General features: G+C 42.4%; 1 protein-coding gene across 2 annotated transcripts; it reads left to right on the forward strand.

The window, feature by feature from the left end:
• Positions 1 to 35,084: 35,084 nt before the first annotated feature.
• LOC142962895 (glutamate receptor 3) lies at positions 35,085 to 108,343 on the forward strand. 2 transcript variants are annotated; one of them, XM_076103578.1, is made up of 15 exons: positions 35,085 to 35,166; positions 35,630 to 35,788; positions 57,314 to 57,553; positions 73,597 to 73,784; positions 84,727 to 84,780; positions 85,752 to 85,913; positions 86,770 to 86,937; positions 87,351 to 87,455; positions 89,384 to 89,488; positions 91,336 to 91,542; positions 93,734 to 94,107; positions 94,402 to 94,600; positions 102,573 to 102,820; positions 103,589 to 103,703; positions 108,098 to 108,343. In XM_076103578.1, exons 1-15 carry the CDS (start codon positions 35,085 to 35,087, stop codon positions 108,341 to 108,343), a joined length of 2,652 nt encoding a protein of 883 aa, XP_075959693.1. The 2 variants fall into 2 exon arrangements, with proteins under 2 accessions (XP_075959693.1, XP_075959692.1); XM_076103577.1 differs by lacking the exon at positions 103,589 to 103,703 and adding an exon at positions 106,582 to 106,696.
• The last annotated feature ends 27,707 nt before the right edge of the window (positions 108,344 to 136,050 follow it).

The following is a 136,050-nucleotide window of genomic DNA, read 5'->3' on the forward strand; positions in this document are numbered from 1 at the left end:
TGCCATCAGCACCACAGGCTGCTCCATGTTGGTGTCTTCAATAATGGGCCAATCAATGGCGGCACAGGACTCAGGACTCGAGCACAAAAACAAGGAACTGTAAGCATTAATGATGTGTTGGGCTGTATGTTTTTTGCCATATGAATATCTCACGGACCCTTGAGTACACAGAATAGTGCACACAAGTGTAACGTTCTTGAAGACGCATATCTGCACCCCGCAAAAAGAACAGCTTCTTCTTGTGGTATTACTCTGAGAAATTCTGCATTGCAGCATTAATATCTTTGAACAACAGCACCGGCTTCTATTGAGAGTCCCAGACAGAAGCAGAAATCTGAAAAGATGTGTCCATGTGTGCTCTTTTCCCATTAGGAAGAGAAATTGTTTTTTTTGGAGGATAGGCGTTTAAAAACTCTCCACATCCAAGAACAGATTCCAATTATAGATCAGGGCTGTGCCCGTCTCAGTCTTCTTTCCTTCAGATCATACTCTGGAGTGCACGCATTTTCTCCCTCAGCAAAACAAACACAAAACACATTCACATTCTAAACTGCTCGCGGTGAGGACAGCAGCAGCCAGAGAGAGGGACTATTTGAAACCATGTCAGAATGTTCTAGTTGGAAGAGAGTTTTACCCAGAGCTCCCCTGCATCGGAGGGAGAGGCCCCACTGCAAAGATGCGGCTTCAAAGTGAATAACTGTGTGAAACTACCATCTGTTTGCTCCGACGAATGAGTTCGGCGCTTTAAAAAAAAAGAAGAAAAAAAGGCTTATTTTAAGAGCAGGAAGTTGTAGGCTTTGATGTCGATAACATGCTTATAATGCTTTAAACATCGGAGTTATATATAGATATGTTTGCCTGAATGATCTATTCTCGGACAGTGCTTCAATGCAAAATAACAGAAAATGCAGGGTAACACACTTTTTTATCATTATTGTTATTATCTGGCTTATTGCTGGACCTATATATTTCCAGTACAAAAATCCACAGGCCACCCTTGTTACACAGCATTGCTATTTCATTTGAAATATAGTGTATGCTGTCGAGATCTCTCTGGTGCAATGAACAAATTGGTTTCGTTCTCACTGGAACATCCCTGTCTTCTTCTTCTTTTTAATTGAACAATTAGTTTGTAAACATAGCAGAGCTGTGTCACCTCCCGCTGGTCGGACTGGACACCAAATATCACATCACAGGACTTTCACCCATAAGACAAGAGCACCGACTCTAAATTCATCCATGTGTGAAGTAGAGCTGCAACTAACGATTATGTCCGATATAGATTCATTTAATTAACTGATTAATGTAACAAAAGTGTGAGAGAATAGTTAAAGATAACCATCACAAGGTCCCAAATCTTGAGGGGACATGTTGATTTTACTTGATTTCTTTTTCTGAGAGAAGAACTACAAATTCGACAATGCACAAATCAGAGAAAGGCAGGAAATCCTCACATTTAATAGGCAGGAAAAACAAGGCAGCTTTGCTAATTAAATGACTGACAGAGTATCACATTTGTTGGAAATACATTTCCTGTCAATTGACTAATGGAACAGACTAATTGTTTCAGTGTCAATGGCAGAGTTTGTTGAACTGAAGGCAACAACCAAACCACGACTAGCCAATCAGAGGGAATTGACTAACTACTGAATACAATCACCACTCAAATCAAAGCTGGCTTGTTACTTTAGATCAACACCATGGACAGCGACATTGTACTGACGAGTCATACTAAGGGGGACAGAAAGCACGTGTGTGCACTTTACTACATGATTCACAGAACAACACATAGCCATTTGCAGCCTGTAAAGACGAACTCACCATTAAAATAAGAGGAGTGGTAGCGAGTGTCCATGTTGAACCGTTTCAGGATAGTCTCCATCTGCTTGTTTCTCTCAAAGGTCAGCTGCTCTTGCTGGGCCTTTTCCTTTGAGAGGTATGGCACCAGAATGTCCTGATGTCCATCCATTGATATGCAGCGTCGTCCTCGACGATATAAAGGTTATTCCAGCCAGTCTTAATCCCAATGTCATGCCCTCACAAACACGTGGCTTTTACCTTAAAGTAAACGGGACAGTTGTCAATAAGCCGGGTTCAGTGTCAGTCTCTCTGCGCTGAACCTCTTCACTTGTTGCACTCGCCTCGCCAACTGACACGTTTGCTCAGGAGCTGCAGCATATCAACTCTCCTCTTTTGTAGACTTACGGGCACGAGAACCAATATTTACTTTTTTTTTTACATTAGCTAGCGTAGTCATTATAGGCGTGTGGTGAATCCACTTCCGGGTATTAATTAACACCTGAGAGAACAAAACCCCACAAAAAAAGGTTCCACTTTAGCGCCCCCATTCACTTTAGCTTTTTTTAAATATTTTTTGTTTTATCTGTCTTGAGCACGACGCCCCCAAATTTGGGGGCTCTCGGGCTCAGAACCCCTCAAACTCACATGCAGCAAATAGCCTGATTATTAGCCAGTAGTGTGGACACGGCCACTTTTTATTTTCGATGAACCAGCAACGTGTGGACAACAACATCATATAAGTCACTTATTATAAACTCCAAAGACAACTATAGGCTACTCATATAAGCACAAAAATATCGTGGCATAAAAGCACCAAATCCTGGCCCGAAATCGGCGCTATGAGTACAGTAAATCAATGTTTGTACCCTCATGCTAACGGCTACCCAGTCATACAATGCATTTATTAGCATTAGCACACGTGGCGGAACACGTAACTAACTTCTGTTTTACGATCCGTAGAAGCACTAAACCGTTGGTGGATGATCAAACGTACCTTCATGCTGAACTTCGCCGACAAAAATCGTGGTTATGCGCCCAAGTTTTCTCAAAATATGGATAATAACGTCGCGGAATTTCCGTTCCAAAGCTGTAGTCATTGCTGCCAACTGCATACTGTTGACTTCCGACTTGTTTCCAGAATAAGAGCGGTCAAGGGGGCTTGGGCGAGTGGTCAGACTGCCTGCGACCGGAAATTTCCGCCGGGGTACACGCCTCACTTCTGGCAACTTTATTCTATGAAATCTGTTGACGATCACCACCAAATTTGGCATGAGTCTTCCTAAGACGATGACGCGTCTAAAGAGGGGTTGTTTTTGGAAATCGACCGAGGATAGGCTGAGATCCAGCCACACACACACACATGCAATGAGAAAATCCTACAGATGACAGCCAAAACTGGCTCTGATGATGTTATGAATATGAATATGATTCCTATTATCTGTATTTGGATGTATTGAATCATATGAGTGATAAAGAAAGTGAAATATATAGTTATATAGTGTATAAAAGTACAATGTAAGAGCTGCAACAGCTGGTTCGAAAATGATGCCTCGCCTGACTAAAACCTCTTATTCTTAACTTTATTCCACTTTATTCCACTTTAACCTTTTTTTAATAACTACTGATCAGTTATGCTATGACTTGGGAAAGAATCAGGGAGCTAGCTGCATTATTTCAATAACCTTTTATCACTGAAAGTGCATTTTTCCCAGGCGAGGCTGAATATTTTCACTTTCAGCTGTGTTATGTCTTATTCTCTATATTAACCAGCAACATATTCACAATATGACCAATGTAAACTATGTCACAGGTGTTGTGATCTGATTATATCAACAAAAATTATTAAAATCGACCTTGTAGTTACAGAGCTATGGTCAGTTTTGTAGGGCTATGCTTTTTCGCTCAGAGACCTCAAAAACGGCTCCGAGATTAAGAGGTTAATGTTTCTGAAATGTTCCTTTATTATATATTTTCCCTTTCTTTTGTAGGCTTTGAGTGCAGAAATGTTTTTCTAGCACACAAAGAAAAAAACATTGAATGGGTGCAACAAAATCCAGCGCTGTGCACTGTTAAACAGCTAAATATTTAGATGTTTGAGACTATAACTCTCACCTTTAAGCATATGATGGGAAACATCTTTCATTGGATTACAAATCAGTACATCAAACAATTCCTTTGAGGAAAAAGCAACAAGGATACCTGAGTAAAGCTGCATTCATTTAAGACTTGAGCTCTTTTTTTTTCAAGAAGTGTCAAGCAAACAATATTACTAAATACAGCACTTTATTTCATGTGGTAAGAGAAGCTCATGTGAAGTGCACAGCTTGTCTCTCTGAATAAATAGGCATTCAATTGTGGATCTCCCCAGTGATGCCAGCAGCTCATTGCCACTGCAACACCTTGGCTATGACTAATCAGTCTTTTCTAGTGGCAACAGCCTAAAGGCTTCAAGCATGCATTGGCAATTCATAATAATAATAATAAATAATAAGAAGAATAATACATTTTATTTGTATAGCACTTTAAAGGGTACTCAAAGGCACTTTACATGGTAACAACAGAAATGATAAAAGCAATAACAATATAAACAAGGAAGAGAGATGACATTAGAACAGTAAAAAAACAAAACAAAAAAACATGCATAACTAGCATTACAGGTTAAAAGCAGATTTAAATAGATGAGTTTTAAGTGCAGTTTTGAAAGTGGCGGAGAATGTCTGAGGTGCTGGGGGAGAGAGTTGCAGAGGGAGGGGGCGGCATAGAAGGCCCTGTCCACCCAGGTCCTGTGCTTGAACAGAGTAGCGGGGGGGGGAAGGAGGTTGGCGTCGGTGGATCTGAGGTGACGGGTGGGAGTGTGTCGGTGCAGGACGTCGGAAAGGTATGAAGGACCTTGGTTATGAAGGGCTTTGTGGAGGAGGAGCATGAGGAGAATCTTGAACTGGATACTGGGGTGATTTGATTTCTGGTGCCAGAGTAAGAGCAGACGGGCAGCTGAGTTTTGGATGTATTGTAGTTTGTTGAAGATTTAGCTGGATGTGCCGTACAGGATGCTGTTGCAGTAGTCCAGTAAAGAGGTGATGAAGGCGTGGATGAGTGTTTCAGCGGCGGAGAGGGAGGAGAGGGAGGGGCGGAGACGGGCGATGTTCATGGCAACAGTATGGACAATGGCAAGATAAGACCACATGGTAACAAATATGTTTGTCTGTATCCGGCAAAGCATAAACAAACCAAGCTTTCTGCAAAATCATACAAATAAAGTGTCTCACTTTACTTTTGTTCTTGAATTGCAGAGAGTGATTCAACCTCTTTACAATGTGAAGGGAAAACAATCACATCTTCATTATTTCACAGAGGCAGCACCAGGCTACAGTGTGGTGTACAAACAACCTCAAATGTGCTGTGAAGTGCTCATAACTGCTAAATTTATAAATAGTGCCGAAATAGGCCCCAGCAGGGGGTGACTTGCAATAACTGTGGCCACCTTGGAAACCTAAATAAGTGTCAGTCAGCCAGTAGAGGAGGAACGCTAAGAGGTTGAAGTTATTTGAAAGCCAATGTTTAATAAAGAAATAATAATACAGATAACAAAGCACATAGATGGTGTGTAAAAATATTTAGATTATACTATAGAGCCTATTTAATTAAGGGCTCTACATTGCATTAGTTTACTCTGGCGGCCACATGGAGGCGCTGTTGCACATTCACGTGCGGTAAGCAGAGTTCCTGATGGCGGGCTAATCAAAGTACATGAACTCTCACTGGTGGAAACAGGCCACGGAATCGTCATTTTGCCCAAAGAAGCAAACTAAGTACCAGGCAACTGAACTTTCAACGGTAATGATGAAGAGGAAGGTGAAAGGACACTCGGGCTAGCCTTGAAAACAGCTACTCTGCTACTGGCAGTAGCCCAACCTGGGATGTATCAAAAAGAGATGAGCCAAGTCTGAATGGCGCCATGTATGGTGTTGAATGCTTCTGCACAGGAAGGCAAAGAACAAACACCCAGTTTGAGGTAAGACATTCCACTCTGTTATCGTGTGCGCTAATGTTTACTGCTGGTTAAATGAGGAGTGCAACGGTGCCTGGCATTAATGCTTTGTAAGCAGTTGGCAGCAGTCTGTGTATTGGCCAAAGTGTGACTAGGTGTCAGTTATTAATCCAGCATTTCACTGATTAAATCCGTGTCCAATGCACACTGGTGCTTTTAAGAGATGAAGCTTTGCCGACAAACAATGCAGCCATTCTCTCTTATGTATAGCTGTGCGTGAAAGACGACATTTTTACTTCGCTGCAATATTGAATAATTCCTATTTGTTGCTATATTGCAGTTGGATGTAGTGTTTGAAGTGCATGCTAGATATCTTAGGTGTGTGGGCAGACATCACCACATACCTGCATTGATGAGCAGAGCCGTATATACAGTATTTATAGTATTTGACTGTGCTCAGTGCGGCCATGATCTTTTCAGATCTCACTAATTTGGCCTCGGGGCAAATTATGTGTAAGTCAGACCTTTTCCAGCTTTCTGTATTTCTGGCATAACAGTCTTTTCGGCGTCAATTATACCTTTATTAAAAGCACCTTAAAGGTCAAGGCTGACAACTATTGGAATAACACGGTGTTTAGAACTTGTCTGTCTGTGACTAAATGACTCACGCTGTATACAGATGGAGGAGCAGAGCCTATAGAAAGCCAACAAGACGTCATCAGTAGAGACATAGTGCGTCATTTAGTTAAGTCTCACGCACTGAAAGCAGTGAAATTGATCGTATAATAAAATGAACAATCGCGTGCTTTGGAGGAGTTGTGCTGTTATTGTTTGAGGCAGGCGTCTCATGCTACATCTCACTCCTGCTATTGTACTTACAGGAGAAGACATTGACGTGCGCCAGTTGAAATGCATTGTTTGCTGCTCCAGCCCCTCATCTCTAATTATAAAATGCCAAACTTCATTCTGTCTGGTTCTCTTTCTTGTAGGTTGACAGCTAGTCTGTTCATGCTTCATAGCGCTTCCCCCCCTCTCTCTCGAGCTATTTCCCCCCTTAGCCTAACCTAATATTGATTGGAATAGGAAATTCAAAGCTGCTGTAAACATTCAAATCTCTGGCAACAGGCCTGGGAGTTATTATGGGAAAAACAAACCGCAATCTTGCTGTGCATTAAAGAGAAAAAGACAATACCGTTTGGCTTTCTGTGCAAGGTCTTCCAATCTTGCACACCAAAGAGGTAATATTTTACGGGGCGAGATAAATCAAAAAAATCTCGTTGATTTGTGTTTTCCTCAAAAGCTCACCATTTTACGGGTTAATACACATGCCTCTGCAGGGAGTTTGTTGAAAATTATGGTAATAATTGGCATTTAGGCAGCCAATGTTTACCTCTCAGGCTTATCTCAGCTGGGGTCAACCCCTTGCCTCACTACAACTTGAGTGATTTTGTACTAGCAGGCCTTGGAAGGGTCAAAAAACCATGTCAACGTGTCTCTCAGTTTAATTCTATTAAGCAAAGGTGCAAGCGCCAAATTAAAATGCAAATTACCTCCGTAATAAAAAGCGAGCGAGAGCACAGGCAGAGATAAGGTACATCCTTTCCTTTTATTGCCTGCGCTTATGAAGTACAAACCTCTCTTTAATGTAAAACTTAATTTAATTCTGAAGAACAAAGTGTCTCGATTGTCTCACAACAGTTTCTGTCCAGCTTGTGTCATGTTTGAAACTAAAAAGGAGTGATGGCTTCAAAGCGTGTTTTGTGTCTTCTCTCATTTTTATTTTCCCCTGGAGATATAGTGTTTGAACTACTTGGACAGTTTCTATGCAATTGTTTTGTTAGAATTAGGTTCAACTGCATCTTTAATTCAGATGACTGTGTATTTTGTCATTTAGATTTATGTTAAAAATACAGAACTAAATCCATCTCATTCAAGGTTTTTGAACAGCACATGGTTGCGCAACGAAATGCAGTCTGTGGTCCCATTTTGTAACTTAAGAAAAGCACAAAAAAAGCAAAACTATATTATACGTGGAGGGTGGAGGATGAATTTAGGAGACTCTTGGCCTGAGGAAACATACTTCTCTGTTGGTATGGCAGCTGATACTTATGTATCACTTACCAGACGGCAGCAGGGTGAACAGGAAGTGACTTGGGTGGGTATCTAAATATGTAATGTGACCTTAAACAGCCCAGAGTGACCTGATGATCCTGAGTTCAGGCAACTCTCTTCTATAAATAACGACAATACAACTGCTTCCGTCACCGCGTTCTGCCTCCTCGGTTCCCCTGCAGCGCTCTCTCAGTGAGAGCTCTGCGCCTTCTGGACACATGTTACCAAGTATATGAGGTGAATGTCAGCATCAAGGAGATAACAGCTTGACGTCTCGCTGCTCTGTTATCGCCGCGTGGCGGTCCAGAGCAGCACAGCTGCAGGAGCAGAAGTCTTATCAGTCGCAGAGTTGAGGTGAGAGAGAGCGGCAGAAGGATGAGGCTTGAAAAACCTATGAGCCCTTCAAGGCCCCCTCCCCCCAGCGACGCCCTCTGACTCCCCCACGCGCAGATAGTATGACTAATATTCTGCAGGCGACACCTTTGCATTCCTATAAGGAAAAACCAGTGTCATAAACTGAGCTCTTTAGACAGCCAAGGACGATTGGCACGGTGCCCTACGACACAGAAGGTGACGCGGACTCTTTTGATGGCTCAGCGCATACAAATCAGGGCTTTTACTGTACTTAGGTAGACAAACTGTAAGCCGCAAATTATAGGTCACCTCAAATCTGTGAGCGGAAAATAATTAAAGTCAATTAAAACAGAAGAAAACATGCCGCGCATAAACAGAGAAGAGCCCTGTGTGAGATGCAGAGAAGAGATTGACGGACTGTGTCGGTGTCTTTGATAGCATCGCCCGGTTATCTTACACACACACAAGACAGCATTGCATATTATTCACAGTCGCAGTAAGTTGTTAAAGAAAACAATCCGGTATAGGTGCGCTGATACGAGCGGTGCATTTACAATGAATATATTTAGTTTTATGAATGAACATGTGGTAAATGCCCACCGGCTATTCTTCATCTTTCTGCTTTAGCTGAGCGCTAAACAATGCATAATACATGGGTAACTCTTGTACTTTGAAGTGTTTCGGCCTATATCGAGGCCACATGCACTTGCAGCTGTTGCACGTCATGAGCTATGTGAAATGACAGGGAATTATTTCTGCATTGCTTGGTGCTGCAATGCCTCGCTCCTTTTTCAGCTAATGCTGTGTGTACTCTGCACCAGTGTATCAGACAAAGGCGTTTTCTGGGAGGGAAAGATGCAAAGCGCACACTTTTAGTGTGATGAGAATTTGTCTTCCATCGGGTATTTGGGCTCAAGCTGAGATGAGTTGCGGGCGACAGACGTCTAGTGACCTCGCCTCTTTCTGAGTCCACAGCCCCAGGTTTTTGTCTTCATTTTCAAACTCGACGATGCCGACTCACGAGACATCACTTAATGCAATTTAGCAGATTTGACGCAGCTTCCTCTGTTGCTGCGAAAAGGCGTTGCGCAACTTTTTTCATATGCAGTTGTATTCTATCTGTAAGCTGGATATCTGTAAACATGCTTTGATGTGTAACATTGGTGCCTTTAGTGGCCTTACAATAATATTGACCAACTTAGCCGGATGCCACAAGTATACGTACTGCAATATATTCAAATATTTTGTCCATTTAGCTTCATTCAAATAAGTGACTTATTATCATAAACTTAGTTTTCTTCTCACATTAAAGAATAATAGAATTCTTTAAAATCTGGATTTGGGAGGGAAGTCATTTCTATTAAAGCATATTTTCTAATAAATTCTAAGTCATTCCATTCAGTTGATGTTATGAATTACGACGTATAAAACGATTAGATCGATCCAAATAACCTCAGGGTTTTTTTTCTGAATGAGATCAAGCTCTCTGCTGCGGCGCTAACTTCACCACCACACAACCCTCCTGTTCATTCTCCAGCATTCATTATGAAAGGCTCGGGGAAGTGCTCGCTCATGGGGTTTCTGGTGTTACATAAGTGACTGTGCAGACATTGAGGGCGAGCCAAAAATTAATCGGCACAATTAATTACAAGAGCCATATGGTCAGCAGTGTCTCAGTGCCATTTCCAGTTAGGCTGCTTGGGAGGTGCTAAAAGGCCTGCTGACATTTGCACAAAGTCCCTAAATCCAGCAGGATCTCTCTCTCACACACACACACACACACAAATAGTGTTGTACAGATCAGGATAGATCAGATACACTGTATCTTCCAACTGCAGTGTTACTATATTCCATTGTTTCTCATTTTCAGCAAATACGCTCCAACACTCATTCACCATTCAGACTTTAAAAGTCCATGATGTGGAATTCAGGATTTAAAACCGTGCCGAGCACCCAGAAAGAGACGAGTCATCAGGGACCAGACTTCAAAAGAGGTCACATGATTGTTCCTCTCCTCCATCTAGCCACAGCGTTTGAGTACGTATGGGGGGGAAAAAGGAAATTGAAGTCAATAACACCAGAGAAGATTCAAGAGCTTCCATGATTAAAAATGACAGGTTATAATGCCGTTATAAACGACAAAGCAGAGGATGGCACCAACACACTCCTCAGAAATGAGATGGATATTGTCCCACCTGCCAAGGGCTGTGTGAGTCACGGCAGACACTGGTTACATGGCCAGTGTACTTCAGGCACACACAGGCTGTATTAATCATGCATACATTGCCATGGGGGGAGATGGAGTTTTAAGCTGAACTCGGTATCTTCCCGCTGATAAACACTTTGCTTGGCCAGAGGTGCAACATGTAGGAAATTCAGAATAAACATAAGCTGCGGAGTTGTTCAAGTATCAAGCACGCATTTGCAAATGCTCACCGAATGTGCTGTAGTGTTGCATGATGGTTAATCAGTAAGGGTATTATGTCCGCAATGGTGCTTCTCCAGAATTACACACATTTTATGATTACCAACTATGGACTTTTTTTTTTTATTGATGTTGTAGATTTAAATTCTACGATCTAAGCCATTTTATGGCTGAAATCCACAATGCTAATTATAATAAACATAGGTGCTATCGTTGTTTTCATTGCCGCGGCTGGCATTTTCTTTTCTATTTAACTTCTCCGAGTCAATGAGTGATGAGATCCTCGTGTTCAGCGTTGACAGTGTTGGCTCTCATTTATCAGTTAGTCAGCGTGGAGCACTCAACGTTGAAATGAATCAGGCCTGTGGGGTCTGTTAACGTGAACTTTACATTCTCACTGCTCAAATAGTTTCAGTATTCATGCCCATACTCCGTTGACTGTCGTTACCTCAGGATGGATGTTTCCCATTGTTTACAGTGACAGAGGCAGAGAGAATGCGCCGAGGGAATTTGAATCACTGTGATATGAAATATGAAATGTAGCAACAAGTTCTGACACACTGTCTTTTCTGTGATTATGCATTGCCATTGTGTCTTTTGCGGTAAGCATGTTTTCATGAACTGTAACACTAGCTTTAAGTAAATTATTCATGCAGGTGCTTTGTTAAGGCACACAATACGTGTGTGTGTGTGTGTGTGTGTGTGTGTGTGTGTGTGTGTGTGTGCCCATGTGTGCAAAAGATGAGTGAACGCGAGGATCCTGTTTAATTAACCGATTGTAGAATTTAGACTGACATGTTAGACAGCATTCCCATAAACAATTGATAGAATAACTGTGAAGAAAACAGCGTTTAATTGCTCCAGTGGAGCTCCAGAAACCTGGAGAATCTATGACAAGGAGCGCTGAAGACACTTTATGTCCTTTGTATAAATGCTCGAGGGAAGTTTAGCTGTTTTTTACTGATGTTTTTTATACACCTAACCCCTTGGTAGACGATCGAGGGAGGTCATCACGCTGTGGTCGCACTGGGCGGCTTCCAGGTGTGAGTGCCGAGTAACTGCCGCTGAGTGCGCTGAAAAAAAAATAACGACCCCCCCCCCCCCCCCCCCCCCATCTCCGTCCAACATGTTTTACACGATGCCGCATTATGTTCAGTGAGCATCCGGTGCCAACATTTGCACTGATGGTTATAACATCAAGACAGCGTGTACAAACTCAGGTAGTGTGGGATGCCTCGTCTCTGATTTTCCGAAGCAAACAAGTATTTAGATAAGTTCAATGGGTTGACCATCTGCATCGTCTCTAGCCTGATGCCATTAGTAAAAAAGAGGTGTATGAGGTTAAGTCATAATCTGTGTTTTCATATTCAAAATCAATTCCTTGGAAATTCATTAGTATCTGTTTTATTCACACTAGGGAAGGCTTTTCTGAATAGTGTATTGCTTTTCTTCAGGATAATATTGCATACACCCACACATGCATGTTTATCTACAGTGCGGTTAAATAAACTTCCAGTGATGCTAAATGTACCTGTGATCATTTTCAGCAAACAGCAATGCAATCCTTGCACCACAGCTCACGAGGTAAATTAGAAACTGAACCCATGTTCTAACCAGATCACTTCTCACTTGAACTAGTGGCTTATTATCAAATCAATCAATTTCATTTTAATTCATCAAAAGAAGGAATGTGATCACTCTGATTGCAGCACTGGTGTGCTGATCTGTAGTAACTACCACATCTCGTGTCTTCTTCTAGCTTTCTGTGGAAATAGTCCAACCAGATGAGGACTTGTCAGACCAGCTCCAAATGTGCTTGATTTTCCGTGCAGTGATTGACAACAGCTCCTAATGCCCCGGGATAGTCTGTCTCCCCACCGTTCCAGAGAGATAGGATTGAATGACGGCTTTTCTCCCTCTTCAACAGCATTTTACTTATTAATCACATTGAGAGTATGAACCGTGAAATGAAAGCCATCCCGCTAAACTACTCCGGCCTTGACTAAATAAATGGTCCTCCAAGGGAAATAACTTTTCACGGGATTGGTTTGGTGGCAATATTCCGAGACTATGCAAAATACCCCAAATATGCTGTAAATCAAACGCTGACATAAACCTCGAAGAGAATTAAACAAGCGGCTTCTTTTGCACTGACAAACTTTAGATTACTGGAGATATTAATAAGTAACCAAAAATAATCAAAATAAGCTTCGACTATTAGTCATGCTGAGCACATTAAACTAACGCTTTTTTAAAAACTTGTTTTAAACATATATTAAATAAATACATTTACTGGTGGTAACCTAAATGTCATAGAAGGTTGCAGACTGTGGTTGTACTGGGCATCTTCTAGGTGTGAATGTGATCAGGGCGTTCCTGAAATAGAAAAGGCTACGTCTCAGTGAAACTTCACTGACGCACTAAACAAAGGTAACAGTGTATGGACAAAGTGGAATTTATATAATGTAGTGTGGGTTTCAAAGCAGCTCGCCCAACTCTCTCTGAAAACCACATTTACGACAACATAAATACAGTAAGGCCTAATACTGAGCAGTGTTTGGCATCAGCGTCGCCATACTGTGTGAAAATGAAGTCAGTTGCATCTTTTGATTCATTTAAATGAGCTCAATGAACTGTGAAAAAATGTTAATTCTCTTCACGGGCGCCTTTTGTGTTCCACATCCCTAAGGAGATGGCAGGAATACATTGCTAGAAGTTGGACCAACTCGAAACTCGGTTCAAATTCAAAAGTGATGTCACTCTCCGGGCACGGTGAAGCCTTCCCTTATTCTAGGTGAGCTTCACTGATCTGACATGGCTCCAACATAAAGGTAGACGCTGCCCGTTGAGCACTTTGTGAGTTTTGGACACTAACAACAACATAGAAATACATGCTCTATGCATTTAACAAAGACCGCACTTGTGTCAACTATTTACATTATGCATACTGCCTGATTGACCCTTCGTTAAGTCCCGCCCCTGGAACACGGGAAAGAGGTTGGAAGGAGATACACGTTTCTAGAACTATCTTTTTCTACCTAAAAAGCAAACATTAACAGAGTAACTTGGCACATCATTAACTAGCGTTAGCACTTCTATGCTACGCTATAGCTGCTGAAGGTATACACTGAATGTACACAGATGCTGCTTTTGCTTTTTAACGATTGTAACAGTGAATAAAGACCTACCCGGCTTTACAGGAACAGTGTTGCTCCTTCATTTATTTGTCGTCTGTCTCAATCTCCAGGTGATGTGCTGGTTCACGATTACACTGTGATCTGTAGGCTTTAGCTTCTATCTTTATCTTTTCAACCGGCTTTCTCTGCTGAATCAGTTTGACATCCTGAATATAATCTTCAAAGGCATATTATAGACCCTTCTGTCCGCTTCGCTCTGACATCACTTTTTTGTTTTGTATTAATGCATTTATTTATATGGATGCAGGGAGTGCAGTTAGTGACAGTGTGGGCTCCATGGTAGCTCTGACAGCTTGACGGAGTAGTGGGGGGGGGGGGGGGGGGGGGGGGGGGCTTTTAGCAAAGGATCAATTGGGGTGCTATTTCTGAAGCTAAGAAAAGCCTTGGCCATGAAGTACATCACAATATGTTGTGCATGCAAGTTTATCTCACTGTACGTTAAACTTCATAATCACTGCTAGTTTCATGTTATTCACATCTAACAAAATAATGTTATCAACCCATAGTATAGGGCTTTATTCACGCTGTCCTCCCACTCCATACTTGTATGCAACATGGCACATAGTTTTTAACAGAGGATCAAAGACTTATTCCCTAACACGAGATACAAAGTGCCATATCCGCCCCCTGGTATTCGTGGACATTGTTATGCGCAAATTGTTTAAGCTGTGATTATAAACTATGCAAGTTCATGATCAACTCTGACATCTATAATTATCATTATATAATCCATCAAAGAAAATGTGACTCTTCTAGGACCTTTCATCATTTAGTTCAAAGAAAGCATGTCAGCCATACTTGATATGTCTTCCACTTTATCTGATGGCTCCGTTTGTAAGAGGCTTTAAAGCTATGTAAAACTCACTTGAGTGATAATGACACTGCTTCTCACTCACGGGTCTTTTCTCATCACAGTCTTCCTATGAAACTGTTGTTTTAAAATAGATAAATCAAGAATATCAAGCTCTGTAACCTACAATGATTCTTTTTTTTACAAGGACAGTGAAGTCATTAAAGCTGCAAGGAGCAACATAAAAGCTTGAGGGTGAATCCAAGCATTTGTTTTACCGATAAATATGGGTAGAGCATCTTGTTAGTTACAGTGATTGATGATCATCATTTTCAGTTCATATAAAAGGCCACCATGAATATGAAAATGAGTTTGATTACAGTTACCAGGTACACCTGAGACAGTTATGCTGCTATGTGCTTTGGTCACTTGAAAAACACTTTAAGAGTCTCGCTAATTTAATTCATCAGACAAAAAGAAGGGATACTCAGAAAAAAAGGAGCTATTTGGTGTTATGAAGCATTTTTCTATTGTCCCACCATCAGGCTGGTGACTGGATTAATATGACCAGTGCTCTTCTCCTACTCGGCATTGCGCGTCACACTTGCACTTTCAGTACCCAAGCTGAAGCCCTGTGCAACAACATCTCCCACACCAGATCCCAAACCTGAGAGTGGGTCAGGATACGTTAGACTCGGGCTGGGAACCAAAACTCTCGTTGTGACAATCGAACAAAAGGTCAGGAAGTTTGGCAATTTATGTGAAAGGCCACAGACAGTTTTCAAGTATACGTAGTTATACGCTGTGCTCTCAAAGCGTACAAGAGTAGATCAACAGACGAAAGGATCACCATTGAGCCTCATTCAGTCTAAATTTGAATACGTTTTAGAGGCATGTTTGAAATGCTCTCACAGACTACTGTGGACTTTCAAATTCATAACTGAATACAATAAATGTACTTCGATTTGCATAAAACAATATATTTATGGCTATAAAATTCTGGACTGAGTATGGCAAAATATATACTTTTACATTCATAATGGTTTTAATTCTCTATGACTTACTGGCTATACCCTACAGGCTTAAAGTCTCCATGAGGTCAATATGATTATAACCCTGTTGTCTTACACTCTGAACTCTATACAGTGGCCAAAATCAATCTGCATTTTTCACCAAATATTCTGAAAACAAAGTGGCTCTGTGCATCAGCGCTTTCCTTGCACGAAAAACAGCTGGAAATAATTTGTAAGTCATTAATTTTTTTTTTTGGACAGTTTCCTTTAATTGAAAAAAAGACAAATGACCTTTGTCAGAATATTAATTGAGATTCATACCTTTAGGTAAGTTTAGACTGCAGCAGTCCTGATGAATGTACATCAGAAAGCCGTCGAGGAGGCCGTTAGAGGAGTCTCAGGTTTGTGCTCTTTCAGACTCCTGTCGCTGAGGATGAGGGGAGTCATGCGGCGGTCTTTGACGAGGCAGGGCATTGATGAAGGAAACAGCAGGGGCCACACACTCTGCGTCCCATCTCCATGGTGCAACATATTAAACTCTCATTTACTGACAAAAGACATTCAGTCATGCTGTTAGTCACACTCGTGTGTAGTGGCAGAATGAGAGATGGCCTCTCTCTGTCTTAATCACCGTTCAGCATATCGACTCTCTACTTTAAGCTTTTTAGACGGCTTGAAACCTCAAATATTAGACGCTTAAAGGACACAACATGTCACAAAATACTTAACGTTTACTACAATTTGAATTGTTCTGACACTGATACAAGTATTGGGAATGCCTCAGATATAGTCTAAAAGTCTGGATTGGGTATCTGAGAGTACTTGAGTCTATGCACCCATCCAATCAGCTCATTTACGCTACACGTGAACAACAACTGCACACGTCACTCACTACCCGATCTGTATGCTCGAACGGTACTGCACATGTGCAAACTAGTACTACACACATATATTGTATGTTGTATTGGGCGAAGGTAAGTTATAGCTATGGTGATGTGTGCAATGCTATATTGTAAAATGTAGGTTTTTTTCGCAAGAAACTTTTAAAAATATATATTGGAGAGGGAATTAAGACCTATTTAACTTCTTAACACTGTCTCTAAGCAGCTTATAAAACATAATTAATATTACTAATGCCAAGACTTTTTTTAATCAAAGTAAATATTTCGGTAAAAATACAATCATGTGTTTCCTAAACATTTTAATTGTGTGTTTTTATGCAAATAACCATTATAGAGGTCAATAGCAAAGTAAAAGGTTGAAACTACAATAACCAGCAGGAAGGTACAGTGTATGCTGCTGAGCTCTGCGATTTTTTTATTTATTCTTTTTGCACATTTCACATCCAGGAAATGTAAATGTGCTCCACACATTTTGGTCATGTTGATAGAGTTTCTATTTTCCATATAAAACAGGAATTAGAGAGAGAATCCTTTTAACAGAGCAGTCTGAATTCCTACAGTATACGGTAAGTGGTTTAAAAGCTGTGGACAGGGATAAAAAAAGTGAGTGACTGTTTAATGGCTGGATTTTGACACAGAAACACGCTAATCTGCTGTTACTTCTGCTGTAAACACAAGTGTTCAAGACAGCTTTGTCAAAGGAAGCACCATCATTTTTATAGTGCTGCTTCCATCACTGATAAAAAAATGCCGTCTGGTATTGTCCATTTTTTCTGTGTTTAAATATTTCAATGGCGAGAGGTTGTTTGCATATTCTAGCAGATTCAAAGCCCCATTTGGTTACTAACTCCGAAAGGGCCGTGCCTTATTGTCAAAAACACATATGCCACAAACCTTTTTACCAGATGCCAAACACGTACTGTGGATGGCGTGCCTGTCAAAAAGCTCTGCTTACAGAGGCGAGCTCCTGCTGTATTGTTCCATATTCAAACACAGAGTGAATGTGCAATGTAAGAACAAGAAGACAAAAAAACACTGGAACACAATGTAGGGGAGGTCTGATTCTTAAATCTTTAGAAATACATGCGGCCATTATCATACAATGAATAGATTTTTCACAAGATCATACGAATGCGGGTTTCTGGTTTGTGACATGTGTATAATTCTCTGTTTAATGATTTAGCCGTACGATTACTTAAGCATAGTGAATACTATAAATCATACTGTGTTTTTCCCAACTATTTTTCCAACCGGAGTTTCACTCGCTCGTGGGGACATCGTTTTTATATGCGTTCATGTGGTGGAGAAGGTCCTCATTATTTCAGCAGAGTGGACTCCGTGGATTATTATTACCCACGCATTAATGTGTGAGCAGCATTTACATCACACTGGGTTAAGGCACAGCTCCTTTTAATCACTTTATACACTGTGTGATAGTTTACTCAATCACAGTTAATCATACTTAATGAACTGAACACGTCGTTTTTTTTCATGTATAACCCTAAACTGCAAAGCAGACACATAAAGGTAAAGTTTTGTTTTGCGTCGCTGGAAGTTATTCAGTGCGTCAGCTGACACAAGAAGGGCTTTAGAAACATAATTCAACCCAGCTGTGGATGTCAAATTATGTTTAATAAAATGCTTCTAGAGTTTTATTGAGAAAAAAAGAGCTCATTGTCAATAAACAAGAAGACCTCGTGGCACATGTCACAACTACTACGTCTCCCAGGAAACGTCTTGTCAAGAGGAAATCGGTTTCATTATTAATTATCGATGTCCCTATTAGGTAATTGCTGAAGTAGCAACCACTAATAGCTGTCGCCACATTACAAACAGGTGTAGCTTAGCTAATCAAATCTTAACTGAAAACATAGTAAAAACCCATCACCATCTAGGCATATAGGCCCAACGTGACATCCGTTGATAGTTTGTGAATTTGAGCGGCACTGCAATGCTGTTGAATGCATATCGGGGAAAATACTAAAAATACCTCAAATAAAATGTTTAAGTATTACTTTATCACATGATGTTTCCACTGAAATCACAAGCAAGCTGTCGTAGCTTCTTTTTCCTTTAACCATGACACGTATAATCAAGCCCCATATATAAAAACATTGAATCAGCGAATATAATACAACATTCACAACACACCCATAAGCTCCCATATGTCCAGCTTGTAAGCAGCATATGCTGAGCTGTGGGAAGACAAACTGTCTCTCTGCTTTAATCAAGACTGCTGCTGCAGTGTTACTATTCTCCCGAGGTCCATAAACTCCCGGAAACTTTTTCGCTCCCCATCTTTAAGTCGACTATGTATATAAACGCTGAGGGGCGTTTTTAACACAGACGAGCAGCATGCAAATAGATTATAGAGAAATTGTTTGGTTATATGGACTCTGATATAACAATTGCAGCATAAATGTGCACATTTTAAAAAGAGAAAAACTAAATGAAACAAACAAAAAAAAAAGAAAATTGCCACAAACAACAAAATGCTGCTTCTTCTGTTGTTTGTTTGGCCCACTCATATACACCACAGAGGAGACTCTGATCGTTCAATCTTATCTCTCCACATGCAGGCTTTAGGCGGCAAGGTCTCTAATTCTGCAGAATAGCGCAACAGCGGTATTTTAAGACCGCCTTGATTCAACTGGGTGAAATGTTTTCTTTACGACAACACTAGAAACTTTGAAAGAAACCTTTGCTCGAAACATTTGTTTCAGCAAGATAAACAGACACAATAGTCAAGTTCAACAATAACCGGCACCGTTTCCTCCCTGTGCCAAATCACTACTGCTGCCTAATCAGGATGGAAGAAAAAAATATGTATAAATGAGAAAAAAAAAATCCAGACATAGAAGGACAAAGCTGCCAGAAAGCGAAGACAATTTTAACACACATTTCTCAGCTAATGATAATGTAAAAGTTAGCCCTTCAAACATCACAAATCATTGAAGAAGCAAAAGCTCTGCTGTTCACAAACTGCCCCGTTCCTCCCTAAGTCACATTATGTTCATGCAACATAGCATGTTACAATAGGAGAGTAATAGGAATAGCGATGAGGCTGTCTTTATTGCAAAAATGTTAAATGTTCTCTCTAAGAATGTTAAATCTTAGAGACACCGAGGCTCGACTGGACATAGTTTAAACGGTGTGAAACCTCAGGTGGGGGGGGGGGGGGAGTCAGGCCTGATGGTGAGTATGCTAACGCTGCCAATCGTCATTCAAAGGGTCATGTAAAATGCATAGACGTGGATCTTTTTCATGGAACGAGCCCAAACTTAGATTAGCTTGTTTATTACCTGAACATGCTTGTCATTATGTGACCAGACAATTCATTTTGACCTGTTTGCCAAATAAACGATGAAGCTCGGTGGGGTAACAACTTTTTTTGTTGTTGTTTTCTGGTCCATGAGAGTTGGAACATCAGCTTTGGGTAAACTGCTACCCTCGTCACCCAGCCGTCCAATCACAATGGAGGAGGGGCGGGGCAATTAGCACAAAGACCACCTGTCACACTCTACTATAAGTGCTGAACAACAGCAACAATGGAGGAGAAGTAAATGAATATAAACCGTCGGGTTTGTCCTTCCTCCCTATGTGCTTCAGCCTTCCATTCATCCAGAGGAAGTATTCTTCCTTGTGCCGACATCACAGCAACCAGACGCAACCGAAGAATCAACAACAACAACATAGCGTCTCATTGCCCTTCTGTGTTCAGCATTTAGCTACAGCCAAGTATTTAATTAGTTGTAAAACTGTCATCTTTGTCATTTGAAAAGCTACCCAATGACTACAAATTTGCTTATTTGTATTGCACTAAAATGAAGCTAAATGAACTAATTTGTAACAAAAACACAAATAAAAAGTGGCAATAATCCTGCATATTGCACAATGGAGCAAGTTATTATCACCGCAGGAGAGATTTCTTCACCACTACCACCACCAGTATTTATTTTAACCCAAACTATGATCAACGTTCCCTAAATCTAACAAGACCTTAACCATATGTTTATTTGTCATTGGCAAAATTACATCTTTTGTTATTTGACTTGGAGGAACTCCATTACCCAAGTTTTCACCATGTTGCATATTAATATTGTATTAATCAACACTTTTAGCCCTGCATGCGTCATACTTCTGTACTTCATTATCCTTGTTGTAATGACAGAAATTATATATATATATCATTTTTTGAGAAGTCATGCTTATAATGTGACACTTTTTTCCTGCCATTATGCAAAAACAATGTGTATTTTTAATTTTTGTGATCCAACTTTGTGCATATTATATAGTATTTAGATTGGATTCCATTTATTTCTTAGCTTTGGGCGACATTTGTCTCTTTTTAAATAAGCACAAAGCTCCATAGTGGTTATTAGTTATTTAAAACATGACTTAGGAATTCATTTTAAAAAGACTACAATTTGTCTTTTTCCTCTCTCAATCAGAAAAAAATAACTTTGCACCTCTAATGATCTAAAGGCCTTAAATTTGGTCATTTAGAATCACATACCATTTCAGTGCACAGCTTTGGGTGGCTTGTATCATGCAGTTTGTGTTCAGTTAATTCTTTGGAATAACAAAGGTGTTGCATTGGGGGCCCGTGTAGAAATAAATCATTTAATAGTACATCGGTGTTTTGACTCCACCTTGAGAGCTCAGTGAATATCCCATTACCAATTATTGTAGCTGCCTGACAGGTCACCACATGAGAGTAAAGCTTTTATTATAATGCAGGTTCATTTTTTGGACTAAACATTCTGCAGCAACAACTAGAGGCAGAGGCGACTATTTATACAAATTAGACTACGTATCATCTTTGTGGAAGCAGGAACCTCGTAAACGACAGCAACGTTTCAGCAACAAATAGAAAGGTATTTGTGAAACTGTGTTGGTTGGATTTGTTGCTGGAGAGCTGATGCAGCCTCTCAACCACTGACTGCAAAGGGGCAAATAAAACACACAGTATTGGCCACCAAGTACATGTTTGAGGTACTTCACTTGACTATTTCTACTTTCTGTACTTTAAACTTCTAATCTTCTACCTTTGAGAGGAAAAATACGTACTTTTTTACTTCTCTACATTTATAGCTTGGAACATACGATCAGTTTACAGATTGTTTAGTCTATAAAACATTAGAAAACAGTAAAAGATAATAACCATCACAATACCCTAGAGCTCAAGTTGACTTCATTAATGTCTTGTCTTGCAAAACTAAAAAACATTCAATTCAATATAGAGAAAATACCTACACATCAAATAAGGCAAAACGGTGACACAGTTTATTATGATTTGAATCATACAGTAATACAAAGGTCTCACTATGATGTCGGCCTTTATGCCTTTCAGACTTGTCTTTGCCAAGTTTCATATCGTTCCGTACTGTAAATACTGTTCACATGTTGTGGTTCATCTTTAGACAGTCTGTGACTGACAGGCTGTCACCTGTACAGCTATTCTGCTCCACCTGTTTCAGATTTAATCGAGGTAGACAGATGTTCCATAAAAAAACTGTATTTATAGCAAAGAGAAAAATAAAAAGCTTAGTCAGGACGACAAAAATATCCACATATGTACCAGTCCTTGCCCACAAAGGGAGATCACAGACTTTTTATATATTTGTATGGCCTTGATTGACAGTGACAGTGTTTCATTTCTGCCCAGACAGGTAGGACAACCCAGTGATTCAGAGATCCCCCAAATTACATCTGTGAGTCTGTGAAATAAATACATAACAAAATCTAAATTCTTCATGCATTTAAATTCGTCACATCCTCAATTTTCCATATTACTGCACACTTTTTCCATCAAGGAGTATTCCTTGTGTATGCAGTGAAATGAATCTGAACTTTGTTGAAGAAAATCATCATATAACCTGGGATTGAACCGAACACATTTGGTTTCATAAAAACATTCCTAGAAAGTGATAAAGGCGTGCCAGACAAGTTGTAATATATCACTCCAATTTGATTCCAAACATTTCCCGTACATGAATTGTGTGTTCTGCCAAAACGTTATCTTGACCCAGACGAAGACATGAGAGCAAGACATAATGAGGAGACTAGATGTGCTTTGTTTGTGGTCCAGCCGACTGGTTCGATTGGTGGAAAGTGACATAAGGGGGATGAAGTTAGACTATAAGAGGGAGAACGAAAGAACTAATACTTTGGATTTTGTTGAATGTTGCCTTGTGCTCATTAAAACACTTCCTGCTGGGTTGCAACTCCAATTCGACGTCTCTTCTCGTCATTTTGCCACAAGAGACTTCCTTTTTATTTAGAAAGTACTTTCAAAAATCTTCAACATTCTAATATAAAGCCTGCATCTCTTCAATACCAGTATCTGTGTGAGCCGCCTCAGTTCATAAACAGACAGGGCACTTCCTGAATGCCTATGTCATTGTACGCTGTATAAATTAACCTGGCGGCTAGTGGACGTTAGTTACTTAGTTACTTTTACGTACTTATAGCTCTTCTACTCTTACTTGGTTTAAGTCACTGAATGTCCCGACAGAACAACACCACAGCTGATATTCGGCCTGCATGCACATTTTTTGTTTCTGCCCAACATTGTTGAAACAGAGCTCCGCCCTCCGTGAATCACCGAGATCACAGCAGAGAAACAACCGCGACAGGAAATGACAGCAAAACGCAACAAAGACTCCCACAGAGCTGAAATAAACACTCCTGTGGATGATCGCGATACATCTTAGAAACTAAAGATCTTTTGGTTACTGGCTCATTTATGAATGAAAGACCTCACAGAACAATCAACATGAGTTATTGTAGAAGTGTGTGACCCAGTTATTACCTCAATAACCTTCATATGATATATTATTATTACATTATGACATTGCTGTCACCTGTGTTTTGCTGTGTCGTGATTTATCAAAGTGCATCGATGCAGATTTGACCCTTCTCACAGCAGACGTTTTGACTTGTCATAGAAGCATAATAACTTTAAGGATGGCTCTGTTCCATTCAAGTGTCCCAGTAAGCCGTGACAGTGAGACAGCATGCGCAACACACAACACACCCTGGAACGGAAGCAGCTGAAATGAATTCAGCCATTGTTCCTTTTATGATTTCCACTTCTCCTCCTGTGACATGCCAAATGTCTTCCATAAAAATGACCTATGTTAGGATGCAGGGCAGTCATTAGTGTTGTGTTTTGTTGCTTTTGTACCTTTAGAAATCTAGGTTAAAAAAAATGACAGATCAAGTGTAGATTTACTTTGAAATTTGCCATGCCATCATAATGCATATTACATCAAGTCTGTCTGAAAGGGACAATTTTAAAAAGAGAGGCGCTGTCACATCTCAGTAGAGTCCGTATTCCTTTATGACAGCAGTGATCTGCCGGAGTGCTTCACAGCAGGGTGGGAATACACAGAAAGCCCATCACCTGATGAGGTGGAAAACGTATTGTGTTCAGGAAGATAAATATTAAAACGCCGAGGAGGAAAAACTACACACTTGGAGAACAATCCTAGTTTATTTCTCCAGAAAAAGTCCCTGACACACGTAAACAGGAATGTCTTCACTGAGCCCGCAGGCTTCCTGCTGTCACTCGACGACATGGGAGGACTGAGCTGAGCGAGGATTGTCTGCTTTCAGTTCCAGGACATTTTCCACAGGCGGGTGCCTGTGGCTCTGAAGTGGCAACAGCAGCCTCGATGGTGTTCGGGGCCACTGGATGGGCCGATTATATAACATCTTAACACTGTACAGTGAGGCAGATGAAGTCTCTCAGCGACAGTGTCTGTTTACCCCTCGACACAGATGACTAAACAAGCCAGACAAACAAAAACAACAAAAAAAAGTTCAAAAGAAGGAGAACGCCTGCAGTACACACGGTAGCATTATGGTAAACACATGTGATTCTTGTCAGTTCGACAGACGACAGACAATCTCATATTTACTATAGATGGCTGCAGGTCTGGGCCACCGCTAAAAGCATCCGAGTCTTTATTTCCATTCCCTGAGTGCTCCGGCAGAATAGTGTTCTTTTGTTTCGTAGCATCGTGTCCAGCAGCACTTTCCCCTGGAAACACACACAAAACACACACAAGCACAGCCACACACAACCTCTACTCCTGTGCTCCGAAAAGTCAACCACCAGCAGTCTACAAGGTGACAAATGAACACTGTCACTCGGTTAAACACCAACTTGCACTTTTATTACAGTAATGTACCGTTGTCACTGTTTGGGGTTTGTGTGTGTGTGTGTGGTGTGTGGTGTGTGTGCGTGCGTGTGTGAAATGTTCAAAATATCACCCTGAGCTTTTTTATTTCCTAACCCTTCCTCCAAAGTCTCACGCACACCAAACAAGCGAGATAAAAATACAAACTTTGCCTCTAGCTACATGAGGAATGGGTATATTTTGAATGGCAGAAGGAACTTGTACCACTGGTATCTAAATGTGAACACCACAATAATAGAGCACATTTGACTAGATAGAGAAGTGGTTGAATAAACCTGTAACCCTGTGTGTCCTTCACACCACCCTGGTTTCGCCGGTCTATCTAAGGGCCATTAGGGGAGTCGCTGAGAGAGCGAGTGTCACTCTGCATTAGTCTCGTCCGTCTATTCCATTCCGTCCAATAGGACACAGTCTTATATCATACCCACGCTGTGTCAAATCGCACAGGCCGCGCCGAGCGTTACCACCGCCGCACTGATCCTAATCACGCTAATGCATTCCTTTATGCAAAGGCGAAGGACGTAACGTCTCGGTGAAAACATCAACATGTCTGTACGTGAGGATCCTGGTGAATCATTAAATCTGCAGCTGGTCAGTGTTGCTCGTGTCCAGACGGCAACATGAGCCCGAGCTGCGGAAATCATATCTTAAGTTGCACGGGCACAAGAGGTTATGGCTCTCCTCCTGATTGACCAAGAGAGAATACAACATGAGAATATTTGCTGTAATAATTCTGCATGCGTGTCAGTTAGAGCGGGGAATTCTGGTGTGGCCCGAGGCTCGCGGGTCACGAGCAGTAAGGGGTTGTTTGTGTCTGTGTAGAGGACACAAAGGGCACATTGTTACATTTTCGTTTTTGTCAAGAACCAATGTCTAATATGAGAGCAATCAGCTGAACACACCTCTTGTCACTTCACTGCATTGTGGGGGCGTTTTATCAGTGACGTAATTATTATGTAAGATCCTACCGCTGCGATTAGATCCTCTGGAGCTGTAGGAGTGATGTGCAGTATCTTGAAGCCGGGGACTTGGTGCTGCTGGTGTTTACGAAGACTATCCAGGTATCTGCTTTCGGAGTTGGAGAATCTTATCTTCCAGGATTCTGAATTGATTCACAACTCCCAAAAAAATATATATATGTTTGCAAAAGAACAGATGTTGCATTGGAATATGAAAATGAATATTCTGTTGTTAAAAAACAACGCAATAGTGTGGCTGTCTGCCTCGTGCGCATTGGATGCACCACAAGAGCGTGTTTAATGACAAGAGACAAAGAGGAGAAACCATCATCCAAACTTTTTACTTTTACTACCACATGTAAGCTGAACTGGCCTGCTTTGCCCACTTACGGTTACTAAGTTATAAATGCACAATTGGTTTTTCGGAGAGGGCTTCAGTACGTTTTAGAGTCTAAACTTAAGTCCTTGTCAATTCTTGAGTTATATAAAATCCAGTTTAATCGAATTGGATTTCATGTGGCTAATACAACGGTACAATACAATACTCCCTCTACTACTGTATCTCCAACGTGACGTGCTGCCTCTGATTCCTCTAAAGAGCTTCTAAACGATGAACTAATGTTTGTGTCTCCACAGTATTTAGGCTGAGATGTTTTGTTTTTTTCTTTGAGAAGAAATTATTTGATTAGCTTGACCTTTTCAGGGAGCTTAACCTTTTTAAAATGTCAGGTGAGAAGGTTTTAAAATAAGTGTGCCAAATTCCTGTTTTAGGGGGCTCACGATGACCTATAGAAAAGCGGCACAAAAAGAATGTCTGACAATGATGAATCTTACAGCTCAAAGCAATTTGTTATAGTTCAGATATGTTTCTGGGAAACTCCCTTACAAAGCAGAACTCCCACTGAGATGGACCGAGCTGTGTGTGGGCACCTGTGCAGACTTCTTAAGAACTTAGGGAATGTATCATATTAGGTTTGGGTGTTTTATTTCTACATAACATTAAACGACAATGTGGGTTTACTAGATGCAATAGAGGATGAAGTATAACTATTCCCCTGTGTGACAGGGCCATTTGTCGCCCGTGAGGCCGATCAATCCAACTCTATCTTTTCTGCGTTTCCTCTGCCTTTGTTGTCACAGCTCTAGCTGTCCTTAGGAATAATCAGCTTTCATGTCAGACAAATGAGCTGCTTTATTGCCGGCGTCCCCACAGCTCCACCGCTGGTCAAAATAAACGGAGAGGAATTAGGGTTATTTCGCAAGGACATACGCACATGCGGAATAAACGCGGATGAGCAATAAAGTCTTCTGTCAGAGTGGGTTGGATCTCACCGATGACACATTTGGTGCACTTTACCTCTGGAAGAAAAAGAGCAAATATGTAAAAAATGAATGATTCTAAGAGGAATGTGGTGTTCAGGAGTGACGTGAAAAATGTGATAAACTGCAGCATGTCAAAGAAATGTCCCACACACACAGGAGTTTAAAAATATAACTGAAATTGTGGCCCAAAAAAAGCTTGGCTTAGCACAAGCATCGTAGTAGACCATTACAGCTCTGTGGTGATCGGCTGAACTGCACGCAGCATCCTTAATCTTTATAATAAACACTAGAAGTGACAAAAGTGCTGATAGAATAACCCCCCCCCCCCCCCCCCCCCCCCCAGCTGTCAGGCGTACACTGTCTGTTGTAGACATATACAGTAGAGCATCTGCGTCTCCTCTGCTGGCATCAGTAAATAATGCACTCCTGTGCATCTGCAGCGCGGACTCAATATATAATTCACACAACGTAGGCAGTGAGGCAGCCCTCATGTCATTCACACTGCACTGCCTAAACCCACCGCAATATGTTGCCTCTGACTTTTATTTGCTCCTTAAAAACGCTTTGTGGCCAGATTGTTTTTTTTGTTTCGTCAATAGGACCGTTATCATCAGCTCTACCATGGCTGATCGATCGTGACATACAATCTTAATGCAAAGAATACTGTAAAATAGTTGGTATAGAGACGAATGCACAATGTGGATGTTTTATGGCTCTGTCTGCTGTTTTGATTGTCACTGTCTATTTTATTTTATATCTCCTACTCACCGCTGATGGGGCACCTTTGCTACAATATTTGTCTGCAGGTGTTTTTGTAGGCGGACGGGGGGGGGGGGGGGGGGGGGGGCCTTGCAGATGTCCTTATATAATTATAGCAATAGTTGTCTCCAACGCCACCCGCTGCTGCTGCCGCTGACAGCACGCTACATGAGAATATGCAAATGTAGGTGGAAAAGGGGAAGAACATTTCCATTAAGCTTCGTATTCCAAGGTGAGGTTTCCAGGGTGATTTGTATTTGAAAAATGCGTCATTCTCATTCACGCGCAGACAAGCCGCCTGGTCTTGACCTTGTCAAGCACTCGTCACTATCACACATGAGGAATATGCTGCAGTGGAGACTTGTTGGGTACTGCTCAGTGGCTTCATTTCAACTTCCCCTGCTAAACTGTTGTGGTGAGAGCATTGCATTAGCTAGATTACAGTTTTATCTGTCAAATGAATGCGCAGAAATAGCTGACATAACATTCTGTCGCAAATCCAATTTCGTATTGATTGACAGTGCGAGATTCACCAAAGCCCACGTTATGGCTTCCTGCACTATTAGAGCGCATTTGCTGTGTTATTTTGCATCGGAAAGAGGGGCCATTTGCTCGGAGTAATTAGTTAAGCTCTTCTGACTTTGGAAATTTAATTGCAGGTACGGTAGAAAACCGGCTAACAATGGGATAACTGAAGCATTACGGTCTGTGAGGGACTAACAAACAGCAGGAGCCTCCCTCCTGACAAACGGCACTGGAACACACATAAAGACAAACACACACAAAACGCACACACCAGCACTGGCACACATACCCTTAAAAAAAAAAAGAAGCATCGTCTCCTGACCTCTCGATTCTGCGATCCATTAATAAAATGCAATATTCATACTCCCAGCTGCTGAATGTTTCATTATAACTGCAGCGATGTGGAGTGCATTATTAAGAAGTACGGCACAGACTATCTACAGAATGTTTATCATTTATCATCTGCTGTTGGCTTAGTGTGTCGCTCCGCTGAAATGCTTGACCTTGAATGCTGCTTTCATGTATCCCTGTATGTTTGAAATCAAAGCATAAGGGACTATCATTAGGTTCATATCTGAATGCCTGAAACCTCTATGTCTGCTGTATAAAGATAAATATTTTCTTTGCCTTTTGCTAATATGCCTATGGTTATCCTAATTTGAGGATCTTTATGAACATGTCCATTTAGTGGTGCTCGTCATGTTTGCTGTTCGGCAGCCTACACAAAAACCTTATGTAAGAGTGTTGTTAAATCACCTTAAACTGCATTATTTACTCACAGAGAATATCTATCATTCATTATTTTATGTAAGATTGATTTATTAGCCGGTTTATCTTCACACCCATATTAGCTGGAACATCAATCACGGGACCAGTGCTGCTAACGTTGCACAGTGGACACTGTTAATTATTTAAAAGGATCACTGGCTGTTAATGGTATTTTTCCTCACCTTTCCCATTATCAGTAGCAACCAGTTTGTTTTCTTCTCAATTAGGCACGCTGGCAGTGAGCAACACCCATCTCCTATTACTGGGATATGGCAACAGGGGCCATGGGGGAAGGGAAAATAGCAGGCTGCTGTTGTTGTTATCACTGCTGCTGCTGCTGCTGCTGCTGAGGGATTGTTTTTAGCATTTTCTTGGCTGCGTTTCATTTCTTTCTTCTTGCCTCTCTAACTTGCCTCCGCTATTAAACCTCTGTCACTCCCTTTTGGAGGTTGAGCCAGTGGGCAGGTGGGATTTGACATAGCTATTCTTGGTAGCAATGTTTGTGCTCAGGAAAATGGGACCAGGTTCAGTTTCTATCCTGTTAGCTTTTAGCTATATATATATTTATAGAAGCTAAAACTAGCTTCTTAGAATCACTAGCATTTTAGAAGCCACCACAAGTTACGGTAGTTTTAGCATCAAAATGCTAGCTTTAGCTGAAACTAGCATTTTTTTAAAGCTGAAGCTAGCATTTTCTTCTTTTGCATTTTTACAACTGAAAATATTTTTACAACTAATTTTTCTTTTGCATTGTGCTTCTTACATGACTTCAGTGTCTAATCAATTATCCCATTTTGGTCTAAATTGTTCTCTAAACGACGGCAACTTTTTCAAAGTTTTCCATTGTCATTTTAAAACTTTCTTGTGAAAGGTGCTACATGCAAAACTGGGAGCATCTTTATTGTCTCCACACGGCTCTCAACATGGCGTCTAATCGTGTTTACCTGAGAGGGGAAACTGGAGGGTGGGCGCTATCAGCTGTAAGCGGCGTATGAGGCAGTGCGAGGCGGCCGTGAGCTAGCCAGTGGGGCACGCGAGGCCGGCCCGGCTACCTCAACAAAGAACAGAAAAGCTTGGATAACAGCTCACACAATTTGGCCTGCGGACGAGAGGGCACTTCAACAAAAAAACTCTCTTGCTAGGTTCTGGGTTATTGGTTAAGCCGCCGCTTGCCAATGGTTGCTAACCCCTGCACTGCCAAACTCAAAGTCACTGATGGCATGAATAACCTAACATGCCCCACGGTTTCCTTTTGTGCACATGTGCGTGAACATTTTACGTCCAGTGCATTGTGTGTTAACTGTGAGGTTCCCTTTCTTCGTGCAGATGGCCTGTTTCGTGTAGCTCGAACCTCATGCGGTGAAGATGTGCGCCTGCCACGCCGCGCTCACCACCGCATGGATCAGACTGTGCAATGCCAGAGGCGGAGAGTGAAATGTGTCAGCCTGTGCAGCTGATAACGCCGCCTCCGTCACACTCGGGCCGAAGAGTGTTTGCTGGGGAGCCAAAGCGCGTGATGGGTTTGTGACGCAGCACGCAACGGCATTCAAAAAGTGAAACTGGGGCTTCTTCCTCATCCCTTGAACTATGTCACGTCATTCATCGTGTGCCACATGAAGCGTTTTCATTCTCCTCACGGGGAGCTCACAGCGATTCCTCCCAGACGTCTTTCCCATCACAGTGCTCTGCCACTTGACATACTCAGAGTTGTATCCGTTTTACTCCGAGATTTTATTTTATTTTTTTTCACTATTGTATACCCAAAATGTGATTTCCACATTGTAGCCTACAATGTTTTATTCCGCTAGATTTGTTGTTTCTTTACATCTGTGTGACACTCTGTGCACCACAATGGCAAGTGCTTCATATCTCCTTAGGCCACTGCTTTGCCGGAGTCTCTTTCATGGGAAGAGGCACTGACAGAATAAAGAAGAGCTCCTTGAGAGCAGAGTCTCTTATCAGCCTCCAACATCTGGCCAAGACTGATAGGCTCTTGGAATAGCTCTCCAAATATCATTGAGTTTGAGCTGCATAATGCTTGTTTAACTGCATCCTTCCCACAATACTAATTCAGCCCCTCTCAATATGTGTCTTTCACCAGAGGAACCCATTTCTATGATGACTGAATTTATTTTCTCAGCGGGGTAGGAACAATGTGAGACGGTGCACTAAATGGTACGAAAAACAACATTCGAAAGTTGAGTCAAATCGTATGTGTGAAATGTAACGTCACGAGTCCTGATCATACAGAAAAATATTGAAATTTCCAAGGTGTTAATGGTTTAAATGTTTAACATGAAAAGCAATTTCCTTTGCCCACTTTTATTTGCAGAAAAATGAGCCTCGTTAAATCCAAGTCGTGACTCTAGATTTAAAACGTACGCTCGTTCTGTGCTGCAACACATTCGGTGAAAGCTCTGAGCTAATCTGCAGCTGATTTGAGAATTTATCCCGACACCTGGTTCTGTACCTGAGCCTCTGAGCAGATGTGTGATACTGAGACAGTTTGATTCTTGTCTCACAACATGGACCGATCAACTATGCTCATTTTTATTTCTCTTGGTCAAAGATGTTCTTATCTCTGCACAACACGTTATGTTTTCTTGTGATCATAAAATAATATTTTTTTGTATTTATAGGTTTTCTTTTTGGCATTTCCCCCCACTTGTAAAGGCCAAATCCCCACGCAGCGCAGAACCTGCTGTGGTGACGAGCACCCACTGCTCTCCTAGGGAGGGCGCAGACAGCCATGTGCTTCCTCCAATACGCGTTGGACCCACTAGGTGTTTCTTTTTCACCTTACAGCGCCGAGCTCCACCAGGAGGGCGCAGCACACGCAGAGGTTCAAAGAAGCTCCCGCCGATCTTAATCCAGCTGCACACAGCCGTCCCGACCAACCAGTAGGAGTCACCAACGGGGCTGCGAGGAACGCTGCCAGTTGGGTTTTATGGAGCTGGAAAGACTGGAGCCGCGGATTAAAGCTGAATGCAGTAGTGGTGGACGAGCTCCATGGTTGCCCACCAATGTTGCATTTAGGCAATAACACAGGCTTGTTGGTTCCCTTGGAGTCACAACACAGTATTGTTTAATTGATACTTGAGTACAGAAATGTACTCAAAATCTGGATACGTCCTTAGGCCACGAAGGATTCTTATTTTTCATTTATTTACCTTTATTTGACGGTCTCATAGACTGGAAACATGAGGACGTTGCAGTTATCTGCACCTGCATGCTCACAGTTGAACATACATTTATGTCAGCGACAATAATCTCTAATGTTAGGCAACAATTAAACATTGCTTCATTTGAAAGAGTCAACATGACACCATTATTGGATTTGTCCACCAGAAATGTCTGACCAGTTCAAACTGATAAAATGTCCCAACCAGTACAGACTGTGGTCTCAAATCTCAAAAATCAATTGCCTTAAATATCCAGTATCAGTTACAAGCCATAAAGTTGTGTCATTTTGCTGAGTATAGATGATGACGCATGTTTTTAATCACAAGAACACAAGAAAACTGTTTGTGTTCAATCATTATTCTGTGATCACGAGAAAAACGCGAGCTTGTTATGTCAAGATGACCGCATAATTATTCAGCAATCATGAGCAAATCAACCCTAAAAATAATCCCACCCGTGGCCCCTGGACTCCCGTTGAGACGAGAGTCAGATTCAACAAATGTCATAGTTTCTAACTTATTTGCTTGTGTTTCCTCAAAGAGGCGAAGATGAAGATTTTCACCCTGTTGTGTTTGGAAGAGAAGACATGGGAGCAAATGAATAATTATTGCTGGTGAGCCTTGCAGTGCTCAGAGCTATAGCCCGTGAATCATCCTCATCATCATCATCATCATCATCATGAGATAAAAGGCAACACCTTTTCATCTATTTTTCAGTCTTTCTCACTTTGCCCGTGAGAGTAACACTCCTGTGAGAGTTTTCAAATCCAGAAAGAGCGTATCATGAAATTATTTGTTTTCATATAGATCATAATATGATCTATGAAATTATTTGTTTTCATATAGATCATAATATGATCTATATGAAAACAAATAATTTCATGATTCCCAGATATTATCTGGGAATTTCTATACAAAATTGAATTCCTGCAGAGGTTGAGCTTCGAGGATAACGCAGCATGGCCCAAAATGTCCTAATTGCAAATACGGCAGCACTATCATCACCATTTAATTTCAATTATACCGGGGCCTTATCTCAAATGCTCGGGCTCCCCTTGTAGTGAATGTTTTTAGTCTTTACGGGTTTTGTTTGAAATGCTGTGTGATTAACTCGATTCACACTGAGCACCAGCATGCACTGTAAATGACCAATTAAATGGCTCCTTTGGTCTGCTGTAAATTAATTTTTCTAGACAACGTTTTAGCAAACCAACATCACAGGTGGCCTCTTATTATTCAACTGAAACAACCTGCAGCGTTGCAGACCCAGGTGGTATGTGGTGACAGTCACAGTTTGTTATTGGTCATTATGACTTCAGTCATTAAGGTCAGGCGGCCGGTGTCCGACCACTCTGACACGGAGGCTGTGGAGACCAGAGAACCCCCCCACCACCACCAAGATCATACCATTACTTGACTGCCATGAATGATTAACACCACATTCAAACACATGATGCCAGTTAAACTTGTGTTAATCATATAAACGGGAAAAAAAATGATCCAACTCATCATCTCTCAGATCTTAAACACCAAGGTGTTGTCTGTTCCATTAACCACAACACACGTGGATATTCCTCCCTGTGTCTGTCACTGACGCCTGATCAGCTGCATCGCTGTAGCAGAGCCCTCACCACCGGCTATCCCAGTGTTTCATTTCTCCTTGGGTCCAGCTCACTGTACACATATTTAGAAAAAGTTTTTGACACGGTCTGTCATATGTTAAAAGGCAACTCAGTGCACTGCAGTATCAATAGCTAAAGCCTGAGCCATTTTCCAATGCAATTAAAAACTCCATTTTCAAAGCGCTTTGCCGAGGGTGATAAATGGGCCGGTAATCCCTTAATTGTTCCCTCTTAGGCAGAATCGCGGGAATGATAGATGTTTCATTAGAGACGGGGTAAAACTAGAGGTAAATAAAATCAGACTGAGAGATATCGCTCTGTTTGTTATGGTCAAACCTCCACAGAAGGCTAAACGTGTTTCCGGTGAGGAAAAAGAGAAGAAGAAGCAGCTAAATACAGTGAGCCAGAATGTTTTCAGGACCACAGACAGTTCTGTTGGCTTCCGTGTCCTCCACATCCATTCCAGCCTCACGTGCTTGTCTGCGCGTGTTTGTGATGAACTTTTCCTCTTCTCGTCGCTTATTGCTTTGCCCCTTTCTGACGTTAAAATAGCATTTAAAGGGGAAAAGGCGCGACATGGACACAAGGTTTCTCTCTGTGGGGGAAATAACCGCGGCTCTCTCCCTCCTCGCGCCTCTGGAGATCCGCAGCAGCTGCACGCGCGGCTCATTCGGGATCACCGTCCACCTGAGATCGCAGCGTTGCCATTGATTCCACCAGCAGAAGGCTAATATTGACAAGTGCCGCGCTTATTCCAAAACCGTCGTAAACTGGCGGGCTGAAGCTTTTTTAAAATTTTTTATTTAACGTCAGATCAACTTTGACCAACATTGGCCCGCCGCGACGGGTCCAATCGGAGTTCAGATCAGCACCCCCCCCACCCCCCCCTACACCAGCACACCCCTCCCCTCTCTCTCGCCCCCTCTCTCTCTCTCTCTCTCTCTCTCTCTCTCTCTCTATCGTTCTCTCTCCCTCTCTTAGTTGCAAAAAAAAATGCTCTGCAGCTGGGCTGCACCTCAATGAACCTAATTGGTGCACTGTGAGCGACCATCATCTTTCCACTGGATTTCCATCGCGCCCGGCTCCCACCCAGAACATATGAATTTGCTCAGACAGACCCTTTTGAGGAGTTGAACAGATCGGTTCGGAGAAAAAAAAATGGCACAACGAGTGGTTTTGTTGTTGCTACTGTGGTTCTGTGACAGATCGTGTGCAGGATTTCCCAATCAGATAAATATCGGTAAGTGTCTTTTGTGTGTTTAAATGAAAAGGCTGCAGACTGTGGGGTTTTGTGTGGACAAAAGGTTGCAGTTTGATTCCGGAGAGACGTGCACGGAGCGCGGAGCTCTGCGCAATGATAGAGACTAACTTGATTGCACGTATGCTGCGATGTTAAAACCGCTGATTCTGTAAAACTACAGATGAAAGCCTCCCGTAGTGTTGTCTGTGTCATTGTAATCGTTGGGTGAAAGATATAATGATATTAAGGAGGAGGAAGACGGGATTTGAAGAGTTGCAGACAGGCGCACTGGTCAAAGAAAATAGAAAATGCACGATATAGTTATTCTTTCTAATACCAGTCAGCCTCCTTCTCCGTTGCAGTGGGACGGATGGAGTTATTCACTGAATGAAATGAGGTGTAACACTGACACGAGTCTTAAAAAGATGCCATTGTGTGATCTTGGTTTTCATCTCTCTTTAAGGGGGACTGTTCATGCGGTCCACGGTGCAGGAGCACAGCGCGTTCAGGTTCGCTGTCCAACTCTACAACACCAACCAAAACACCACGGAGAAGCCTTTCCACCTCAACTACAATGTGGACAACCTCGAGTCGTCCAACAGCTTTGCAGTCACCCATGCGTGTAAGTGTGTGCTTCTATTTCCGTCATGTCCAGCCCCCCCCCCCACACACACACACACACACTTATGTCCACAGCTGAGCGAGCAGAATCATTTATGTCGAACTCATCCATATGGAGCTTATAGAGGCATCTCAATCCAGGGGAGGCAGTCCAGTTCGCCTCACTTCACTCTCTCAAATAACGTCCCAGTGGGAATTTACAAATACAGATTTGTCTGATGTACACAGTGTTCTTCCCATAGTCATTTGTTATCATGGGGTTTATCACAAAATGCATACATCCTTTTTTCTTTCTAGAAATGTATATTTACTTTTACACAACATTTGACAGACAGAATGTGGTTGGGAACCACGTTGACAGCGTTTGTGGCTGTCTCGAGTTGTACAGAGCTGATATATTACAAATACATGAATTCCACATTGTAAAATAAATTCCTTCGGCATATAGACATACCGGCCTTGAGAATGCAGCCGATCACACAAACCCCGTGTCAAGGACTCAGCGCTGGAGGAGGTCTCATGTGTTATGGAGCAAAGTTGGATGTTTATTTTATAACTTGGCAAGTGTTTTATAAATATCCTTATTTTTCATCACATAAGTGATCCACTGTTCCAAAGGAAAGGATTTAAACTGGTAAAGTATCCATTACACATGATTTTTCCCCGCCCTCTCCATGCGTGCTATGTGCTTATGGTCCAGCCCATGATGCAACTGGTGCAGTGGCGGATTCCAACAAATCACCTCTTTTTTCCCCCCCCCAACACCCCCATTGGCTTTCAGTTTCTTGAAATCTGCGGTAACAAATTGGACATGAAGGGGAAGAGATAGAGCCGAGAATGCCATTTTGTGATGTCATTTCAAATGACGGGTTCGGTTTGGCCGAATGGCCGACTCTGAAGACACGCGGCTCTGTCTGACTGGTGCGGTTTGAGTCCCTCTAAACCCTGTGTGGCACGGTCATAATGGCCCCTCTGACTCCCCCTGTGTTACAGAGCATCTCCCCCAGCATTGCAGAGTCAGCTCATTAGCACCCAGCCCTCATAGCACCTCACCGTGCTGTCATTGGGTGAAAGGGGGGGTGGGGGTGGGGGGCGGTAAAAAAATCCATAGCTCCCCAACCAATGCCAGCAAATGAGTTGGGCTCAGACCTGCAGAGGAGGTGGGTCTGAGCAGCAAGGGAGATAAAGCAGAGCATCATATCACAGGCAGCAGAGCTGCAAGGGCCCTAACGAAGGCACCCATAAGAAACAATAAGCAAAGAGAGTGAATAAATAATAGATAGTGCTGTGCAATTTCACGCATGTTGAAGAGGAAGGGAAGCATAGTAGGAAAAGGGTTGATATCAGAATCTAATTAAAGTCCGGGGCAGACAGAGCTTTAGTGAGAGGAAGGGGCTCCTGTGGGAGCCGTGGCCCCGTTTCTTGTTTCTCGCTGCCACGTCTTAGCGTCTCCATCAAGAGCTCCGTCTCAGGACTGCCTTGAACTTCCGATGCGAGAGAACTGTGAGCTTTTAATAATGGCGCAAAGTAACCAATGCTGAAAGGACATTTAGCGCTTACTGTTGCAAAAATAGGAGAGCGATTGTCAAATGTCATCGTCATGTTTGGCGAGAGCATCGTCTTTGCTTTGATGTGCATATAAATAATCTGCGCTGCTTGAAATTTCTCAGTGTTGAATCTTCAGTCTGCTGCATTATACAAGAATTATTATTAACAAACGAAAAGCCCTCTACTTATTGTAATTGTAAAGTAATCAACAAACTCGAGCAAAGACAGCTCTTAAAACAGTCTGATGTACGGGTTTCTTTCACATCTGATTTGTGTAATGTTTGATCAGAGACTTTTTTTCCAGGTAGTGCCCTGAGACTCTTGTCAAGCTGAGCGCTCAAACCGCAGACAGCTCCCGCTGAGCTCACAACAGTCCATAAGCACCTCAGATTGTCTCCACCGATGTAGTGAACAAAATAGAGATGACGGTTATTAGATATCACTTATCTGCTGACTTCATGACTTCCAGGTCTTCGAGGCTCCGCCTCTGGTGAGTTCTGTATTTTATATTTGTCAGCGCTGTTGTTTCTTCTGCAAGCTGTCACAATTGTTTAGTGGACATGAAAATGTCCTTTGTCATCAATAGCCCCCTGTGGTTGACTCAGAACTTTGTCAGCAGTAGCACACGTCTATTTTATGATCGTGCAATCTGAACTAAGCTTTATTTTTTATTTTTTATTTTTTATTACAAAAATGGCATTTATGGAGGTTAGGGGAATAAATCTATTTCGAGGCAAGCTTCATCGCTTTGATCAATGTGAGTTGTGGCTGCCTCAGGCCTTGCAGAGTGGTTGAAATGACAGCTTTTGTTTGGTCTTGTCCGGACTCCCGTCCTCCTGAAGCTGACGTTCTGCTTTAGTGTGCATTCTCTCTTTACTCTGGGACAGATACCGCCATAGCCCTCTCCTCTGACTCGTCGTGTAGATCACTCCTCCCCATGTGCCGAACATCCTTTAAAAAAGTAATATCACAGAGGCAGAGGAACAAGAGGCCGTGCATACGGTGGTTCAAATTAAACGGGCTGGACTGTATTTTTCTTTTTAGAAACAAAACACGGAAAACCTTCAGGTGTGATGAAGGCACAGCCTCGCGTCAGAACCGCTTCTTTCAAGTCAGTTTTAAAACCTTGTGCCATTAATTGAATTAGTGGCCGGCAGCAAAACAATGTGTGGCTTCAGTAATCCTTAGGGCTGAGCTTTGTACTGCAGAGGCTTGGTGTGTGTGCTTTCGGTGGCAACGCTGTTGTTGCTTTGAAGTGACATCAGAAATTGTGAAATGTGTAATTACCAGCGCCGGGTCCATAATGGCTACGGAAACTAGGAGTCAGGTACGCTCACCGAGAAGACGGGAGCCAAAGAAAAGGCTACCGGTTTGAAGAAAGCAGAGTCGACAGCATTCATGTTCCTGATGGTCACGGCTAGCCAACTTAATGACACCGCCATCCTTTTCCCTCCTTCTTCTTCTTCTTCCCTTTACCTGAGGCGAATAAAACATCAAGGCCCCTCCCCCCCGCCCCTCCCCCCCGCCTCTCCTCTTATACGCTATTTGTTGGATTATTCGCCTTGATTCCTGTAAAAGGCAAATTTTGCAATGCTTGGCTTTTGAATCTCATCTCCCCATTCCTCATTCCTCATTCTGTCATTAAGCTAATGGTCTGTGTCCCTTCTGCCAGCCTTTTTACATGTGCCTACCCCTCTTCTATCCAATCCTCCAGGTCCTTAAGTCCTGGCAGTAGCAGATGCTTCTTTGGCAGCACAGTTCAGCCACCAGTCTTCCACTGCTGTTAGCTACTGTAGGCGAGACCGCTTTGCTCAGAGAGTGTGGAGGAAATAAGATGAAACAAGAATCACTGTGATTTGCGTTTCGTCATTTCTTAAGGCGAGAGAGAGGAGGGACAAGAGAGAGAGCAGAGTGACTGTGAGGTGCGATTCATCTTATTGTAATTAGAGACAAGGTGCAGTTAAAGGAATGGTATTACATTTTAGGAGATGGGCATATTCGCTTTCTTACCAAGAGGTAGACTTCGGAGATTGATACCACTCTCATGTCTGCATGGCAAATATGAAGCTGGAGCCAGCCTCCTGTTAGCCTAGCTTAGCACAAAGGCTGGGAACGGGGAGAAACAGCTAGCCTGGTAGCTAGAAAGGTGACAGAATCTGCCAGCACAGCTAAGTCTCACTTATTAACATGTTAGATCTCATTTCTTAAATCCATACAAAAGCCACAAGTGTTTTTAAAGACACCATTCTACAAGTGGTACAAATTATTTCTTAGCTGCCAGGCAACCAGTTGGGACACCAGGAAGTTACTGGTCCCAGTCAAGAAATAGTCCGGTGTATAACCCCAGTAAAGCAGCAAATTGTTGTTTTTACTCTTTGTTTTTTGGATTAAATGAACAAAGTATATCATGTTAATTCATGACCTTTAGAGGTGCTGGTAGGTGTATTAGAGCCAGGCCAGTGGTTTCCCCCTGTTTCCAGTCTTTATGCTAATCCAGGCTAACCTGCTGCTGGCTGTAGCTTCATATTTACCGTACAGTCAATAGAGAGAGATCTCAATCTTCTCTTCTGTCTCTTGGCAGGAACGCTGCGTGTTTCGCCCCAAAATGTCAAACTATTCCTTAAACACTGCTTCAAGTTAATAGCAGTGGACTTACGGACTTACGGACTTATCGTTGGGAGACGTTCATGCTGCCTTAAGCAGTGTGCAGAAAAAATGAATTATCGCACATAATGTGTGTGTCTCTCATCATTCTAAGCGGATGTTTAATTCCACGTGATGCAGGACGATCAATGGTGATAATCTGTGAGCAATATCAGGACAGTATCAGGATCAGAAAGTGTGTGGAGCCCGTTAGATTTCATTTAAATTGAATAGGGTTATCATCAACTCACAACAGTGCACAAGCCTATTTTAGTTTTTTTGTCTCGACACAACTCATTCTTAGAAGCATCTTTTCTCACTGACCTTTACGCCTACCCGGAGAGTGCTAGCTCCGCACATGTGGGCCAGAAACACCAACGGTCTCTTTACACCGGCGGCCCCGCACTACGACTGAGCACATGTGGCAAATGGCATATGTTGCGAAGCACAAACGAAAGGGCCCTTACCAAATCTTCGCGTGGATCGTTCTGTGTATAGCTTTTGGGTGCAGTTGTTGGTGTCGGTGGTGGTGTGTGCAAATGGATGGCAAACAAAGCGACAGGCAGGCATATTTTTGCAGCGCACGGCCGGACAGATACAGGCTATGGTCGACAGAAGCTCCTCAGGTGATTGTAGTAGCGCTACACTTCTTGTCCTTGCAGGCTGTAACTCAGCTTGAAAGGTGTGACCGGGGAAACATGGCAGGAGGAGCTGGGTAAGAGTTGGTGAAACGCAGTAGTGGGAGAGACGAAGACCGCAGTAAGAGAAAGCAAGAAGAATTTGAATAAAGGAGGTTTTAGATGTTGCTTTTATAGAGAGTATGTGTGTGCACAAGCGTATGATTGTGAGTGTGTGTGTGTGTGTCTGTGTGTGTGTGTGTGTGTGTGTGTGTGAGCGAGAGAGAGTTCTCCGGGCTATGGGGGTTGTGCCGGGACGCGCCATCACAGTCCAGCTGTGTTGGAGGCACAGATGGAGGTTTGTTTATGGACGCACAGGCGTGTGCATATGCATGTGTGTGTGTGTGTGTGTGTGTGTGTGTGTGTGCACGCACATATGCACAGAGCCACGCACACAAGACACTGTAGGCGGATGCAGTCGCACATGCGTGGACAGACACATAGCTGTCTCCCTCTTCACATTTCTTACTGAGTAAATTTCCCTGTTTTGTACTGAAGCTCCCTTGACACACTCCATCATTCATCCAAAGTAAAGGTCATGGTAAAAAATATTGCCGGCTCACCCCCCGCGTCTTTTTTTTTTCTTTCTTTTTTTTAGGAGATACCGTTTTTGAAAGGCTAGGATTTGTGTGAAATGCGAAGAGTAGACGAGCATATTTGATAAGCCTGTGCAAAAGCCTCTGAGAGAAAGACGTGGTGTAATGTAATGGTGCGATCCGGAGGCCAGCAGGCCAGGCGGTCTCCGAGGGAGCTGGATCCGGGGCCCTCGGTCAGATGAGTGGCACAGTAACGGCCCCGGATGAGGTTACGTGCTCTGGGAACAGCAATGCCTCTGAGAGGGGAGCGCGACGTCAGCGGAAGGGGGTGACGGACAGTGTGGCTGAGATTTTAAAAAAAAAGAAAAAAGGATGAGGCAGAGAGGGGGTGGAGTTTCTGTCAGATGCAGTCACGTTATCATCTGACTCAAGCTTAAAAATGTCTGGCAGAGTTATTATCACTTTTTTTTGGAACATTATGACCAAATATTTAAAATTGAATTTTTCTTGTTACTACAAGTGCTACAGTAATTGCTTCTGCATTTTGCAGTCTTGCTGGAATTTAGCACTGATGAAATACCAATAACTTAACCTACACATCTTGCCGACGTAACTACAAACACTGGTACTGTGTGTGGTGGTCATATGAGGTTAAAGCTTCTTTTCTTTTTTGTCATACAGCAAACGCATAAAAGGCTGGAAGAACTCAAAAGGCCAAACCTCCGAAAATGGAACATTATTTTGACCTAATTTTCTGGCCATGAGATGCCCTCCTCTGTATTTTTATTTAGTTATTTATTTATTCTAAAGCCAGGCACACAGCTGAAGCCGTAATGAGATTCAGACTAGAAAACGTAGAACACACTCCGAGGCAGATTCAACACAATGAATTTTTAATCAGAATATCAAAAGATCCTCTTAAACCCAACCTAAGGAGAAGTGTTGCTGTCGGAGTGCTATTTGTCTTGGAATCAATGACGCTGGCAGATGTTGTTTGATAAAACAACAGCTTTCCTCCCTCGCTGCTGTGGTGGCTTCAGATCTCCATATATCTTCAACAAACACTGGGCTACAGCAGCTGTGGAATGTAAAAAGGTATCTGGTGGAGGGACAGACTTTCTGATTTTGGAAGATGAGTAAATCACATCACAGATGTACATGACAGTTATCGGTCCTTTGTGTTCTGTGTGGATGTTGGGTTCTTTTGGATATCTTGTGGTTTTCTTTTATCTATCTGCTTAATTCCCCCAGGGCAAATGTGATATTGCGAGCGAGAAGAGGAATTAAGGTGAAATGATTATGAATGGACTGTCATGGCACCCTAAAAAACATCATAACCCTGCAGCATGCGATTATTTCAAACAAGCAGCCAACATCGAATTTCCGTTCATGCTGCTGTATTCACATGGCAACTGATGCGTTTGATATATAATACATGAATACTACAGTAATTCTGGGACCGCCAGAAATGCTGTACATGTTTCAGGGATGTTACGTGATTACTCATAAAGCTTTAACATTTCCAGAACTATAAAAACAATTGCCGCAGCGGAGCAATAACCACCTGGATGTTACCATTAACCAACCAAGAATGTATAAAAATAATAATTTGTGCACCGCTGACCCATGTGTGAGCTTTATGGCAGACCCACGAAGGCGTTGACTGCAGACACGATGCAACATGGCAGCCCATCTTTGCTCTGCACATCTGTTCACCACTGTTCAGATTGATAGGGTGGTTTTCTGAACTATAAGTCAACAATGACAGGCCAAGTCTGTGTTCCCTTATTGAAGATGCTATCAGCGCTGCGTTGTGAAGAACAGGAGGAGCTGGCTGACCGTACCAGAAGCAAGCGACAAACACACCACGAGGGACCGCAGACAGTCCTAGTGGTGCATTAGACACATTCGCTGCTCTGCTCCGTGTGAGGGGGAGGAAAAAAAACGGTTTACGATAAGAAAAATAAAAAACCCTGCACATGTGGTGCATATTAAGTCAAGTGAACAGGGGGGCGGGGGCAAGCTGCCATTGTGAACTATTCATCTCAGGTGCATCAGGGATATGTCTGGCAGCAGCTCAGTTCATGTCATGTGATGGCTGCTTTCCATTTTTGTTTTCTCAATGAGCAAAAACCTCTCAAGGAGAGTGGAGCGCGTCGTTTGTGGCAGAGATCATTTTTTTTATTTGGAAAATGTCATTTACCCTTATGGGCCAGTTGTGAAAAGGCAGGGATGGAGGAAAGAAGAAGAAAAGGAAGAGCATTTCAAAAAACTCCTGTAAAGATCTCTTACATTGCAGTCAGCATTTCTTTTACTTTTACACCTCCCCTCCCCCTCGCTCTGTCTTTCTCATCTCTATATACCTCCTTTTTATATGTATTTAATCTCTCCCACAAAGCCCATTACAGCTATGTTCCCGCAGCCATTGCAGTCACACTCAGCTAGCTATTGGCCATTCACTAGACTCCCCTACAATATCCGTAATCACTGAATCAGTAATCCCCTACTTGAGCCGGAATAGCGCATCCGCATCGCGCCTCATCGGAAGTTGCTGCATTGGCCTGGCTTCACTGGGTCCAAAAGAAACTCTGAAGTCGTGTTCAATAGGAGATGCTGACTGCATTGTCCTATCCAAGGTCAGACAGCTTATGAAGGAAAATACTTTTGAGCCTTTTTATTATTTCGGAGGAGCTCAGAGAAAAGCATTAATTGGCACCTATGTGCTGTCTAATCTTGTCGGCCCACTCAGACGGCGTTATCAACTGTTTATTGTTCGGTTCCCGTGTGTGTGTGTGTGTGTGTGTGTGTGTGTGTGTGTGTGTGTGTGGCGTAGGATGATTTTGCGCTAAAGACGGTCAAAAAAAAAAGTCAAGACATCGGGGTGGTGTTGTGATGAATACCAAACATCAACAGGGAGTGTCACGATGTACTCTCCCAACTAGTAAATATTGGATCACAGTGCGACGGGGCTTCCAGCTCCCAGCTCTCCGTCTGCCGACTGAGCAGACCGATCCGCACGTTTCTGGCCCGTTTCAAAAGAGGCAGTCGCTAGCAGAGCCCTGCCAGAGCTGCATGTCTGTGCAGAAACAAGGGCTTCCATCATAACTGATTGCTTGTGACAGTTCACAGTCGCCGGGCCACTGGAGCATCATAACCTTGTGAAACTAGTGTACGGGCACTCTAGCATACAAGCTGAAGGAGAGGAGGAAGAAAAAGGAAGATATTAGCATATTCCTCGCAGTGATACGGAGATGCAAATAAGGCGTGCCGTGCCATGGTTAGCCTCTGTGGTTAATATTAAACGCATCTTGTGCAGTGACATAATGCAGACCAACACATCTGGAAACAAGGGAAGGGGGGGGAGGTTGTAGTCAATTACTGCGACTGTGATTGCAGTCGCAGATTGAAGACCTCAGCAACGTCGGAGCAGGATCTGTTGATGTGTTGGAATGAACTGCGGATGACACCGAGGCAGAAATGTCTCCTGGCGGGCCCGAGGAGCGAACCCCAAGCCACTCAAATAATTTGATCTGTGTTGTCACCGTAACAAGCGCCAATGCATTCCTGATTGCTCACTGATTCACATCGAGCGCACAAGTTTAATCGAATCTGCATGAATGCCGTAAAGAGTAGAATGAGAGTCAAACTGGCCGCGAGTAACAGGCGTGGAATTATCCGGTTGTCGTCGGGTACGAAGCTCCGAGGTGCTTTGACTCATCCGCCTGCCCGGCCATCAAGGAGGTGAAAGCCGTTTGCTTTTTCCCCAACTTAGATCAAGAAGACTTTTTAGTAGGTGTGTGCGAGAAAACGGTTTGATTGCAGCCGGGTTGTCTTTACTTTACACGCGTCGTACCGCGGGTCCTTCTGTCTTTAGTGCTCACTATCCCCATGAGTGAGAATTAAGTGAACATGATGTGCTCGCTCGACCATGACCCTCCTCTGTTTCCCCCTCCAATGGTTAATTCGGAGAGTACTGTTGTGTGGCTCTTGCCATTTCACACATGGATACGTAAAACCCGTGGGCGATTGCTCCTAGGCCACTGTCCGTGTTTGCGTGTCCATGCATGACCGTGTGATGAAATATTGAAGTGTTCCATCATTGACCATTGGGTAGCCGTCGGCGTGATTCCTGTCCCTTACTTTTATTTTTCCTCCCATCTTTATCTCCGTGCCGTGGATTTATGTTCCCCCGGCGTGGCGTACTGATCAGGAAAGGCAAAAACCCCCATCTGGACCCATGACAGAGCTAATCCATCGCAGCTGCAGAATGAAAAGGCCGTTTGGAGTGAATCCATTCCAAAGGGCCTCAATGGAAAGCTTCTCTCAGATGCCGGTGCCCTTTGCAGCCCTGACAGTGCTAGAATATGATGAAAAGGGACTTGGGAGAGTTCACTGGCTTAGCTATGTTTACGAGAGGAGGGAATGGTGGAGGAGAGAGAGAGAGAGCCACAGTGCTGGAGATGGAGAGATGAAGTGACCAACCACTGTGTTTGTGTATGCCCGTGTGTGATGTAAACTGGATTGTAAGAAAAACACAGCACAGCACGTCTCTCCCTCCTCTCTCTGACTACCTGCCGTCTATAGTGAGAATATATGCTGTCTGGCATTTTAACTATACGCATCTGTAGATGAGCTGTACACATTCAACAGCAGACAGAAGTCTGTGAAGTGGACAGTGGCCGGAAGCAAGATGTCCACTTTAAAATGAACTTACTAGAAAGGAGCGTACAATATGTGTGAAATAGCACCTTGCTCTGTCTTGTGGAAATGGGCAGCTATATTGAATAACATACCTTTCTTAAGTATGCCAAGGGCACTGAGAAGGCTCGTCTATTTTATTTTTTTTACTTCTCAACACTTTGTGCAATGTTTTTTCCCCCTCGCACATTGTAGTGCTGCTGCTGCTGCTTTACCAAGTCCCATCCCTGAGCTGTAAGGGGATAGACTTTAGGTCTTTTATGCATAAAGAAGCTTAAGTTTGGAAATTGCTCTCAAGTGGCCAAAGTTTGTGAAACGTCAGTGAACATTTCACCCCCAATTTCAGGGGTTTGTCTCCGAGTTAAGCTTTTTAGCCCTAGGACTCCCTGTAACACAATGAAATATTTAGGTGTAATGAAGAGGAGTTTGCAGAAGTGTGTAGCAGCCATGTTATGGGAAACAATGGGATTGGCACAAGATGCAGGTTTAATTAAAAGAATAAAACGTGTATAACACCATCTTTAAGTGCCAGTGAACCCTCTCACTTTCCACCAGCGGTATCGAGCCTCCTCCTGCCGCCACCCAAATAAGATGGACATGAATAGGATAGTCTGAATAACCCAGACAACTTAATAATAAACAACGGTTTATTACAACTTTAGTTTTGGACTTCTCCCTTTTGTTTTTTTTCCTCCAAAAGAAGTTGTAGCTACTCCTGCAAAGCTATCGGCTTGTTTACAACTCTATGATCGTCTGACACAAAAGCAGCCATAACCCATTGAACCAAAGGCCCAGAGCTACGAAAAATAAAAGCTGAGTTGTGATAACCCATGGTTTCCTCTTAAATATTTTTATAGGGACTATTTCTTTGGCTGTTTCACTGAAGACAGTTTAACCTGTGGATTATCCTGTGTGATCAACACATTGTAAATATAATTTTAGTGCGACCGTTAAATGAAAAAAGAATGGTTTTTTTTCATTATTTTATGGCAACTTTATCGCTCTAGCTTAGAAGTTAATTTACTTTGAAGCATTTTGGTTTTGATCAGCCTGCCACGCAAGAACCCGTCCATTTCAGTGTGTCTTCATCATGCTGTCATTAGACTGACACCGTTAAACCTGAGACTTGTTCTAACTCGAACACATACGAGACATCACACAGGCACCGAGTTGGACTGTGTTTTTTCTTATTGGAGTTAGTGCCTAGCACATATCCAGACAATGAAAGGTGCACTGAGAATCCATCTTTTCATCTAATATGAGAAAACGTCTCGCGCTCCTCTCTCTCTCCAAGCGACTATATGAAATGGCTCTAAATCCCCTCGCTGAGAATCTTTATTGGTTTTTGTGGGAAAATTTGCTTTAGAAAAGTAAGGTGAGTGAGGCATATTCAATATCCTATATATGTCCTATATATGTGCCAGGGTCCGGGCACATATATAGGATTGCAGCTCACTCACTGTCATCCCTCCCTGTTTTTACATCTCTCGCTCTTTCTCCCCACCACCACCTCCAGCATTATCATTCAGGGACGAAGCATCATCACAGCAAGGGCACTAATAAGATGAAAAGTGGTGCTGGACTCTACGTACTTAACAAAGCCTGGATTGAGGCTGAGAAGGAGAGGGAAGTCTTTAAGGGACGTCTTCAAGGTTAAACAACTGGTCCCCATGTCCCGTCCTCGTTGACTTATTCCAATATTCTCCACAGAAAAAGGCAAAGAGCTGGGAGAGACTGATCCGGGAGAGGTAATAATCAAGCTTCACAATGCAAACGCCTCCGTGACTCGGCTCGGTTTGTTTCATCGACATCGGATATGAAATGTGACATGTAATTTGATTAGCGACAACCGGGGGGCAAAGGCTTAGTTTACATGCGCTGGAAGTGGAGCTCGTGAGAGTGGCAGATTGTCATCCTCTCTTGGTGGCCCTGTGCAGCACACACTTGGCCTTGCATGTGCACATAAGCTATACACGGGGAAACACGGATCAGAAGTCCCCCTAAAAGACTGAAACAACCAGTCAGGAAGCATTACGCTCACACAGTTCGCACCCTAACCGGAATATAGACATTTCAAGACTCCTCGTCTTGCAGATTAGGAAAAGAGAGAATGACAAACAGAAACTAGTTTAGCAAGCAAGACTGCAGAACCGATAGAATTGATGTAGGGCAGGAAAAACAATCCGGCGTTTTGACAGTGGCGGGAAAATATATGCGCCTGCCAGACATCCACGAAGTTTACTCTTGTTTTTTGTTTTGTTTTTCTTTCTCAATCATCCAAAATACGGAGCCAGAGAGAGTTTCAGCTGCCAGTTATTTCTCCTGATGTGTACAATTGGATTCTAAACAAGTCAGGCGGGTCTATACCTGACATATATCTCCACACATCTTCACCCAGGCGAGCCGAGCTCCGCCGTAGTCAAGTCCAAACAGTCAGGGGCGTCGTCGTAAACTATCCCTTTAATCTCTTTGATATGGCTGAGAGTGTCCTCCGTGTGTCCTCTTTTCTTGGAGGCATCTGTCACGGAGTCCTAAAAGTGAACTGTTTCCTGTGATTCAGCAGAGCTAATCTCCCCTTGTTTGTTGTGAAGACAGAGCCCCCGACCACTTCTGACGGCAACAGTTCGAATGTTTGCCGTGTCGGTTCCGACACGTTGAACCCTTCCTCTAACTAGACTCGCTCCTAGCACGGAGATGCTGATTAGACACGTCGGCACGCCTTCGGAGGTGCATTCCACACCCCTCTGCGTCCGCGGCCCCCGTGTTCTTCCTCGCTTTCATGCTCCATCCTCTTCCCTTCCTTGCCCTCCATATTCATCTGCGAAGAAGAGCGCGCTTTAGGCCCGCAGTGCTGATCGGGAGGATTAGTGATGTGTGAGGGACTTTGTCACCAGCTTTCTTGGAAATCCAATTACAGAATATCATAAGCCTTCCATGTTTCATACTCTGCTGAATCCTCCTTAAAAAAAAATGCACACAGGCACACTCAAAGGGTCAGTGTTCAGCAGCTGTGTGCTGCGGTGACAGCTTCCTGAAGGTGAGAGGAGTGATCATCTTTGAAAGGATAAGACAAGTCCTCTAGCGCTCCTCCCGCCTCTGCATTGCAGCAAATGGTGGACTGCAAGAGCCTGTCGGAGAAGGGCTTGTTATGTGTTCAACGAGATGGGCCGGGGAATGCCGGGGAATGCCGGGGAATGCTGGGGAATGCCGGAGAACGGCTCTCGAGGTGAAGCGAGGGCCGAGGGTTTAGGTCTGTTATCTGCTCTCATAGATGGTCCTTAATTGCATCCGTCGAGGAAATAAAATGCAGCGGACGAGGGCAAAGTGAGACTTCTGCATCATCCAACTGAGTTTGAACATATTGAACATTTGATATGCATTGAAGGGAGCTATACGGCGGCATGTGTGGTCTGTTTGACCCGCATAGTGCTCTCAGCCCCGCGTGTTGCTCTGTGATCAAACAAAAGCAGGAGGGTCAGACCTCGAAGGTGAAAATATCTGTCAGAACGAGTTGAGAGTCATCGACTCCCTTGAGGATTGCTCACCAGCCACTCTCAAAAGTACAGGACTACATCGTCAAGATGGCAGGTGGGGAGGAGAAGGGGCTGCTGGTCGTAGGGCTGCAGAGGAAAAACATGAGAGGGAAGAGAAAAAGCTGATGAACTCCAGTGATGGAGAAGTACATGCTTGTAGGCCACACCTGAGCTCAGCGACTCCGGATCAGTTTCTCTTCTTCAAGGCATTTTATTCATAGTAATTTGCAACAGTCGAACCTTCAATGTGTCGGGTATTATTTGTGGTAAAAACAAAGGTTTTGAACACAGACCGGCAATAATACTCTGAATTTTTACTATGTATACAGAATGTAATAAAAACACTTTCTATAAGGCTCATGTCTATGATGCACTCTAAACATATGTGAAATGTGTTATAATCTGCTCATAGTACTGTATAGTTATAGTTACATACGCTCATAAATAACCGTAATGCTTTATAACAAAAATCACAACACATGATGAAGCATTTTATAATGACTTATGAGGACAATACTTTGACAATACATTTTTTTGTTGTTGCAAGGATCATAGTGTATTACGATTCTCATACTTGTAATACATAATAATAATTTTACAACACATTACATTACTGTTATAATGGCTTACTTTGGAAAAGATTTGACGGACAGAATCATAACACATAATTCATATCTCAGTCTTTCTCGCTAACATCTCATCAGGACTGACTGGGGTTGTCGGTTGCATATGAGCCTTCCAGGTGCAGCATGGCATGGGATACTTTTGCCCCCCTATGGATGCCTTTTAGGCCCAATTCTTGAAGCTTCAAAGAGAATGTAAATCATGCTAACCAGAGTGAGAATTTTACGCTTTCACACAGATTTCCATAATGTCCTTCTCAGTTGGATTCACCACTCTGCAACGAGCTCAGAGAGGATTAAAAAAAAAAAAGAAATTTAAATTTTATACTTTCATACAATTTCCATTAATTCCTTCTCAAAGGATATTCGACTAGGTACCTAGAAACCATACAGCTCTGTGAACATTCTTTTCTTTTGGAAGATACTGTGATCAGTTTCACACAAACCAAAGTAAATATTCTAACTTGAGTTCAATTAAAATCAATCACCATGCTAATAAATGCTTAACTCATGCAGTTTTGCTTAGTGGAAATGACTCCTGTCATATTTTAAAGTTGCTCTGCTCTGCTCTTCATGTGTTATTCTAAAAATAAGAGCAGCAAAAAATGACTTCCACTTGTTTTGATATTAACACATTTCCATATATCTTTTTGAAAAATAAACTTGTTATTTCTCACGTTGCATGCGGATCAAAATCGCAACCGTGAGAAAGAAACTTGACAAAAATCTCTCACATACGATTGCCATGTTGGAATAAGATCATGTTTCTTCTAATAGTTGCCCTGCTCTCCAGTGGAGAAACACAACATTTATATGTTCCTCTTTGTGTCGAGTCTGCCAGCATTACAGGCAGCCCCCTCTTTCGTAGAGACACACTAATTCGAGCCATTAAAGTTACTGGCCAGTAACCCTTTTTTGTGACTTTTACTAATGTATCTAGCAGAGAAGGCAGCGTCACACTGCAGTTGTATACACCAGATAGATACAATAAAACGTACACATCCATTCTCTGTTGGTAAATCTATGCATGCTCTGTTCCAGCTTGACATGACCACAGCATAATATATTAATATATGAGTTTATTCAGTTACAAAATTTAAAGGTTAATATAATACAGCTAGAAAATATGAGAGGAGGAAAATGAACTGCAGGAGTAAAGGAAGCTAGAAAGCTGTCTTTTGTATGTGAAGATGCTTATCTCTTCGTGGGTGAGCGCCACGCTAACCAGCCCAAGTGACAGAGCTCCTTATCCCCTATCATCCATCATACACTCAGACAAACACACAAGCACCTGCATGGAGACACGCACACACACAGGTGCACGTCTCAACTCACCAGTGGATTGCTTGTACTTTGTGTTTTTCAAACCCAAGCAGCAGATGAGGTCGTTAGCACAGTGGCTTCTTAAACTGCCATGGACGAGCACAGGGCAGGAGAGTTCGTACATCCTTGTTTATCGTCTTCTTCACTGCATTTTGCTTGCGCCTCGCTGTGTTTCTCGGCCCACTACTGTCACCAGGAATCAGTGGGGAAACCATTGGCAAATGCGTCGACAGCAGAACTGCTCCGTAGCGCTACTAGCTGTCAGAAATGTGTATTTTGTGTCGTAGCCTACGACAGTTAGTGCTATGGCACAGCTGTTACAGGAATACAGGGCCCTCCGTGGCTTAGTCGAAGCTGAAGTTGAAGAAGAAGTTGACCCTGAACTGCAAAAAATCACCTACAAAATTGTCAAATGGGAGTATTACAATGAACTCTCTTCCACTGTTCTGCATCACATCTAAAAATCATGGTATACTGTACGTGCATTGTGTAAAGCGACGTATTTAGTTCAATTACAGTCTGAATGGAAACAGATTGTTTTTGTTTAACAATAACATGATTCCAACATCGATTAACGATAATATCTAAATAAACATTGGCCCTGCTCTAATGTCAGCCACTGGATACATTTACTGTTAGTAGTAAAAGCGCGCTTTTGTTCACTCTCTTTCCACAATGTCATTCAACCCAGTCGGTGATTTAAAGAGGATGTTGATGGAGCAGGACTAGTAATAGCTTCCTTTTAACGTCTCACGGCAACATTGCAGTTGAGTCGCTCTCGAATCTAGGTCTGCCATTTGAGTTAACAGTTTGAAGCACTTCACATCTCTATATGACAAGAGCTGATGCAATCCCCCAGGGCACTTATGAGCTATCTCCCAGTGACAGCATTCCTTCTTCAGAGCAAGACAGGCTGGTCCTGATGTAGGCTGGGGAAACTGGGAAAGGGGGGAGGGAGGGAGGAAGCGAGAGAAGTTACGAGGACCAGGAGGAGAAGGAGGCCGAGACTCGGGGAAAATGGAGGACATGTGGCTGAGAGGAGAAACAACGGAGCCAGAAAGAGAACGTGGGTTTTTGCGGAAAAGGACGTGGCAAACAGCTAAAGAGACACAATCATCGTTGACATTTACTGTTCCCAGCCCCCCCTTCCCAAGGCTGTGCAAAGCTCTGGCTCATGGGCTGCGAAAGAGCATTCCACATACTTTGAGTGAAAATGTTTTTTCTTCTTTTTAATATGAATTAGCTCAGCATGCCTGCAGGACACCACATATCCCTCTGAACTAGCATTCCAGGCCAGCCATCTCAAGCGATGCATCAGAAATGTAACATCCCCGTAGCACTGCCGAGTGTCCTGATTATAGAAGGGAATGAGGGCGGCACACTGTGTGTGTTTGACCAGTGAACTGGAGATGGGATGCATGGCCCCCTGCAGCAGGGAAGAGGAGGAGGAGGAGGAGGAGGCACGGTTAGCTGCAGAGGAAGAACAAAAAAAAAGAAGGGAAAATGAGTCGGAGAAGGAAAAGGAGAAGGAGCAGATGAGAGGGAATTTTCCTTGTGTTGTTTACCACTCAGTCCCCGAGCAAGCTCCTCTAATGGCTCAGTGTAGATGCACATGGTTGTCTGAGGACTTGTGAGCAAATTAGCATTATTGAAATTCAAGGTGACACTCGCAGAATCGTCGAATTATATTAACTGATCTGTTATTTTGTCTGAGTTGGAGACCGGTCCGGTCGTCTTATTTCCACCTACAGGACATTTATTTCACTTTAATTAAATTACTGACAGAGATGAGGATGATGCATCCACAGCAGCTCTCTCTCTCTCTCCTGGCTGCACTGTGCAATTTTATTTTTTTCAACCCAAGTCCATCACCAATCTCTGCTCCGCTGGTGGAGCGGGACGATATTATGTGGGAAACAATGTGAGAGGGGAAAGAGAGAGGCACTCAGGTGGAGAAAGATACTGCCACGCTTGAAGAGGATGTATGCTTTGGGGGATGACCAGATGGCTGAGGCAAAAGGAGAGGTCAAATAGAGTGGTGAGGAGAGTGGAGAGAGACAGTGAGGCGTTGAAGGAAGAGGGGGGATCAGTACTGCATGGAGACATCTCTGAGTGTAGGAATACATACATATACAGCTCTTTCCATACAGTCTGTGGAATCTTTCTAAAAACAAGTTTAAGTTCCGAGTTTGGCTCTTAAGAATTGCAAATAATAGGGAGCTCAATAAGGTTTAGAAAGATGCAACCAGTCCTTTGTGTTAAAACTATGTGCATTTTTGTTTTTGTTTTATCGAACTTATTCAGCTGGAATCTTGGTGCAATACACTCTCCCTTTGACTGCAAAGAAACATTAAATTCCTCTCGGTCAATATGTTCCTACCGATTGCTTTTTTCCCCCTTTCTATTTCCTATTAATAAACTTCCCAGTGTATGTAGTCTGCTCATTTGTTCTGCTCTCTCGTTATTCACCCTTGACTGAAAGAGTTTACTAAAATTTAAAAGAGTAAGAAATATACATGCGCCACAAATTAACGAGGTAGCAAATTGGACCAGCTTGTTACATAAAAGTAGACCAATTAGAAAGTTACAATGTGATGCAGAAGTATGTGATTTAAAAGACGGAGTCGCAAAACAAAATACCCGCTAGCTCATTCCTCACTAGGTGATCCCGGCTGTTGGTGATAAGAGCCAACACTCCTTTTGTTTTTCTCCACCAGCACTGAGTGAAACAGCAAATTGTTTTCCACTATTGTCCCTCAGCAGTTTGAGAAAGCGATGGTCGTAAAAAAAGTGATGGTCATTTCTACTGATGTGGGGAGGCATTTGCTTAATCAATCACGATGGACAGCGCTGCTTGTTCCACCTGAAGGTTTCTGGAGCTCAGATTTACTATCGCCTGCATGCTACAGTATATAAACGCCCTTATCAACCCACGCTGTCTCACCATGTGGCGTGGCTTGTTCGCCTCTGACCAAGGACATGTGCCGGTAGTGATTAACAGTGAGAACACAAGGTTTCTGCACAGCACAGCTTACATCCTGCAGAAGTTGGAGGTACCGGCGGTGTGCAGTTCTTGTGGCAGGATGCCTTGCAGAGCTGGTATAGGATGCTGGCAGATCTGGTGCAGGGAGACTGGCCAATGTGTGCCCCCAAAACAGAACAGGTCATTCTTAGTCTAGAACATCCTCGCAAAACCTCACCGCCATGGGAGACCATACCTGCTGGCTCGGATCACTCTAGATGGCACAGCTCATGGGATCCCTGCAACGCGCGAACCTTTCCGCGGCAACCCCGAAAAGGGTGCAGCATCGAGACACTTGACATCTAACGGGGGCAAGAGGGAAGTTACGGGGACGTATCTGTTACCGAAGCTCGGGCTTGCTCTCAGCTCAACCTAATAAGCAGAGGACAGCTGAGCAGAAAGAAAGAGGCTGCCAGATCTGGTCCCCGAGGATAGGTTCTGTGTCAGAACTGGCCCAAATTAAGAGGGAGTGCAGAGAAAACTGGGCCTCAACGAGGACTGCAGCTCCCACCGCCTCCCATTCAGTGCGGGAGATTGCACCACTCACCCTGCAGCACTTGCCCACAATACCGCTGTCCATCTGTTGATTCACTTATCAAGAAGCAGTGTTGTGTGTGTGTGTGTGTCTGCATCCTGGCCTGCTTGTGTGAGTGTGTATGTGTGTGTGTGTGTTGCTGAGAATGGCTGCTTATACCTTGGGAGAGGTGTCTGTACCAGGACAGATAGGGAGGGAATAGAATTAAAAAGGATGAGGCAAATCCCACCAGTGACTAGATGTCTCATTCTCACAGCAATTGTGCTTAAGAGCCGTATACATGAGCACCGCCATGTTGTCCTCTTGAGTGCCTGAAAGGTTCGCAGATACTGTCGCACTGTTTGACAAAAAAAAGAGAAGTTATTGTGTGCGTACATGTATGGTTTCAATCTCGCCCAACGTGTCCAGTTCAGCATCATGGATAACCTTGATGAGTGCTGAAACTCGTCATTTAGAGCCGTGTTTAAACAAGAGCCTGTAAGCTATGTCTGATGCATCGCATCCTGTAACAATTGAACGAATGCCCGTCAGCCAATCGGAAACAAATATTCAACACAGCAATTGAATAAGATAGGTAACGCCTGCCTTCCCTCCTGTCATCCAACCGTCGTGCTGGAATATTCAAAGTGTTTACGGATGTTAAGAATGCCTGATTAGCCAGTGGGAGCACTTGAGAGTCAATCAGAATAAGTGAGCAGCCATTCATGATAGGGTGGGAAAGCGGAACGCACCTGTAGCTCTGACTGTTAGTTTACACATTAATGGCTTCTGACTGACTGGAAGTCGTCCCACTAGAGCGCCTGATGAATACACAAACAAATGGAAACGTTTTTTTTTTGCCTCTCAAGAAATGTCATCAGACGCACACAATAAAAGAAAGATGGAGAAAAAAAACATTATTGTATTACTGAGATGTTCATTCCCTGAAGTGGTTGTTATAGATTTGTTCAAGTGAAAACATTCAAATGATGGTGCAACTGTTTATTTTCTTCTTCCTTTGGTCGCCTCAGAAACTCATTTTCACTGAACAGTCTGTAGCTTGTTGACAGGGTGTGTTTTTTTTTCTTTCTCTTCAAAAGGGGGGGGGGGGGGGGGTCAATCTTGTCTTAAAATGTGATCCCTATTTGTTTACCCTGTAACTATGCAAAGCTACCGCTCAGGTGTGTAGCTGTTAGTGACATCGTGGCACCGACAAACACAAACGCTGTGGCTTCAAGGTCGCGGCAAGTGAAGCTGCATTCACTTTGCACTCGAGGCAGAAAGAGCTGTCTTTTTCAGCTCCTTTCGTAGGAGGCAACCGAAGCGGTGACGGGCAGCTCACAGCTGCTGCTTAGAATGCTGCAGTGAGTCGTTCGGCGGGGAGCTTCTGGTGGGAGCTGGAGACCTTTCGGTGAATGGCGTGACTTTTTTCCTATCCATTGGCTGCCGCTTTGCCACCAAAACAAACACGCACACACTGTACCGCTTGCATTTTACAGCTGCGTGATGTTTGCTGACATCCTGTCACTATGCGGTCCTCTATTACCAGATCTGCTCACCTTCTGATGCCTTGTGCAATGTGTATAAACGTGCATTTCTCACATTCAGATAGGTTATCCGTATGCAGATAATGACCGTTAATACCAGGTGTAAATAGGATTTTATATTGTGATCACTGGGGTTGGGTTCCATTTAGAGCTGCAACGTCATTATTGATGACTCCAATGATTATTTTCTCAATTTAACGGGCACTCCAGTTATTTGGTAATAATACAAAGTCATACAAAGTATTGTGAAACGGTCAAAGCAGCAGAGGCAGAGATATCCTGACTAATTGACTCAAACTCTGGATCCTACGTTTCCCATAATTCAACTTCATAGTGTCTTTCATTAGACCCTTCCTACCTGGTAAATACCCACATCTTTCAAACTCCTCACCCCCAATTTGGGACACAGGATTCCTGTTATAGTTGTGTGGTGTGTCCATAGTCCATAGCCAAGCCCAGATAACCCTGATGTCATCATTCGGGTTATTTTACAGGCTGAGTAGTAGACCATTAATTTCAATCAGGAACTCTCTGATCAAAGAGTAATAGAAGATCAATTAGTGAGAAAATTAATTGGCAACTATTTATTTTTTATCACCTTGGGCTGTGTAATTAAAACGGCCATACTGTTGCTATAATAAAAATAATCTGTATTATTATTCATATTTTTACAGGACTTTGTCAAATGTCTTTGGGGGTCGTTTAGAGTGGCATATACCCTTAATTGGCTATTAGTGGTGGGTCAAACAACCCAATTGATCTGTTACTGCCTGAAGTGATGAGGCACACGTTTGTGAATGTGCATATTCTGCCGAATGACGTCCTAACGCTTGTGTCCTCTTGTCCTCCTCTGGCCCCGCAGTCTGCTCCCAGTTCTCCCGCGGAGTGTACGCCATCTTCGGATTCTACGACAAGAAGTCCATGAACACCTTGACGTCGTTCTGCGGCGCCCTGCACACCTCCTTTGTCACGCCCAGCTACCCCACCGACAACGAGGTGCAGTTTGTCATCCAGATGCGCCCCGCCCTCCGCGGTGCCGTCCTCAGCCTGCTCACTCACTACAAGTGGGAGAAGTTCGTCTACCTCTACGACACCGACCGGGGTAAGTGACAGCATGGGCCCTGAAGCCAGGACTTCCAGCTTGAATTACAGTTTGGAACCACAGGATATGTTGCAGGGGCTCAGAATAGCAGCTGCACTCTGGGGTTAGCGGAGGATAGATTTCCCCTGTAATAATTCATGAAAGCCCTGTAAATGCTTGAACTGTGAACACTGCACTATTTTATACAGTAGTTTGGTTTTATGCTAATGTTAAATATACTGTATCCGCTAGCAGCTCTTAACTCTTGTAATAACACATTCCACTTTAAGAAACGTCGCATTTTAAGAGCTATAACCTTTGGATTGGGATTTTTTGGGAGATTTTTTTTCAGCAGTTGGCTGGTTGGTGTCAATTAATCTCCTGTTTAATCATGTTGTTGGTATTGGCTTGTGTTTCATCTGAAATGAGGTATGTCACAGCTGCTGCTAAAGTGTTTTCTACAGAAATCAAAGTCGCTGGCTGCCTGTGGGTGCCGCTTATTGTGTCGCGTCAATGAGGTTTTTTTGTGCAGTTCCCAGATTGCATTGCCTAGTTGACAATAGACTGGTTTAATGCGGCGGCATGTCGCGTGTCTGACGACCTGTAAACATGAGTGTTCATTTCTGCGTGTTCTAATGTCGAACGAGAAAATGAGCTCATTATCTCTCAATAGAATAATGATCCCCTCCTCCGACAGAAACTTCAGTTTGCTCAAGCAGCACCTGGGCGGGAGGGATGGATATATATTCAGGATTTGACAGACGAAGCTAAAACATGTCTTCCTCTCTGCGAGGGTGCCAAAAAAGGGTGGCTGCGTATTCCTCCTGCAGTGCACCTAGCAGTTGGGATGCCCGTGTTTATTTGCTCATTACAGAAAGGTCCAGCTATGCTCCGAGCTATCTGCTCTCTCTGTGGTTCGCCTCACGCCCCCTCCTCTCTGTGTCTTTGCTTTGAGGCAGAATATGAAGTGTGCTTTAGCAGACACAGTCTTTGGGTCTCCGGGCCTGCAGGGTCCTGAGCTGAGGGCCTTAATCCTCCGCACAGCCTGCAGATAATATGTGGTTAATTAGGGTCACTCTGACTAGAACACTCATTGTATCTTTCCCTGCGGATGCTAGCAACCCACACGTCCTTCAGCGCAGCCAATGCTGCCCATCCCTCTGCTTCTCCACTTCTGTCTGGCAAGTGAGACCGTCTGGGGCAGAGTTGGATACATAGCGGAGGTGGGGAAAAGAGGCTGAAATACCAAAACAGAAGTGGTGTTAGACAGAGATGGAGCGATGACAAACAGCCGTGTACTTTGAAGAGAAAATAGAAGGACAGAGGGCAAAGGAGGCAGGGGAAGTGAGAAGGAAGAGGAAACAAAACACAGATACAATCCAGCAATTAAGCCAACAGCAGGCGCGTGTGATTTACAGGCTGTTACCTGTGTACAGACTATTCCCTGCGTACTGTACGTACCCGTGCTGAGGCCCGTGCCAAGCCACTTTTACCTCCCTCCTCGCTGCCAGTGGTGTAAGACGATCCCTTATTAGTAGGAGGACATTGGCCCCAGGAGGGGATTAAAGTCGTTTATTGATGCACTCCATCCAGCACTTTGGGGGGCTTTGACACTTGGCTCATCAAGCAGACAGATGTGTCAGGGAGCCTCTACCTTCGCTTATCAGGTAGTGCAGCTCCCCAGGCAATATGGACACTGACTGCTGGCTGAACCAGGAGGAGTGACAAGGGAAGACAGTCTTCAAGGGTGTATGTTTTTTGACCCCTCTGGCTCTGAGGCAAAAGTAAAATTGTCAGACAACTGCTTTCGTCTGTATCGTTTTCTGGATTATTTGAGTTGTTTATTTATTTTAATGGTTCCCAACTTTTTTTTTTTGTCTGACGTAGCCTGACAAGTACCCCTTCATTGACCACATCCGTCATGTTCCAATGTATTGTCTATTAAAGCGTATGTTAGGTAACACCACCAAATAGTTAATATGGTTTTAACCATTTATCCATCACCTTTAGCTAATTCTTTCAGCTATTTATCCATTACTTTTATTTACTTATTTCAGTTATTTATCAATTACTTTTAGGCTGACTGTTTCAAATAGTTATCCATTACTTTTAACAAAAATGTTCAACCTATTATTGATTACTTTTAACTAACAACATCAACTGCTTATAAGTTAAATGTATCAAGTAATTTCAACTGTTCATCAACAATGTTATTGTGACAAAAAGAATTGTTAAAAATCAGCATCAAAATAATTCATAATTCTTTTTGGATTTTTAATTTTCCTCCTTAAAACAATTACATGAATATGTATTTTTGATCAACTCGTAATTTCTTTTGTTTTTAAAATTAGATGAGCTACTCCACAATCGCTCCACGTACCCTCTTACAGCTACAGAAGTATACCCTGGGGTACAAGTACCTGGTTGGGTGTCACTGATTACGCTCTCGGTAATGCTGCTTTGGGTCACTAAATTGGGAGTTAATGAAAGGTCATTGTCTTGCTATCCATTGTGTTATTGCATTGTCTGAAAAAGAGGCCTGACATGTTGACAAACGCCACTAAGTGAACTCTGACCTTAAATGTGCCCTAAATAATCTTTACACAAGTACATAAAAAGCAAAGGCATGTCACAATACGACCTCATACGCTGCTGGTTCTGACAGATTTCTAATTTTGCTGTAAGTAAACTCTGCTCATGTTGTGCCACACAAAGTAACTGTTGCGACGTACTAAGTATTATTATGTTGAGTGCTTTTTTGCCTTTTTAATTTGTGTCTGATTAAAGCATTGATCATCCATAATAGTGGAAGCAACTTTTCAATTATTCTCCAAACTCTGCTATTCAGGAGACAAAGCGCAGCGCATTCACGAGCTGAGTTCCACCAAGAGATTTCAGTCAATAGAAAAGATTAATTACAGCCACACTATTCATTTGCCTCTTATATTGGGGCTGGCAAAAAATGCTTTTAGTCCTTAGTGTAGTGCTTTCAGTCAGAGAGGGGTGGTCCATATGCTTCAGGCTCAGATGTATTGGAGGAAAATGAAGGTAAATTTGTACCCTAAATGCTATTAGGAGACAGCTGCATGAAAGCAGATGTTATGATGAAGGAACTGCACTGGAAGCAAATGGAGCTTCCGCAGGCACTGATATTAATGATTGGCTCCTCTTCTTTTATAGGATGTCATCTATTGACAGGGAAGTGTGTGTGTGTGTGTGTGTGTGTGTGTGTGTGTGTGTGTGTGTGTGTGTGTGTGTGTGTGTGTGTGTGTGTGTGTGTGTGTGTGTGTGTGTGTGTGTGTGTGTTTTTTTTTAACACATGTATGGGTAGACAGAAATGAAAGGTCCAAACAGATATTACCGCTGGTTCTTCTGAATCACTCCCAAACGTCACATATGACTCACCGGGACAGAACTGACAGTCCCCGCAGCGCTCCTTCAACCGAATACTGTGTTTCCCCCCCAATTCTTCGTTCTCCAAGAGTGAATATTGCTTATTCTGTCCTTCCAGCTTGCATCAGCAGACAAATTTCCCCTTAAAAACCCCGAGCTGTATAGGGTGAAGGTAGATGGACCTTGCCCTTTCTGTTCTGCCGGTCAGGTATGGGCAGATAATTGCCAGGTCTGTGCAGCAGAGACAGATGATTACAGGCTTTATTGTCTCTCCCAGGCACAATCAACCCTGATTCAGCAATCTCACCTCTACTTGATTTATGAGTCACTCTCTCTCTCTCTCTTTGTCTCTCTACGCAGTGTCTTTATATGCTTTTAGCTTTCTCTTATTTCCCTTCTTCTTGGGATTATTGTGAGAGTCGCCTAGCTGTGACTGTGGAAGTACAAGAGTCAAAACCTGTCCTGTCTTAAGTGCTGCAAAGTGGTCACGAAAAGACGAATTGTGAAACAGAAAGTGCACAGTGTAAAGTCCAAAATGACAAAAGTGGAAGATTTAGCACCCGAAATTCATACTAATTTTTAAAAAACGGTTAAGCTTCTCAATTCTACCCGTCGTTCGTACAACTGTCTCTTAACATTCGCCTCACAAGTTGGTTGAAATGCTGTCTCCAGCTGACAGCCTTATTCTTCAAGCCGACTTGTTTTTGAATGAGAATCCTGTTGGCTACAAACATGATATTGGGCTTGAAGACTGAGACTATAGTTAAAATGTCCCAGTGTGAAGCTAGTTAGCAGCAAAAGTATAGGATAGGCTAAACCGGGGTAAGACATCCCTCAAGGTAAGAAGCCAAAGCGTGTCAATGGAAGCTGACTGCCGAGTCTAACTGTCGCTAGAGGGGTACCAAGAGCATCATAGTTTGAAGCATAGGACCACTGACCATCTCCCGTATTTGACGATATGGGAGCGAGAACGTGTTGTCCGTTACTTACTGGTTGGCTCTTTTGGTTTGGGAAAGGCTATCAAAGGACACCTCCATCTTAACACTTTACATGTGTATTAAATGAGTATTGTTCTAATTGTAAAGCTTGACAAGCCCGCTGTGCCTAGTCACAGTCGCTAAGCAATGATTGGACCATCGCTGCATGGGGGAGGGGTTAATAAGAAAAGGGTCAATTGTATACCTGTCCTTCCCTCATGGCTGCTGTTTCATTCTGCTTCATCAGTGTCCACGTCGCTCCCCGTCTGTGTTTTTTTTGTTTGTCAGTCTTGAGAAAATCCTGTTCACCTTGAACTGAGCAGCTAGACAAAGAAATAAAATAAAACAATGCGAATGAAGATGTAAGTATGACTGATGGAGTCCTCTGACGGTGGGAAAGCACTTATATTTCCCATTGACTTTTAGTGAATATTAATCTGCAGTGGTATCTTGTGGTAAGACCTGGGGCTGCCACCTCTTTATATCCACGATGATGTTGTGAGACACCGGATTTTAGCCCATCTCACAATATCCATCGGCACACCGAGGCGTTGATGACATATGAATAACAATGGCGGGCCTCATGTCGGCGCTTTCCATCAGTCCCTCTGCAATCGATATTCTGAATGCGATATAGTTAGGAGGACAGCGATCCAACACGTATCCGCTGCACTCAAAGCACAGGGCTATTTACTTTTATCATTTAACTGCTGACAGTTGAAATAGCTTTTGATGTCATAGCCTCATTATAGCACCAGGAAGTCAAATGTTTTTTGAACAAAAACCTGCCAGGTGGAGGCTTTATTCCAGCATTCAGTCCAAAATATCTGCAGGGCACTTATTTCATTCACTCTGTCAATATTTCCAATGACCCCCAACTGTTGAGGAGTCAATTCAGCAAACGTATCTGGAACAATAAGGCGCGTGAACAGTATTGATCATGAGAGGTTGCTGCAGTATTTGTAACCAAAAAAGGGAGCAGCGTATTATAAAACATGCAAACATGTGCAAATTCTGACCTATACTATATGGTCTCCAAAGTGTGTGCAGGCATTTAATACAGTATTTATCCGAGTCACATTTATTGTTAAAGGTCTTAAAAATGTCAGTATTGAATTAAAATGTTGCTTCTTGTAGCAAAGCACAAGCAAGGCCTTACAGTGCAGGAAGAAGTTGAACTACACCAAATCTGTCCTCAAGAGAAATATCGTCACTTTAAAAAGAAAAAAAGAGTTTTAACCTAAACCTAAATCAAACCAGCCAATTTGGGTTTCTTCACCCACATTTTAAATAGATGCCAGAATAAACAGCGGGGTTTTATTTACCATTATAAAGCTTTGCACATGTTGTTGTTGAGAGCGCCTGAGAGTCCATTTTATTTATTGTTTCGGCTGTATGGTTTTAATTTATTCATGTTTTATTCATTGGAGATTTTTTTTTTTTTACTTTTTTTCACAATCCAATTCCAATGTCTGAAAATTTTTAAATAATTTAACTAATTGTTTTTTGAAAGGGTGTACTTGCATTTTTATGCTTTTCATATTATCATGATATCAGTGGGATAAAATGGCATTCAAATGACAATACATATACATAAGACAGAGTGTCGTTTATCGCAATTATTTCTGGGACAATATATTGTCCAACAAAACTGAAAAAAAAGGTTACATAGCAAATTATAGGCAGGCAGGCAGATTTCCTGTCACACCTCAACCTTTTACACTAAATGGCTTTTGTTTTTCCCCTTAAATGATCAATTAACGATACATTTCTTAGAGGTGACAAATGATTTGCAGTCAGCTAATTTGTACTAATTTACAGTACGCAATATCAAAGAAAAAGCCACTCAGTGACTGTAAAATAAAAAAGGGATCATTTTTAAGCCCGGTTCTGTATTGAGGGTCAGAAAGACTTCGACTTCAGCATGTGACAAAAGTGACTGAGTAGAATCAGTGTGACGCTGTCAGCCGACATGCACACACTGCTGACAAGCTGCTTGTGTGATGTGGCTTGTGTATAGCATTCAGCCCAATACAGACCATGTTAAATTGATCTTCTTATTTATCAGGTGTTAGAAATAACACATCTTGATATTCAGTCTTTCATTTTCATTTTATGACTATTTGAAGGGCCAAATTGTCCTCCTTAGCTTGTAATTCCCATTCCAATCTATTGGTTAAACCCTGTTAACCGGCCCCGATGGAATCTTGTCTCCAGACAGAGTTGTAATTTCTATGCTAAATAGCAGTAGAGTTTAATAAATCAGAATTAAGAAAGATGTGGATCGTGGACTGTTGTCCTTGAAGTATGAGCTTGGTGTAACTTTCCTAAATTATATGGAAAGTGGATGAGAATTCTGAACATGTGATTGCATCTGTAATGGCTGCTAATGTCAGTAGATGGGTGATTATTATTACATGATTATTTGCAAACGTGCTGAAAGGCCAAATAAATCAGATTAATGATATTCTAGTTGCATCAATCAGGACCACTTGGCTATGAATGGGGCCCCCTCGTAACTCACCACAGACCCTGGTTGATCAGCTGTTAAACAGGCAGACATGAGAACTCCAGCCTGGCACAATTGGTACAGTGATGCGCCAACTGGGCCAAGAGGCTTGTGGATGGGAGGCTTGGATGACCGCACAGAGTTAGCCTCATTTCTTCTAGTTCCTGCCAAGCTACTGTAGATAGAAAGATAGGACAGATATGAGGGGGGGGACTGGGGGTCAATCAGGCAGATGCAACCAAAGCAAACCTTGCTCCCTATTCTTCTGCAATCCCTCTAATTGGCTATCCAGAGACAGTTGCCTTTGTTCCCTAAAAGAGTCAAATAATTAATGTCTCCCGCTGCTCTCCTGGATGCCTTTGATGGCAAACCAAATCAAGTCTGTCCTTTAATTTGACTGTAGTCGTTTGGCATTGCTCTCACTGTTGTATACAACATAACAAATCAAGCAATGCGCTACACTACCGAAAAGGAATGTCCAAACTCCAGTGATTATACACAGGAAGACAGGCATGAAATGGCTATTCCTTTTCTTTTACATAATCAGTTAAGAAGATGCGGTGACATATCTTCATGTGCAGTGTCATTAGTTTGCAAAGCAATGTTCTATGTGACTGCAAACCATCAGCAGCCTTTTCCCTTTACATTTGTTATACAAGTCATTTTTATGCCACTCTGACACATTTCACACAAATAATGTCTAGTCGAGTGCGATGTTGTCACCCACAATTGTTGATTATACCCTCTGCTCACAATGTGAGATAATAAGTGTGAATGCACAGCTCCCTACTGCAACCACGTCTATATCATAGACCACAGCTTGTTTCCTCGGCTCTGTGGTCTCATCACAGCTATAATGGCGCATCAGCTGCACCCAGCTGAGACTTTACGCACACACAATATGCCTCTTGTGCTTTAGTGGCCCTTCTCCTTCACGCCGGCTTCATAACAGCTAAATTATGCATGCATCGGGAGAATAAATCAGCTTGGACATGCTGACAAGAAAGGGCACATCAGAGAAGCCGTAAAATGCACAGGAAGAAATAATATTAAAGAAATATGGACGAAGCGATGCATCACTGACATTTTTTTGCTCTCGTTTTAGTTTTGCACGCACAAACAGGTATCACTGCCAAAGTGACATCCGAATATACAGATAGTCCGACCCTGCAGTGGCAACCTCTGTAATTCAGTAACCCCTTGAAAAACCTGCAAGTCAAAAGAAGAGATTGGAGAGCCGTGGCCTGTCACAATAAGCACACAATGCACCTCTATGCTGTCTCTGTGTCCCTTTTTAACTGAACCTGGAATAAAGCCATTTTACCACCTACCCACTGCTAGCTTCAGCAGCCATGAAATTACTGCTGGAAGCTTCTTTTTTTCATTATAACAAAAAGGTCCTGGCCTTTGCTTCATGCTGCCATAGTAGAGGTTGATGTCTTTGATGTTACGCTATCTTACAGGGCCAATTTGTTCGTAGAAACGACAAATATCATATATATATTCTCAAGTGTAAACACAAGAGTGAAATAGTGTATGGACTCTTTTCGTTAAAGGTAAGTCGCTTTTTGTTTTGTCATTTGTCCTTCATTTTCAGCTGATCAGCCACAGTTGGCCAGAGAGTTTGGTGCAGCACTTGATCAATCCCTTCGACACACACACACACACACACACAACTCTGTCATGTGTTGGCGCACATGCTCATCAGTGTTTATGTGCTGACACGTCTCAGTACGCCTTGTGAGTGAGAGAGAGAGAGAGAGAGAGAGAGAGAGAGAGAGAGAGAGAGAGAGAGAGAGAGAGAGAGAGAGAGAGAGAGAGAGAGAGAGAGAGAGAGAGAGAGAGAGAGAGAGAGAGAGAGAGAGAGAGAGAGAGGAACAAAGACGGGGAGAGATGGAGAAGCTCCGTGGGTGGATTTTCGCTCTCTTCCCTCCTACATGTATGCACTTCTAAAGATACAGACATCATGCTGCTTCCGTTTGATTTGACATGTGCTGTCTTTTTGATTAGGACAACACTTGGCAGTGAAATAATTTCTGGTTGTAGGCCTCCTGTAAACAACACATCAAAGCCTTGGCTGCACACTTTTGGGGCTACTTTGGCATTCGCGTCACGGCGATTGCAACGTTTCCGCCGTGGAGGCAAAGCCTCCTTCTCCCGCAGGCGGAGAGAAGTGGAGGAGCTCATACTGTAGCGCTGGCTATAATGTTCTTCTCCTCCACTAAATTACATAAGTTGAATGGACCTGTTTTTTGCGTCTTCCTCTTTTAATTGTCGGTACTTAAACACTATCCTCAAAGGCACCTCAATTACCACGTCTTTACAGCTGCTCCGAGATTCTCATCTCGATCTTCATCAAGCGTCGGATGTTGATTGCCTGTTTGTTGCTTCTGTATATCATTTGCTGGACAAGTCAAGAGCACTGGTCATATAATCCCAGCAAACCACAGCCTATTTTATTTAAGTTTTGGGCCTTTGCCAGATGACTAATGAGAGGAAACATAAAGCCGTCTTCCTCTCCCAGCCTAAGATTTTGATCTCCACTGTGCAAACACTGGAGGGATCCTCAGAGCCCTGTGAGCATACTTAGCCCAGAGGCAAACACTCACCAGGCCCTAAATACTGTAAGTATTTATTTTGGCTCCCTCAAAAGACAATAGAGAGGAAGCAGCTGTGGGAATATTTATAAATTAGAACGTACGTCGCGACGTAGTTAATGAAGAGTGAGAGTTTGACAGCTGAAGAATTTTAGGTAGACATTTCTAGCGAAAGGAAGCTGGCAACTGTTATTTTATGACCTACCTACTTGTCATGTTCCAAGTTCCAAGACCACTGAGTTTGCATGGCTCAGTACCACTTCTTAAGTCATATACTAGGGCTGTGTATTGGCAAGAATATGGCAATATGATACCTATCATGATACAGGGGTTACGATTCAATATATTGCAAAAGAACACACCACCAAATGCATAAAATGTGACTAGAAAAAGTTTACCTTTTTTATGCAATCAGAACATCTGCGTTTGCATTTATCACAGTGCCTGTAACATTCATCATCATAACAATACTTTTGTGCACTCTGAGCCACAAGTTTTTGCATGTAAAGTATTATTTAAAAATCGATACAGTATCATAAAACATAATATTGCGATACTCAAGTCTATCAATATTTTCTTATACCTCTATCATACACATCTATTAAAAAGGCAGTATATTAATATGTTTTTTTTGTACTGGAATTGATTAATTGAACCTTTACAGATATATTTTATACAGCAACATGCGGCAGCAGGTAAATTGCTGCGGTGTCTGTAAAGTTCACTCTCCGCCTTTGTCTGCAGGTGTTCAGTCCTGAACTCGATATCAAGCCAAACCCCGCTATTATGAGCCAAAGCCATTATCTTTGTGGTTTCAATTCAGTTGTTTCTGATGCCCTCGGAGACCCTGGACAATGGTCAGCAGGCCGTTTCGCCCAGCCACAGACCCTCATTTACCAGCGGATTGGCAAGTTAGAGGGGGGAGCAGCCACATTTACTATTGGCTAAACAACCACCGCCTCTTTTTCATGTCTGAGCTTTTGACTTTGATCCTTCAGAAATGAGTTCAGGTTTTGGGGGTTTTCGCACTCTATGCTGTCAGCGGGTAAAGTCAGCTGCTTGTGGTTCCCCCTTTTTCATTGTGTAGTGTAGTGTAGTTGATGGCGACTTATTTACTTACATTTTTATAATTCGATTAGATTAGTAGATACGATTTTTGATGGATGTGGATTAGTGTAATACCATCAGTGACAAAGTGCGATCATGCAGTTTTCATGTAAGCAAGTGGTGTAGTTGTGGCTCGGAAGCTGACATCCAGTTGTGGCTAATGCCGAGCTAGATGCTTAGAGAGATATTTGCAATATGGTTTCTCTGATTTGCCTAGTTAGCCTGGATCAGCTGTGAGATATGAGAGGGGGTGTGAGTGAGAGAGAGAAAGAGAGAGAGAGAGAGAGATGGAGGCCTGTGACACTTTGCACCGTACCCTAATGAGAGGCAGGGAACCAAAGGAGCTGGGCAATGAGATTAGATGCAACTCAATTCAATTACCGCTGAGCCGCCACGGGTGACGCTTCAGAACTCATCCTGTTAAGATCCGGTTCACAGACGAAGAAGCGGACTGCAGCTCTCACTCAGCTGCTGCATGCTACACTGCCACAACATCTCATTGGCAACAGCTCTGATTTATAAGCACACGGAGCGTCGTTAGGCTCTGTCGGGATTTGCGAGCAGACGCTGCAATGTTCTGATATAGATTTAAGGGAAAATGCTGAAATAATTGAGTTTTCACTCATCGCAGCCATTCATACACTGCTCCACCAACTACAGAGTTGTTTCAAGTGTGTATTTGAGATTAAAGAGAAACTTAATACCCTGCTCAAGCTTGATTTTTAAAAAAATTACCCAGACAAACACCCAACACAGTAGCATACCCCTACCATGCCAAGGCATGACCTGCCCAACTCTGCCTCTGATTGGCTAACCCTGATTCTTACTCTAAACCTAACCAATGTCAATCTTCATATGACAACGAAAGCAACGAAGGCAACGAGTACTAGCCAGTCAGGGGCAGAGTAGGGCGGGTAATTGTATCGCCGTAGCAGTGTTTGTAATTTTGCCACCCCCACTGCCTTGTCGTTGACGTTACACCACAACCACTATATATATATATTATATATATATATATATATATATATTATATATATATATATATACCAACTCTGCCTCCTTTTAAGCCTGTTAGACGGAGGCTGGAATAATGCATCGGTAAAGAGATACATGTTTAAACTGTTCTGGTTAACCATAGGTCACGAGGCTCCAAAGGAGACAAAAATACACATACACGTTACACTCATAGTTTGTACGTATGTTAGTATGAAAGAAACTCTCAATGTATCCAAATGACCTCTGTGCTCGTCCGCCTATACAGTACATGCATCCCCAGCATATTCCAGCCTTTTTCTTTTTCGGTGCCGCTCTTCAGTCTGGCAGACTCAGTCTGAGTTCACCTTTGTTCAACTTAGACCTGTATCCTGTAACCTGTATGCACTATGCTTGGAAATGGAGAAGTCTTTATTTTCTTGTGCAATATATACCCCGCCAGACTATAAACTGCAGCATTGCTCTCATGCGTCGTTTAAAGTCTATGAGGTGGTGGATATTGCCTTGTACTTTTGGTTTTGGTCTACAGGGCAACACTACTTGGTTTTCTCTGGAAAAAAGACAAACAGTTTTGCAATGAACAATATAGACTGGGATAAATGTCAATTGACAGTATAACAAAGTAAGTGTACAACATATACTTATACTTACTGACTCATAAAAGTGGATTTAGTGTTGTACTGCAATATATAGTAGCACTTAACTTAACTAATCTGAATAACTAAACAATATGTGTAGTGAATAGAGCCCTCCTGTTAACATATAGGTGGAGGCAGAATACATCTCTGAGCACGCTAGCTAACACCGACTAGCAAGTTGTATCGGCTTGTTTTTTAAAATACTCCTTAAAGAAAATACAAGTTTCTCTCAATATGTACAGTCCCTCACTCTCCGGGACCGTGAGTGTTACTTAAGAAAGTTAACAACCAATGGGACCATATCTTGCTGGCAGACTACTTTGCCAGGAGGAGAGCAGACAGGAGCCCTGGAGCGGAAGGCTGGCTAGTTAGCTAGCTAGTCTCCAGAGCTCCTGCCTGCACTCTTACCGGTGAAATAGACTCCTAACGGCAAGGAGTGAGGCAGAGGAACCGTAGACCCAGCGCCTCCGCTACCCTCCAGCCTGCAGTGGGGTTTCTTTTTCTGTACAAGTGTGACTTCAGCATGAAAGCATGGTGGAATTAGCAAGGTAGCTAGCTAGCTAACTAGCTAAATGAGTAAAATGCAACAACTTAATAGTTCATCCTCGCACTCTTGTCACAGCGCAGGAAAGCATAAACAACTTTGTTCAGAGTGTTTTATGCAAATTAACACACACACATACAGTAAAACATAAATATAATGTCCCGTTTATCTTAAACTTACACACCAAATATGCACATTGTATTCTGCTACACCGTTTGTATGTTTCTATATTTACTGTACATACTGGCATCAGCGAGCATTACACCATGTTTATATTCTCCCTGTCTCGATGGCATGATTAGCTCTGAGGAGCATGATCAGCAGAAACTGCTGCACGCCGGAAATCTTCTTGTTGTCTTCCATAATTTATGTAGTTGACTGTTTTACATTTTTGGATGAAACGCAGCTGTGGGGCTCCTGAAGGCAAAGAGGTGAAAAGGATTTATGGCTTTTCTTCATGTTAGAAATAAATATCATGAGCAAAAGCATTTATGAGGGGTCTCCGATGCTGTAGGGCGAATGATGATGATGAATCCATTGATTAGCTGAAGCTGGAATGGACTCTGGCCGACAAAGGTGACTGGCAGTTGTACATTTATGCAGACCTGATTTATTTTTTACTTGTTGGTGGAGATGAAAACTGAGCTGTCAGTCTCGTTGCTGCTGTCACATTAACTTGCACTCAAAGGATTTTGTTCAAATTCGATTTTGAAGTCTAAACCACGAAACATAAACTTTTCTGCTGACTGTCGAGCAAAAGTAATCCATTTCTGGACAGACTATTTACCACTACCAGATTCCATCTCTTAATTTCCATACAAATGTAAAACTAGGCAGGCATGGAATCTTCTGTGAATCTTAAATGAATCCAATTGTTTCAACACAGTTCAGGGTTTGCTGGAGGCAGGAGAAGATGAGCTCCGCACAAATCAGTAATTTCAAAATAAAAGCCCTCTGTGATTGTAATCTGATTGACAGGACACTGTTTCCTTCTTGCACATACAAGTTAGCATAATTCATGTTTTCCTGGCACCTCAGACCTCAGAAATGAAAATTGGAAATGCACAGATTTTATGGAGACAGAACTCTACAGACACTTATATGAAACCCAAATCCTTAGAGAATTCCCATGTAGGCGTTCATATTTTCTTTTGATGTGTTATTGCCTCTTTCAAGCTGCACAGGAATCAGTGATTGGACTGATACTTTCAGCCCTGAAACAAATAGCCACCCTATCATTTTAACCCATATGCATGGCATGTCGTACACCCAACGTGATTACAGTGTGCTAAATGGTTCATTGGCATTTTTACCTTTACCAGCCGTATTCTTGTCAGTTTCCAAACCAAAAGAGAACGTTTTGACCCAGTTAATCTGCATGACATCTCTTAATGTGAGAGGCTTTTATTGCTGGGAAGACTGCCATGCTATCCAGCTGGCTTGTGGTTGCTGAGGTTCTGAGCATATGCCTGAGGAAAATGAATAATGCATCCATGTTATTCAAACCTTCGTTCTGTAACTTTTTCTTTAGGTAGGGGAGATGTGAGGAGGTATACTACATGAGAGACTGCCGCTGCCGTGCTCATGTAAAAATTATGATACCTCAGAAAAGCTTCAGATGTTTTCTCTTCACTTTTACATTTCTTTCTTTTCCCTCGAAAATTGTGGCTTTTGTCCAGGTAAAAATAAAAAAAAAAGTACATTTGACGATTTTATGCCTTCAGGCTACGCTACCTTCATATTCTTCTTGTCCTGCGGTGTTTCACGTCAGATGTACAAGTGTTGATACTTTTAACCAGCTCTGTGACCCAGAAGCTACAAAGGGACTATATGTGTGCATCTACATGCAAGCACAACATCATCTGAAGGCCGTGTTGTGCTACAAGGTACATTCACGAACTGTAGGCTGAACCCCTTGGAGATGTGACCTGATAACCTGGTTGCCAGATAACCTCGAGGTCTGAGAGGCCGATGTCTCCAGGCGGTACGCCATTGCTCCACTGGACTGATGACACACAGTGCGTCATCCTCTGCGGCTTGCTGTGCCGCACGCCAAAAGATCATCCGATGGAGCTGTGGCCGTGTACTGCAGAGGCGGCCGCACACCGGGGTTGCAGACTCACACGGCACAGCACTCTCAGAGCATTTAAGAGTTACAAGAAAAAGGGCAGCACGACCATTCAGAATGGAATGGAAAAAGATTTCAAAAGCAGAGAAATGAAGAGAGTCACAAAGTGGATTTCTTATATAGCCGTTGTTGTGTCTTTGGTCTCTCCGCTGGCTTTATTGACTTTCTGCAGCCGGTTCATAGAAGGTTGTTCGGAGAAATGGCACACGGTGAAAAAATATATATGAGAAACGTTTACTTTGCACACTGCTGTTCAGTTTGTCAGGCAATTTGCATAATACTCATTCACATATGAGATCTGTATGTCTGAATGCGTACCTGAAATTTGCTGTTCCTGCACATTTTTTGCCGCTTCTCTGCATCGTCTAACCACATGACGCACGATAGAAAATGAAAAGAGAGATGGAACTGAAGCTTATTTTACATAAAGTTTGCGTTTGCATTGTCCATGGCTTAATGAAATACCAGCAGTGTGCTTGATTTTCATTAATAACCTTTATGTTCAGCCATTTTTTTTGTATTACTTCTACTGTGTGCAATCTATCCCTCCAGAAATAGAACTTCATTATTCATTTTGTGTTATATGATTTGACCATAGTGTTTCTGGGCGCTCTATTAAATGAAAAATATTTCACGTGTGAATTAATCATTGGAAGGGCTCATTCTCCATTCCTCTGGTAGCATAATGATCTCTTTCTACCACTGGCCTGGATGAATCTTTCATTGTCTTTATCTTTAAATGAGTTGGCACAATCCTCCAAGGAGACATGGGCCGGGATGTGTTTCACCACATTGTCAAAGTTAACATGTGGCTGAGCTAAGTGCCATGATTTAATTGACGCCAAGCGCAATAACATCACCCGCTGATCTTTTAATATTATGGAGATACAATTCCTGTCCCTTTACTTCATAATGATATTGCCTTCTCAGTATGCAAAGGTAAATTCACGATAGCTTCCACACTTGCACACGAAGTCTAGACTCTAGACAATATTTTCGAGGACCTGCAGAGTTTGGAATGCTATTTTAGATTGTAATGAGATGGCCTTTAACCTTTGGATTCAAGCAAGAGCCTCTCTAGAATAAATTAGCAGCCTCCCAGTTCTTGCATAACAGTAACCGTGTGCCTCTTTTGTGTCTAATCCTCTGGGTCTCTCTCTCTCTCTCTCTCTCTCTAGGTTTTTCTATACTGCAGGCCATAATGGAGGCTGCAGTAGGTAACGACTGGCAGGTGACCGCCCGCTCTGTTAGCGGCACAACAGATGCAGCAGAGTTCAAGCGCATCATTGAGGAGATGGACAGGAGGCAGGAGAAGCGCTTTGTGATTGACTGCGAGGTGGACAGGATCAACACCATATTGGAACAGGTGAGCCTCAAACTCACTGCACATGTGGCAACAGCTGTAGATTAAATAACCAAACAACTACACTGGCCATCTAGCCCTTTTGTTGCTTCCTGCTTTAGTCACATGAATACCAAGCAAATTTAAAGTTACAAATATTAATGAGCCACTCCACTAATTTTACATGTTAATTTTAACAGTTATGGTGATCTTGAGTTAGACTGGGTGATGACAAATGTATAACAAAAACTGTGTATGTGTATGAAATAGTGCAGAAAGAAGAAAAAAAAAAAGAGTATTGTAATATATTGCAATATGTATGTATGTTTAGTATTGTCACGATATATATATATCGTATCGTGACACGTGTATCGCAATAGGTATGGTACCACGAGGTGCTTTCCAATACACATGAAAGAGTATGAAAGACAGAGTTGCTTACCATGCAAGGAGGACCTTTTTTCAGAAAAAGAAGAAGCGCAAAAACCCAACTGTGCGCTACCTGTCCAGCACCAATCAGCATGCTCACAAGGTTACAGACTAGCGGGTGAACATAGCGGAGTGTTTAGCAACTAAAGAGCCACATTATTTCCTCAGAAGTTTGTGGAAACAAAACAGAGCTACAAAATAGATATTGGACTCGACTGAAACTTGGCTCCAAATGAATGCTAATGTTGCTGTGCTTTTCCTACTGTGGCATGTCAAAACTTCTTCCAATAAAAAAGGCCTATTCAGTATTTTAGATCTAAGATCTAAGACTCACTAAGTCTTACTAAGATCATTTTTGTTCCGCTGCTTGTTTTGCATGTGAGTTTTTCCAAATAGCTGATGTGTTCTTTCCTTGAGTTTGTGTAACCTCATAAAGGCTGCGTTAAATTGAATGTCAGGCACAGCAGTAGGTGTGAGGAGCTGCGTTTGGTGCTGTTTGGTTGCCAAGTTGGAGGCCGACTTGTTTGAAAACCAGTGCGTGTTGTTGAAGCTGCCCGACAGCCTGAGGTTGAGAGGTCCGAACGTGAGCAGCCAATTTGAGAGACCACTGGATGAGGCATCCTTTTTAATCCTCCTCTAACCCCTCCTTTCCTCGATCACGTCCATTGCCTGAGGAGGAAATGAAAGGTCCACCAGTCCTTGTAGTAGGGGAAACACAATTACCATGAATAGATGAGTGGCTATTATGCCATGCATCTCCTCTGTTCGGCCGCCCCGCTCCACCCTACACTCCTCTGCTTGCTGCTGCCTGCTTACAAGGCAATCAGCTCCCGCTTTGGATTCTGCTCGTTAACATTCATTTAGTTATTGGCTTCTCTCTGCCTCACAATATCCCCTCAACCAGTGTTCGTTTCCCTTTTTTTTTCAGGAATCAAATTAGATCCCAGAGTCATAGTTTAAAGCAGAATGGCTTTAAGTATTAATTTTCTGCGTCTAATTTAATTCTTGTGCTGCACATTTCCTTCCTTTACCATTCAGGCACTATACTGGAATCTATTTCCTCTTTGTGTTAAAACTATGCATCAGCTTTTAAGAAAAGCATTACAAATCACATGTTAGCCATATTAATGGTTGCGTCTTTAATTGATTCCCCCCCTCCTGCAAACAACAATAAGGATGCAGAGCAATAATCTGTTTGATGTTCTTCTGTTTCTGTCTTTTTCCAATTAATTAATTATTTATTTTGCATCTAGAGGGACCTCTTTTCCTTCCTCCAACTATCACCATCAAACGTTTTTCTCCCCTAACTTTGTTTTAGCATAGAAGGGGAAAATAAAGCTTTTACAACAGCTAACCTTCAAAGCAGCAGTGTGCTCAATTGTGCCCCTTGTTTCAGTGACAACCTCAGCGTGGGATTTTCTTTTGTTCATGGAGCTAATTGAAATAATCTGGCTAGCTCTACCAATATGGATGAGTCGCAAGCATTCAGGGAAGCTGCTGGACTTCACTCTGCAGCCACCCCCTATTGGGCCATACCATTATACTTTGAAACAGGGATGGACTTTCCCCCATGAGGGCAATCACACCAAAAAATGGCACCCACTGTCAGCTATGTGGAAACCCGCTGCTTCTACCTGCTATTGTACTTCTATTAGCCAATGATTGACGGATAGAGTTCCATCTCTGGACAGGAGGGAGAGTTTGAACACAACCTGTGTGCCGAGGCCAGCGTATGCGCGTGTCGCTTCAATCCGTCAAGGCCACTGCTGTTGAGGGAGGATCATGAGGCATGGACAGATTCAGCCACCTGATTGCTGGGGGAAATGGGAATCAGCTCAGTGGCTTAGTTTTATGATTTCTGTCTGAGTAATCCCAGCACACAATGAGCGTCTTTATACCAGGCAGTGCAGTTCATGGTGTATAGAATAGGCAAGTGTCGAGCTTCCACAATTCGATTCAAATTGTTCCACACGAAGAAAACCCTCTGTGCTGCTATTCATTAGCACCACTTTTGATCCTGTGGCTGCTAATGCTGTGGTCCTGCTGGGCCTTTGTTGCTCTACTGCAGTAGCTCACTGCACTGTCAGAGTTATTCAGCATTTCAAATGTTCCTCAATTATTAAAGGGACATCCACTTGTGCTGCATTTTCTCAATTACTGTACCCAAGTACAAATTGCTTTTTAGTTTGCAGTTATTAACTGAGCATATTTTCTAAAATATACAGATATATAAAGCAGTTAAATTTAGCTCCACCCCTACAAGCTATGACATTAAAATGCTGCTCACACTTCAAGTATAATTTGCCTTTGCCTGTATTAAACAGTATATTATTATATACAGTACATGTACAGTACACTGTAGTATGTAAGTTTATGTAAGTATTTACTCTACCAATCGATGTATTCCAACCAGGGGTTCAGTTATTTTCAGGATTGATCTGTCGATTGTTTATAGCATAAAGTTTGAGAACCCCCAGGTGGCATCTTCAAATGTCTTGATTGGTTTGAAGTATACAAAACACAGAAAAGCAGCAAATCCCTTCTTTCCAAGGCCCTTAAAGCGTATTTTCTATAGACCAACGAATAATTACTTTAACTTTGATTGATGCTTAGCTATTTAGTCATGAATTTAATGTTGAAAATAAATACGTTTCCTGGGGCTTTAAAGGTGCTACATTTGATATATTTAAATCATTGATATAGCAGCAAACTACTATTTGCTATGTTAAGAAATAGTGGAGTAATGACTACCTAGTTAGAAAATGACTATTTCACTATCTCTCCTTCTCTGTGTTGTTACATGAGCTTCCCTGTGCTTTGTTGACATAGACGGGCAGCTCAGTATGTTTTAGTGCTTGTGAGTGTGCTCTCCTGGCTAGCTCAGCCCTTCTGGCCGCTTTGCACTGTTCTCATGTGGCGGTTACAGCTGATAACGCTGTCCCAACCAATGCCATTGTCGTGGAAGAGTAGTGCCCATCCTCCGATTCCTCCCCAGCTTAAAAAAATCGTATCTCTTTCAGAACTGTTGCTGTTGGTTGCACCGTTCGCACCGTTAGCTTCTAGCAGCCGGCTCAGCCTTCGTCATCCCTCAATCACAGATATGATCATAGATGTGCTCTGAATTTTTGAATTTGGCCCCTTTAAGAAGCTCGTACGAGCAAATAGTTTACCTTTTTATTTCCTTGACACAGGTTCTTCATTGTCATAATTGTTGCACTTTCATCCTATGTTGACTAATCAATTGTTTGACTAATGATTTCAGCTCTCGTTGCAACCTGTGCTTAGGTGTTGGACAGCAATTTCTCTAAATTGTCATTGACTCATCATACTTTTAGCACACAAACACACTGGATGTACCTCATCTTCAGTCGTAAGCACACTCAGCTGAATGTCACTTTTACTAGCTTCATTTATCAGTTGACATGATGTAGAAATGCGGTAAGGAAAGTATTTGCATACTGCTGCATCAGGCGCAGTTTTGTTTGCTCCTATAAGAGCAGAGTGAGTCTCCCAACAAATTTGTTTTGCGATGCTGAGGAGAATGTTACACCCGGGCTATTATCATTTTATGCAATAACAACCGCTCAGGATTTATCGCTCATAGGACTTTCCATCAATATACTGCACTGCAGATAAATTAACCCAATGACTTCCATTCCTTCCCTTTCAACAAAGACGGGAGAGCCTCTGCCAGCTCTGCTCGCTGAATCATATCCAACAAGCGTGTTTCATTGAACCCTCTAGGTTTATGATATTATATCCTGAGAAAAAATGTTTGTGGCATTAAAAAGGGGCAAAATAAACAAGAAGTATGATTGAATATGAGATAATCATCTCTGTATTACTACCGCTCTTCGTAATGATGATTTTTCAGAGCGAGTATGTGTGTGTGCGTGTGCCGGTCTCTTGAGAGCCTGCATGTGTGTTTGACTGTACATGTGCTCATGCCTAATCTGATCCATCTATGAGATTGCACATATAGCATCATATCTGCCTTAAGGCTCCATCCTGGCCCTCTTTCCTCCAGGGATTTCTGTGCTGGAGTCTGCTCAGAGGCAACAACCTGCTCATCACTAGTGTAAAGAGAGGCAGGCAGAAAAAAAAGAAATAAGAGATGGCGTCTGGGACAGGCCCAGGGCACGCAAGCTGTTCAAAGACAGACAGGCAGTGAGCCCTCTGCCAGCCGCAAAGCTGCATTTTCATGCAGGAAAACAAAAAATAATACAATAAGAAGTGAAAAGGATTCACAGAATGAGGAAAAAAAAAGAGCGGTACATTTGGGGATTTGTTAGGACAACATTCTGCCGCCTGTAGAAGCATGAAGGGTGGCCACATTGCCTCCCCATGGAGAATTAGAGATCCTCCATATCCCTCTCTCTGCTCTTGAATGAAGGACTGCAAGGACAATCCACAGTTTGGATGTTTGTATAGAAAAAGAAATCGTGTTGTATCTAATTCGAGAAAGGGAAAGAAATCTGACCATGGGAGATAAGGAGTCGTGGGAGAGGGAATGAATGCACGATAGATTGCCAGCAGCTGATAGAAAAATGTCAGCAATAAAAGGAAGATGCTCAATCAGGGTTGTGGATGAAACGATGAAAAAAGGGAGCAATATCAACGTCGTGTAAAGCAGGGGGTGACATTTGTGTGCTCATGTAACACATTGGCAAACACAGATGTAACTAGAGGCATTACAAGGGGAAATCAAATCTGAATGGATGTACTGTAAACATTGAACCCTCGCAGACATTCAAACCTCCCTGATTACTTTTGACTATGTTTTCTGGTAACACTTCCTGGCATGTCTCTCAATTTGTTTTAAAAGATAGAGGCGGAGAGAGGCAAGAAAGGGAGCTAATGCCTCTACTGATATGAAAGGTGCTCTTGATCTCAACATCGGCTTATTGTCCCCGGGATACTGAGAGAAGGGCTGACAGAAATATAGCCAAACTCCCCCCTGCTCGACGTAAAGCCGGGGATACGTAGTGTTTTTAAATCCCTAGCACCAACCTTGGCTGTTGAGGGCCATTTACGGACTGCGATTATAGAATTAAATGGGATTATAGTGTTATCATTAAACAGAATGTGACCTGCTGACTCCACAACTGAATTGGAAGCTGAGACCGGTGTGCTTTGACTCTGACGATTTGCGTGTGTAGCTATAACTGTGCTAAGAACACAGTCTTATAATAGTACAGTCTGTAAACCAGAGAACCTTTTTCTTCCATTATCAATCAAGCTAAATTACCCCGATCGTTTTCAGTGAAAGAGGACATCTTGCTGTTTCGGAGCCAAGCTTTGCCACACAAACACAAAGGCGTACCAGCTGCAGTGTCAGCGATTCCATCCTCCCAAGCTATCACATCTCACATTGTTAGGTATCTCAGAGCAATGATATACATGATCATCTGAATATGAGTCAGGTGTTTCCGAAATGTTCTACATTTGGTCAAAGGCCAACACTTTATGCCCCTGCCCTCTTCAGCCCCGTGTAACGCCACTGCCAAGAAAAGCATCTCAGCCTCAGCTGCCACTGGCTATTAATTAGAGAGCGCTCCACCAAGAGCACTTCTACCAAGAGCCTTGAAGCAGAACTGGAGACTGAAGTAGACGAAGGTCCTTTTGTGTCAAAGCATATAGCTCTAATTCACCCTTCTGCCCGTCGTGAATTACATGTGAAGTGGACCTCTTTGATAACTTTGCAGCTGCAAATGATATGCTGCTTGTTATTAACACTCTGATTAGTAATGCAAATATAATCTACAGTGATATTTAAAGGTTTGAGCCAGAAACAGAAAATGTTCTGTCACTACAACCTCGACCCTGCATCCAGTTATTCCCCAGAAAATCAAGGACGGGATCAATGCTGTGAGCAGGATTTTTACATTTTTTTTAATTAAGCTGCGTCAAGATGTATTCAGTGAGTTACACTTCACCAAAGTTGGTTCGTAAGAGAGAAACCAGCCATGCGATTAAGTGACACGATAATGTATTTTTTTTTCGATCAGTTGTTTTTGCCGTGAATACTTTCACACACTACGTGAATATTACACGGTGAAAAAGCTACTTTTTTCCGGAGAAATCTTTTTTTTCAATTTAATCAATTTAGATTTTTGGGAGCTTGCGCACCTCAAATAAGGGTCTCAACCAATCGAACGGGTTGAATTGTGCCCAAAAGATATATTCATTAAACAAAAACACGGAGGCTCTGTAGTCCAAACCAAGATGACAACCTTTCCAACTCCTTTCAACCTTAACAAAGATCCACATTTTCTGATCTTATTTTTCACAATAAAAGCCCTAGACATATAATACTTGCAGACGACTATTTAGCATTTTCGTGTCGTTCAGTGATCAATGCGCCGGTGTGTAAATGCGTTAGATGATATATGCTATCTTCAGATTTATTCGTCAGACGTGACTTCACCAGCAGTTTGTTATTATTACCATAAGTAGACAATTACATAGCAGTAGTAACACTAATAATTCCACTTTTGAATGTAATTATTAAAATAATGAAAAGGTAATTTACTAAATGTGTGCCACAATAGAGGTCTGGCTTTCTAGTCACAAATAAATTCTTTGAAGTTGACTTCAAGCAAAATACTGATAAAATATTTGTTGTGGTGGAACAAAAGATTCATATATGATCACCCTATTTTTGATTCATATGATTTATATAATTTCCTAAGTAAATGCCATGTGGTCAGTGCTTATAAATAACAATTGTTAAATGTTGTCAGACTATGTTTATTGTCCCCCATGGATGAGCAGTGACCCCCTACAAAACTGGACCGCTGATCCCTTCCAGACAATCGTGGCTTAAACACTGATTATCTTTATAATTATAACCTGCCAATTAATGCTGAAACGACCATTTGACTTATGGGATGCTCAACTTAATCAAAGGAAAACGCTTTGCTCAGCTTCTCCAATGTGAGGACTGTTTTCTTCTGTTTCATATCATTGTAGATTGTAAACGTTGGAGGTATAGAAGGTTTTTAACACATCACCTCAGGCTTCCAAATATTCTGAAGGTCGTAGATTTTTATCGATATTTTACTCAGATTAATTAGTTAATCGAAATATTCCGTTCCACTTCGGCAGGGAGTCTGGTCTTTAAGTTGTCATAGCTCTGGAAGAGGCTAAAAGTACTTTCCTCATTATTTGCTCCTTTTCTCTCCTATGCCTCAGTGAATGGTATGATATCTACAAACTCAGGGTAACCTATCATTTTCAGTCTGCTTCTTGCTGTGTTGTGGCAAACTCTGCAGTGGAAAGGTCATACTTGGAGGAACAACGGTCTGGCGTTTTTTTATTGAGACTGTGTAGCTGTAGTTTTACATTTAGGGCTCTATCTCTCTCTGGCGGTGCCGAGGCAGGCCGAGTCTGGATGAGGGTGAAGTCAAGGTCATCCTGGTTGTCTGTCCCCATCAGGCTTTAAAGAAAACTCCAGTCTGCGAAATGCTGGCTCTCTTTCAGCAGCAGAACAAAAGGTGGTGGAGCCAGTTAGCGGATCGATGTGAAAGAGGGTACACTGTATGAAAAAGAGGAATGGCATTATTGAAGCACACTAAACACATTTCTTCTTGTCAGTGTCACTGGGAAACAGGATAATTGGTTAGTAGGCTTGTGTTTGTATGTATGTGCTCTCAAGGCGATTAACAGCAATAGAAATCGATTCAAGGCGAATGGGAGACAAAAAATAGGGGAAAATCCAAGGTGTGCAGCAGTTTTTGAAAGATAATGCAAGGTCACCCGAGTCTGTGCTGATGGTGGATATCTGTTTTAGGCTGAAGCCATAGTAGCAAAGTTAGTGTTTAACGTTTTGGGAATTACTTTAATTCATCCTCTCTTCAGAAGTGAGATGGGAAGGGGAATATCTCCCTCATGTGATTAGCGTAGCTTAGCATAAAGGCAGGGGGCAACAGCTAGCTAAAAGTGTCATAAAAACAATGTCTTCCAACACCTATAAAGCTCATTCATTAACGCATTGTACCTCATTTGTTTAATGCCTTCACAAACGGTGTTGGGAGATGGGTTTTTTCCCTAATTTTGCTGTTTGCTGTTTCCCCTGAAGTCTTAATGCTAAACTTAGCTAATCAAGTCCGGGCATGACTATTATTTTTGTTGCTCATGTCTTATCAATCATATCTGTTCGTCCCACTACATTGTACTTTTGCTTAAATGACACCAGATGTTAATTAGTGAGCTTTAGCTGTTGGTAGTTGTATTTTTAACTATGAACAGAACCAGCTGTTCCCCTGTGTTTCCAGCCTTTATATTAGGCTGAGCTTATCAGGTCTGGACTCCAACTCCGTAGACGTGAGATTAGCATCAGTGTTCTCATCTCACTCTTGAAAGGAAAGCGTGTATTCCCCAAAACTATGCCTTCAAATGCCTGTAACTTAACAGCATGGACTGCTGCGCCTTTGTTTACCTAAGTAAGCTAATTTTCTTATGTCTTATCTGAGTAAATATTGTTTCAGATCATAGTGTGTTATTGCTCAAATAATATTGGACTTTCAAGAGAATCGCATCTTATCAGCACCATTAAATCACCGTCTGTAGTAGCGAAGGGATTTCGGGACAGGGCAATCAGCGGTGCATCACAACAAGTAAGAGTGAGATCTGTCCGTCTCGACTGGAGTCCGGTCTTGCCGTCTGCCTAATTAAAGAGGCTGAGGGGAGAGGTTGGTGTGATCTGGCCGGAGGTTCTGTGTATCTCTGTGTCATCAGAGTCTCGCTGTGCTTCATCCCAAGGTTGCGGCTTGTAGCTGTTGCCAGGCCGGATGAGCTGCGGGGCAGCAGGTGGAGGCGGGGGGGGGGGGGGGGGGGGGGTGAGGCCTTTCTCTGCCTCGCTCCAGGACAGGTGTGAGGAGGCTTACGGCCCGAGTCAAGGTTAGCAGCACACGGTGAAGGGGTGTGGAGCTGCGGGGATTTGTCCAAGAAAATTCAGCAGGGCTAAAAGTCTTGAAGTAAGACTTGTGAACAATTACTGGGATCCATCTAGCTCCGATGACGCTGCAGTGGAAGTGTTGCAGAGATTATCTTTTTCGTGGAGCTGTCTGTCATTTTCTCATTAGACTCAGATTGATGGATTCTAAAAAGCCAACTCCTGCTTTTTCTGCATTACAATCAGCTCATTTCCCCTTTGTTTCTATTTCTCTTTCTTGATTTGTTCTCCTCTGTCTGACATCCTGCAGTGCTGGAGGTTTATTAAAGCCCTAATGATGGTGAGGCTGTCATAGAATACTGACCCACCCAAGCAGCTTGATAGCGTGAGTGAAAAGCTTTGTGTGTTTCTGCTCCCTCGTGCGCCGTTCTTTGTGAAAAACACAACCAATTTCCCTTCTTTTTTTTTTTTTTGTGAGCAACCTTCAGATTTCCACTCAAGAGGGAGAGAAGTGGTTTATTTTATTCGGCAGGGTGATCAGTCCAAGCAAGGATGATTGTTTTGGGCTATTGTATCCAGTACTTGTGCACCTAGGTCAGTTTAAGTTCAGCCTAAACTAATAGCTGTAATTGTAGTTGAAACGGGTGAAACTAAAAACGTCCTTCATAGATTTTTATTAAATTCTTTTTTCCACCATTGGATGTGAAGATACACGTTTGTATTTCATTACTCAGCGAGAATGTCGTAAACGATCCACAGTAACAAATACCCAACGTCCCCGGCCTAACACGCACACACCACACAAACAGATGATAAACTGACAGTTTGTTTTCGTGACAGAGCCAGAACATGTGCAAACATGCTGATTGTGCTGTAAACTTGAGTCGCTGTGTTTGTAGAACGCAGATGAAAAAGGAGACACGGTTGTCAGGTTTCTGCATGGCAGCAACTCAGAAGTCCATCTACAGCAGACTGCAAAAACTCATAAATAACAGACCTTATGAGGCCCGGTTCAAAACCCTGTCCGGCATGTAATGAGAAAAAAACAGACAGGACAATTTAGAGTCTCACTATTTGATTTATCTGTAGGCCCGGAAAAACAAAAGGAAGGAGCAAATCTAGAATAAAAGGCAGCATATGGTTGGTTCTACGGCGATGGAATGGCTTAGAACACCACTTACTATTTTCAGACAGGCTGCGTGGGTTGAAACATGCTGTTATGCTCCAAAGGTGTGATATTTTCAAAGCAGAGCGAGATCCACTTCTTACCGTCTCACTGTAAATTGCTTTGAAATGTTTTTTTTTTTTTTTCTTCGATTTCTTACCTTCTGTCCAACAGTTGCCGAGGCCTCTTATCTCTGCACCTTGAATGACTTCAAAGTGAGCAGAACATTTAAGGGTGTTCCACATTGTTTTTCTCTCTCATTATCAGCTCTTTACTTAATTATCACTTCCTCTCGCCGCACCCTCTCCCTCTTGTTGTTCCGCTATCGACTCTGCTTTGTTTCAACTTCAGCGGGATCCAGCGCGCTCGCAGGGCGCTGCTGCATTTACGGAGACTGTTGTGGCCGCTTATACGAGCCGTGGCTCTTAGCTCTCGTCTCATGGGTGGTTTACTGTTTACTGTTTTCTCTCCCATAGGTTGTGACCCTGGGGAAGAACAGCCGTGGTTACCACTACATTCTGGCCAATCTCGTGAGTAATAGCCGAGCCGCTCCCCTGGGAGGGTGTGGAACCAGCTTTTTTTTTGCTGCATGTGATGGGACTTAGTCTCAGCCATGAGCACAAATGTGCATGTGCAATAAGTGGATTATAAGCTTTTGTATGAAATCAGGGAAAAACACAGACTCTTTTTTTTTCTCCCTACTGTGTATATATATATATAAATATAGGGTGTGTTCTGTTTGTTCCTCGTGTCTAATCAATCACAATCTGGCAGTCTGACCACATTGCATATTGACCTAAATGAATATATTCATATTTAAGTATAGTTGAATGTCCTGAGCAATAAATAAACAGCATTTAACCTTTTTTAACCATCTTTGGAGGGCAGCCATGTTTTCCTCCCACTCTAAATGTTCATTTAGCCTTGATATTAGCATGAGAGTTCTAAAGTGGAGGCCGGCCCTGCTCTCACTTGCTGATCCCCTGCTGCTACTTCCCCGACTTTAGAAGACGTGATTATGCAGCAGTTGAACACGTGTCCTTTCACACCATGACACAATGCTGCTCTTACAAAAAAACAGCAATTTGACCATAAAAAGAAATAACTCATGTCACAGCTCTGGGGCGAAGAAGGACGTTTACAGGCTGCTTGAGCAGCGGAGGTTTTTGAAATGAATTGTAAAATGTTTTTTTGTTTCGTTTTTTGATCTGAATAAAAGTAGGCCACCTGGTTGAAGTAAAAATATTTTGACTTCTACCTGAGCTGACACAAACTCTACCGGCAGGTTTCTGTAAATAAATGCAGGTTAGCCTGCACCACAGCTTGTAAAGATGTCAGTGTAAAGGCAACACGTTGCTCTCTCAGCAACTACAGCAAGCTGATGATAAAACGCACCTGGCACGCTGCCAGAATGTCTGCAAATATTTTGTGGTGCTTCTCCCCAGAAAAACATGTGACACAGGTCATCTCCTCCCCTGTTTTCCCTTTTGTCTCATCTCAGGGATTTACTAATGTGAGCTTGGACAAAGTCTTCGCCGGTGGAGCCAACATTTCAGGTTTTCAGATAGTCAACCCTGAGAACCCGATTGTGCAGCAGTTTATGCAGCGCTGGGAGCGGCTGGATGAAAGAGAATTCCCAGAAGCCCGAAACACTCCTCTGAAGGTACTTCGCTTACAAGGCCTTTCATTGCGCATGCAGAACGCAACGATCATCCCTTCTGAAGTGCTCTCTATCGGTTCTCCTCCTCCTCTCATCCTCTGTTTGCCTTTGTCATTCTGTCTCCCTCCCACCCCTGGCCTCCTCCTCTCTGCTTTGCATCCCTCCCAGCAATCAATACATTGATAGGCGGTGCAAGGCAAGGTTATATCGCAGCCTCAATTTACATCTAATTAAACAATGATCAAGGAAGGAATGGATTTTGAATGGCATCTAATTAGATTTTGTCATGCTGCAGTGGTCAACAAACAAGTGGCTCAAACCGTCAGTGGGGAAAAGGTCAGGCGAAGTTGGAGGAGAAGTGCGTGGGAGATAAAATCACGTATTAATGCTCTGTTTACTTCCCGACTCTGCACTAAAAGTTTTGAAAGAGGTCCTGACCGTCTGACAAGTCTTGGCTTATCTAATCACATCTGTCTAATCAAGCTATTTGTGTCATGAGCAAGGCATCAGAGCTTGCACCCACCCACCCCACACACACTGACCTGACCGGGGGGGGTCACTGACATGCATCGGCCAACAGCAACTCATGGACTGCCCCGCTTTTCACCGGGATTCATTTTACTGCAAGCAGAGTCATTTGAAAATATCAAACCAAAAGTTCGAACCAAAGTGGTTTGAAACTATTCTGTTTTACTCTTAGAAAACATATCCTGAGTGTATATATGTGTATATATATATATATATATATATATATATATAAAGGCTTTACTACAAAAACGCGAATCCTTTCTTGTCTTCTTCCTCTCACCATGTGTTCCTGTCTCACAGTATGCGCTGCGTTCTCTTTGATTTTGTACAGTACACTTCAGCTCTGACCCACGATGCCGTCCTGGTGATAGCAGAGGCCTTCAGGTACCTGCGGCGCCAACGCGTGGACGTCTCTCGCCGGGGCAGCGCTGGAGACTGCCTGGCCAATCCCGCTGTACCTTGGAGCCAAGGCATCGACATCGAGAGGGCTCTCAAAACGGTAGGGGCTTGGAAGAGAAACAGAGACGGGGGGGGGGGGGGGGGAGAGAGAGAGAGGCAAGCTGATAACTTAAGAAGAGGCTAGAAGAAGTGAAGCAGAGATGGGGAGTGAGACTGTGATTAAGATGGAAAGTGACAGAGAGAAGAGAAGAGAGCGCAGAGCTGTTCTCCTCCCTCTGCCCCCAGATATCTCTGCACAGAGCTCACTCAAATCCATGCGCTCATTACCATAAAACTACATATTTTATTAAAGCGTATCCAGTTCATCATTTGATTAACAGACTGCTCGCACTCTAGCAGCTCCATGGACACGAGCACCTTAATGCCAGCTAGATATGCAAAGTGATGGCTATTACACATTCCCCTGTGTCTGTCTGTCCGTCCGTCTGTCTGTCTGTCTGTCCCTCGTGGCAGGTCCAAGTGCATGGTATGACTGGGAAAATCCAGTTTGACAACTACGGCCGCAGGACCAACTACACCATCGATGTTTATGAGATGAAAACAGGTGGGCCGCGGAAGGTGAGTCGGAGCGGTGACCTCCGTCAGCTCTCATCCATCAACAAGTCAGATCCAGACCTGATCTAAAAGCCTTTAGCGAACACACGGCTAACAGCTGGCACACATCAAGGTTGCCCTCATTACTTGTCAAAAGTGAGGAATTTGGCCAATTCTAAATGGTTTATTGATCACCTGTGCTGAAGAACTAAAGTCAGTGAATGTCGGCAAAATGTGTCCAAAAAGTTGCCCTAAACTATTTTGAGAGAACTGACACAAAGAAATACTCAAACAAGCCTCTACCTCCGTTCATTAAAGTGCTGAGGGCTTTCCCAGTCATGTGGGACCAGCAGGCCTGACAGGACAGTGCAGAGTTATGCTAATTGCCTTTCTCTACCTCTGTTATGTAGCAGCACTGATGAGCTATCCCAAGCATCACACGCCACACAAATCACACACAGCCTGCGATCTGATAGCCCAAACTGCCCTCCGCAAAAGAATGATAGAAGACTATTTCGGTGCTGTGTAATAGCGCAGATATATGATTTTTGGTCTCTCTCGTGACAATAATTACCATTCAGATAACCGATTACTATAATAGGGAACCAATAATTCCTCTGGCTCCTCTTCAGTATGGTAATTCCCAGCGGTTCGTTCACATTATAACCGGTACCGTATGATGACCTCTGGTTTTATTTCACAAGTTCCAAGCGACGGCTGTGAGTTTCTCGTTAGCTGGATAAGTGTGGGCTCAGTCTGATAATGCCGCCTGCTTCCGAGGCCTCCCAAAGCCCACACTTTCAGTTAGCATCACACAGCCCTTACAGCCGTCTCTCCGCACAGCCAAACGGAGAGGGTGGAAGGAGTGTGGGAGAAAGGAGGTCAGGGGGAGGGAGTGAGGGAGTGAGGGAAGATGAGGCAAGTGGGGCAGCAGTTTGTCAGGACCTGCAGCCCCAGCCACCCCACTGACAGTTAGAGGATGAAGCTTCTTAACTGTGACTGTCATGAGTGATGTATGGGCTGATATCTGTCCATGGTGCTCTGCTCAGGGTGGGATCAGGACTCTGCTGTCTGACAAGAGAGCGCGAGGGAATAAACATTTACAGCTTTCTCCAGTCTTGCAAGTGCACTAACTACATCCAGAACTGTAACCACAGTTATGGAGCTGACGTTTTGAGAAGTTTGCTGCTTTCTAGCGCCTCCACTTGGTGTTTAAAAACTCTGCACTGTTGTACACCTGTCTGGCCTGAACATTTAAAGATCTAAGGCACAGAAGAAAAAAAAAAGAAAAAGAAAATGCGGACCAGATGTGACGAGGAAAATCCCAGCCAGCAACAGTTAGAATATTGGCAGCAACATATGCAACACGTTTCATCGTGAGCCAGAGCAGCCATTATTTCAGATGGGCAAACAAACAGTTGACATTGGTTTGACTTAAGCATCTGTACAGCAGAGTACAGAGAAAGCTGCAACGGCAGACTGTGCAGAAGAAACTGTGGAGCCACTGGAATATTATGCTAAATTATTAAACGTGTATGCAGTTCACAGGCCTGAATATCAATTATTTACCATAAAACCTGGGAAGCTGAAGGTTGGGTGGGGATTGAAGTTGTCTGCCGTATGCTCATGCAGCTCAGCTCCTGCAAATTTGGCTATTCGAACGGATGTAGATCATAAATACCAATAGTATATTATCATAATATCTTTGATCATGACACTAACTGCATGTTGAATGTAGAAATCCAATTTTTTTTTTTAGCATTCTGTTCATTCTCTGCTTTTTTGTGGTCAAACTTTATGGCAGCAGGCCTCTGTGAAACGCAGCGTTGTTTTAATGAGCCCGGCACCGTGACAGTTCCCAGCAATGCTTAGACGTGTCCCTGCTACATACAGTATATTACATGTCCTCAGCGTGCTGGAATGCATCACTAACCATGGCTTTCTCTTTGCAGATTGGGTACTGGAACGAGTACATGCGATTTGTAAATATTATGGACCCGCAGGTCTCCAACGACTCCTCAGTGGAAAACCGAACGATTGTGGTCACTACTATTATGGTACACTTTCCATGCAGTTTTAAATGTTTCACGTATTCTGCCACTCAAGGTCATGGTGTTGATTCCAATGAGTGATACATTCTGTCCTGGGCGGGTAGAACCACATCTTTTTTGTGTTGCTTTCCATCCACTCACTACATGTTGAAACAGTCGGTCCGACACGGGGGAGTGTTTCAACTGTATCCGTGTGGGTGTCAAAGCATTTTGATTTTCCATACTTCAGTGGCCTGTCGTAGCAGTGACATCACAATAATGGTATAAATGATAATGGTTGACTCCATCAATTACAAAAAGCATACAAACGCATACGTAAGTAGACCTGTCTGTCCTCATCAAGTAAATGTTCAATGACACTTGGGATAGACTGGCCGCAGAATGACTAGAGGATGAAACTGCAATGGTTTCCCAAGCTGGGCAAAGCAAAATAAACAGTATTGGAGGAGGGATAAGCAGGTGTGGGATTTTTTTTTTCCTCGTTATCGCCTCTCCAATCTATATTTTGTATTGCTCCTACATGTGTTCTGTGTTGAAGTATAACTTCCAGGCAATGATTTTGGAGGGATCGTTTTTCTGGGAATTTTCCCAGTGCAAAGAGTGATAAACAAACAACATAACTTAGATGTATTTATTTTCGACTAAATGTTTCGGGCTCATTGGGTAGCTGGATAGCCATTGAAAATGTAGTTATATTATAGTTACGCTGAGGTCGTACCTCATTCGCTGCAAACAAACATTTTAAAGTGATAAAGAAAGAGTGTTTGGAAAGCGACGATGATCTCTTTTATTTATGCACACTTAGATCATCTGTATTCCAAGGCGTAAGCCGACGTCGCTCCGTAGCAAAAGGAAACATTTAACATCTGTAGATGACAAATACAGTGAGGAGTTAACATGTGTTAACTCGAGGGGAACACTCAATAGATCCGAGGTGAGGGGATACGTTCAGCACAGAACAAACAAACCATTGCTCTCCTACTTGCACTCTAATTGTGTGTGGCTGTAATGACAATGCCTGCTCTCCTGAGCAGTCCTATTGTTTGGTAATGATGATGTGCTCAGTCAGAGAAAAGACGAGCTGCACCAGCGTTTTGGAAAGGAGAGGCAAACTAGCACGATCCTGCTCTCCTGATGTAATTATTTTATTTATGGAGTATTTTTTTTTGTTGCATTTTTCTGGAAAGCAAATAACGGCTCTTTTTTTTCTTCTTTTTTTTTGGAATGAAGCGGCCTTTAACTGCGCATTGGTGCAATGTGCTTGAATATGTTGAGATACTATGGGCACACTCGGATCCCTCTCTTGTCACTGGCATTTACTTATGAAACCCATCCCCATTCCCATCCCCACCCACCTCTGAGCTGACCCACACCTTGCCTACCAATGACTCCCAGCCCTAATAAAACTCATTCTGGCCTTTTGTCTTCTCCTACAATAAATGAAAGAAAAAAAAAAAAAAAAAAAAAAACGTCCTTCCCTTAACCCTCCTTTAATATGCCACAGAGTTGCACCCTTGGGCTCAAAATGGGTGCATTGGGTGCATTGGGCTTGGTGTCTGCTGGCTGCCACGGCTTGATGGAAGCAGTGTGACCACATGATCATGCTGCTGTATAGTTATGCATTCGCGGGGCATCATCTGTATATGCATGACTGCATGGATGTGGTTATAGCAGCTTATGATATTTTGAATCTCTGTGTGTGAGTGTGTGTGCGTGCGGGCGTGCGTGTGTGTATGTGTGTGTGTGTGTGTGTGCGCACGGGCACATATGAGTGCATGTATGCATATTTCTGTTGAACTGAATGTGTGCCAGGGCATGGGAGTGAATAAACCAGCGTGTGTTTGAATCAACAGGAAGCTCCTTATGTGATGTACAAGAAAAATTATATGCATCTGGATGGGAATGACAGATATGAAGGCTACTGCGTCGATTTAGCATCTGAGATTGCCAAACATGTTGGAATTAAGTACAAACTGTCTATAGTAATGGATGGGAAGTACGGAGCCCGAGACCCCGAGACCCAGACGTGGAACGGAATGGTGGGCGAACTGGTCTATGGGGTGAGTACTGGGAGCCTTAATTTCGATTACATGACAGTTTGCAAGGAACTTCAACATGAGAGGAGATCTCATTTTTCTGTCTTAAGGTTATCACCAACCCATTGTGAACTCATCAGCTCTTGCCCAGTTTAAAGTCTAAGGCTGTCTCAGGACACTCTGCTGTGAGTGAATTTGTCACATGCAGCCTCAAGCATTGGGGGAGTTGGTGATCATCTTGAGACGGAGAAAATGAAATCATTTCTCAGGGCTGTTCACTGCCATTAATCCTTTTTGCTTAGCCTAGAAAGCTCTCTCTCCCTTACAGTCGCAAACAGAGGTAGGTACATGAAAACAATGAGTCCATATGGCAAACACACTGTAATCACTTTGATGAATGAAAGATTGTATGCCTTTGAAGTGATTGTGTAATTATGTTCAATGTTTGATGTGTATGATGTGTACGCCACGTTGTAAATTCGCAGCTGAGAAAATGTGCTTCAGAATCAACAGCTAAATGGTGGTTTGCGGTTTGAAACAACAAGATCCATATGTGCTGCGCTTCATAAAGGTTGAGCCTCTCACATTAAGGAAGGGTCACGCCGTGTTTTACATCTGACAGAGCGCTCGGGCTCTCGCAACACCTCAGGTGTTCCAAAATGACGCCCCTCTTTTTTCTCGCCTTTCTCCGAGGCCACGGTAGTTGAACAGGGGCCAAATGCAAAATGCATGAGGGCGAGGCTTCCTCATCTGTTCAATTTCCCAACTATCAGCCTGCGAGATTGCTTGGTTTGATGTGCTATCGCCACCAAATTATCTTTCAAATGGGAAAAGTCCAGTCCCTGCAGATGGAGGGTGAAAAAAAAATATCCCACTCACGTCGCCGTCAAGTCTTTCCAGGCCTGTAATTTTAAAGCAGGTGGGCCGGGACTAATAGTTTTGTACATTTTGACCTTTTGACCAGTAAATTAATTTGATTTTAGTTGTCTTTTAAAGGTTAGGCCCGAGGCGGCTCTTTATTGCTTTGTTTCGCTCAACATTGATTGAGTACTGCTTACGCCTGCACGAGGATTAAGTGGTTATAGCCCCTTCACAATGCTGTGTTGACAGGGTAAAGAAAACAGCCATGTTTATTGGGTCTATTTGTGGTGCTCCTAGTTTGACCTTGTAAGAAACACGTTCCGCCTCGCGCTGCTTCAATCCAATGTTTTCTCAATTTCGACACAGAAAGACAATACAGAACAATGCAAATAATTGTCCCGCTTTGAAGAGGAGCAGTTATTTAATGAATCACATGCACGCTAGCTGCAGTAACACTGTCTAATGTGATTAATTATTTTCCTCTTTTTATCCCGCTTTTAAAGAGAAGCCCATAGTGATTTCTAGAAAGGCAGCCCCACCTCCGTGGACGTGTTTTGACAACGTAATGTGATTGAAGCAACGGAGCAAAGGAGGGAGATAAAGAGGAACAGCTTGGAAAAATAAAACATAAATAAAGCTGATGCCAGAATAAGCCGTGTTTGGGAAATCCAGCCTACTGAATGGCATGTGATGAAGTTTACACAGCCAGGGCTTGCTGATTTTTTTTTCCTTTCTTTTGTGTAGACAGCAACCTCTTTACTGAATACTCTGCTGTTTAGATGGCACCCATTACGCTTGTTCTGAAGACGTCACGACTGGTTTAATATGCAGTTGTAATTTAAGCAATACCATTAGCGAAACAGCTAGTCGAAAAGTAAGACGTAGTTTAAAATTGCTTGTTTTATTGCCCAAAGTTTCACCCTCAGTGTCTCCTGGGGTCCTGATTAAGGAGACATTTGGTCAAACATGACTCAAACACCCATCTGCCTCGGCAGATTCTTTCCAAGCTGTTTCTCTGAAAGTCTAGCAGGGCCCTCGTGAACTTTTTCGTCTTCTAATTTCCCAATGTGGCAAATATTCAGGCAAATATCTAATACACATCACAGTTTGAGTGTCAAATGTATTAGCTAACATCCCAGGTCATAACACTGTGCAAATGCTACTCTGTTTTTTTTCCAGCCTGCCATCAATTTTCACAGCCGGTGGCTTATTTCTTATAATTGTGTGTAAAATGTGCTAACATTGTTTTATTCTTCTCCTCCAGCTCCAGGCATTCATAACACATACATTTAAAATAGCACTTTTCTTTATGCAGGTCTTGACTAATGCTTGCTGTGCATGTCCCTGTTTCCAGAGAGCAGATATAGCTGTTGCCCCTCTCACCATTACTCTGGTTCGAGAGGAGATGATAGACTTTTCCAAGCCCTTTATGAGCTTGGGCATCTCCATTATGATAAAGAAGCCCCAAAAGTCCAAGCCTGGCGTTTTCTCCTTCCTGGACCCGCTGGCCTATGAGATCTGGATGTGTATAGTGTTTGCCTATATTGGGGTGAGCGTGGTCCTGTTCCTGGTCAGTCGGTTCAGTCCTTATGAGTGGAACCTCGAGGAACAGGACGAGACCAAAGACCCCCAGACGCCCCCCGATCCACCCAATGACTTTGGCATCTTCAATTCCCTCTGGTTCTCACTGGGCGCCTTCATGCAGCAGGGCTGTGACATCTCCCCCAGGTGGGTCAACTCCACAGTAAACACAAAGAGTGCACAACAGACTGCAGTAGAAACAAAAAAATTGATTGTTTCACAGCCAATGAAAGACTTTGAGTAGAGCACATTTTAAACAGCGCATGCTATTCTCCTTGGAAATGTGCTGTTTTGGAGTACTGACGCAGCACCGGGTTGATTTACAAGGAATTTCTGATTACCGGTGCAATTAGGTACATTAAACACAATTGTTAGCATCTTAGCACGGTTGATGGGCACCACATGTCCCCGTGTAATTACATTCTGTTTCCCCTCTCGCAGGTCTCTGTCGGGCCGTATTGTCGGTGGTGTGTGGTGGTTCTTCACCCTCATCATCATCTCCTCCTACACAGCCAACCTGGCTGCCTTCTTGACAGTGGAGAGGATGGTCTCTCCTATAGAAAGTGCCGAAGACTTAGCCAAGCAGACAGAGATAGCATATGGCACTCTGGACTCAGGCTCCACAAAGGAGTTTTTTAGGGTGAGTAAGTACGAGAGAACTGTTTCGCACACACGGCACCTTATCAATCGGACAGTGGCTCGTTTGCTTTCGGGTCAAATGTCCAAAATATGCGAAGACATAAACATTTTGCACTCAGGCATGGCGCATCATAAACATGACTTTGTGTAATGTCCTTTATAGATTCCTCCTCGCAGCGTTTCCATTTTGTACCTTTAGTGCAGCACTTTTGACCCGCACAAGATTGCTCCAAATGAGGCATGTTGACGGAGAAGCAGTTCTTGAACTCTTATGACATGAACGTGAAATTCATGCGGCAGATCTGCAGTGTGCAACCTTGAGGCACTGGGGCTGTCAGCAGAAAGTGTGATAACAACGTTGAAGACTCAGAGGTGATAAAAACAGGAGGCTAATCAAAGCATCCACATCAGGCTCAAACTCAGAAGGGTCAGCTCATGAAATATAATTAGCTAGCTGGCCATGGCTGGCAAATTGGACCTGATGAAGAAGAGCCCTGTAGGTCAGAAGGAGCAGTCTGAAAGACGGTTCAGATGGAATAAGCAATACGTCCGTCGGCATGAGGGACTGGCCTGGCAATTAAGTCATAAATTAAGTAAAAATCTGAAGTAAAAGTATATTAGGCTCTGAAAGGCAACCACATGCTCACTGTGCGGGAGTTAAACGGCGCTGCATATCTTTAAGGCGATCAACCTTCTGCTGTGAAATCCGTAGATGTCTGAACTTGTGGCGTGGCCGCAAACAGCGGTCCAGTCCTTTGCATTTTGCAGAGTACTAAGTCGTAAATTAATGGAACAGCACTCTGCCTATGATGACGAAAAGGCAATATGACAGTCTTTTATCCTAGGCTCCCTCATTACTCATCAGCAGGAGAGAAACGATTCATATGTTTCACAGCTGCAGACTGTTGGCAGAGAGAGCTATTCATTTGTATTACCCCTGGGTTGAATTGCTCAGAACAACGAAGCGCAAAATCAAATTCATGTCGGGGTTGTTGTTTTTTTTTTGGACAAAGAAGAACAAGATGGCGTCTGCGGTGTTTGGTTTTTAAATGAGGTTTGTTTCTTAGGAGCTGGTTTTAAGAGGCTGTAGAGTGTGAAGATAATGCTGTATGTTCTGGAACACATGGCACATGACATGCATGACAGCAGCACTCTGTTCTCCATACAACACCTCACAAAGCCTGTCATCAATTCTCCCTACATCAGAGGTGCTGCACAGGCGTATATACAGTGTATGTCTTCGTGTCACAGACATGATGGATGGCAATTACAGATTAGGTTTCCAGCCTGACAGTGGAGCCACACCGGGTCTGCCGGTAGAACAATCCGAGAGGTGGTCGAGGAGTCGCGGTTTTCTTGTGTTCTGTATAATGAGTGTCCTAGTTACATCCACAAGTTTTCAAATAGGAAATGACATGTGTAAACTGCTACTCCAAGGGACTTTTAATTAAAGCTGTAGAGACAAGGCTGACAAGGAGAAAAACACACTGATTAATAGGAGTTAAAGTTCTATTTCAGATCTGTGTCTCAGGAAATACATTCAGCCTTAATTAGACCCATACGGCATCAGCCAGCTGGAAATTTTAAATCAAGTCCAATATTTCAAACACGACATATGTCATCATCTCTGAACCCCCCCCCCCCCCCCCCCCCCCCATCCCCCAGGCTTCAATTTTTGATGATTTCACCTGGTTTATGTTATAAAACTGCCTGACAGGTAGAACAAACACAGTCATGTTTGAACATGTGTTTTTCTGCTCTCTTTGTAAGCGTAAAGCAAAAAAATAAGATGCTGTAACTTGACTATGGCCTGCAGAGCTATAAAACCTCCTGACACTTATTATGATGTTTTATGTTTCTAAATCAGTCAAACTATCTCATTGTCTCATTGTCGTCTGTGGTTTTGAGATCCTCTCTTCTTCTAGCTCCCGAAACATTGACAGCTTGGACATACGGCTCATTGCCCCACAGTGACAATATTCACACCACCGTGTGTGTCTTCATTTGGTGGTGGGAACGAGGGGGAGCTGCAGAGGAATGTTCAAAGAGAGAGGTGTTAGAGTAGAGCCCAGAGAAAGCCCCTGATTCGGCTGCTCACAACCAACTAGGACAGATGGTCTGGGAATCCATTGACGTGCCCAGTGGAAGCCTGAATGGCTCTAGGCGCTTGGCAGAGCGGCTCTACCCGCACTTGGCTCCTCTTCCCCAGACTGCCCTGCTTGTTTGGGCACCCTCTTCTCCTCTGTCTCCAGCCTGTCTGTTGCTTTACCTCGAGACAATGCCGGATAGCTTCAAGCTTTGTGCTGCTCTTCCTCAACGCAGCAGCTGTCGTGCGCCGCTGCACCACTTTGATTCGTATCATAATTTTAATTCCTGTCATGGATCTTTTCATGCAGTCAGATGAATATTTGTGTTTTGGATGATGATGAGAAAATGATGAGCTGTACCAACGAGGCCATGTCTATCCCCTTGATGAGGGTTTTATCCCATCAAAAGGTTTGACTCGGTTACATTTTGAATTGTTTGAAGGAGAAGCTGGATCGTAATGGTGGCTGGGATGATAAAATGGGCTGATGTGGCTGTTTAATTACGTGTAAAGACCAGGGTGAGACCATCAAAGGCAACCACGCTGCTGTCCCATCATGCACCTCATTTAACAGCGTAAAAATGAAAGAATGATAATTGCACTGAGAAATGAGACGGCAGCATTGTTTTCTGTTCCCCTCAAAAGATTATACATCACCCAAAGCCTCAACAGCAAACACCATGCATCCTACTGATGTGCAGGTGTAGTGGAGATGGGAACAACAGCTTGAGTGCAGTCACCAATGCATTTTACTAAGCATGAAAATCAATTTCACGTCTCAGCTACTGTGGCGCCGACGCTATAGCTTCTGCATGGTCCAGTTTTCTTTATGCAGAGCAGACCTGCATTAGTCCAGGGTTGCATGAAGAGGAGCCACCAAGGAGATTTACTCAAGACATCCTAAGGTTGCCCCGCAATCACATGCAGCACAATTCCCAGAGCTCTTGTCACTTTGTGTTTCAATACAGTACAGAGTGAAGGGGAGGCTGCGATAAAGATTAGAGCCTGTTTGCATAAAAGAGAAAGCTGACAAAAGTGATGATAGACTAGTGCGAGATAGGCATAGACTCTGAGGAAATGCGCCGTCCTCAGCGGGCCCATTCGAACCTTCGATGAGCAGCAACAGCAGGAGCGAGAAGAGCTATAGGAGTCCAGCAACAAGCATCAAAGACGAGCAATTGGTATTCAGGGCGTAGCTTCACTTCAATGACAAAGTACATCCCCAGAGCCTCAACTTTCATTTCTGCATACTTGAGATACAGGTAGTCCTGACATGCAGGATATTGGGGGGAAAGCGGTGATGTCCACAAACCAAAATGTAAAAGAAGTAAAGTAGAAGGAAATGTAGTGGTGGGTGGCCTTTAGATGCCATACAAGCAGTGGACTGTATGTGGGAGCAGCCACAATGAAAGCAGCCTGCAACGCCAAAAGAAGAATAAAAAGCAGGCTGCAGTTCGAAGGGTAGTGGACAGAGGTCTGGAATTGCTGCATAACTGAGAATCAATACAGATTAAGTGGTTGTTTAGAATGGAAAGGGCAATTGCTTTGACTTTGGACTTTAATCACTCGTTTCAGACACTTTAATCACATTTTCGGGGATTTCTGGAACGACAAAATCTCTAATCTAGATTTACTAATGATCTTTCAAAAAATACAGGAAAGCAAATCTCGCTTGTCTTTCTATCGTCCTTTTGGCTGTCAGTGTGTAATGGAAGGCTTTAAAAGCTTTAATGTTTCTGGCCAATGAGCATTTTCTTCTCTACACTGTGAAGAGATACCTACAGGGTAGCCTGTTTTAGAGAAAGAGAGGAATACTTGTATCTTCTAAGGCCGTGGTAGGCAAATAGTGGCCTGTGGGTCAAATCTGGCACTGACTGCAACAAAAATAATTGGGTTGAACATAAAGGTTTTGCTTAAAAACATTTAACTGTACATTTGCAATTTAAGTACAAGGCTCAGGTAAATCTCAACAAATACAACCTTGTAATAGAAATTATAAGTAATATGAATAAAGTATGAATAATGCAATCCACTTCTTCTGAAATAAAGTACTTTTAAATTCAAACACAGTATTCATTTCACAGACAAAATCACCTGCTGGCTGGTGAACATTGCGGAGCATTTAGCACCTAAAGAGTCAGATATTTCCCTCAGGAGTTGGTGGTGACTTAAACAGATCTAAAAGGGTGACTATTGGACTTAAATTCATCAGGTGGCAAAGAACCTAACTAATCCAAATGTTGCTCCACATCTGCTGGATGTGTAGATGGGCTGGCGGCTGTTTGCTAACAAGTTCAAAATATAAGGGTAAAAGTTGATACGTTTTGTTTTTACAGCTTGTTTCTGCTGCCCCCAAGTGGCCAACAAATCAGTTATTGTAGGTTTAACAAAAAATATATGACAAAAATATTTCAGCTATCCTTCGCCCTGTGAAACTATTTTGGCCCACCATTGAAAAAAGCTAGTAATAGCTGGCCGATGCTTGTACCTCATTGCCAACCCCTGCTCTAAGGAAACCTTAATTTGTATGCGCATGCATTAGAGTGCCAGTTTTCCTCTGGCTTCCCTCTAACCTTGTCTTCCTGAAGGCAAGTCCTGTTCTCTTTATTCCACATAGGTCACCAGGCTGGAATAAAAGCCGTGACTTTGTCTTTGACTATTTTGAGACGGCAGGAAACTCACTGCGTCAGACAGATTTGCAGGAGGAACACCTACACAGATGATGTAACTGTGTCGCCTAGGTAGGAGGGCTGGCTGAGATCCACTATTTAGGTACTTCATTATGAACAGAGCAACATTATGATTGCTTTGGTATAATTTGAAGACATTTTATTGTTAATATAGCAGCAAGCCTCTATGTGCTATGTAAAGATACATTGGAGTAATGTCTACAACTGCTACGCTCTGCACTGCTCTCATACGGCGGCAACAGCTGACAACCAATTTGTCGCGGAACCGTAGCACCCAGCCTCTGGTTCCACCCCAGGTTAACACTTTTACCTCTGTCAGCACTGTGCGTTGCCGATGTTTGCGCTGTTAGCTCTGAGCCGCCGCCATGTTGAGAGCCGTTTAGAGGCAATAGATATGCTTTCAATTTCAAACTTGGCACCTTTAAAGGAGGGATGGATAATGCTGTTTGTAAGTCACCTAACACAGACTCGTGTTCCTTTTTGCTTTCTACAAATACAATTTAAAATGTAACCACTCCCTTTTAATTGTGTGGAAGCTCCTTTAGGATACAGCAGTATGCTCTAACAGGGCAATTATATGGGGTGAAGGAGAGCCACATGTATAAAGCTGTATTTATGGCCAACTATAATTGCTCAACAAATTGTCTGTTCATTGATGATGGACTTTTGCAGTCATTATTCCCTAATTGAATTTCAAATGACCACCGTCGACCGGAGTGTGAATGATTACATTTAAAAAGAGATGAGAGTAGATTTTCAATGCATTATATTCATGTGTGTGGGTGTGTGTGTTTCTGTGAGTATGCATATTTGTGCCCCGGCAGTCAATAATCAAATCTCCCTCTTTCCCTCCTGGGCTTTCTCACGGCATCTTGTTTTGTCTCTCCCTCGCTATCAGAATCTGCTTTAAGCATCTCAGCGGTGACTTTAGTTGCAGTGGAATCGGCCTATTTAGGTTTTGGTGGCACTTCGTCCCCGCTCTGATATTGATGAATTGACTTCATAAGGCACTGAGGCAGCACACTCTGTCGTCAGTAATCAATGCCCACATCCATTCTTTTCTCTTCATTTGAGGAGGCGTCTGCGGCTTTTCCACTGCAGAGCACATGAGCCTGGGAAATTGACCTCTAAACTAGTGTCCTTTCCATGATGTCTGACACATGCAAATTGAACACATTGACAAAGATTGTCAACAAAAACATCATCTTTTTTTCATCTGAGCAGAGGACATTCATCATGCAGACTTTTTAATTCGGGGTATTTTGCTGTCTCATCTCATCCTCACCCTTTGGCCTGATGCTCTATGACAGATGCCTACAAACAAATTGTATACGATTACATAAAGCCAGTAAAGCACTTTAGTTAGGTCAAGGCTAATGCTTTTGTTTATTAATAGAAATGCATTAGAGACGGATATGCTCTTGTTTTACCAATTGAGGACAGTAACGAGTCTACAGATCAGGAGTATCAATATCCATGTGCAGTTATCTAACTCTTCAACTTTCAACAATAGAGCTTTACAATACATGATATTTACTGTTTTTTCTAGCATTAACTAGTTGACTGAATGACCTGTTAATTGTTACAGCTAACAATTAGTGACATTATTGAATAACTTGTATTTTTTGCAATTATGCACATTTAGTCTATAAAGTGTCCAATATATTGAAGAATTACCATTGGAATCTTCCAGAAGTCAAGTTGACATTTTAACAAAAATGAAGCTGGAAGCAGCAAATGTATGGCATGTTTAGCCACGCTAACTAGCTTAATATGCCAGTGGCTTTACTAAAAAGCGCCACCGTCGGGTACATTTTTAGATTTTGTCAAGTACTTTTGTTTATGAAGAAACATCTCCAAAGCTAATGCCATTCTAAGACGATGAAAATGATACAATACACTTGCTACGCATCAGCGTGTTAAGCATTGCCTGTGTGAGCATGTTAGCGCGCTGATGCTAGCATTTAGCTCTGAGCACCGCCGTGCCTCATAGAGCTGCTAGTGTGGCTGTGGACTGTTGCGGCTTATTTTTCAGTCAGTCAACAAATGAATTCATTGACTCATCATTTCACATTTTGGTATCGCTTAACTGATGACTTTGATGGCCTTGTGAGGTGAAAAACAAATAAAAACACACGAGGGAAATATTTCCGGCAGATGCTGGTATGTCAACAGCTTGTCCATATTCCACAAACAAACGCTTTGGTTGACAATAGATCTTTTGATTCAGCCGGTTGTTGAAAACCGTCCAACCCCCTTCATCTCTCTCTCTCTCTGGCCTTTACTAAAAGAAAGTCTATCTTTTATGTGGGATCCAGTCTGCAGTGCACACAGTGCCACTCGGGAACTGGCTCATCGCTGCTTGGACCAGGATCTGTTCAAAGTGTGAAATGCCTATGCCAAAATAAATCCAGCGGCATTGAATAATTTAATTGATGCTTATTATAGATAGCGTTCAACTCCCACAGATTTTACAGGCTCGCTAAGCCTGACCCCAGGCGCTGGGAAAAGGCTCATCTGTGTCACTTTGTGATTGGTTGCCTTGTGTCTGCGCAGCCCGCTTCCTTGTTCACTTCTCTTAAATCGTATGCGCGTTGCCTCTGAGTCGCAGTTGAGATGTTACATTAAGGACAGAGTTGTTGAAATGAATGACTGTAATAAGTTCTACAAGTTAAATTAAGACTATCAACCAAGGTTCAATTTCACCAAGAGATTGGTCCAAAACTTTTGCAAGTTTCCATATAAATCATCATTATCCACACTTCACTGACACAAAAGTGTAATAATTGAAGATACTTTTGCATAACCAAGTCCACAAATGCCAGTATTTCTACTATAACCCAATTTGCATGACATCATGTACTACACAGGTGATGTGTGGTCCTCATTCACACTCGGTGAATCTGGGCCTCAAGCTGCAACAATATATTTGAAGAGTAACTACATCTATGCTGATGAGGAGAAATGGATTTTGTAAATTTCTGTACTTCGTGATCTGGTAAAGTCCACCCGCTATATTTTCTGGAAGTATTTAAAGATATCACACTGCTGTTTTTCCAAGATGTCTATAAATACTTCATCATGCCAGTTTAAATGAAGTGATCACTAAGCACAAAAATCCTACAAAATTCATTAAATGCCTATGATTTTTGTTTGAGTTTTTCTAAACTACTTCTCCTTTTTCCTTCTCTGCACAGCGATCCAAAATAGCAGTGTATGAGAAGATGTGGTCATACATGAAATCCGCTGAGCCCTCAGTGTTTGTTAAGACCACACCCGATGGCGTAGCCCGGGTACGAAAGTCAAAGGGCAAGTTCGCCTTTCTCCTCGAGTCCACCATGAACGAGTACATCGAGCAGCGGAAGCCCTGCGACACCATGAAAGTGGGCGGGAACCTCGACTCGAAAGGATACGGTGTGGCGACGCCCAAAGGCTCAGCATTAAGGTGGGTGGAATAATATAACAATATCATCCATGTTGTTATAGTATTCCACCTACCCTGATGTCCCCCTGTTGTCATTCTCTTCTCTTCCTCTTCTTGTTTTGTTTATGGACACAGAGGTAACGGTAGTATGCCTTTCAATGCACTTGGATACAAAGGTTTAATGATAATCAATGTTGACTTTTGATGTGTTATACATGTGATAAGAGCTGCTAATAGTCGAAGAATCAAATCCAGATGATAAGACTAAAGCTAAAAATCATTTCATATGTATGTCTCTCTTACTGTTGCTTTTCTCTCTCCTTCAATCTCTCCCTCTGTCCCGTGTGCTGTCCTACCTGACTGTTGTGTTGTCACTTTTAATTTAACAGTTCAATGGTTTTTCAATTTAGCCTTTATAAGCTGCGCTGTCACTTGTGACGAATGTTAATTGCATGATGTTTGTTGTTGTTACCTTTCTTCTCAATGACAAGTGTCCCCATCCCGCACACTTCAGTTCTAAACTACGTAACCCTTCATGCCACCTTTTCCAAGATTTAACACTGTCTTTACCTGATATGAGCCTTTTCTTATCTCTCCATATTCCTTAATTTCTTAAACAATTTGTCCTTTCCTAGACCATTCTGATTAACAGATTATGTGCATAAGCCCCTGCTTTGGTGGTAGTCTCTCTACCATTACCTATTATGATGCTTAGTACAATTATTACTTTGCATTAGATTTCTCACGGACCTGTGCATTTTCTTACAAGTTATGTTTTATCGTTTCAAGAAATGCTGTTAACCTGGCAGTTTTAAAACTGAATGAGCAAGGCCTCTTGGACAAATTGAAAAACAAATGGTGGTACGACAAGGGAGAGTGCGGCGGCGGGGGAGGTGACTCCAAGGTCAGCCTCGATGTCACCACAATCGGGTACCATAGTGCAGAGTAATCGGCAAGGCTGTTACGACAACCCAACCAAAACCACACCAACTGTCCGCCCAAACCAACCTGCTGCTGCCCCACGGCTGATTACCAAATCCACTGCTAGTCTGACCAGACGCTTTAACAGCTCAGATCAACTAAGGAGCCTTTGCGTAGCTGACAGAAAAAATTATATTTGCGGTTATTGAGACAGTAATGTTCATAGAAAGAGAATTAAAACAGGAGTTTATTTGGAGATTAATCAGAAATTCTCAAAAAAAAAGGGAGACTATTAGGTGAATGTGGCTGCCCTGCAGTTGTGAAAGGTTGAGCTTTATTTATTCACCCTTACACATGTGTAGGGTAGATCCCCTAGTTGCAGATATTAGGGCTTTGCCTAGGTAGCTTTGACAGTCTGAGTAAAACCAGTTGATGAAGTCACTTGTATGTGATTCAAGAAGAGGTCTTTAAGTTTGCCTATGATTCAATATTTGACATTGAAAAAGGCCCAAACCTCCAGCCTTCCCTCCTGAAGGTGAAGTTCGTTGAAATACATGGCTTCGTAGTACTTCACCGCACAGCTGCTTCACATCCATGACACCGGCTCAGAACTATGTGAGCTTTAAAACCTCAAAATGGCTGCTCAGCTGAGAGCGACAGGGAAGCAAGGGGAACAGCTGCGTCTTGAGGGGACTAAGCATTACAGGCAAACGTGAGAATTCTAATTAAACAAAAGACAAATGATTTCTGTTCAATGAGTCATCTGATAAACCACCTGTGGTTTGATTCTACTACATGCCGTTCCTACCCCAACTCATTAACAGCACAGCTGTGACCCTTTTGACCATCAGATCTCTCCCTCTTTTTCTATGGTTAAATGATGAATGATTTTTTTTTCCCTCCATTGTGGACGCTAATGGTGCAAAGTGTGACACCTCACTCTACCATGACCACGAAATGTTACTTAGATCGTGTTCCATGAAGAATTGTGCTATTTTCTCTAGATCACATATAAGGCTGTGGCATTTTACTCTTTACACTGCAGGTCAATTTGGTAACAAACGAAGCTGTCAGCACAAATGTGATGATATGGATCAGGTAATTGGGGAGATTACCGACAAGCTGCAAAGGTCCCGTGGACTGCAGATTGTGTCATTACACCCTTAATGCCATTTGTCATGGATTGGCGAAACCCACAATGAACAGTTAAGCTGCAGTCAGTCATTTTTAAAATAGCACCACCACAAGAGGCTGCACTGATACAAATAATGTCTAACGAAAAGCCGGTGGTCGATTTCTGAGAAGGATTTATATTTTTTCCATGTCACCTTTTTCAATGTTTGCATTGCTAACATTGCTATGTTCTGTAGTCACTGAGCTCGAGAGGCCTCCCTGTGCTACTGATGCTCAGGAAAGCATCTGTCTCTTGTGCTGCCATCGATCTTTTATCATGCACAGGTATGTACTGTCTGTTTCCTGGCTCGTTGTGGCTCCCCAGGACTCAGTGGAAAGGCCCGATTAGGTGGACTAAAGCTGCCTGGAGCGCTCCGCTCCAAAAAGGGCATCGCTTGGCCCCGTCCCACTCACAGCTCCGTGTTCCAACAGACATCGGGAGATGCACATAATCATGCACACAGCTGCATGTGCGCCCTCACACACACACACACACACACAGAGTTAGCACAGCTCTTTCTTGCCCTCAGGCACAACACAGTGCAGCCTAGATTGAGTTTCAGACATAGAGCATGTTACAGGGTAATTGCATTGTTAATCAATGTCTCTCCGAGCCAAGACAAGCCTGGTCTTCACAGTCCGTTTCTCCAGATTGGCTATGAGGGATGTACAGTGGTGTAATCTTCTCTCAGTGCATTATGCATTGCATGAGTCCCCTTGGGGGCCATTGCTCCCAGGGAGTAGTCAGGCCACTCATATATATCGATGCCCTGTGTTTCTTAGCTTTTTACTTTAACACAGGGAGATTGACGCAAACCACAAATGATTCACTGTTGCATTATGACAACAAAAGTATATAGCTATACAATTTTTTTATTTTTTTTTGCTAAAGTAATTTAATACTTTAAAACATTGTGATAAATTATGGTCACATGCAGTAGTTTGACGTCTTACAGATATCAAACGGCACAAAAAAAGCCGCGTCAGACATTCGATTATGCAGCTACAGGCAAATATGAGAGGAATTATTCCACTGATACTTTTGAGCTTAGTCCTGCAGCTCTGTGCCATTTGGTTGGGACACACTCATCTGACACTAATCTGGCGTAATTGAGAGATAAAGTTTTCTTAGCGATATGTCGGGATAGAACACGTAGGAATTAATCAAGCTTTCACTTTTGGGCGTAGTTGCTTGGATATGAAATTGGTTGTAATAACTCCAGAATGGATTGTTGTCGTGCTGGTGCTATTAGCCATCGCAGGATTAAGCTGAGATTGTGGAAATGGAAGGGGTAGCGTCCATCATTTTTCTGTTCGTTACGACAAAGCTCCTGTTGGAACTTGTTAAATGCTGTTCAGAAAGCCCCTGTGGTCCGTTACCCGCCCCCCCCCCCCCCCCCCAACCAATGTACCCCAGTGCTTTTTGAAATCCAAAGACTTGCAGAATTGTACTTGAAGTACCTGCTCGTCGCCCTGTTAACAGCGTCTGCCGATTACTCAAAGCGATATGGGTAGGTCCTGGCTTTAGACTAGGGGTTATAAAGGTAATAGGTAGAATACCTGCTCTCTGTGATGTTGACATAGCCAGGAGCCCTGCTTTATCGCTTTGTAAAGTATGTAGTAGTTTTAAAGTTGAATAACATAAAATAACATAATATAATGTTATTTATGTTATTTCCCACGTGAAGAACTCCTGTAAACCTTGCAGTATTGAAACTCAGTGAACAAGGCATCTTAGACAAGCTGAAAAACAAATGGTGGTACGATAAGGGTGAATGTGGAACCAAGGACTCTGGAAGTAAGGTCAGTCGCTGCAGGTCTTTTGTACTGATTCCAAATTGCATTTTGACGTACTGTTCATATGCAAGACAAGACTTCTCTGACATCTATATTATACATTTTGCTTATTTGCTACACACAATTTTTTTTCTTTTTTTTTTTTGTGCTTTTTCTGCCACAAACTGCAACACAGTTCATTATGTGGCACCAACACAAGGCACTCCTTCCCCAAATTGATATTTTTTCTTTTATTGCAATAGAAATGATACATTTTTGATGTAATATCAAATGTAGAAACTCTCTTTTTTGTGAAAACTGTAAGGATAATAATGTGGGGAAATTGCCAAAGTGCCTTTTAGATACACTATTTCAATTGAATCACAACAGTTGTTGATGAATGCTATTTTTGCTCATTTTCACTCTTGACATTCATGATACGTTGACCATTATGCTGCTGTTCCTATTTACCAAACTGTTAATGAAAATTTGATTTATTTGTGTTGTTACTAGTTTGCATCGAAATGTGTCTATTAGATTCTTTGGCCTCATGTGGTGTGATGAACAAGCAAAGCCTCTTTCTGCGATGAGTTACTCAAATTCAACTTCTCTAAGCGGCGAGAGCCCCGCAGGGTGTTCTCTAAATCTTGTGGCTGCTCGGAGTTGAGGTTAGAGGCTCTGTTTGCACATGACAAGAAGTTAGGGAATGTAATAAACTCACTATTTAACCCTCTGAGATACAGTCGAAGCCTCAGACCGTAGGCTAGATAGCGGTATGATATTCCCATGCTCATAGGGTTAAACTGCAAATAGTAAAACTCTAATGAACAAATTTTTTATGAATATGTTTGGTAGGTAAGCAGCAGCAAAATGGTTTGATCTTTAGTGGTTTTTTTTAAAAACTTTAATGGAACTATCATTCATCAATTATGAATTTGACTGTACTGTATGACAATGTTGCCATGAGAGTTATACGTACATGTCGCCAAGAGGATAAATTTAAAAATTAAAAAAAAGATAGGGATTTTCAGAGCTGTCGACCTATGCGATACTGACCAGCTTCCTTACATGGTCAAAAGCAGAAGCCACTTTACATACACGTAGTGTAGGGAAGGGAGAGCTCTACATCCACCAGCAGATAGAGCATTACGAGTTGGCTTCTTTCTCCTGAGTGGAGAATGGTTTGACTATGGCAGTCTTTGTGACAACCATAGGGAAATCAGTTCAGTCAAAATTGTAGCCTTAGCACCTCATTACATCTTCAAATTTGTGGTTGCTTGTAGCTGTTAGTGTCCATGATCTGCCATACAAGTAAGATAGAGTATGATGATGTAATAGAGCAGTTTAAGTCAAGTTTGAAGGATGCAGGCTGTGTATTGTTCTGCTGCCCTTGCAAAACTCTAAACTACGTTATTCCCTTTCCCCCAGGACAAGACAAGTGCTCTCAGCCTAAGCAATGTGGCTGGTGTCTTCTATATTCTGGTTGGAGGGCTGGGGCTGGCCATGATGGTGGCTCTGATAGAGTTCTGTTATAAGTCACGGCAAGAAACCAAACGGCTGAAATTGGCCAAGAATGCCCAGAATTTTAAGCCGGCTCCCCCAACCAACACCCAGAACTTTGCCACATACAGAGAAGGCTACAACGTGTACGGAACCGAGAGCGTTAAGATCTAGAGGTACGTCGCCGCTGCTCACTGTCCGCTCTCTCCCCGGGCTCCGCGGCGGATGAATCATTTAGCTTCCTGTCGTACCAGTGAGAGTGAGACGTTCCTGTGTATGCGTTGCTGTGGGGCTGCTGCTCGTGAAATTGTTTGTGGTCGTCATGTTGGGCACAACAGAACGCACATGCCCACTCGGATACTAAACCACGAGATATTGCTTTTGCCTTGTAACATATAGCTGCATGGGTAGTGCCCTGAGGCTACATGAAGGTTACAACACACAATACACGGTGCAGTTCCATAGAACTGTTGAGTTATTCTGCATTGTGTGTATTGAACATGTTAATGTGTTTTATTCTGTGACTGCAATTGTGTTTTTAAAGGGTCAGTTCTCACAAATTACCCACAAAATTCTCACTTACCTCTAATGGTATCTAGATGTACAGATATTTTGGGTTTTACTTGCACAAGTTTTGATATGTCCTCTATCTCGACACAATAGAAGTGAATGGAATTCAATTTGTGGCGCTCACATCATTTTAAAAAAAATGTTATCTGTCGTTTTGTGCCGGGCTGGTGTACAGTCACTTATCAAAACTCGAAAATAACTGGCTATTGAATGTGAAAACATTCAGAAGGGCAGTGAGAGTGAATGCAAACAGTAAAGCTGCGAGACAGAAAACCAAAACAGTGAGCTGAAAGAGGCTAAAATGCTGCAGAGTGCTGAGGGGAACTAAAGAGTTTGGTGATATTTCTCTGTGAGTTTGGCACTATGAGTGACCCCTGTCACATTACGTATAGTTACATAAAGTAACCTTTTTTAATATAAACATGTTGATTAGTTATAGTGCAGCTTTGAAAAGTTCAGCAGTTTCTTTTTTAGAAACAAACCTCTTCCTCTGTATGATGCACAGAGCACACTGTGAACTGCTTTCATAAGGAGTATTTATTCTGTAGAAACGTATTAGGTAGTTCCACTGAAAGCTCACTAGAGGTACGTGGGAATGAAAACAATATCTCTTTACAGCAGTTCTACGGCACTGAACCACACAAAAGGAGACCCTGATGAGTACGGCGTTAAATGAATTGTTGGTTTTGTATTTGATTGGATCGATCGCATGTGAGTTCTGTTGCTTCTAGTTAAACACAGAGTGTGATACGTCTGTTTACAGAAGCGCAGCTGTACAACAGAGCAACGTCATTTAAAGGCCCCCGAAAAGATACTGAGATTAGTTATGTGAGAGACTTCTGTATTTGTGTTTTTTGTCTGTGCTCTTCTCAAGTGAGCTCAAGTGCGGTCGACTGAAAAAAAACAAAAAGCCATGCAAGTCAAATTTGATAACAGCTGGTGGGTTGTTTGCTTATGTTGCCGGTGCTGTCAATCGAATCTGATCAAACCACCAACACAGTTCTGATGAAGCAGATCAGCTGATAAGCTGAGTTTTTCAGTGTTGAACTCAGTGAAAAACATTCGATTTTAAACTGAGTTTTCAGTTGGGTGACAGGTAGTACATCACCACATTTCTTTAAATGCATTTTTAAGTTGAAATCTTGAAGTTGACAGTCATATGCAGATGTAATTTCTTTTTTTTTTCTTGCCAATCAATCAATACCTCAACTCTTCCCATGTTTGCTTGTGCTCTGTATGTCGACACAGGATTAGGAAACATTTCCATTGTCCCTTACAACTGTGACCGAACATCTATAGGAAAGGACAGGATACACGAGGATCGAGCTCCAAGACGAATCCTCTCGGGCGGACACGGCACGATAATCTGCAATGACGACACGACTGGACTGGTCACGGGAAGAGCCGCTGCGGTTCCCTCCTCTCAGTGCCTTATGGAACTCCGAGTCCAATCAATGCAACTCATTCACAATGATATTGCTTTTTTGCTTGAAACTCATACAAAACGGAAGAATGGTGCAGTGATTGACATATATAGATCTATATATATATATATATATAAAATACATTTGACATGTTACAATGAATGCGAGAACTAAAGCCATCATTTGCAACCCTAAGCACACTTTGAAGTGCCCGAAAGACGACGAATCTTATATAACTAGTGTCTAATTGGTTTCTTGTAATCAATACGATCAGATTACTCTTCATCCTTCTGCTGCCAGATTTTCACTGGTTATATGTGTTCAAGAAATTTTATTAGATCTATTCAGTGCACTGTAAGACACTGCTTAGTAGACTATAGCTTTTATACTGCTCTGAGTCACTTATAGTGACCTTGTACTTGTTTTAAAACACAGATTGATCTTATTGGAGCGAGATGCCATTCAGCCCAAAAAAACAATTACAAGTGTGTTGTTTGTACTCTAAACTCTGGTGCTGCTGCCACTGTCTTCTGAACGTTTAATGGGACTCATGAAAGATGAGAAAATGACCTGGTTTGGCTTTTACGCACTACAGAACCAGGTCATAGTTCGCACTTCCAATACTGCCAAGAGTGGGTTTTGTATGACAAAGAGTGTGTAAAGCAAAGTATTCATGTTTGAGTAAAAAAAATAATAATCTGTTTGTGATCTCCAGTTTGTAAAATATCAAAGGAGCACTGACTCGCTAAGGTTCGTCTCTTTTCAAACAGTCTTTCCCTGAAGTCTAGATACATTCAAGTCTCCTGTACATGAAAGTAAAACCAAACAAAAAGGGTAATTCAATTGTAGATTAACTGCAATCCAATTAAAGGATAACAGTAATGGCTTTTAAACTGTAGTATTTTGGATTACCTAACCATTTTCTTTAACAATTGCACATTTTACAACGAGCTGTGGTCTGCTTTTAATTTGATTTCCTTTAATGAGCATTACTGTGTTTGGTGACTTCACTTAGTAAATGAAAATGAAAAATATATGAATACAACGGAAAATAGATTTATACAAGGTTATACCAGGGAGAGCCCTGAAGCTTAGCACATTTCCATATTGCTGTAATAATTTCCTTTCTTTCAAAACGACTGTGATTCCATAGGATTTAGGAAGGTAGTTATCTAATCACCTGAAACTATGGACAGATAGTTTTATATATATATATATTAAAAAAAGAAACTGATAATGTGAAGAAAAATAAAGAAGGAGCTGAGGACGATGTGTACATTCAGATAAATGAGGATTATTTATATTACATGATGAAAGATTGGTTTTCCCTTTTTTTTTTCTAAGAAATTGCATGTGAATTCAGTGATGCTTGACGAGCTCTGCTACTCACAAACCGACCTACGGTTAACGTCCAGCCCAGGTTATTCTTTTGTGAATGAGTTTCACATCTTTTCTTTTTTGTATACGCTTCACCTTCTGCAACAACAAAAAAATAAATAATAATCGCCGGGCGTAGTAGTGGGTACAAAAGAGCAAGAGATGCATGCTTCATTTGCTGAACCTCATTAGTGAGGCGCTGTACAGAGAATTTTAATACATTTTTGTAAATAAAATGTACAGAAAGGATTCAGTGTCTTTGTTGATGTCATTTCACAACACTATCTCAGTGCTCAGGTTAAACACACAGCATACTTTAACTCCAGTATGGCGGAGTGTCGGTAGCACCTCTGCAGACAAATATACAAAGTAATAGGTCCAATATTGAGCCGTTAGTCTGTGGAAGTGTGTGTGCATGTTTGGGATCAATAGTAAGCACCATCTGCTTCACTCTAGCTCTCCTGCCTTGCCTCCACTGATTGAGGGCTCCATTGACAGCTTCATCTGGCATGTAATCTTTCTCTCTCTCTCTCTCTATAAAATGTGACACGATCAATAATGCATTATTATAACCGCCAACATACTGCACATGGATGCTGTGTCGATTATAATTCCAGCACAAGTTATAATCTTTAAAAACGATGTTTTAGGGAGGATGTTTTCATCAGGATTTGCTTACAGCAGAGGGGACAGTTAATCATTTAAACCCTGCTTATTCCCACAGTGTAAATTCTCACATACAGGCCTTCAGTAGATGAGCACAATGCTCAATAGATTGCCCAGACGGTCTGTGTCATTTCACTGGTCTCTGGGTCTGCATTGTGTGGTAAAATGAATTCCTCCTTCCAGAGATCCAGCCTGCCACAGCTCAAATAACAAATCCAACAAACGTGGCAAAAGACCAGTGGGGTTTTTGTTGTTTTTCTCTTTTATTTTTTTGGATGCAGACACTATGATTTAGGATTTATTCACTGCACCAGTCCTGTAGAACAGACTCGGGCTGTATAAAATGCTACTGTACGATCCAAAACAACCCATTTCTGACAAAGCATGAAAGGATATTGCTTTTTTGTTCTTCCTTTGCTTCACTGGCTTTCCTTTTGTGCCTTTTTTTTTTTTTTTGTCTTTGTTATGCCTGGACTGCTTTCAAACAGGAGCAAGACAACGTGGGGGAGTGGTGCGCGAGGATGGCACTGCACTGCAGCACATGATGCTCATGAGACTATTCTCTGGAATTAGTTTAGGGTGACACGGTGGCGGTGTTTGTCCTGCAAGAATGGGAGAGAGAGGAAAAAAAGAGTCACCGAGCAGTTTGGATGAGGCCTTTCTTTGAGATAGTGACACAATGAGAGGATCTGTTAATCTAATCACAGGAGCAGACGTAGAGTTCACTTCCTTCCACCAGAGGACAACTAATCATCCAACATGCATGTGTCCAACTGTTCAACTGCCGACTGGCTCGTCGTGCTCGCTGTCTCCTCGGGCCTGTGAAAGCTAATCTGATCTAACATGGGCTCTGTCACTAAGGGGAGGACAGTATATACTATATATATATATATATATATATATATGTGTGTGTGTGTGTGTGTGTGTGAAAGAGAGAAGAAGGGAAAGACTGCGTGAGAGAGAAAGAAAGAAAACTCAAATGGCTGAAGGAGGACATGTCATGGGGAGGATACTTTGATTACCGCCACAAAAAAAAAAAAAAAAAAGAAGCTTTCTGGTTCACCAGCTCCCTCTCTTTGCAGCGTACTGCAGTCTTTCACCCTCTCTCTCTCTCTCTCTCTCTCTCTCTCTCTCTCTAAGGACACAATGAATAAATCTGATTCCAAGTCACTTGTTCCATTTTCCTCTTTTCTCCACTTTAGCTCCTTAGCTATCTTCAAGTGCACCTGGAGAGACCTGCACTTGACATTCAAGTTCAGTTGACATTGATCAGCCTCCCAAACATGTACCCTGTTGTGTAAAATGATAGTTCAAAGAAATCTAAAGCGAGGATCTCCGTCTGTCAGTGTGTGTACGGGCTTGTCCTTTGCACAGCTGGAGAAACGTTCATTTCCATCTACTTCACGTTTCTGGGGTGCAATGCTGGGGACCCAAGGACGTGGAGTGTCGAAGTTAGTGCAATTTGCCCAGATGCTGGCGCTGTCACAGCAAAGTTTCATTTTGGCCTGTAACTTTTGAACCGTATAAGTCTCGGAAACAAAAGTCTGGTCCAGACGAATCCGCCCCATAAGCCACGTCCATTTGCTCGTCCAAGTGTGGAGGTTGCTGCAATTTGGACACGTGACACGTTCAATATTTATAAACTTGAATTAATTAAACAAGTGTCGAAGCCTATTTTAATGAGCTGCATAGATAACAGAGATGTGGAGAGATGACACATGGAATTTATATGTGGAGCCTTTAGGGCATGACCGAAACAATGAGATATGAAAGAATATATTTGCACAGAAACACCATTCGCATTCTGCATTGAATCAGCGATAACAGTATACATAAACCGGGGCCCAAGATATGCTCTTTAACATCATAACTGTTAAATAAAAGATGTGCATTTGCCATGTTTTGTCGGCATGTCTCCTATTTATGCAAAACCCCACTTCTTCAGACTGTGACTAATGCAGGTGTGACTCAGAAGCCGTGCAGATAGCGAGAGGAGATCCTGTTACTGTTTGACTAAACCTGAACGGGCAAGACTCATGATTCGACTTTGAACACAGCTTGATTGCTGGCGATAGACGTGCCAGATCCAGAATCTGCAGAGACAGCTGTCCTTGTGGGAGTTTGGTGCACCACAGATTCAGGGTCTAGAGCTAATAGAGAAGGAAGGCTGCAATACACAAAACAGATTGTTCTGACACCAGAAAAACAAGAGAGGTCAGACGAGAATGGCAAGGGTCGCTCAAGCTTACAGGCAGACCACACTAGTGGCACCTTGTACAACAAATCCTGCTTGCTGCTGAAACCTTCTAATGAAACAGTAAACCTGCACTTGATCTTTACTTGTGATTAAACACTATTGTTTTGCATGTGGACTTCTTCATGGCCGTCTCTGTGAGACGCAGCCATTGAGTCATTGACTGAACCGAAAATGTTAATGAGGTAAAAGTATGTAAGTATAACGAGGAAAAGGTACTAAAGGTATTCAAAGAAAAAGTGACTGTGATAATTAGATTATTACTACTCATGCATTCATGTAAAAACAGCATTTTACTGTCGTAGTTGGTTGACGTGCATAGGACTACAGCCAATGATTATTTTCAATATGGATGAATCAGCTGATTTGATTTGATTTTCTCATTAATCAATTCATTGTTTGGTTTAAAAGAATTCTGAAAATAGTGAGAAGGTGCTGTCACAAATCAATTAAAATCATTGAAATAATTCATCACAGTAACTCATCACATCTGAGAAGCTGGATCCATGAAATATCTTTGCATGAAAAATAACTTTAACGACCATTAAAATAGTTGCCAATTCATTTTCTGTCAATCAACTAATTAATGAATCTACTAAACTTTTCAACTGTACTAGTATATACTGTCTAGGTTTAATTTATAACAAAACATCATATAAGCTCCTTGTGTTTTTTGTGAGCAAAAACCTTAATTTGTAAAGCAACTAAATTCAGATAAATAAAGAGCAGTACAATATTTTTCTCTGAGATTTAATGAAGTAGAAGGAGAAGTGACGTGAATAGAAAAGACTCAACTACAGTATAAGTGCCCCGCATTTGAACTTAGTACTCGAGTAAATGTTCTTTACATTCACTTCAACCAGGGTAAGGTCGTCACGTCACAAAGCAAATGTTCTCTTCAATTTTGCGACTGTATAGCAGTGGATTAAAGACGCTTCACTTCTCGCTCTATAACATATTTTAAGAGTTGTTTTCACTTCCCCTCCACCTGCCTCAGTGATGCACCCAAGGTCATCATTTCCTACATTTCTCTCATTTCCATCCAAAAAAAAAAAGTGAAAGTTGTGCTCAGGGAGGCTTTATAGAACATGTTGAACCCATTGCTCAAAACACAAAATATCTTCTGGCTGCATTTCACTATTGATTGTTGAGTCTCTGTGGAGGAAATGGTCTGTCTTCCTCTGCAGCAGTGATTTCTCTAAGTATTAGTGTAGGAAGCCTTTGCTCTGTGATTCTGAGGGACAAGCAGTAAATCCTGACGGTTAAACATTGCTGCCAGATTAAAGGTCAATGTTGCTGTGCTGTGAGTTGATCGTTTTACATTACATTTCCCTCTTATCCAGGACACCAAAATAATAATACAAATGTTCTGACAATTGCTCCTCAGCTTTGGCTCAGGAGCTCAACGGGACTTCTTTAAATTACAAGGTTGCTGTTTCGATCCTCGGCTCCCCCTGTCCACACCTCTTAGTGTCCTTGAGTGAGACACTGAACCACACATTTGCTCCTTGGGTGATTCCCCGCTGCCCACTGCTCCTAAAAGAATGGTTCAAATGCAAAGGTCAAATTTCATGTTTGTGACGATTTCAAATAATGTAAACCTGTACCTACGAGACCCCTGAAACAGCCGGATGAACTGTCTGCTTTGTGGTGGGATCGTGCCAGTCACCTGGATTGGTACCAGCTCGAACATATAATATACTTAGAGAGTGCACTCTGACTCAACAGACTCTGACAGATCAGATCAACCTCCTCTGTGGTCATAAGACGCTGAATAAGACCTTCTTCAGCAATCAAAATATTAATGAACTGAAAACACACCGTGGAAGAGTTCAAGTTGTAAGGTGAAATTACGGAGAACTCTCAGACCGGATAATGCTGAGGTAGCGGCCACACCCTAAAACATACACTGCTTTATCGTCTATTTGACTCTAAATGGACCATATCTTACTAAATGGACATCATGCTGCTTTGAAGAAAACTTTGAACTAGAGGTTGAGACCATAAACTCATGTTTACAATGTTTACTGAGGTAATAAATCATGTGAGAAGCAGGGTCATTTTCTCGTAGACTTCTATACAATCAGACTTCTTTTTTCGCAGTAAGAGGAGTCGCCCCCTGCTGGCCAGTAGAATGTACGTTTAAGGCACTGCCACATTGGCTTCAATCCGGAAGTTGCTGGCTGGTTACACTGAGCTATTCTACAGATGCTGGCTGTAGCCTTATATTTAATGTAAGGATACAAGAGTGGTATCAATGTTGTCATCAAACTCTCTGCCCGAATTTCCCAAAACTATCTTTTTTAACAGTTAACAGTTACGACATACTTAGGTTGATTCTTCTTTAAATTGCCTCCAATGGTTCCCAGATCTTAACCAAACAGAACGCCTTTGGGATGAGATGAAAAAAAAGATGTTCACAATGTGGATCTGCAGATTCCGCACAATGGTCTCAAGTCAGCGTGGACCAACATCCCTGTGGAGCATCTCCAGCTACTTGCTGAGTCAGCGCTTTGACGATTTCAGCTGCTCCGAAACTAAAACGAAGTACTAGCAAATTCTAAGTGAGCCGTTGAGTGCATTGAACTGATTTATGGCAGCTTTGATTGTTCATGTATGTAGTTATGTACTTTCACGAAACATGTGGAGGACAGAGGACTGGGCCGAAGCGAATGAAGCAGCGTTGGATCAAAAAAGAAATGAAGAAAAAGTAGCAGGGGTTGAAATCCTGCAGAGCTTCATTAATACGCCCCATTAGAAGTGACAAGTAGCTCAGTGTGACTTCACATCTGGACATCGCACTTCTTCGTTATAGCTCAGGGCAGCAGGCTTTTATACAGAATACTTAATAGATTTGCCATACAGCTGACTGCAAAAATATCCCCTTTGAAATATAATTCATGGTGACCCAAATATATCAGTCCAGAATAAATGTATAATTTGAAGCGATCGTCAGTCATCAGCTGCCACCGCGCTGTGAGCTGTTTTTGTTTTTCCCAAGGAGGAAATTGCTTTGGTAACTGTCTGTTTGTTTGGGCTGTGCTGGTCACTGGTCTTCAGCTCGGGCTTTTACAGTCTAATGTGTAATTCAAACATCGGAATAGATTTTCTACGCCGTTGTAATTGCTCAACACAATAACAAAAGGGAGTATGAGTCAGCTGCGGTCCATCCCTAAAGAAACCCTTGATTGGCTTTTGATGAGAGTTCAATTGTATGTTGTTACTCAACTGTTACTGTCCTGATGTGGGGGGGGGGGGGGGATACAAGATGTTTTTTTACTAAACTGTGGCGAATGATGTGTTCTCTCATTCTGAATAAACAGATCAGCCCACAGAAAGGTCACTACATCATTTGTTGACTCATCCGTGAGACAAATAATGTCTGAGACTGATCTGGGGCATGTTTCCCAAAAGCGTCTTGAAGCTAAGATAATTGCATCACATGACATACAATCATAGATGATCGCAGCCTTGAAGGAGTAGTTCGACATTTCGGAAGATAAGCTTATTCGCTTTCTTGCCGAGAGTTAGACAACTTTTTACATCGATTTGTAGGGCGAATAATTCACAACATTTAAATAAATTCACTCCAAGATTGATTGTTCTCCTGTTTTTGACAATAAGGCAGGTTCAGCCAATTCAGGGATATTACACATGGCAACTTAACCATATTATTGACTTTTGACAGAAGCTTGCGTTCTTGCATAACGTTTTATTTTAGGCTAAATGGACGATAAAGAGGTGCACAGGTGCTGGCACTGGTGCATATGTAGCCTATACTTATACCGTAGTTATAGAGCAGCCTGCCCTGTGAATGAAAGTAGTTTAACCATCTTCTACATAATTCAAAACTAGAACAGTTGTGGGTTTGCCAGTGGTACAGCCTCTGTGGATTTTATGACTGAAGACATCAGTTAGCCCAGAAAGATGGAGCCTTTCCACAGTAGATCTGGGCATGTCTCTCTCTCTCTCTCGTCCAGTGGCACACTTACCTCTCATAACAGGCACAGCTCATTAAAGAGGGGCTCTTCTCAAAAGCAGGGCTTGCAGCAGACATTATTAAACTCAATATCATCAACTTTTAATTGATTTCTTTATTTTAACTGCTTGTTAAAATAACAGGCAGACCTGTCTTTTTAATAGGAATTGCGGTAGATGTGAGCACACTACACACACGTACTACAATGTGTTTTCAGTACGTTACTCTCTGCAGCACAAATACATAAATGGACAACATTAAACAATCATGGCATGTCAGTGGTGTGTGAGGAGGGAGGAGGTCAGAGTCCTGATGGCTAAGGGGGAAAAAGCTGCTTGTGAAGCGTTTAGTCTCAGTGGACCTGTGCGCCTCCTCGAGGGAAGGACCTGGAAGAGGCGATGAAGAGGAGGTGAGGGGTTGAAGATGATCTTCTTTGCTGACTTTACAGTATATAAGAATTCAACTGTGGGAAGTGGTTTGCCTATGATTTCGTATGCCTTGTTAAAAATCTGCTGTAGTTTATTCGGTGTTTGACTTTATCAAGAGGTTGTTACTTGATCTAGTTTTTTTCAAGCTTTCTAAGAAAGCTTTGTAATTTTTTGCTTAATGTTAATGTGATTAACTGGGGAAAAATGGATTCAAGCAGAGGTCAAGCTCTTGCCGTCGCTCACTCTTCTCATCATAGTCCTTGCAATAAAGCAAATAAGCGTAGTATCTCAAAAGATGTTAGGTGCTCAACAGATAACTGGTTTGATTTGATTATGGCAAATTATGGGGGAAATGCTGCATAACCGCATTTCCCCAACTGTTCACCTTGAACTATGATAGGAGCAACAGTCTTCTTGTTGCTTTGTTCTATGTTTAAATTAGATAGCATTAAATGCATTTATGTTTTTGTATAATTGACAATGTATTCCTGAAAATCTTTTGTTATTAGGATCATTTTTGAATATGGTTCCTGAAGGAGAAAGTAATCTACTGATTATATGTGATTAGTTAGTTAGAACTCAACTTCACACACTTACAGTTAGTTGATATCGACTCTTCTTCTCAGCATTAGAGTCGGCCAGTCCGTTAGAAGTTCAGTGTGAAAGCAAAATGTTCTGTCACTACCTCGACAGTGCATGAAGTCCCTTCTTTGTTTTAAAAATACCAGACTTCAACTAACACTCCTGCAACAAGGTGCAGGCCTAGACATGACTTGAATATCAAGGATGAGCAGAGTCAGAGAAGTAATTTCTCCGACTGTGTGACTGTGAATGTGAGAGTTAGAGGAAAGGACGTCGTAATATCCTGGTTGTTTGATGTTTCTATTCATAATTGACAGTCGTTACAAGATAATATAGCAGTGCTTTTTTCCGAAATTGACAAGCCCTTGAACAAATAAATAGGATGTACTGTCTGAAGGTGAGGATGTAATAAACAAAACCTGAATCAGGCAAACACAGAAAGGATGTGCCCAACTCATTACTGTCAGGAAGTGTGTGTACAGTAGATGAGCGACATCGTCCGTGTCTTTGAACAGAAAGTGATGTTCTGTCACAGCCGCTCCTCTGGAACCTAATTAGAGCTCTAAAGGCAGAGCGGCTCTTTCTTGTCAGGCCAGGTATGTGTAGGTGTACCTCAACACACCTTTGAGCAATCATCAAAAGTCGAATCAAAGCTTCCATTTGAATTGCTTCTCTTCGCTCCCTTTTAATGACACTCACTAAGTTACAGTAGATTAGATGCAAAGTGCAAATGCCATCTGTGCTTTTGTGTTTTGCATACAAAACAGTCACTAATGAATCTCATTGCAAGCACATGCATGAAAAAAAAAAGGATCTATTACAAAGAATGTCTACATATGTGTTTCCAAAGTCTGCTCTGCCACCATTATACAAATACACTGGCTTACACACATACACTGGTCGTCTTTTAATGAGACATTTTAGCCTCCGCAGGAACGTTGCTTATTGCTAAAAGGCCTTTGGTTTTCAATCGGAAATTAATGAGGTGCTGCTTTATTCTCACATTTTTAGCAAGTGAAGGGTGTTAAGGGGCTTTTACGTCTTACCCTAATAGAAGCTTTACAGTTCTGTATCTCAAAAGCGTCAGAGGTCAGGGTAACAGTGTTCGCCAGGAAATGTGCATGACTTGAAGGGGATGTGATGGAAACACTGTAGAGTAGAGTCATCAGCATATTTTCAAATTCACCGTCATTTCCCTCATTGACCGTAACAGCAAAAAACACTTCATCTGCTCTGCTGCTTGACGGGCGCTATTCAACAGGGACCGGCTGAATAGAAGCAGCGAGCCTGCAGGAAGGCCTCGTCCAATCACGGTGCACGGACAGGCGTAGCAGCCCGAGAAAGAGAGAGCCAGAGCAGCGGGGGAGATACCGTTGTTCAGAAATTGCATTGCAGGAATATGTGATATAACAATAGTAATAGGTCTGGCTGGTGTGCTTCTCTCTAAATGTCGGAGAGGCATTCTTGTGTAACACCCGTCCCATGTAGCTATATAGTATTAGGTGAATCTGCTAGGTGTAGTAGTACTATGGGCGGGGTCCTGGGTACAGTTTTAATCGTAATGGCGCGATTACCTGTTCTTATACATGAATATATTTATTCTTACAACTCTTTTTCCTTTATTATGAACACTAAAATAACTGGCGGTGCCTCCAATAGAATTAAGTAAATAAAAGGTCTGTGCCTCCTATTAAGTCCTTTTATCTTGTGTTTTAAGTGTATTTTACCCCTTTTAACCAGCTCTTATCAAAACATGAATGTGATTGACTTTAGCACATCAAATATACTTCCAATGCATTAGAAAAACAGTTTGGCATTTATTACATGCAGTCATCAATATACTGTGCACTCACAGTCCCACACACAATCAGAATAACCCTCGTTGCAGGCCTGAGTCGTGGATTGGGAGCGTAGAGGCCTAAAAACTGTGATGGCCGCTTCACTTGTTCACATAAGCAATAAACAAAAAAAAGACACGTGCACGTTTGTCAGTACTCACGAATCCAAGGCATATTCAGAGGGGAAAGTGAGGGGAAGCTGGGCAATGGACGGCAGGCAGGGTGCAGAAGAAACAGCAGCAACAGTCTACAGCAGCATACGCATACGCGGGAAACAGTTCTCCATAGTGGTCCCAAGGAGCTCTCCCGATCCTCACTTACAGTCGCAAACGTCCATCTCCTGAATCAGATAAATCACCTAAGCAACAAGTCCATACACTACTTCATGGCGATTTAGTAATAGCTTGTTTTAACAATTAGTTTTCAAATGCACAGCTAACAGTATGACAGCAAAGCTAACGATTATTATGCTAATGCTAACGGCTACTCGCGATTAGCAACACAACTTGTTTTACACTATAACATTTAGTCACAGTATAGCAAACAATACACAAACTCATATTTACCTCTTATAGATCACAACAGTTCAAACTATCGGATAACTGGTCGTCAGCCATTAAGTTATGAACATTGATCTCTTACAATACTCACTGTTCAGTTATAATTCGCTTCTGCCTCTCTAACACACTGAGCGTGGCCACACACGACTAAGCCCCACCCCTCTACCTGAGAATGGGCTTGGATTGGCTGTTAGTTTCAGGACAAGCCAATTAAACAAAGAAAACAAAGATTGACATATAATACTGCTATACAAGTTAGGTTGTTAGGGGGAACCAAAAATGCTGAATCATGTACATGTATAGATCAATCAAACTATGCTCATTTGCATGAACTGTAACCTTTGAACAAAATAGATTATGAGTCTCTTATGGATATAAAGTTTATCCACCCATATCTATTTGTATCCATACTTTTAACTTTGTTTTTAGAAAACTATTTACATCCTGATGTCTAAATGAATTTTTTAGCCAGGGCTACACTTGGTTACCTCATGCAAAGTTAATAGTGTAAAGAGTTTCGAAGAAATGAGGCTGCAGAAGGTAAAATGTCTGCATAGCAACTACTTCAGCTAACCTTACATACGATAGAGTTGCAATCCTTTCTCTTTTTCCTTAACACAAAGCCTTTTCTGCACTAATGAAGAGAGAGAAACATATCTTCAAAGAAACAATCCTTTCGGAAAGAATGTTTTACAGGGGCCAAATTTATGGGATTTTTCAATTGTCTGCGCATAACACCCATGTCTTATATAGGGAAGGCTATATGTGAGCCATCTCCCACAGCAATAGCTCAATTTAATAGAACAGTAACGGGATACTAGCCTAGAACACTGTTCAATTTGATTACGCAGTTCATGGGGACTGCGGACTTTGATAATGGATTGATTTATTTTGCAGGGGGCTTGAAATAATAATCCTCTGCTAAACCTTCATGGCCTCCAGGCTCAAACTTTTAATAACGTTATGAGAGAGATGAGAATAGTTCATCACTCCAGGCCTGGTGCAGCTCTGCTCAGCCGTCTTGCACAATAGGCTCTTCTCGTAGCTGTTGGTGCCTCTGCATGATGGGTTGTTTGTTTTTGTTTGTTGGTAGGCGTATAAGCCATCCAGGAATTTGCCCTTGGGCTTTATCTTAAAAGTCATATAAGCACTTAAATTGCCTGCGCCATGAATCATAGTGGTGTAGAGTGTTTACAAATGCGGTACTTCTTTGTAAAGGCTACACGGTCCCTCTACTAGTTGTGGAGTTTATTAAAAACCAGAAGAGAACATAGGGGTTATAGGCTTCACGGGCTGCAACCAAATGCAAAATTAAGAAAGGCTGGGATGAGGGCACATAAGGGAGGTTGTGATATAAACAGGCTGAAACTGCCTTGAACTGACACTGGGGGCTCATAAAAACTGAATGGAGACTGTGCTTTGTGTGAATTATTTAAATCGATAGAGCAAAGAACATACGGATGCTGCATTCTCAATGAGCACATGTGGACATAAACATAATTGCTGAGATGGCAGTCAACCTGTAACTATAGAAAAGGTCAGTAGAGTCCCAGTGAAGACTTTGTGATTTAAAAGCGAAAAGATATTTAGATATGTAGGTTAATTCTGCGTACTATATTTTAGAAGATTAAAACAGAATTTAAATAGTTAACATGCTGTTAGGATATGCTTCACATCAACAGTCATCTGAAGGAATGTTTCGACATTTGGGGGCGATGCGCTAATTTTCTTTCTTGCTGAGATTTAGATGAGCCGATTGATCCCACAGACATGAAGTCGGGATGATGAATATGAAGCTACGGCCAGTAGCCGCTTAGCCTAGCTTAGCATACCATAAAAAGTGAATGAATTATTCATGTCAATGTTGTTGGAATGACAATGTAAAACCAAATCAATGAGCTAAGCAGTGGTTGCCTAAGACAGGGTTGTAAAAATTCCGTCATAATCTATTTTTTACATGTCATTTGTAGTTAATTATTTGTATTAAAATAAGACATAAGCTAAATTAAAATTTACTATTTAAAGGCAGAGTCTGTGATTCTAATCCAAAACACTTTTTGTCAATTTCAGCGGAGGACTGAAACTGTTTTTTTTTAATGATTAATATACAGAACAAGCTTATAGAATATGAATTTATAAGGGCATGGTGAGGAAAACGATTTACAGAGACAGGACAACAGCCCTGTGGTTATTTTTCCTGTTAAAACAGGCAAAGCAGATCAATTATTATTTTTCTGTATTTGCCTTGGTCAGCCGACTTCTTAGAGCTGTTTTAATTTTGTTCTCAAGGCTGAACTTGCTGCCACAATGGAGACTGAACTGCATTTTCTCTACGTGGGATTTCAAAGATCCTTCAAGCACCTGCTACACCGGGAGGAAATTCTGCAGCATGTGCTCCATCTGTACCAGGGGCATAGCTGCATCGGCACTGCTGTATGCATTGTGTACTATTGATGCGCTCCAAGGCCTCCGATCCTTAAAGGGGAGAGACAGCCTTCAGACTTTTCCGTCTTTGTTAAAAAAACAAACTTGGTGAAGTGACCTCTGGGGCTGAGAGATGCTACTGCTCAGTAGAGCTGAGACGGACTGCAGAGGGTGATAATTATCTGTGGGTTTGTCATTGCAAGTGACCCCTTTATTGTTACACGTAGTCATTTAATCCATTGTTCATTTAAATATATTGATTATAGCCACTACAGGGAAATTAACTGACATATGACTTGAGACTGTCAAATGAAATATCATGTAACTCAATTCAAAAGGCATCAGTGTGCTGATCGGACCAGTGCTAAGCTATGAGATACTGTTTGCCAATACTACCGCCCCCACACGTCATATCATTAGGTCGGGGGATGAGATAGGTGTCTGGCCTTATATCATCAGACCAAGATGTTATTATTTCACCAGCCGGCGCCCGTCTCCCACGACCACAAAAGCTCATTACGATTGATAACTGATAGCATCGCTTAATCATGACTGGACAAAGGCCATGGCCATCCAAACAAGTCCCCCGATTGAATTAATGGTATTCATTAAGCCCCAATGAGAGCCTTTACAGATGCCGCGACCTTATCATGCCACTTCATCTTCTTGGAGATTGACTGAGGTAAAATACAAGCTCAGGGAGGGAAAGGAAGAAAGAGAGAGAGAGAGATTGAGATTAGGGGAAGATGAGAGAATGAGCCCCCGGAGAAAAGAGAGAGGAGAGTGAAGTATAAGAGGTGTTCACTTCACTGCAGGTGGATTGACATGTTTCCACTGGGGGAACGGTTCCAGTACAGATAGTCCCAGAGCAGATTACCATCAACGTTACAGAGACTAGAGCATGCTTGGACTAATGGCCCTCCAATGCCATTTTTCATCAGAAATATCCTGAAACATATGTGAACAACATTAGACAGTCCTCATTAATAGGACTAACCTGAGGCATTATATCCACTCGGGGACCCCAGACCTTGAGTTAGAGGACATGATTCGGCTGCTGCTTTAAAATCAGCACTAGCATGAATGTGCCTGCCTGTAAAATATGAATAATTTACAGCCACGCCCCGACTGCTTGCTAACACGCTGCCGTGCTCTCGGACTCCCCGAAGCAACCCTGAACCAGCAGCTCAGGAATACACAATGATTTTGACCCCTGAGGTCCATGCACAGAAGAGATGTTATGTGGTTATGGCAGCATTGCACACTGTTCACCCCATTGGTGGGGCTGGGTGTTAGGTCGGGGCCGACTGCACTCTTCTTCTTGTGATGGCACTTTGGACTTGGTTTAGGCTCTGCTGGTTAGGACAGATGCACTGCAAGTTCTGTGGTGGTCTTGTCACAACTGTGCTTTGTGATCGCAGGAAATGGACCTTTTGAGAGCTCAAGGCAAAACCAAAGATGTGTAACTCTTTAAAAATGTACTCCAATGCAAGTTTGTTTTTACATACAAATGATCATCCTAATACTGTGATGGATAAAATCTAAATATTTCTACAAACTCCTATTTTTACAATAGGAAATACTTTATGAAATGTCCAGTTTCTTATGCATTACAGTTGTGAACTGCATTTCCCATGTGCCCTTGCTTGGAAAAGCACAGACTCTGGAAAGTTTACAAGTTGGCCCTTGTTTTTGCAACATTTTAATTTTTTAAATGTTATGACCCATCCCCACAAAAAAAATGAATTATTCAATTGACCCTTCGCCCCTCGCCCCTCAAACGCAGTCTGGCCAATCATAGCATAGCATCGGCCACCTCTGATCAGGGTCCGTCAACTACTCCATAAATTCTCATGCAATTGTTTCAGGGTTTTTTTTTTTTTACCCAGAGAGGTTAGGAGGAGATATACGTTCCTAAAAAATGCACGTTTCTACGCAAAAAACCTGTGGAGTTGACATTAGCAGCGTATGTTAGCACTTCTATGCTACGCTAGCTACTGAAGGTAAACTGAATGTACTGTATACACGTGCTGCTTTTGCTTTTTTCAATGATTGTAACAGTGAAAAAAGACCTAACAGGCTTTACAGGAACAGTGGTGTTCTGTGATATACATAGCATTAAAACATGAGGCAGGAGGGCGAGTGATTATGTATACAATCAGTTTCATTATTAGTCTAGTGGCTCTAAAAACCTCTAAAAACATGCCATCATCACCGGCCACTGTATGTCTCAGAAGCGAGTTTAAATTGGAGACATCTGTACTTGCATTGTTGCACATTACACCCATGCTGCGCCTATACACTGGAAATACAGGGTTAATTCAAATGAGTGTGAAGCACTATGCGCCACACATTTGAGGAACCTCTCGCTGCTGTGTGGCACCCTCTGCTAAAAAAGTGTCCCCGCTCTGCTGCCTTTGTTTGAACAGTAATTCTTTGAAGTCAATAAATTCCTTTTTTTATTATGCTCTTGATGTACAGAATTTCACACATGAGAACAGAGAGGGAGCATGTGTGTGACAAACAAGCACACAAGTCTGTTGAGTTGCAGAGTGTGTGTGTGTGTGTGTGGGTGTGTGTGTGTGTGTGTGTGTGTGTGTGTATACTTACAATTTAGGCTGACACTTAAATTCTAGATTTAAAGTTCGTGGACAAATTGCCCAACTGCTGTACACTATAGTCATCCATCATTGTCAGCAGTCAAGTCCGTGCTCAAATGGCACTCCCCCCTCGTGAAACATATTGTTGACTAATGCATGTATGGTAAACACACCATTTCTTTCATTTAGTCACAGCTCAGTTTGTAATTACACAGAGGGATAGCTGTCAGAGTAGCACTCATTGTATAAAGCGTTAGTGGGTCATCTGCAGTGAGACAGAGAGGGAAGGAGGGACAAAGTCCTGTACAAACCTTTCAGGGTATCAGATTTGCAAGCAGCAGCAGGGAGTATGCAGAGGGGAAATGAAAGTGTGCGAGCCCTGTGCGAGCTGCTGAATGTGTTTGTAATTATCTACTGAGTGGCCAGAAAGCTGTCATTAATAAACAAACATGCTTGGAAAAAGTCAGTCATCTCTGGGTGCAATTTTGTGGCATTTTATAGTTTAATCCCTTTTTCATGCACATGAAAGTTAATGAGTCAACCTACCGTTTCTTAAGAGGCTCTGAAGTTCACGGGTCAACCTACTTTATTTTTGCCCTCTCCCTTTTTCTCTCTTCTTTTTCGCCCTCCTCTACAGAGACTGGGTAAGACAGCCGCGAATCATCTGTGAGCCTATTAATTAGTCCAATCACTGGCAAACAGGCCTGTGTTATCACTGCAGCACGACAGTCTTTCAGAGCTGAAATTAAACCATGCACACTACTGTTCCAGTGCCAAGGGGAGTAGAGATTTAGCTCCACTGGCGCCGCGCATGGATAAATCACCACCACTAAGCAGCCTGTAGCACTGTCATGGCAAAAAAAAAGGAGAGGGCAAATAAAATGTGCCGCTGTTTATGACAAAAAGACCATTATATGTGATGACAAACTAGTGATGAGCACTTTGGTTCAAAGAGAAATCTGTCTGCAGTTTCAAAAAGAGGGAATGCCTGTCAGAATAAAAGCGGATAGACAAAAGAAGAAAAAATAAAAGACCGAAGAACGTGTAACTGAGAAGAACAGAGGTGCCAAAAAAGATCGTCGGCAAACAAGGTCTCCTTTTATTGAGAGAGAAAGATGAATAGCAAAAAATGTCAGAATTAAGTGACAGAGAGAATGACAAGGAATGGGAAAAGGCAGTGATTGGAAATGTGTGCAGTGGTGTGTGTGTGTGTGTGTAGTAGGCATGTTAGTGCATTGGTGTCTATGCGCACAGCTGTGTGCATGCCCAAATGTTTCTTGCCCAGACTTTGGCTTGTGGGAGTATCACGAAACTGTGTTTCCCAGCTTAGGCCCTGTTTACTCTCCTTAAAATGCAGATGTTGGTAATAAATCCTGCGCTTGCTCATTTATTTTGGGGGACTGCACCTTGCTTTATTAAAGCCATCTATCACTCACAGCTCCTGAATCAATGAGATGCAGAGGAAAGCGGTGTCAGCACAGAGGCACGCAGGGAGAATACCATCAGCCTGTACCAGTCGGAGGAGCGAGGAGTATTGAAGCAGGAATAGATCAAAGCATCTGTCACACATTGGGACTGCGTGGTGACAGAGGTCAGGTTCTTGTGGGCATTACTAAAAGAAAAATGTGCTCATGCCATCCACGATAAGAAATATAGTTTAAATATTGCAAACTGTAAAAAAAAAAAAAAAAAAAGTTTCAGGTGCAGTATGTAAATAAAGACCTAAATTCAGCCAGGTAATTAATTTCACTCAATCTGCATTTAGTATTCAGATATGCAGTGTTATCCCTTGTGGGCTCATTGAGGGGAACCAGGGGTGAACCGCTTCAAACCGAGCCCATCTGGAGGCTCCCTCCCTGGGATTCACTCTCCTGTGGTAGAGAGGGCCACATCAACCTCTTTTCCACAGCTGCCACATCCACCGCCCAGCCTGCCAGGCACTTGTTAAATAAGTCTGTCTCAGCCCGCGGACCTGAGCAAAAGGAATATGGAAGAGATCTGGCTCAGCAGAGGGAGATGAGAGAGTGGTGAGAGAAGAAAGTTGGAGAGCAAAGTGAGAGTGGGAGGGGAGGGGAGGGGAGGGCGGGAGGAAAATATATGGTTTGCGGTGAGAGGCGAGAGAAAGAGTTGCTGCGAAGAGGGACATCAAAGGCTCACGATTGTTCTGTACTTTTTAGTGTTGCTGCTAATCGGCTAACGGAGAGACGCAGCCGCCTCTTCAACTGGAGGATGTTAGGAAAGCCTCCCTCCATCATTCCTCTAAGCTGGGACTGAGCTGTCCATCGCTATAGTCAACGGTCAGTAATCTGTCCACCTGAGTCTGCTTGTTTATTTATCCAGAGTATGGAGAGAAACAAAGAGGCGCACACTTTCACCTGAGGTGGAAACTTGAGACTACACACTCAAGTCAGACTGAAATATGCATTAATAATATGATTCTTTTTTTTTTTGCTCACTAGGGGGCAGCACAAAAAGCTGTAAACACAAAATTGTGATATAAACACAAAATTGTGATATAAACACCTTCTGAAGTTCATATGATGAACATGTTGGCAAACAGTTCCACATCCAACAGACAGAGCAACATCAACATTCATTTGGAGTCGTGTGTCTGGTCAACTGAATGTAAGTCCAATATTTACTCTCTTTTTAATCTCTTGTTTTAACTTCTACGATCTCCTGAGGGAAATAATATGCCTCATATGCTCCACCATGTTTACCAGCTAGTCGCTAACTTTGTTTGTCTGCCGTTTGGTGCTGGGCAGGTAGCGTACAGTTGATTTGTCCTTTCAAGCAACTGCTAAAAACAATAAACTAACTGTACGCTCAGCCCTGTCTCCTAAAAATTGCGTTCCTATACAACGAAGCTGCATTATGAATTACCTTTAGATGGAAACGTATTTTGTCGTGGATTACGTTTGCTTCTGCATATCAAAAATACGTTTCAAATGAGCCTGTAAAAGTCTGTTAAAAGGAGCAGGTCAGGGTGGTGAATGAGTCAAAAAACACAAGCCCTTCACCCTGTGACTGCTGTTCCTGTCCCATGTCAACCAGTTGCTTTTGGTGCCTGAACCCAACCAAGTTGTTGCATTTTTGTGTGATTTGAAGCCAAACCATGATGTTTTTAGCTAAACCTAACAGAAAGATTTTGTCATATTTTTGTTTTGATTCGTTTCAATTTACAACCTTAACCACTATGTTTGAAACTGTTTAAAACTGTGACTGTCATCTGGGAGAAAATCCATTTCCCTGGAAACATAATTGAGAATACAGTTTTGTTGTATGGCAACGTAATTTTGTAGGAGACCAAAACAAAAATATTGAGTCAAAAAATGCTAAGAGCTCCATAGAGTTGTGGGGAACTTCCAAACTTGGTGGTGTCTCTGTAGGTTCATCACTACAAGTAACCATAACGTGGAGTCAGTTGAGCCATGGTTAATATATGAAAATATTGATTTGTGCAGGTTAAAGTCACAAACTGAGTCTCCCACTGTTGTGGGACATGCTATCCGAAGATATGGACAGCAAAGACATTCAGACCTGAACAATTTTGAGGTGCTTGTAGTCTACATTTATAGGCCAACCATATTATTAATACTTAATCTATTTATTTAGATTCATTAATATGTGCTATTAAAAATATATATGTAGTCTACAATCAGTTAAAAATATTCTGCATTGATATCGATTGACCTACGAAAATGTAAATATTTTTAAATATTATAAATATATTTCTGCATCATTAATAACAATCTAATAATACTCGGTGCTGCATAATGAGTACTTTTGACAGTTAATTACATTTTGCCGTTACACAACTGCAGACAACAGAGTCATGTGGTTGTTAGTAAAAGGCAGCAACTGTGGAACAAACTTGGTGGGAGGTGTAAACAGACAAGTTCATCATCATCTATCAGCGCCAACAGGAAAACTCCGGGGCTTGTTGCAGAAGCCACACACACTGGGGCTGTCTGGGAGGCCTTGTCTGTGTTTATCGAAGGGTCAGCACCCTCGTGGGATGAGCTCACTGGAAGGTCAGTGCACACGTCACTCCTGTTACTCTCATATAACCATCAATCACCGCCCTAATTCAAGTCTATTGATGGCAAGTCAGGCATTTACGACAGCCTAATTGCAGGTAATGTCAGTGAAAGCCCAAAGTCAACCAGAGACATGCAACAAACTGAGTACTGAATGTGGACTGAAAGCAACATGGTTTACAACATGGTTCCTAATGGCTCTGTACAAGCATTTGGTAAATATTCAAACAAACAAGCCACTCTTATCTTATACCTCCATGTTAAACACTTGTTCAGTTGAGTTCCGACACATTCAAGAATGGCCCAGTGAGAGAAGCAGTGGAGTGCCCGAAAACAAACATTTTGAGAACGGAGACAAAAGCTCTAATTTCAGAATTTCGAGAACTTCTATTTGGCGGGATGGTCTTAAGGTGCCATGACGCTCATGCATAAATCATGCAATCATCATCAATGCATATTCAGCGAGGCTGCATCGCTCTGCGTCTCTATGGGAGATTAGAGGGAGCCCGGACTGTGACAAAACCCAGCTGATTGTAATGAGCTTTTTTGTGGCTTCCTGCGCTGACAAAACAAGCCTAAATTAATCATGATACCACCCTCCTACTGCGGCAAGGGAGCCTTAAGCTTTCATCGGCAGTCCCAGTTGTATATTGGACCCTGAGACCGACATTTTCTTTGGTGCAAAGTGAATTAGGCTTCAAAACCGCTTTGATTTAAGTCATTCACAGCAAATCGGTGAAAGAATATGTTTTCAATAATTGGCTTGCCTTTATGAAACATGACTCAAATTGGTGGCAGTTTGTTTGTTGCACCATCTGCAGTGAAAGGCGTTAGATAAGTGAGAGGGATGAGGGAATAAATAGAAGCAGAAATACACGCGTAAACCTACAGCTGGTATCACAGGAAGCTAAATGCCGTGTGTGTGTGTGTGTGTGTGTGTGTGTGTGTGTGTGTGTGGTGCGCTGAAATGTGCGGGCAGAGATTTATTTTGCATTGACTTTCCATCTCCTTCTGACAACTTAAGCTCCATTCATTACTCCAGCATAAATGTTGGATTTTCAGGTAATGACCAAAGTAAAGTATTGTAAATCTAACTCCTCAGGCAGAAGTCATCATCTGTTGGTCACTTTGGATACTTTAGTTTAGCACATATTGCTTCGTGTATTGACTTAATTCACTGTCCGTTAGCCCCGTCCCTTCGTTACTGTTGCTACGCCTGTCAAGCTTTCCGTTCTCACAAGACACAGAAGGCAGTTTACAGTGATCAAGGTGGCAGATTTACCACTCAGTTCTCAGTAGGTTTTGAAACAATGGCTACTTGATTTTAGACTTAGGTAGACAAAAGCAGGCTTCTAATTGATTTCATTGATTTTTGCCGGCTGATACGATACTGCTGCCATCCGATTTGATTAGCCAGCTAGTTAATAATCTAAAGTTAGCTCCGTGAGTTGGTGGAAAACACTGTCTCCGACTGACTTTCCAATGTTTCTTGCTGACTTCCCCTGAGTCCTGTAGATGCAGAGTATCGCTCTTGCTACAGGTCGCATGCACACTGCGTCAGCATGGGGAGAAATCCAAGGGCTGACGCACCTGTCCTGCCCTAGACATGGTTGCTAAGCCATGACTGGCAGTACAATCACTGATCGTGGGAGGCGGTTTAGTGAATGGTCAATTCACCAACATTTTTGATTTGACGCCAGTGTTGCCCAGCTGTGCGACAGCAGAATCTCATCCAAAATAAGCACCGACTGCCTTATATCCTGCCAATAATAGCATTCAAATGCAAACACAACTGAAAACCCGTGACAGCATTTTAATTGCACTATTAAATCACTTCCTAATTGTGCTGCAGGGAGTGAGAACTGATAGTCCAAAGTTAAAATGACGGCAGCTGCTTTAAATTTGTAAAATGTGTTATTTCTTCGAGAACATCATCAGATAGGTAATGACATTACCATATGGGCTTATTCACCAGCTGGAGGTGTCCTCCTGGTCAGGAATGATGACACTGCGGGGGTTATGATTTGACAGGAAGCCGAGGACATGTCTCATCAGACTCTTTAGTCACACTGAGAAGAGACGCTCACATCCTCTCTGTCTAACTACTTGCCTCATGATTCCATTACCTGGAGTGCCAGAGGGCGCGTGGGACAGGAGCCATCTACACAGGAAGCCAAGAAGCAAGTGAAGGCAAGGACTGGATGAAGGCAGGTGCTCTGTGGACGAATGGAACATGAATATATCAAAAATATTTGAATGTCTCCTTCTCTGGCAAACAGATTGCCTGGGTTGGGTGGATTTCATTCCAGCCACATGCCTCCAGGACAAACTGGGTCTTCTCATTTTAAGGCACATCTTCCCGTTTGTGCATGTTCAACATTTTGTGATAATAGAGAAACTGGGTCAAACTAGCACTCTCTCATTCCAGTCACATAATTTCAATGGAGGGAGAACTTTTGAGCATTTTGCATTGGAGTGATGGAAAGAAACAAGCAAGTTTTAATTCAGCAAGTGAACTTTGGTGACTGCTGTTTTCCGACGGGATATGGAAGGATTTAGTTTTTGACCGCTTACACAACCGCTATGGGAATAGAAGGAGGGGGAAAATAGTTGTACGGATTACTTCTGCCCAAAGACGCATTGCCTTGAGGACAGGTTATCTAATCCAAAATCTCACAATTGCTGCAAAAGTTTGCTGTGCTCAACACAGAACAAAAATAAGAGAAATATACACATCCTGCTGGTTCAATATGAGAACAGGGATGCCCCGAAGTAATTTTCTTCGAATGACCTGCACTGTAGCACATGAATAATGTACAAAAGCCATAAAATGGCAAAAAAAAAGAACTTTAATGGTTTTACCTCGCCTTATACAAACTATCCCAAGAGATGTCACATTACAAAAAAAATCATATGGAAACAGCAGCTACCCAAGCAATATAAGCCATAATAAACTCGCTGACTGCAGTAAATATGACTCCCATCTCAGCATACAGTTTAAGTGCTACTGAAAGGCACTGAAATGTAGACTGGAAGCTGAAGTGTCAAGGAACTCGATAAGCATGTTGATCAATGCAGAATCGTTGTGGTTTTAACAAAGATTTCCCAGAAAGAGGGAGCAGGAGTTGGGGAAATGAGTAGATGTGTGAAAGAAGGAGGGGGGGGGGGGGGGGGGTATGGATGTAGACAGTGAAAACATGGGCACTCGGACTGAGCCATTCTGTCTGAGTGAAAACTATAGGCAGCTATTTGGACGGCACCCAGACACCTGGAGCTGTTACCAGGTTGCGGTGAGTTGGGCCTTTCAGAGGGTTGTGAATGGGAAGCCGGAGCTCAGCACTAACAGGCCTTTCAAGGCTCTTTTCCTCTGATAATGGTGGCGTTTTAAAGCAGGTCAAGCTGACAAGGCAGCAGCCGGGACCCCTGTGGTCACTCCTCTTCAAGGAAATTTGACAGAAGGGACAACTGGACTGTTTAACCGCTAGCGCTGCTCCTGGAGCTGGAGGATTACACAACAGAACAGTTTGTTCCAGCCAGTGATACATCTGCAAGCATGCGCATCAAGTATAAACTGTAAAGAGACACCTTCAGTAAATAGCTGTGCAAAACAAACATAGATATTCTTTCCTTCTTTCAACATTAACCAATAACCATGGCGCGTGGCCACCAGAAGTTACTCACGCCACCAAATATCCCCTGCATAAGTATACGTTTTATCAGGTCTCTTGCGTTCACACCAAGCTCGAATTCGCGTTTTGTGTCAACACGGCTTTAGACAAAATAACGGTGTAATACAAAACAAAATCCACATACCACGACCCTTCGCCAAGCAACGTAACATTTTCACTAACATCCTGATTCATTTGTGGCTTTTAGTTCAACATTCTACAAAAACAGCAAACTGTTATTGATACTGGCTAAACAATATGTCGGGGCTACTGAAGTATGGGTTTACTAAACCTACTCAAGACCTTACAGAAGAACCAGAAACACAAAAGGCGGACGATGAAAAAAACGAAACGGCAAGTAAAATTTAGGAGTGAATAGAAGCAGGAGTTAAAGTGATTAAGAGACTGAGAGAACAAAGTAATAATACAAAAAAATAATTACGTGTCTGCATTCTGTTAATGTCTTTTCATTTCCTGAAGTGTCACAGTTAAGTAAGTTTGTGTTAAGTTGCGTTAAATGGCATTCTCTGCATTTATTTACATAAGTAATTATAAGACTAAAAATGTACTTTGGCCACCAAATGTAGAGGTTAAGTGCTTAAAAATATGACCTGCTTTCTCTGGTATGTCCTTCTGGTTTGCAAAGAATAATTCTGGTTGAAGTTGATGTGGCAACATAAATTAAAGTTACTGCATCAAATGAAAACACCATATTTAAACACAAGCCTTTCAGGAACAAAGTAAACCTGTCCTGTTATAATGGAGTTGTAGAAAAAGTGTTTAGATCTTTTATTTTAAGTAAAAGTAGTGATACCAGAATGTGAAAATACTTACAATAAATTTGGACTTAGGTAACATTACTCACAGCAAAAATGTAAAGTACAAAAAGAACTTCCCCTTTTCAGTGTGATATTATTATGAATAATATTACTGATAATTAACTAATGGCGATGAATGTGTACAAATATGAAATCCTTGGCCCAACAGTGATTCCAGCTAAAAAGGACCAGGCACAATGAAAGCCTGGCAGTCATTCATCTTCAGCTGATGTTCTGGCTGAGCACAGCTGGAGGGGAAAGCAGAAGGAGGAAGGGGAGAAGACGGAAGATTTTTTTTACTACTGAACATTTGTCCTTGGTTCTGTCAGTCAGTGCTGATCCAGCCTTTTTGTTTCCGAGCTCATTCCTCTTCTATTCCTTCTGAAATGCTAATATGGCAAGTTAATGCGCCAGCATCAGCCTTTCTCAGCCTTCGCCTCACGACTCAAATCATTATATCTTCTGTATGAGATCTCTCTCTCTCTCTCTCTCTCTCTCTCTCTCTCTCTCTCGCTCTCGCTCTCTCTTGTTCGTTCCCAATGTCTCCTCTTCTGCAAAAAAGCAGAGTTCGTTTCTGGCTTGTTTGAAATATCTACAAACTTAGGAGAAGGTCAGCGGTCATGTAAATTTTGCATCTTCCAAGACGAGAGCAG

Source organism: Anarhichas minor, unplaced genomic scaffold, assembly GCF_050575085.1.
Source record: "Anarhichas minor isolate MPS153535 unplaced genomic scaffold, ASM5057508v1 ptg000028l, whole genome shotgun sequence".
NCBI lineage: Eukaryota > Metazoa > Chordata > Actinopteri > Perciformes > Anarhichadidae > Anarhichas > Anarhichas minor.

Excerpts from the sequence above, each read along its gene's own strand:
- LOC142962895 (XM_076103578.1), top strand. The coding sequence starts at position 35,085 with ATGGCACAACGAGTGGTTTTGTTGTTGCTACTGTGGTTCTGTGACAGA. Across the intron at positions 89,489-91,335 it reads TTGTGGTCACTACTATTATG|GAAGCTCCTTATGTGATGTA; the intron begins GTACACTTTCCA and ends TTGAATCAACAG. Across the intron at positions 94,601-102,572 it reads CCACAAAGGAGTTTTTTAGG|CGATCCAAAATAGCAGTGTA; the intron begins GTGAGTAAGTAC and ends TTCTCTGCACAG.